General features: G+C 33.3%; 1 protein-coding gene across 2 annotated transcripts; it reads left to right on the top strand.

Moving 5' to 3' along the window:
* The first annotated feature begins 9,500 nt into the window (after window positions 1-9,500).
* On the top strand, window positions 9,501-86,363 carry LOC143231610 (adhesion G protein-coupled receptor B2-like). 2 transcript variants are annotated; one of them, XM_076466137.1, is made up of 18 exons: window positions 9,501-9,588; window positions 10,138-10,182; window positions 12,691-13,385; window positions 26,496-26,687; window positions 38,930-39,001; window positions 42,486-42,609; window positions 45,939-46,028; window positions 59,126-59,301; window positions 59,905-59,960; window positions 63,858-63,969; window positions 65,930-66,036; window positions 70,167-70,269; window positions 76,389-76,606; window positions 78,774-78,840; window positions 81,584-81,669; window positions 82,016-82,145; window positions 82,823-82,864; window positions 85,723-86,363. In XM_076466137.1, exons 2-18 carry the CDS (start codon window positions 10,155-10,157, stop codon window positions 85,894-85,896), a joined length of 2,472 nt encoding a protein of 823 aa, XP_076322252.1. In that variant the 5' UTR covers window positions 9,501-9,588; window positions 10,138-10,154; the 3' UTR covers window positions 85,897-86,363. The 2 variants fall into 2 exon arrangements, with proteins under 2 accessions (XP_076322252.1, XP_076322251.1); XM_076466136.1 differs by having other exon boundaries at window positions 9,573-9,705.
* The last annotated feature ends 43,840 nt before the right edge of the window (window positions 86,364-130,203 follow it).

Here is a 130,203-nt window from a genome sequence, read left to right as displayed (position 1 = left end):
TTAAAACCAGAAGTTTATGTCATTTGTTTTAACAAAGAGAAACCACGTAATCAATTTTTGACTTCTCACATTATACACCTTTAATTTCAACTATTTTATCACACACTTTGGTAAACCATACCCAGAGATATGATGTGCTATACTTGTTAAAATTATTCTGGAACTCGAGCATATTTAAAATTATTAAACTTTAAAATATTATTTTTTTATTTCTATTAAAGTTTTAAAACATTAAAGCTCCTTTATGGCTCAGCTGTAAGTTTGAGGTTCATAAAGTTCAAATCAAATTTCGATACCTGCCATAGGCACAGCACAGAAAACATGTTGTGTAGCTTTATGTTTAATCAACAAAAACAAAACAAAAGTTACAAGGATAAATAAACTGTGAATAAATATTGTAAGCCAGATAGTACCAGGGGTTATACGTAACTACTAATGTATTCAAATAGACCTATTTGTTATATAGTTCACACAACTTGCACTTTAGCTTTTTTATTTTTCCTCACTTTGAAATTTACAACTTAAAATGCTTATTGTTATTAATATTTTGTCCTATTATCTATAATTGTTTGTAATAAACAAACACCATAATTTAAATATTCATTTATAAGTTAAAATACAAGGTTAAAATTTTCATGATCACATATTCAATTAATCAAAATTCATTTTTCGTACTCCAAACCAGAATATTTAGTCACTATTAATTAAATATATAGGAGTAACCAGAAGTTCTTCATATAACGTTATTGATAGAACTTTTAGAAAACAAAATCATTATAAGTGATGATGAAATAAATTAAAATCAACATCTAGAAAATAATTATAACAGGAACTTTCTTTCATCACCAGAGGTTAATTAATAATTTTGGTTGGCAAAGCAAAGAACAAGAAATTCTGATAATTATTTGATCTACACTCACCATTGGAAGGTCCACAATTTACTCTATCTAAATATGCAGTCCATATTGAAATTATTTCCGTCAAAAGTTATAAGCAGGGTTTGGACTGACGACAAAACCTCACGAACACGCATATTTCCCACGTCGTTTGTGATTCTCAAGTCAATTTGTGTGACTGTTTCCTGTATGAAGTTGGAGCCACTACTTTCGTTATCAGTGCCAAAACTATACTTGAGTACAACTATAAAATCTTTTACTTTTAGATCTCAAAATGTCCGTTGTGATCGCATCGATATTGACTGTTCGGGTGTAAGGTTGAAAATCTCTGAACTTTGTGCATGCAGGTTTGGTTTGGTTTTTGAATTTTGCGCAAAGCTACACCAGGGTTATCTACGCTAGCAGTCCCTAATTTAACAAAGACAAGAGGAAAGGCAGCTAGTTATCACCATTCACCGCCAATACTTGGGCTACTCTTTTACCAATGAATAGTGAGGTTGACCGTTACATTATAACGCCTGCACGGGTGAAAGGGCAAACATGTTTGTAGTGACGGGGATTCGAACCCGTGACCCTCAAATTAAGAGTCGAGAGCCCTAGTCACTTGGCCGTGCAGGGCCTGCACATGCAGGTAATCGAGAGAATAATGGTAAATGCTGACAAGATGCCGAAGAGTAGCAAAGTTCCAGTTATCGTCAGCGTAGTTTGGAATATATGTTGTTCTGTAACCAACGGAACAAGCAGACCTATCATTAACTATGGGGAATCTTCTGATGATTGTGATCTGTTATAATTCGGTCAGTTTTGTTCGATTTGGAAACTGTAGAGGATAATCGTTAGATTCGTGCCGCAAGGCGCCTCTTGTTGGTGAAGAGATTTTGAGTTAAAAAGCAAAATCAGTGTTATTTTTCCTGATTTATTTCTTGAGTAAAATAGTCAAATAATACTATAAATGCAATAAATGCAACAAAATAGGTATTTATAGAACTGAATCTGAATATGTTTATCTATACACCGATTGTTAATTGTCTGAACACGTTAAGTCTTACCAGTAATATTATTCAGCAAGAGAAAACTGCGATTTTGGTTGAACAGAATGATATGACGGTTAAAAATATTAAGAATTTTATAAACGTACTTGAACACAGTAAAAATAATTATGAGATTTGAATAAGGAATAAAAGTTTGCAAGTTAGAAAATCTACAGATGGCGCAACCTTCTTCGCTTTTTACTGTATATAAATATTCTAATGATATGGATCACATGGGAAATGTGTAATGTATCAGTAATTTGTAAGCGTGTATTGAGTTTCACGCTAATGAAAATGACGTAATTACTACCGAAACACGTATCGCCGTCCGTTTTTGTCACCGTGAATCTTTCAGAAAAAAAATTTTAGGTTGTAAAACATTGATAATAAAACGCCATTATTTCCTGCACCCTCGGCAATGTGTAAACTTATAACTTCCTCATGAGTTATAAGATTGAAAAATCTGAGGTTTCAATTTATAAAATATTTGCTATTATGATTGTAATATGTAGCGTTTCGGATATATGAATAAAATATTTATTAAACTATTTAGCTATAAGAACGTAATTTATAATTCCATTATCAATTTGTATGTTCCTTTTATCTGGTAAACTTTTTTTTGACAATTTCCTATTACGTCACTCATATAATTAAATTACTTTCTAATCTGTATTACATCTTTAAAATTCATTCTTGTAATATTCCCTTTTCGCATTTATTAAAATATTAGAACCTTTCTTCTTTATGTGGTCAAAAATCTGACCACAAACAAATTTTCAAAACATTTTAGAATCATCTAATTAAACTCTAAATAATCCAATTTTTATTTATATAGCCTAGTTTGTTGCGATTTTTTGTTCTAATAGTTATTCAAATGTGTGGTAACCTTCGTTAAAATATATCCCCCAGTCGCTCAGCGGTATGTCTGCGGACTTATAAAGCTAAAATCCGGGTTTCGATACCTGTGGTGGGCAGAACACAGATAGCCTCTTGTGTAGCTTTGTGCTTAATTCAAAAACAACAACAACATCGTTAAAATATTTTCGTTAATATTATATAAGTCTGTGGACGTTTCCCAATACTTTTACCACAGTTTATGTTTTTTGTCTAATTTGGTGTTTCTAGACAATCTTTTAATTTAACACTCAGTTCTTTTCTTTGACGCCTTCTAGAAAGATCAAAAACCAACATCAATTCCTTTATTTTCTTGATTATCTCTAATAAACAGATGGTCCAAATATGATGTAGAATTATTTGGACTTATTTCGGTGAATTAATCTATTAATAACATCCTTTTAAATAAAAAAAATCAGATACCTATAAACATTATTTTCTTCAAGTATAATATTGGCTAAGAATGAAAACGTTATATTAACTAATAACACCAGTAGTTCCTCAAAGGCCTCGCATGGCCAGGTGGGTAAAGGTGTTCGACTCCTAATCCAGGAGTCGCAGGTTCGAATTCCTGTCACACAAACGTGCTTGCCTTTTAGCCGTGGGGCGTTATAATGTGACGCTCAATCCTACTATTCGTTAGTAAAACTATAGCCCAAGAGTTGGCAGTGGGTGGTGAGGACTAGCTGCCTTCCGTCTAGTCTTACACTGCTAAATTAGGGAAAACTAGCGCAGATAGCCCTCGTGTAGCTTTGCGCGAAATTCAAAAACAAAAACAAACAAGATCTTCAAATGTATTTAAAATTTATAAACCGTAGACACGTAGGTTAACTCCATAACATAGTAATGTATTCATGTTATTTAAATATATTTTCCTATTTACATTTATTTTCTGAACAGAATGTTTACAGAATCCCTGCATTATTGTATTTTCTCTATATCTCGAAATACGTTTTACTCACTCATGCAATAAACATTTATTTGGTCATATCTATTTTATATTTTAGATTAAATTACTGTATCTGAATTATCATATAAAATTTTAAATAAGACGCCATTTTTTTGTAAATTCGTCTCTAAGTTTGTTTGTTTTTTTATTTTCTGATGAAGTTTAATTTGATTGCTATATTTTTGCAATGAAAAAGTTTTAAAATATAAAGCATCGTTGCAAGTAATACTTTAACAACAGTGCAAATCAATCGGTTCAATCAATATATATACATGTAGTAACCGTTTGGTTGACTTTTCACACTTTACTCATCTCTTACTCTTTATTTGTCCCAGTTTGCACAGCGGTATGTCTATGGACGTACGACGCTAAAATCTGGGCTTCGATACCCATGGTGGGCGGAGCATTGTGTAGCTTTTTTGCTCAATTACAAACAAACAATGCTCTTTATAATTTACTATTTTCTAACTTTATCATAAAAACATTATAATATTTAACCAAGTACACTGAACATTTAGACCTTTAACCACCTTTTCTCAGTGGACCAGCGATAAGTTCATCCACTTATAACGCTGAAATATGGGGTTTGATTCCTCGCTAATTCTGAAATATTCCTTTTGTTTATCTGAGCACTTTCCATTTCTAATGATAGTCAGTTTAAAGATTTAGCCTTTTTGATCAACAAATGCTGTTTAATTAACTCACCTGATTAAAATGTAAACTCGTACTCAGTACACAATAGAAAACATCAGTATTAATTCTGTTGACAAAGGAGGCTCTGTTTTTTATCTAGTTTATCTAGTACGATTTGTACCATCAGACCTCTCAACTCATATCAGTTTCAAATTCAGCAAACTACTGAACAGTCCATACGTTAAAAATAGTTATCTTCTCAGCCTGGAGGTTGACTGTAACTAGTTTTGTCTGCTCTAAGTTTTGTCTCTTCTTTGAAATTACCCAAGCTTAATTGTTTCGATCATTTCTTGGTCAACAGTTAATTTTCTGGAATATTTTAGAGCATTTGCTCTCCCATTATTCATAAAGGATACCTATCACACTTCCAAGGATTTTAATTTCCATGGTGGTCAAAAGATTTACTTTCACCATGTATATTTATATTCTGTTATAAGGACGCTTCAGTTGCTCCAGAGACCGATCCCTAGACTAAATACTAATATAATACTTTGACGTTAAGAACGTCTAAAATGTCCAGAAAGAGCGCATTTTCAAACATCAACTTTATCATAGAAGTGACTGTCTATAAATATTATCCATTAATACACACACAGCGACTTTACCCACCATCCTGCCCCAAGTTGAACAGAAAACCTGACCGAGTTCTAATGAGTGATGTAAAATTCATATGGATGTTATAAATGTAGTAACCAGTATAGCTGACAATTGTGATTTAATTTATTTTAAGTTACATGCTCAATGGTTTTGTTGTTGTTTCTTTTTTTGGTGGAGAAGATACCGCATCTTTTTCAAACGTAAGGTGTTTTGAATTAAATATCATTTTTGTCAGTAAATACCAATAAACCATGGCAAGTAAGAAAGTGACATTCATTAGTAACCATCATTAAAGTTAGGATCACAACTTTATTATTGGGAACAAACCTATGCTCTATAGAACAAACCAATCTATTTAAAATACATTGTGGTAGTTTTACCTCTGAAAACCAATGTTAATAACTTCCGTTATAGCAACGCCATGGAATCTAGATTAACAGTTTCTTGTCATCACCCTATGCACTCGGTACAGCTGTATCAAACATTATTATTTATCTTAATTATATAGAGTAATATTATGCAACTCAATACTCTCTTTCATTAAGCAAGCCTGTGATAAAAGTTAGCAAAGAATAATGAATAATTACTTTCTGGCCGTACGATTATTTTGAAAACTTGGGCTGGAAACTGATAATCTAGTTTTCATGGCCTAACTAATACTTTTGTATTGACAAGTGCTTTGACTCCATAGTCTTGTTGCTCTAAATCAGTCGTCTTCAAACGGAATGACAAAAAGCTATAAAAAGTTAAAAAATTCATTAAACTCAATTGTGTTTTTCTATCACATAAAGTTTCCGTACTTTCAATGCAATTAAAACAAGGAAGAAATTCAATCAAAGCTGGAGAATTTATATCTCCTGTGTTTTTTTAATGTGCTGCTTTGAAATTTGGTGAGTGAACTAAGACCCTAGCAGAAAACAATCACGTAAAATGTATGATAGTTTGAATAACCACAGTCCAAACTATAGAAGGTGAAAAACTGCTAAACTATCACTTCTTGTTTGTGATGACGAAAAACTCACTTGAAATAAAAATGTATTCTCAAGAGGAATTCTGCAAACTTTCTTGGTTAACCTAAAAATGGCCTAAAAAGGTTGAAACTTTGTCCTATACTTTATTTACTTTAAAGTTTTAATACCTATACCAACCGTCTTGAGAATACATTGTCACTGCTTGTATTAACACACAGCGTGCCCTACAGGTTGTTTTGGCTGTATAATACACTAACGTGTGTCTTGATATCTGCAGGAGTTCTCTTCACATGTATTAAAAATTGATCGTCTCTTCTTTCTCACACTAAGAATAAAAATATAAAAAAGTAACTGAATAAAACATGATTCTAAACATTTATAGTTTCTCATTTTAACCAGGAAATGTAAGTTTTAGGAATTCCAATGTTATTCTCAACCTGTTTCAGAAATAATTTATTGCTATTTTAACGTCATAGAATAGTACTTGGTCGTTTGTGTTGGTTCTCCGACGAAAATATTTATAAAATTGTTATATTTAAAGTTTTCGCACAAACCCATAAAAGGGTTATCTGTTAACAGACTTTCACAATTTTGAACTAATAGACTATTACCAACGCTTGTGCTATTTTATGACTGAATAGTAGTATTTTAAGGTCGCCGCTATAACTCACCCATTGCTCTGAATTTTGAAGTGCATTTTTATGGTAAAGGATATGAGGCTACGACTCGAACATTTGTAAAGACCATAATTACTACAGCTGAAAACCTATTTTGTCAAGTTGTTGTTTTAGTAAAGTTCAACGTATACTGAAACAGAAACCGTCAGAATTTTCAGTTACACTTCCCTGGGTCAAGCCAAATAAAGGTATATTCACTTACATCTATAAAACCTCGTTGATCACGAATACTAAATGCACATTTGCAATATTTTCTGGTTTTTGTCTTAGAGCAAAGCAACATTGGATTATTTGATGCTTCCACCGTGAGGAATCGAACCGCGGGTTTTATCTTTGAAGGTCCATAAACTTACCGCAGTCCCATCAGAAAATAATAGTTGCTGTTATGCAATTTCAGCAGTTATTTGTATCTGATGAGGAAACTCGTAGTTCCTGCCTAAAATTTGGATGTCAAACAAAGCCCATAGCGGCATAAAAATTACTTGAAATGTTTCATTTCAAACTGTGCGTTAAACGTGTATGAAAAACACAGTGAGAAACATTGGTTAATTTCGCAAATAAGAAAAATCCCTTTATCCTATCTCTGCACTGTGCATTTCGTGTGCAAGGGACAACTGCTAAAGCGCCTGATTATCACACGTGACACAGAAGAATATTCACTTGATGTGTAGCTGATACATATTAACTTGACAACAAAATTGGTTGCTTCCGTTCTACGTATGACATTACCATATAGATTCATATAAGCATCAAATGTGGCGTTCAAAGCACATGTGAATGTTAAATTACTTTCACTAAAGAGAAAATGTTAACTTGGTGTTATTAGTTGCTGAAATTCTCTAACCCACTTTATTTCAATAACACGAGATGAAGATATGTTTCAATCATAGCTGGTTGGGCAAATAGTCAAATAAGTGCATACATAAAAATCTTTAAATGACATAAAACAAGGACATGGTTCAAGTTATTGTTTACCAAATGCTATGTGAGGCTAGATACGTTGTTAAAGGAACTTAAAACAGTTTTTGTTCACAGGGTACACAACATACTATTGCTAATTATTAATTCATCTTAAGTAATCTCAAGAGGCGTATGTTACATATATAACTGAATGTTATGAGATAGGAAACCTGAACTAAAGAATTATATTAAAACTCAGTTTCTCACTATTATCTACAGATACACCGTACGTAGCCTACTGGTGAATGTGTCGGGTTGTGGGATTAAAGGTCAAAGGTTTCAGCCGAGATATGCTGCTGATCAAATTTCGCACGCGACATTCAGTCTCACTTTCTATTAGAAGTAGCTAGCCAGTGGGCACTAATAATAATTGGCTGTCTCCATTCCTTTGCTCAGTAATTTATAAAGTGCGTATCGCTACGCCTAGACTAGAGTTTCCACACTTGGCTATTTAGCCCTTATATCGGATAAAATATTCTTCAAGTTGACATTACTATATGACAAACACTATTAATATGTGTTACACAAAAAACAACTAACAAAGTGTGTGTGTGTTTAAGTGAGAAAATATAAGATATGATACTACAGCCCATTTCACTGTAGAAAATAGTCAAAGGATAATTGAGATTTATAACCTGGGGTATTTCACTCGTATGGAAGTCAGTTGGACGAATGAAAGGTAATCAGATGAAGTAAGCTAGAAATGCCTGGAAATATCATTCACATAGCTGTTTGAAACCGGAATTACAAAGCTAGTAATGCCTGGAAGTATCGTTCACATTGCTGTTTGAAACCGGAATTACAAAGTTAGAAACGCCTGGAAGTATCGTTCACATAGATGTTTGAAACCGGAATTACAAAGTTAGAAATGCCTGGAAGTATCGTTTACATAGCTGTTTGAAACCGGAATTACAACAAAGGTCAAGGAAAGGCATGGACGATAAGAGATAGGCTTTACAAATCCAGACGTCCAGTAAGATCCATTTATCTAACGGCAGGCTAAAGTATAGTTCCCTTGCAATTGTGCCAGTAAGGTGACAATCTGACCAAAGATATCTGGATATTTTTTTACACAGGAGTATAGTTTTTACTCAAACCACATAACAGACGTACACTCATTCGTGAAGAGTCTGGAATTAGATTCAACCATACTTTCAAATAGAATTTTAGTGCAAATAATAACAGCTTTAGTGAGGAAATCACACCCCTGCACTCTGCACACATATGCGGAATGGTGTCACTACTTTGACACATACCATGGATTTCTGTATTACCACACGCTGATGTAACTGACCATGGCTTAATTATGTTCTGTAATAACTCCCCTTAATTGGCCAACATATATAAATAAGAGGTTGACCGAATAGGGTGGCTTGCACGACGTATTATCCCAGGACTTCAAACCAATTTTCATGTATCGAATGATCTTAGGATACGTGTCACATTCCACCAAGTGTTTAAAAACACCGAATATCACTTAAAAACAGCTTTTTCAAAGGAGTGGTCAGTTATACCTTAAAATCTTATCCGGATTATGACGGTAAACTTGTAGCACCAATTATTTTTGCTCTTAGTGTTAACTGTACACCATATAGAAGTAAAAAAAACACAAAAAAACATGAACTAGAAATAAGCAAATCCCTAGACAATAAACATCAACTTAACGATCAATCATTTCAACATGTGAGATCACATGACAGAACATGAGATGTCTGATTTGCGTTACAAAAGAGGGAGGGAACGTTAGCGACTTCAAATTAAACCAGTAGAATTTACGTTGTCATAGATAAAACCCTAAAAAATTCAGTCATCACTTCATTACAGTCGGTGGCGTCGTTTCTTAAATTATGTGTACGAATTTCAACATTATCTCTTGAAGTGTTCGAAATCTTATTTGGCGTCAAGAAGTTGGGACTGTTGGTCACGTATTCGCTATTGCTAGTTGCTGTATTAGTTGTACGATAAACGTAGACTTGCCATAACAGGATATTTTTAGAGAAGCTCCCTGTATTGTATGAAGAGAAAGATAGTGTTAATGTATAGATCATTATTCTAAAAGCAATTCTTTATCTAACACCTTAAATGTAAAAGTTAGGAGCAGCTGCTGGTGAAATCTCCTCATATCTTCCAAATGACGTGTCTTTATTAGTTCATCTAAATATACTGCTTGCACAGACATACCTTCTGATAATATTTTTATCAAATAATAATATGATCCACATAACAGAGGTTCATTACTTAGGCAAGACATAAAAACAATTCTTCAAATCGGCAGAAAAACCAGAAGAGATTAGCAGAATATTCTAAATTTATTGGCTGACTTAAAAGCTAATACAAGTCTTTTTATCTGTAAAGTAACTGTAACTTTCCTGTTAGTCATCAATGTAACAGCTAATTGTTGTGATTGGTTATTATTAGTATAGCCACTGTTTCTGACGTAAAAAAAACTATTTTTTCCTTTTCTTTCAGGTGTTAAAGAAGTCAAGATGCTAAAAAAGTATGGGATATTTATCTGTAAGTAAAAATTTAGTATTCAAGGGCAATAGTCCAACTACATCTTAGTTTAGATTAGTTTCATAGATACACTTTATATCAGTTCCATGAACACTTCCTATCACTTGAACAAACACACTTTACATCAGTATCACAGAAACACATTATTAACACTTTGTAGCATAGCTGCCATTAATACATCATTATTTCAGTATCAGATTTTTTCATTAGCTCTATATTTTGTATTAGCAGAAATATTTCTAAAAATTGTAAAATGTATGATGGAGCCGTAACATTGTAATTATAACATAAGAATGCTCTAGCATTTTATTTAGTAACTTTTCCAAACCATTATCACGTATTGTTTTCCTTCTTTTTAAGTAAATAATAACTGTAAAGTTACTAGCATTTTGTCTTTATTTAGCTATAACTTAATCCTGAAAGAAACACGAGGTGTTTTATGGTTCTATGTATTTACTTTAATGGTCATGTTGTAAAGAAACAAACAAGGCCAATGTTGTAAGTAAATATGATAATGTAACAAAATCTAACCTAATAGAGTTGTTCAAAATAATTTGAACTCTTTAACCCTTCAGAAATTTATTTCGTCCATCATAAAAGCTACCTACCCTACCTCTGATACAGAAGATTCGCGATTCCGTAGCTAAAATATTACTTCTTAAGGCTTAAACGCAGCTTATGTTGTCAAGCGAGGATTGACAGAATCAAGTTGAACGATCGGATTCGTCGTATTGATAATGTGAGAAGAAATTCCTGAGACTGCGGAAAACGTGCAATTCAAATAGCTATATTTTTTTAACATAAATACACATCATTCGAAAATTTTATAATTTAACCACCAGACTGAATTAGTTATCGGGATTAGATTCGCCGTAGTAGCGGGATCTGTGGTAACGTGGTAGCATGGTAGTGTTGGTTTTTACTTTTAAATTACAGAACACGCAGAAGATATTAAATAAATATTTTATATTTAGCACTTTACTTCTTTGGATGAAACCGTTTTACTATTTTTATACATTCCTTTATATTGAAATATTGCTCTCCTGACAATAAGGATTTCATAATTAGAGAATATTTTAGTTCCAACATCTAAACGTGTACATTTTTACATCTTTACGCAATAAATACCTTCGTTTTATGATTATTTTATTTCGCTAAATTAAATGCATAAATACATTCTCTGCAAAACTTTTTTTTTTTACCCGACGATATATCCATGTCGTAAGGCCTGGCATGGCCAAGCGTGTTAAGGCGTGCGACTCGTAATCTGAGGATCGTGGGTTCGCATCCCCGTCGCGCCAAACATACTCGCCCATTCAGCCGTGTGGGTGTTATAATGTGACGGTGAATCCCACTATTCATTGGTAAAAGAGTATCCCCCAGAGTTGGCGGTGGGTGGTGATGACTAGCTGCCTTCCCACTAGTGTTACACTACGAAATTAGGGACGGCTAGCACAGATAGCCCTCGAGTAGCTTTGTGCGAAATTAAAAAAACAACAAAACATATCCATGTCGTTATCTTGAAAGCCGTAATTGTGTTTTCACATATAATTACTTGAACCAGAGGCTTTAGCAAGTTATTTTGAAAAAAATATCCAAATTAGTAAGTCGGGTGACAAACACAGCAGGTCCAAAGTTGTGGACGCATGAAAGTTAAGTCTCCATGTTCTTCAGCTTTTCTAAAACAATATGATACGACCGAGAACTGATCGCTTTCGGGAAGGAAATTCAGAAACACTTCCAAGCGAGAGATATTTACACACTTTATGTATTTAATGACGTTAGAAAACAAAGAGATATGGATGAATATGGGCTACCAAGACTAACCAGAAAGAGACCAGCAACAAGTCATACCCCAGCCGTGTTAAGCAAACTGGAACATCTTATAACAGAAAAAAATATGCACACATAAAATCATTGGAAAACCCGTTCATGTTTCCTAGGCAACAGTACGCAATATAATCAAGAAAGATTTCCATGAATCTTCTCAACCGTCCTGTATCTCAAGCAGCTGGAGAATAAAATGGGTATTTATATTGTTCCACAGGAGTATAAAACCACTCTCCTATGGATTTCTGTGCGATTGAACGGTTGTACTAGATGGATTATGAAAAGTCTGTAAGGAGGAGGAGCCTGTCTTTCACATGACAACATTACGATATGCACTCTAACTGTATTTCCAAAATCGTCTTAATAACAGGTACTAAACCTTTGAACGTACAATTCTGAAACATCTTTTAAAAAGAATCGTTTTATCCTACAATAAATGTTTCTTGTATGCTTCAACGTATCATCACACCCTACGTCTCTTGCACCAGTTCAATTTAGCATATATGGGTATATTTCTTATAAACTGTGAATATGTTTATTGCACAGCGTTGATTTATTCAAGGATTTTTTTTACCATAAACCTTTTCGATATTTTACATAGTTTTCTGTAATATACGCTTTTACGTGTATATAGTTTGAAGCTTATGCAAATTTTAACACACACCTGTTTCTTTACAGCTTTTCTGGGCATACTATTTTGTCCAAAACATAAAGCAAGACAACTACTGGCAAGAGAAGAGCTGACCAGTGATAATCTTCGAAATGTCCATGCGTTTCCTGAATTTGGTGAGCGAGTTAGGGTTCAAAGGTTCTCCTTCACCGCCACGCCTCTGCCTTATAGGACAGATAAGGCGGATGCCCACTTTACACACAAACAGAATGTTGCAGATTCTCATCTTCCCAGTGGGGAAATTATAACGAGCTCACCAGAAGTCGCTGTCGTTCTTCCAGATTTAGGCAATGACAGAAATGTTAATACTCATGTTCTGAACTCTTCGGAAAATGAAGAAAGTTATTATTTAAACTCTAGCTACACGAGAGAGTACAATAACTTTAACAACAAAATCAAATCAGAATTAGAAGAAAAATCATTAATCGCCGGGACTCCAATTTTTAAACATTTCATCCAAAATTCATCACATATTAGAATCGTGGGAGATACGAACCCTCCACTCACTGGAGAGCGTTACTGCGAAGAAATTGAAGAAAACGGAGTCTTGTGGAATTCAACTGAAGGGGGCGTTGTAGTGTTAACGTCTTGTCCAGATGACTACATAGGGAGCGCTTACAGAACCTGTTATGCAAATGGCCAATGGGGACACATTCATTTCTTTGACTGCCGTTTTAGAAAACTACTGGAATTAAAAACGCTGGTAGGTAATTACGGTGAATTATTAGGTGTTATTTTCTTTAGCCTACAAGTGCCATAGAAACAAACAAACTGTAAGATATTCTATGAGCTAAGCCTTTTTCGTATTTAAATTGTCAGAACCGATATACTGTTGTTTAACTCTATATATTGATACTCATCATAACATCAAATCATGAAGAAATTTATTGACTTCTTCAAACAGATTATAAAGTGAATAGAATGAAAATCAACAAATTATGAGACTTTTTTATTTTGTTTTTTTTTTTAATTTGGAAACTTTCATCCCGAAAAGAAAAGAAACATTTGCAGTTTCTAAAATTGAATGAACTGTTTGCTTTGATATTTCCTCTAATCAGAAATAGTATAGCATGGAATTAGAAATATTAGAGAAATTTTCATATTTGATATATTTTATTGTTTCTATTTAGAACGCAAAACCTGATCCCACTAAAACTCTGCAAGTTATGTCATTTCAGGTTTCCGTTAACTTGAAAAATGATCAAACTGACATGTCATAGGTTTAATTTTAGAAACAATAACAGATTTGACAATAAGAAAAAGTAATTTAATAAATATCGTCTTGTGATAGCAATTTATTTGAACATTAGATGATTCTTACTTGATTATGTTATAGCTGTATTGTTGAATAAGTGTATCATTCTTGCTTGGTCATGTGATAGCTGTATTGTTTAATAAGTGTATCATTCTTGCTTGGTCATACTATAGCTGTATTGTTTAATAAGTGTATCATTCTTGCTTGGTCATGTTATAGCTGTATTGTTTAATAAGTGTATCATTCTTGCTTGGTCATGTTATAGCTGTATTGTTTAATAAGTGTATCATTCTTGCTTGGTCATGTTATAGCTGTATTGTTGAATAAGTGTATCATTCTTGCTTGGTCATGTTATAGCTGTATTGTTTAATAAGTGTATCATTCTTGCTTGGTCATGTTATAGCTGTATTGTTTAATAAGTGTATCATTCTTGCTTGGTCATACTATAGCTGTATTGTTTAATAAGTGTATCATTCTTGCTTGGTCATGTTATAGCTGTATTGTTTAATAAGTGTATCATTCTTGCTTGGTCATGTTATAGCTGTATTGTTTAATAAGTGTATCATTCTTGCTTGGTCATGTTATAGCTGTATTGTTTTAATAAGTGTATCATTCTTGCTTGGTCATGTTATAGCTGTATTGTTTAATAAGTGTATCATTCTTGCTTGGTCATGTTATAGCTGTATTGTTTAATAAGTGTATCATTCTTGCTTGGTCATACTATAGCTGTATTGTTTAATAAGTGTATCATTCTTGCTTGGTCATACTATAGCTGTATTGTTTAATAAGTGTATCATTCTTGCTTGGTCATGTTATAGCTGTATTGTTTAATAAGTGTATCATTCTTGCTTGGTCATGTTATAGCTGTATTGTTTAATAAGTGTATCATTCTTGCTTGGTCATGTTATAGCTGTATTGTTTAATAAGTGTATCATTCTTGCTTGGTCATACTATAGCTGTATTGTTTAATAAGTGTATCATTCTTGCTTGGTCATACTATAGCTGTATTGTTTAATAAGTGTATCATTCTTGCTTGGTCATGTTATAGCTGTATTGTTGAATAAGTGTATCATTCTTGCTTGGTCATGCTATAGCTGTATTGTTGAATAAGTGTATCATTCTTGCTTGGTCATGTTACAGCTGTATTGTTTAATAAGTGTATCATTCTTGCTTGGTCATACTATAGCTGTATTGTTTAATAAGTGTATCACTCTTGCTTGGTCATGTTATAGCTGTATTGTTGAATAAGTGTATCATTTTTGCTTGATCATGCTATAGCTGTATTGTTGAATAAGTGTATCATTCTTGCTTGGTCATGTTACAGCTGTATTGTTTAATAAGTGTATCATTCTTGCTTGGTCATGTTATAGCTGTATTGTTTAATAAGTGTATCATTCTTGCTTGGTCATGCTATAGCCGTATTGTTTAATAAGTGTATCATTCTTGCTTGGTCATGTTATAGCTGTATTGTTTAATAAGTGTATCACTCTTGCTTGGTCATGTTATAGCTGTATTGTTTAATAAGTGTATCACTCTTGCTTGGTCATACTATAGCTGTATTGTTTAATAAGTGTATCACTCTTGCTTGGTCATGCTATAGCTGTATTGTTTAATAAGTGTATCATTCTTGCTTGGTCATACTATAGCTGTATTGTTTAATAAGTGTATCATACTATAGCTGTATTGTTTAATAAGTGTATCATTCTTGCTTGGTCATACTATAGCTGTATTGTTTAATAAGTGTATCATTCTTGCTTGGTCATGTTACAGCTGTATTGTTTAATAAGTGTATCATTCTTGCTTGGTCATGTTATAGCTGTATTGTTTAATAAGTGTATCATTCTTGCTTGGTCATGTTATAGCTGTATTGTTTAATAAGTGTATCATTCTTGCTTGGTCATGTTATAGCTGTATTGTTTAATAAGTGTATCATTCTTGCTTGGTCATGTTATAGCTGTATTGTTTAATAAGTGTATCATTCTTGCTTGGTCATGTTATAGCTGTATTGTTTAATAAGTGTATCATTCTTGCTTGGTCATGTTATAGCTGTATTGTTTAATAAGTGTATCATTCTTGCTTGGTCATACTATAGCTGTATTGTTTAATAAGTGTATCATTCTTGCTTGGTCATGTTACAGCTGTATTGTTTAATAAGTTTATCATTCTTGCTTGGTCATGCTATAGCTGTATTGTTGAATAAGTGTATCATTCTTGCTTGGTCATGCTATAGCTGTATTGTTTAATAAGTGTATCATTCTTGCTTGGTCATGCTATAGCTGTATTGTTTAATAAGTGTATCATTCTTGCTTGGTCATACTATAGCTGTATTGTTTAATAAGTGTATCATTCATGCTTGGTCATGTTATAGCTGTATTGTTTAATAAGTGTATCATTGATGCTTGGTCATGTTATAGCTGTACCATTTCACCGTTTCTTAGGTGTAATGGGTATAATGAATTTGTTTTATTTGAGAAGTTGGAATTGTCACGTGCTTTTGAAGAAACTCGTAATCAAGATGTGAAATTTTATGTAGAGTTTATATGTTGGAGGAGAAGTGCAGGCTATCATAATTAAAGTATAGAAAATAGATAAAAGTGTAAACTGTGGGAAATGACAGGAAGATTTCAAAAGAAACTTAAACTTTCACATGCAAAAAACACATCAGCTAACAATGACTTTCTGGAAACTTAAAAAGAACACTAACAGAGTTAAAAGTAGTAGATTTAATTGTAATAAGCCTATTCTACTGAGTAATAAATTTTAGCTCTTGGCTTCTGCAAACGAGGAACTATTGTGAAGAAAGAGAACAAAAGGATCAAAGAAGTATTTGGATGATGAGAAGGTTATAGTTATAGGTGATTCATTGACAAAGCATGTTGATAGGATAGTCTGTGATATAAATAGGGAGAAAATAATCAAATTATGCTATCCAGGGATATAAGTGGAGGATTTAACTAACCGAGCAGAAGATATAATAAATGAAGATACCACAAATACAGTGTTTGTGGTTAAGGGCTAATTATATAGGGATAAGTGGGTCAAATTTATCGTTACATTCAAATATAGAAATGGTTGAGAAGATGGAAATTGGGGAACATCCTGGTGCAAGTGGTCATTGTTTTATTAGGTTCAATGTTTTGCTGCCTTTAGAGATAAGGAATAATAATACTTTGGTTATAAATTTCAAAAAGCAAATTTTGAAAGATTTGACTAGAATTATCTGTTGTAAATTGGGCAGCTGGATTATTTGTAGCCACTGATCAGATGTGGAAAATTTGTAAATAATTAAGGCAAACATATTTTAAAACAAAGAAAAGTATAGCTGCAAGAAAAACGAGGTTGACTTACAAAGAGTATAAGTGATATAACTGAAGAACAGCATCACAAATTTAAGAAATTTAAATTGACTGGTACGATAGGGGACTTAGAAGATAAAGCAAGCCGGTGGAACAGGAAATTGGGACATCAAAAAAAAAGATCTATGGGAAAAGGTTGGCTGAAAATGTAAAAATTAATAGTAAGGCATTTTAAGCACATTAAGAGTAAAGAAAATGTTAGAAAGAGTGTATAGTCCTTGAGGAATGATTATTTGTTTGTTGTATTTTAATTTGGCACAAAGCTACACGACAGTTATTTGTACTAGCCGTCCCTAATTTAGTAGTGTAAAACTAGAAGGAAGGCAGCTAGTCATCACCATCAACTGCCAACTCTTGGGCTGTTATTTTACTAACGAATAGTTGGATTCATTGTCACAATAAACACCCCAATGGCTGATATGGCGAGCATGTTTCGTGTGACGGGGACTCGAACCCGCGATCCTCACATTACGAGTCGAGCGCCCTAAATGCATGGCCATGTCAGGCCAGGGATAATAAAGGAAGGCTAGTATGTAATGATTATATGATGACTGGGTTATTAAATTTTTCTTTCTTCCATTTTTTAACGAAAATTTAAGCAGTATTCCATGTCTTGAACTGTTGATAGATGGAAAGGAGATTGAACAAGATGACTGCATTAATTCTGAGCTATTTAAGAACATTTTGGAAAGTTTAAAGAAAGATAAGTTCCTGGGTCAGATAATATTTTCCCAACGATTTGAAGGAGGTTAAACACTGGATATGTGATCCACTTGTTATTAGTATTTGAATAGTGGATGATGTGGAGTTAGTTTTTCTAACTTCTCTTTTCAAGGGAAGCTATAAAAACGGTCCCAGTAATTATTGACCCACCAATTAGTCTTACATTGTCTTTAAAAAGTCTTGAAAAGTTGGCCTTTCGAATGGGTTGCATTCGGATGTTGTAGTGTCAGTAAATTTAAATAAGTTTAAGAAAAAAACTTGATAAGTATATGAATAATGAGAGGTGTTCTAATATTAAAAAAATCATTTATTTATTATTTTAATTTAGTTTAGGGGCTAGACCAATGTATTCCATGTTCTTCCAAAACGTTATGTTATTTTTACTTTTGTTATATCTGTTTTGTTTAAGCATTATGTTACAATCACTTAGTCCTGCTCAAGTTGTAGTGTTTAAAAAGTAAGTCATCACATGTATTTAGTACTGCTATTAGAGTGCTGCTCAATAGGTCATTTTTTATTTACTCCTATTATTGTTCATTTAGTAGTTAATTTTCGATTAGTCCTATCATTTGTATATTGTTTTAGTAGTCTGTTATTTTCTTAGTCGTGCGATAGCAGTATTGTTTAGTTAGTAAATCAGTTTTATTTAGTCTTGTTCTGTTTAAACACTAGGTTATTTTCACTTCTTCTTGTGATAGGCTTATATGTCATTCTACTTAGTACTGCTGTTATAGTATTGTTTAATCAACAGGCTATTTTTACATACTTCTGTTATAACTGTTTTGTTTAATTGCTATATTATTTTTACTCAGTCCAACTACAACTGCATTGTTTAAGGAGTAGTTACTTTATAGCTAGTTATGATGTACGAGGGCTGTTCAAAAAATACGCGGACTGTTTGAATTGCGCAGCTCCAGTTGGTTTCAGGGGAATCCGCTTGGTGTCGCTAGGTTTGCACAGATCAGCTGATTACGACGCCATTTCCCGATTGCAGATATCTTCATTTGTGTATTAGCTACGCGGTCTTAAGTGAAGTGCGATTTTTTCGTTTGGCGGATTTCAGAATGAATGACCTGAAGAAGCAACGACTTGCTGTGAAATTTTGTGTTAAACTTGGAAAATCTGCGACTGAAACTTTTTTGCTATGCTTAACACGGCTTACGGTGATGTTGCTATGAAGCGTACGGCATGTTTCAAGTGGCATGAACGTTTTAAGGATGGTCGACAGTCCATTGCAGATGGACGTCCTTCCACGTCAACTGACGACCCACACGTCAACAAAATCAACACCCTGGTGCGGGCAAATCGACGTCTGACTGTCAGGGAGCTTGCTGAAGAGTGTGGGATATCAGTTGGATCTTGTTACGAGATTTTGACCGAAAAATTGAAGATGCACCGCGTTGCTGCGGAATTCAGCCCTCAGAACTCGTGAGTTTTTGGCCAAACACTCGATCACTGTTCTTCCCCACCCCCCCTACTCACCTGACCTTGCTCCTTGCAATTTTTTCTTGTTCCCCAAACTCAAAAGACCCTTGAAAGGAAGAAGATCTGAGACGATTCCCGAGATTAACCCAAATGCGACGAAGGAGCTGGAGGACATTACAAAAGAAGCGTACCAGGACTGTTTCAACAAGTGGAAACACCGTTGGAATAAGTGTGTGCGTTGGGGAGGAGAGTACTTTGAAGGGGTCCCAGATCTGTAACTTCTAAATAAAGTACATTTTGTTTTATGACGTCAGTCCGCGTATTTTTTGAACAGACCTCGTATATGTACATCTTAATTAGTAGATAATTTTTACATTGTTCTACTATATGTCGATTGTTTAAAGCACCTGCTAGTTTTCTTTTAGTCCTGCTGTACGTGTATTGTTTAAGCAGCAAGTCATTTTAACTTATTCTTACTATGGCTGTATTGGTTAACCTTTAAATAACTGTTGTTTAGCTCTGCTAAAATAGTATTGTTTAATTAGTTGATAGTTTTCCATCTAACTGAAAGATACATGCAAATGGAAACAAAAACTACGGTTTATTTTTTTAAGGTGATTCACGTGAGTGTTTCTCTCGCGTGATGTTTTCAGTAAAATGCTGTAAATTTTGTCTTCACTTATTCATTATAAAACTTGTATTAACTAATTTTTTGTAACTCAGTCCTACGAAACTAAAACTTGTATTCTCAGCGTGTTAAAAATCACATTTTCTTATTATGAGCAAGTGCTTCCGTTTTTTCACTGCTCTAGTCTATTTGTCAACAGAAAATTACCAACGCTTCTGAGTTATTCCAGCTATGAAAGATTAAAAACCCAAGAAATAATTGGGTGCAGAAAGTTTTTTCGTCCATTTAATTCCACAAAAATCAATTACAACGCTCTTTAAGAATGCTAATGCACATCTACTTCCTCATTTTAACATTTTTATACGCAATAAAATGTCATTTTACGTTCGAAGTAATTTGAAATAAATCAAACGAAATCGCGCCTAGTTTCATAAAGTTCATATACTGATTTCTTGCGTTTAGAAGGAAAAAAAATAAAAAAATGACAAATAATTTTTACTTTTCGATTAAAAGCTATATGAACAATTAATTAACTTATTTTTGTATTTCCTTTCGGTAACAAAGCCACATTGGGTTATCTACCGTGTCCACCTTGAGCAATCGAATCTAGAATTTTATTATTTTCAGTCAATAGATTTACCGCTGTCCCACCGGATAATTTAAATAACAGGCTAATAAACAAGGCAGAAATGTAAATAATAATTTTAATAAAATATTAATAGCTGGTAGCGTTTTTATAATTGCTGAACATTTTATACCTCCTGTTATTAAGGTATTCTGATTTTTTTTCCTATATTCTTGTTTGTTTGGGATCAGATATGACTAGTTGTTTAGTAGCACTGACGCATGGCTCGCTAATCATTTTCAGTGCAAAGCTGACAATGATCTATCTGTGCTGAGCCTACCACCGGTGTCACAATCCTGTGCATTATTAGCGTTTTTCTGCTGATCACTGAAGTTAGGGTGAGGGGGGGGGTCATATATCGTGTAACTTATTTTGTTTATTTTATTGTTTACTGCATTTTAAAACTATTCAGCAGGCTAGATTTTTCTCTTGTTTAACAAGACTGAATATTTCGAAAGACATCTAGCTTTTGGGGTTGTCTTTATTTCAACATAAAGCTACACAATGAGCTATCGGCACTGTGCCCGATGCTAGTATCTAACCTCTATTTTAGTGTTATAAGTTATCACGCTTACTATTGATCCACCGGGAGGCATCTTATTGATTTATAGTGGCTCCCGATGTTTTAGTGCTATAATTTGAAGCAAGTATTGAAAAATATTGAAACTAAGTTATACATGTTTTACTCTTTTAATATACAGAAGTTATTAGTAATATAGGCTTAAAATCAATTAAATTATTATCTTATCAGATATGAATTAAACGCTCTGAACAAATAGTTATCAACAGAAAAGTTAAAATATTCAGTGAATTATTTGTAAATATTATATATTTATGTAGGTAGTGGAATTTTGATAACAGATAATTTAAAATATATATATATTTATTATAATATTCGTTGAAAATAAAACCAACCTTAATGTTCGTGATAAAAATCACACTACACTGTAACTGTATTTACTCATTCTTCTTCGTTGACCATAAAACTAACCCTAATGTTCGTAATAAAAGCCACACTACACTGCAACTGTATTTACTCGTTCTTCTTCGTTGACCATAAAACTAACCCTAATGTTCGTGATAAAAGACACACTACACTGCAACTGTATTTACTCGTTCTTCTTCGTTGACCATAAAACTAACCCTAATGTTCGTGATAAAAGACACACGACACTGCAACTGTATTTACTCGTTCTTCTTCGTTGACCATAAAACTAACCCTAATGTTCGATGATGCAACTGTATTTACTCGTTCTTCTTCGTTGCCTAACCCTAATGTTCGTGATAAAAGCCACACGACACTGCAACTGTATTTACTCGTTCTTCTTCGTTGACCATAAAACTAACCCTAATGTTCGTGATAAAAGCCACACTACACTGCAACTGTATTTACTCGTTCTTCTTAAGTTGACAAAGATAAAAGATGAAGACAGTGCAGTCGAGCATGATGTTTATCGTAAAAATCTGAACATTTGGATTTCGGTGATTTGCCACTGGTGATCTGGATTTAGAAGCAGGAGTTGAATTCGTGGGTAGCACAAAATAGTTTCCTAACTTAATCTATAAGTGCGTTATAACAGTCAATCCTTTAGGATATATGATGGGTGGTAGGGCGCTGTTGTTTGCCTGTCTTTTCTCTATTTCGCTAGTCATTAGCTCAAAATTAAGAAGGCGGCTGATAGCCTCATTAGCTTTGCTAAAAATACAAAAATACGTGCTTCATCACTTATCGTCGTTAATAATGTAGCATGTTATAAAATTAATTAACATATATCACGGCACCAATAAATATTTCAAAGGTAAAACGTGCTTTAACATGAATACTTGGGAAACTAAGCATGATAATCGCGGTCTTGTGATTTTTCTTTTCATCCATTTAAGATTCCATTTGCTTGCTATCTCTAACTAAGGCACTTTGTTTAATAAGATAGCTAATACCAACTGATTCCATACAGTTACCTATTATCTCTAGCTAAGGCATTTTATTTCATAAGATAATTTTAAAACCAACGGGTTCGTTTAATTTTCAAATGTTGTATACCCTCGAAATGTCAATAAGTTTTGGTCTTTTTTAGGTTTTTCAACCGATTCTGTTCTGCTATATGAGAAAAAAATAGTTATAAGATTGTTGTTTTTTGTGCATTGCTGAAATTGTTTGCCTTACCTTAGTTATTCACGTATATTTCGACTTATTTTGATGTGTTGATAGTATAGGCCTCACAAAAAACATGTTGTATTTTGTGTGTTGAAAATGTTTATCTTATTTTAGCTTATCCAGAAGTAATTATCTTATTCTGGAGCGTTTAAAAATTTTGTTCCAGTGTGTTTGGTTATTTCAATGTATAGACAATCATTTTTCTTATTCACATATTTTTAAAAAAAGTAAAACCCTTGAATTTCTTTGTGTTCACCCGTCTCTGATTTGTCTGAAATGTGCAGAGTGTTTGAATTTTTTTCTGATACGTCAATCCGTCTTGATCGTGATATGGAAGGGTCAGGTGCTATGTAAACCGCTTCAGCACTGATGTTGTTGTGATCCGTTTATTAAATCAGCACAGTTAAGTTAAGACACCGTTGCGTACTAACCATCACATAAATGATGGTTCTGTATGTATGTAAAGTTATTACTATAACTACATTATCCCTATCAGGGCCATATACACTTATGTTCAACGTTTCACATATGCATTGACGCTCACACTGCTTCATTTGGAATGTTGACACTCTTACATTACACACGCATCCCATATATTTGAATATTTGTTCATTCTGTAATATATTTAATAGTGTTACCCTAATAATACCGAGATGATACACTACACAAATTTGGTTGAATAAATCTAGCAGTAGGTGGCTTATTGAACACTAATAGTACATTCATGATGACGAAAAACTCACTTAAAGTAAAAATGTATTCTGTCGTTCTGTACTTGGTTTTAATCAAGATTTTAATACCCATACCAGCCGTCTTTACAATACTAATACTACATATGTATAGGAGAGTGAAATTTAGGTTCATTTTCATTATGTATCATATGGCGATCAACTGAATACATTAGTTCGTTTCTGTTTATCTGGAAATAGGTGACCGATCTATTTAGGAGTCTGTCATAGAGTTGTTGTATGTTAACATAGTTGTGTAGTATAAGTAAACTTTGTTGTAAAACTTTATACGCTGTAGTGTGAATTACTTTCAGTTTTAACAGGTCGTCCCTGAAGTAATGTCGGATTTTAGATTCAGTGAAAGAGAAAGGATTTCAAACGCTTTTAATGTTATTTAATGAATAAAGTGTATTTCATTATTATTAATTACTTCCTGCCAATGATTCACAAGCTTCAGAATACCACTTCTATAAACTTCTTTGAGGTTTAGAGGAAAAAACCATATAGAGAGGGTCGTTTTGTCATCTTCATGTGTTCCAAGTTCTTTTTCATCAAGATAGTTCCGCAACATTCGGAGTAGATGACAATCAGATGAGACAAAATCTGTAAGATAAGGAGGATGTGGAAGTGTTTTTTTTTCTCAGTTTAGCTCTTCAATCTTTGCAGATGTGATCCTTGCTGTTTAGGGCCGTGCATTATCCTGGTGTAACACAACACCTTTACGACTGATTAAAGCAGGCCTCTTTTCTTTCAGTGCAACATTCAAGCACTCTAACTGTTGACAATAGAAGTCTGATGTAATCGTTACATTGAATGGTAGCAACTCAAAGTGGATCACACCAGCAATATTCCAATAAACGCTTAGCAAGACTTTCCTAGGGTGGAGATCCATTTTGGGCTGTACTTCAGCCAGTTTACCTGCACTGAGCCATTGTCTGCGGAGCTTAACATTTTTATTAAATATTCATTTTTCATCTCCAGGCACCAATCAGTCCAAAAAAAGTGAGTTACGTTCATCAGAGTGGAGAGAAGTGCAAATGTCCACTCTTGTTCAAAGGTTGGCTTCTGTCAAATCATGAAAGACCCATTTTCTAAGTTTTGACACCTTTCCATGCTGTTGCAGATGATGGTGAACTGTTGAATGTGTTGAATTAAGCTTCTGTGCTATTCTTCAACTTTTACAGCACAATCTTCATGAAGTGCAGCAGCAGCAAGTCATCATTAAACTCAACAGGACGACCTGAATGTGGCGCATCACTTAAGTTGTGGTCACCTGATCTGAACTTCTGAAACCACATTCGACATTTTATTTCATTGAGAGAATCCGCACCATAAGCATCTTGAATGTTTCTTATAGTTTCTGCTGCACTATTGCCTTTTTTAAACTCATAAAGCATTAACTGGCTAATGTGCTTTTCAGACACATCCATTTTCATAAAAGTTTGACTAATGATATGAAAAAGTGGAGTTGGGTTAGTTTCTTTTATTTGTCTGAACATTTTTATACACGTTCTACTACATAATTTAGTCATTAAAACCTTCTACAAAGACAAATGATGATGCACTTTCTGTATTAAATCTACGGGCATTACTTACGGGATGAACTGATATATAGTTTGTAAAAAATTCCGTGTAGTTGTTACCTTAATTCATGCCGACCTGGTATATAGATAAATATTTGTTTATTTTATTTCTGTGAAACTGCACAAATGCTATCAGTAGAGGTCGCTAATTTTGAAGCGACAGACTAAACGGAAGTAACCTAAGTAGCAAGAATACCCATGGCTAACACTTTCTTTGTCACATGTGAATAGTGTAATCTAACTGAACCTGGATCAATAATTCGGTATGCTAACCAATTCACCACATCTGGTCCATCAACAGATGTATGCTTTATCATGCATTTTTATATATTTTGTAATATTTATGTATTGTTAAATTATTTTTAGTAGTTATGTTTCCTTAAACCTTTTCATTAGTTTGTTTGTTTGTTTTTTAATTTCGCACAAAGCGACTCGAGGGCTATCTGTGCTAGCCGTCCCTAATTTAGCAGTGTAAGACTAGAGGGAAGGCAGCTAGTTATCATCACCCACCGCCAACTCTTGGGCTACTCTTTTACCAACGAATAGTGGGATTGAGCGTCACATTATAACGCCCCCACGACTGAAAGGGCGAGCATGTTTGTCGCGACGGGGATGCGAACCCGCGACCCTCAGATTATGAGTCGCACGCCTTAACACGCTTGGCCATGCCGGGCCTCATTAGTTTATAAGATTTCTGTTTCTCTATGTGTTTATATTATTTTTTTATGAACCATAACATTAATGTTTGTTTTGTTTAAGTTTTGTTAAAATTTATAAAACAAAATCATTACATTTTCGTATATCATTAATTTTCTTTTGCTTTTTTGTCTGTAACTGTATATTTTTACCTTTTTTAATTACGCTTACATTCACAGAGAACCATCTAACAAAGACACCTGACACACTAATACTGTTGTGTTTCATGTAATGTTAGGCTTTAAGTCCAGTGATCAAACACATACAGTTTTATCATCAATATATTTTGTTTTCTTGCACGAATGGTTTGCCATAGCCCAACTTGAATTTATTTTTGACTTTCGGTTTATCGTAAAATGTTAATATTTTATTTATACAAGATAACTTTACTAATGAATATTGAGCCTAATTTAGGTCACAATAGGACGTTCGAAACGTCCTTCTGATATGGTTTATCTGTCTTCTATTTCATTAAAACAAAATGTTGCACAATAAGCTATCGCAAGAATCGTATCCCGAATTGTAACTTAATAAGCTCCTACTTACCAGTGTACCATCGGGGACCACTCATCTTAATAAAACAAACATTTGTTTGTATAAAATAAAAAGTGTTAACATACAAATATTCCATATTTACAGCTTGACTATCACCTGGTGAGAAAACTTTGGGACGGATTACATTATGTCATGGAAGAACTGATTAGTATGCTAGGATCCCATAAAATATATAGTGTAATGGATCGCCTGGATGCTATGTGCATGGTGTCTGACGTCATGAGAGCCAAAACTGATCTGATCTTAAACAGCTGTCTAGATGTGGCCTACATTAAGGTACGTGGTTCTTTAATAACGAAGTATTTGTGTTGTGTTAAACAGAAATATTACGTTCAGAGAAACTTTTCGTTTATGATAAAATCAAGTTTTTATGAGAGTCAAGTCTCTCGCAAGCCGAATATCATCATTATGCTAATTATAATTAATTTCTATTTATAATGTGTGACATAGACATTTTCGAACACTAAGTAAGAGGTGACATTAATATTTTGTTTGCGTGCTTTAAAGTCTTTACTTAGAATGTCTACAGGAATAAATATGCACTAATCTTCGAAGAAGTTAAAAAATTATTTTCTATTAATATTGTTTCTAAAAATGTTTGAAACCGTTTTTATACCACTTTTTCTTTGTTTTTGTTTCTGTTTTGGTGGATTTATTTCAAACCATAAGTCTTTAATCGAGTAGTAATTTAAGTTGCAAAATATCATTTCAGAATATTTAAAAAAACAACAACAACAGGGTATCGAACTCCCTCCGATAAATGCTGTAGTTCTAACTTATTTTGTCTGCTTTTTTTCCTAATTAGACAAAATGCAGTAACAGATTACAAGTAGTGTCTCCTAAGTCTCACGTCAAGTCCTCGAGCGTTTCAAACACACAAACCTTTCTGCAAATAACCTATTAAAATTTGCATATTTTACAATAAGTAAGATTAATTATTGTGGTTAAACGTTAATATTTTATTGATACACAATTGGTTTACAAACGAATACTAAACCTAATTTGGACCACAATTTCTCTCTAGTATAGTTTGTCAAGTAAATCAAGTGGCCTGTCTAACTCATATAATGTGTGTGTTTGTTCGACATTATTAGGAGAAGGAAATGTTTGTGCTTAATTTGGTAAAACATTTGATGACTTTGTATGAAGTGAGGCAGCAAAGCTGAATTTTCTGTGATAATGCTAGACTATACAAAAACATCTAAAGTCTTTTTTATGTTAAATTAGGTGGGTAAAGTTAATTTTTCTTCTCAACTTAAGCGGGAAATGAGAAATCAAATGTTTAATATGTAAAACTCGACATTTTTCTTTGAATTTCGGTAAACTTATGTGTTTAGTTACAAATATGTGAAAGACAAACTTAGTGTTTAATGCGTCAAACTGGGCAAAAGACTAATATGTGTTTAACATTACGTAAGAACTTTAATATTTATGTGTCAACAGCATAAATTTGTTTGTTTGTTTTGGAATTTCGCACAAAGCTACTCGAGGGCTATCTATGCTAGCCGTCCCTAATTTAGCAGTGTAAGACTAGAAGGAAGGCAGCTAGTCATCACCACCCACCGCCAACTCTTGGGCTACTCTTTTACCAACGAAAAGTTGGATTGACCGTCACATTATAACGCCCCCACGGCTGGGAGGGCGAGCATGTTTTGGCGCGACTCGCGCGCGAACCTGCGACCCACAGATTACGAAGCGCACGCCTTAACGCGCTAGGCCATGCCAGGCCCGTCAACAGCATAAAATCAAGTAGGTAACGTGATAGCTTTGTATCAAATTATGTGGAAATTTTTTTTTTTTTAGTAAAACTAAATAATTATGAATAAAAGTACGTGTTCAAAGTTTCTGCTAAACGACCTCACGTTTATTTGCTCCATTTTATTTTTATATTTTTTCATTTAATCAGTCAGGTTATTTGTAGCGTTAACGAGAGGCGTAACGTTAGTTTGGTTTATTTGGAATTTTGCGCAAAGCTACACGAGGGCCAGCAGCGCTAGCCGTCACTGATTTAGCAGTGAAAGACTAGAAAGAAGGCTGCTAGTCGTCACCATCCACTGCCAACTCGTATTTTATTTATTCACGAACAAACAGTGGGATTTACCGTCACATTATACTGCCTCTACGGGTGAAAATAGCGAGCTCTAAAGTGCTTCCTACAACTTTCAAATATTATTAGTTGTGATTCTTTTCATGGCAGCGCAGATAGCCCTCGTTTAGCTTTGTGCGAAATTCATAAAACAAACAAATATTTTTGTGGGAGCATAAGAAGAGTTGTCAGACTTCCTTAGTAACAACTAGGATCTTTTTTGGCTTACAAGGAGTGATACAGTAATAGTATAAACTACGATTAAAATATCATATTTGCTTAATAAACATGTTTATTGCATCGTATGTTACAACCATAGACAAACAGAATTTGCTGAAAGCTTATCTAATTAACAAAGATAATTAATAAAATAAAAAATGCGCCTAAATTTTCTTGAAACTATTCGAAGAAAAACGTTACTATTTTGAGATTTTTTTTTCACGTCACTACTTGAATTTTATTGTCTATAGTTTCCCAGTGATAGTTTAAGAAAACATCTTAGCAGTGAGGAAAGGAACGTTCTTCTGTGTTTGTCTGATGACTGAATATAGTTTAAGATGGGTTTGAATCATAACAAACTGTACACATCAAAATGGAGAAATGGGGATGGTTTAATATGTTTACAATTTCTCGCTTGAAAAACAAAATAAGGCAAAAAACTGGTTCGTCTAATAACTGCGTATAAAGCAGACCAACTTAGCTTCACTAATCAAACATAACCCAGGTAATATATTTCCACCAGTCTTCGAAAATTATTCTGGACCTATGGTAACGTTTTGTTGTCTTTAGGATTAGGCTTAGCTTCTCATCTGTACAAAGGGCTGCCATTCACGTTCCTAGACTTAATTATTTGATTTACCTATTTTTATTTATACCTGATCTTACATATAAAAACATTGACTGGAGTCTAACATTGGGACAAAACAAATTCTTATAAACTATGTTATTTTATTTTTATGGCATATTCAGCAGCAGTGATATTGACCTTAAGTTTATTTAAAATAATATTGGTAGAACTGCTGTCTACTGCTAACGTTAAGCCTATAATGTAAGTTACGTGATGTACTATAGGTTGAGTGTACAAACTGCATTTTTTTTCGAAACTAAAAATATGACTTAGACAACGTATAGAATATTTTCTTAAAATATCGTTACTGTTCAATTAACTGAAAGAAGCCCACATATTCCTACGTGTGGCCTACGTTTGTTCAACTGATGCTAGTAGTTTGGAGAAAATAAAACGTTACTGCACTCGCCTATCGCGCTAAGCGATATTGTAAACGCAGAAAAACGTTATTACAGTAACGTTTAAGGGCTGAAGAAAAATTTACTTAAATAGCTGGTGATATGTCTTTAGACATACGATGCAGTGGATGAATACTATATAAAAGTACAGTTCGTTTAAATGGCCACTGTCATCAGTTGAGTTACCCGGAAACAATAATGATCGAAGCAGACTTTAAGGCCAGTGAATCTTTCGTTAGCTCAGTGCTCAATAATGACAAACAAACCTTAAGTTCCGAGACATTTCTTTCGGCTCTGTGCTTTAATATTAATCACATACTGGCTAATTAAAAACAGAGTGACTATGAATAATTTTAGATAGGATGAATAGAAGTAACAGACATTGTGACGTTAGGCGGACATTTTGAACAAAATTTGTGTGTATGTTCTGTAACTAAATAAAAAAACAATAAACTAGAGGAGCGTTTAGTACAGTGAGCATACGTCCTCGTACCCTGGTTGGACAGTGGTAAACCAAAGGATTTACAACTCAAGTCAGGTTTCAATTCTCCTCGCTGTTTACAGCAGATAGCCCGATGTGGCTCTGCTACAGAAAAATAATTCATGCGTAACATTTATCATAATCGGCTTTAAAAAATAAAATGTTTGTATATCCTTAGTTATCGATGGAAACAGACTATTTTTCGGAGAACAATGAAGAATAATATTCTACATATGTCCGCCTAGTTTCATCAAACTCCGATAATTTTTAACTGAATTATAGAGCAAAAATAATCGGAAAAAAAAACATCGGTTTCCGTATTAACAGATAGCAGTTTGGGAGATTTCGTAAACTTACTGTGATCTTGATCCTCTAGAAACAAATCATTTCTAAACTGGATCACAGTCTAAACGTATACAAACTGTGATCGAACTCCATCCAGGTATTTGCGAACAATATTGCTAATAAACATACCCACAGGGTTGAAAGTGTGACCTCTCCAGCTGGGGTGACGGGGGGGTAATAAATAATGAAGTTTGAGTACGGTTACAGAATACTTTTCTATTAGACTCATGAGGATAAAAATAACTGTGATAACACGTTATTAGAAAAATTCCATTTACGTTCTTCTAGTATTTCGTTGAAACAGAAATTCCTGGATGATTCTGTTTGTTCATTCAACTGTTCACGAGAATTTTGATATTGCTGATTCTGAACCATATAAAATGTTGAAAAAAAGCTTTTAGTTAGTACATTAGTGATATTTGGACTTTTTAAAAGTGAAGCTATGTGGAGAAAATACCATGTTTTGAGTTCTTTACTTATCGTATGTCAATGCTTTTCGCTCACGAATTCAGTAAAAGAAGTATTGTGTTATTTTCAATATATTTTTTGAGAAATATTATATTGTATAAGTTTATTTAATGTTCGCTGTATTCAATGTTCACTGTTTAATGGAACATTCCTATATATATATATCACTGTTCTCATGTCTTCTATTACTTATTAATATCCGGATGAACCTCGGTTCTTGATAGAGTATTTGAATACGGATCTCTCTTCTCTTTTGTTGATTATAAACTAGTTTCAGATACTGAAATGTTATTCCTCACGCTCTGCCTTTCATTATGTATTCACCGTTAGTTAATAGAAATCTGAGGTTTTGATGAAAGCTCTTCTCATATTGTGAAACGATTATGCAAGAGTTGGAGCCAGAATATTTTATCCCAGATATTTGGAGCTCAATAGTAATGTTAATATTTTTGTAAAGATAAGCATAGAATATCTGTTCCTATTAGTTCTGTCGATCTATTTTAACTAGTTATCACAGATACAGCTTAACGCAGCCCTGAACTAGAAAGCATATGCATGTGTATGTAATTTAAAGGGTTATTATTGATACAGCTTAAAATTGCCCTCAAATGAACAACGTATATACCTTAACTCGTTGTCACTGATACTGCTTGAAACAATTCTCAACTTGACGGCGCGTGCATAGGCATGTACTTTGAATGGGCTTAAGTAGCATTCACTGATACGGCTTTTAAGTGCAGTCCTCGGTTGGACAAGACGTTTTTGGTTATAATTTGTTCAACAATGGAATATATATACAACAAAACCGGTAAAAGGCGGAATCGCACGGGACCGAGTAAAATTTCCGGCTTGAGCAGGTTTTCAAGATTGGACATAGTGAACGTGCATTTCCTTAATTATATATACATTTTGGGTTGAACGTTATACTTGCTTGACTCAAGGAAAGTAAGACGTTTGTGAATAAAGTTATTATACTGTTCATGCTGTATTTATTTGAATAAGAACAAAACTAGACATTCAAAATATACATAAGTACATAAAATCTTAAAGAAATTTATTTGAAGAAAGTGTCAAATTTCAACTGTTTCACTTTTTAATGGGTTTTCTCATGCGGTTAAAAGAAAACGCCAATTCTACGGCCTTTTCATGAAGTTCTTTATTGCATACAATTTGATAGCGTTAATATAATTTAACACTTGCGACGAAGTAGGAATTTGTTTCATCACTATTTTTTCCACCATGTTCATCTTCTGAATATCTCACACTGTTACCATCTTGCGATTCTATTGTAGATTTTAAGTCAATTTCATCAGTTTCTGTTAAAATATTCTTGTCAACGTTCACAAAACACAGAATCATCTGCATCAATCTTCTCAGAGTTCGGATTTCACTCGAATCATCATAACAAACAACTTCTCCACAATCTCCGCCATTATCAAGAATAAATCCACAGTTTCGAAAGCACATTGTTACGCACTTGACTCAATGACTTACAAGTGCAATTGGTTTGGTTTGTTTTGAATTTCGCGCAAAGCCACTCAGGGTTATCTGCGCTAGCCGTCCCTAATTTAGCAGTGTAAGTCTAGAGGGAACGAAGCTAGTCATCACCATTCACCGCCAACTCTTAGGCTACACTTTCACCAACGAATAATGGGATTGACTATAACATTATAACGCCCCCACAGTTGAAAGGGTGAGCATGGTTGGTGTGATGGGGATTCGAACCCGCGACCCTTAGCTTACGAGTCGAATACCTTAACCACATAGCCATGCCGGGCCTAAATGCAATTACATCTAACACGTCAATTTTCATGATCATTTGAGATGCTCTCTTTACAGTCATCCATGTTTGCAATGGTATGCTGAAGCATCAATTTATGTATTTCAATTTTATACACTGTATAATTCTATTTCCTTGTGGCTGTAGAACTGATGTTGTACATGGAAATAGAAAAAAAAATTTGAAAATTGAACATTTTGGGCGACAAGTCACATTATCTAGGGAAAGTGGAATAATCCTGTTTGCTTGTTCCATTCTCTTGTTTAATTTGTTCAACAATTCCTCTAATATAGCACTTGTCATCCATGCTTTATTATTCACTTTCCATTTCACAGGAAGTTGATTATTCCTTACATTTCTGAAACAGCGCTGATTTTCACTTTTATCCATGGTAAATTTTCCCTAAATTTTAAAATTACCTAAAATAGGAATTTATTTTTTTCGTGACAAATATTTAAAGAGTAGAATTTTGCACTTAAAAAACAAATATATTTCTACAAATCATGAATCTAATTTAATTTCAAAACTAATGACGACACAAAAACGATTTGGTTGTTTGTTTTTGAATTTCGCATAAAGCTACTCGAGGGCTATCTGTGCTAGCCGTCCCTAATTTAGTAGTGTAAGACTAGAGGGTAGGCAGCTAGTCATCACCACCCACCGTCAACTTTTGGGCTACTCTTTTACCAACGAATAGTGGGATTGACTGGACATTATAACGCCCCCACGGCTGAAAGGGAGAGCATGTTTGGCGCGACCCTCGAAGTACGAATCGGCTGCCTTAACACGCTTGGCCATGCCGGGCCCCCACAAAAACGAACAGAATTTATTTAACCAATACTTACTGTAACAAAATGTCGGAGAATTTATTAATATTTAAATAAATTATTAATTAAATAAGAAATTAATATTTAATCAAAAACATTTTCTCTCGCCTTACTCAGGTTCTAATTCTACTTGTTAATAGGTGTGGTAGGTGAAAGATAGTTTATCCGTCCGCATTGACCGTAATCTGAGGGTCGCGGGTTCGCATCCCCGTCGCACCAAACATGCTCGCCCTTTCAGCCGTGGAGGCGTTTTGACATCTCCGACTTGTACAGGTTTCCGCCCTGTGCAATTTCCGGTTTAAACAGGTTTTACTGTATTTAATCTTACCATCTTTAAACCATAGAATAGCTGGATAGTCTCACACGTAATTTAGACCCGGCATGGCCAAGTGGTTAAGGCAGCCGATTTGTACTTCGAGGGTCGCGAGTTCGAATCCCCATCACACCAATCATGCTCAACCTTTCATCTGTGGGAGCGTTATAATATGACGGTCAAATCCTGTTATTCATTGGTAAAAGAGTAGTTCAAGAGTTTGTGGTAGGTGGTGATAACTAGCTGTCTTACCTCTCGTCTTACACTGCTAAATTGCAGAAGGCTAGCGCGGATAGCCCTGTTGTAGCGAAATTCAAAGACATGCGAACACTATTTACTGATAAAAAAAAAACACCTTTTATATTGTTCTTTATTGTATAAAAACGGTAAGATTTCTGTTTGGAAGGGTACTTTTAAAATACGTAAACAAACAAACAATTATTTATAGATAACTTTGAATGCGAGATGTTTTCAATTTATGTTAATTACTTATAACTTATTAACATAATTTTAGAATGTTGTGTAAATTATTGTTTGTAATCAATTTTCTGAAGTAAGTTTTCTGAAGGCGTGAAACTGAAATTACGCTATGTTCGTAGTCAAAAATAGATTAAGTATTGCACTCAGCCAGTAGTTATCCCTGCACTTTACTGTCCAAAGGATGTCGTTTCATGCTGATTAGCTACTTCAATGAAGGGGAAGAGGGGAGTGGTATAAAACAAAATGATGAGGTCATAGTTCCAAAATTTGTACTTGAATTTAATTCAGTTAGCAATATCTAAAAGTGAAAGTAAACATTATAAAGGTGTTATAGTAACTGATGTTACGTAGGTATATGACAAACACTGTTGCCAAAAACTTTAATCACTTGGTTCTTGGACTAACTAGCCAGTTACTATGAAACAGACATGGTAATCCTAATCCTATGGTTTTTCTAATTTTGTATATTTTTATACATTTCTTCTATATTTGCTCTCCTTCTACTTTGTAAAACAACATTTACATAGTTTTGGTGGAGCTACGTTTAAATGTACACAAAGTTCTGAAAGATATAGAAAAAGACATGTGATGTTATTTTCAGTGTAACTAATGAGCAAAAGTCATATTGTATGAGTCATGATTGTTTGTGATGGCTGCGTAAGAATACACTCTCTACTTTGTGGCGTAATCTTCCATCATGGCCGCCAGTCTTTTATCGTACTATAATTTAAACCCTCCAAAACTTGGATTTCGCTATCTGGTTACACTTTTTTGAACTATTACATAATCGTCACCTTTCATGACGGCCAAGCAATTCGTCCTTGGCTTTTGGAATTGTGATCTCCCTCTCTCTCCTGATTCACCCACTTAGCAGGAGGCGGCATCCTTTGTGCAGTAAAGTGCGGGAATAATTACTTCCACCTTATGAAGTTGATTTCCTCAGGAAGTGAAACTAATATCGATTTTTTTGTTAAATAACTGAACGTATTTTGGTGTTTTATCAAACATGTGAACTTATTTCGCCTGTTCTACATTTTATGATCATATTATGTATGTTTGGAAAGATACATAAAATACAGTCTTAAAGGTTTCATAATATAGACTTACTTTATGTTTATTTACACAATAATCAAGGAGATACATAGCAATCTACAGAAAATATTTATAACTAATGCCCCGAAGTTCTGGAATATGTACTTTCATCTTTCTGTGATTTTATATATGCATGTTATGATTGTTAACATAAACGTAAGTGATATCTAATATAAATTATTGTACTATGGAATATTGTTGGAAACTAAACAAGTACGATTAACATTTATCATTTATTATTGTTCCAAGCATACGAATAAACAGACGCACTATAATATAAACAACCAGACATTACGTCACATCATCGTCCCAGTTTTTCTTCCATCATCCCATGAGCTTCATAATACTTCAGTAAGTGTAAAATGTATAATCCTAATACGTACAGCTGCTTTAAGGTAATTAACTATTTGGTGGTATCGTCAACACAAATCTTTCTTAATAGGATTATAAACAAACAAAATATGATGGAAGTTGCAGGGTATTAGTTCAACATTATAAGAGAGAGTTGATGCGACAGAATTATCATCTGAATTTCCAACGCTAGTTGTTGTTGGACCTTCCACTATCTGATCACAATGAACATTTTTCCTTTTGATGCAAGACCTTTAGTGCAAAGAACGCGAATAAATTTTGTCGATGTCATAGTTTTGCGTTCAACATTTATAGTATAATTGAATGGTGAACCATGTCACTCGCAGCTGCCATGTTTTAATTACTTTTCACGCCGACTATTGTGAAAAAAAAAACATAATATTTGGTGTCACTAACAGAGGGCGCGAAAGGAAATATTAACACGGTTATTCAACGTGAGTAAATTACTGATATGAAGCGCATGAACAAAAAGTTGTATTTCTCTCTTAACACCTCTTGGAGCTATTGCCAAAATTTTATATATTTTTTTAGAAAATCAAACATAAATTCAATTTATTTTTACCATTACACACTGTTGTTGGTAACAAAAATTTAAGATACACATATTACACATACTAACATTAGTATAATATATAGAAATATTTCCGAGGGTAAGTAATAAATAGATGTTACGTTTAAAATTTGTTTAAACTACCCATTACCAGATGAAAGACATGTTGTGGCTTTCAGTGTCGACAAATAAATAAAACAACGAAACTTTTACAGTTAAAATTATAAACTTGTATGTCAGTCTGAAAGGTACTGTTGTGTGGGTGAAGTAAACGGTCAAGTTAGAGAATCATTTAGTTCTTAGTTTTCTACTTCTTGCCAGCTAATGAGGAAAGTGACCAAGTCAAAGAACTCTAGAATTCAGATAAGTTATGCTCTTTTTTTTTTACCATTGGTCAGCTAGTGATGTAAAAGGCGAAGTCAGAAAACCTTAGTGTTACTGGTCAGCATGTGAGATAAAATGTCAAATTAGAGAACCAAACAAGTTAGATGTGGTCTTTTCTGATTTTGTGTTTCTAGTCAGCTAGTGAGTTAAACAGTCAAGTCAGAGAACCTTTGGGTTTAGCTGTAGTTTTCCTAATATTCCATTAATAATCAGATATACTACAAAGTTAGAGAACCCAAGGGCGAAGCCAAAAAACCTAGTATTTAGGTGTGATCGTTTATAATTTTTTACTATTGGTCAGGTAGTGAGGTAAACAGGCAAGCCAGAAAACTTAGGGTTCGCATGTGGTACTTGTTAATTTTGTGTTGCTGATCAGCTAGTGATATAAAATGCCAAGTGAGAAAACCGCGGGGATTAAATGTGGTCTTTTCTAATTTTGTACCACTGGTCAGGTAGTGATGTAAACCGTCAAGTCAGAGAACACTAGAATTTAAATGTGCTCTTTCTTGATTTTGTATTTCTGGTCAGTTAATGATTTAAATTGTCAAGTAAGAGAACTCTAGGTTTTGTATGTGGTTATCCCTAATTTTTCTACCACTGAGTAAGTGAGATGATCAGCCAATTCAGAAAATTTTAAAATTAACTTATATTCCTTCCTACTTTACTACTACTGGTGAACTAGTGAGGAAAGTAGTCAAGTCATATAACCCTAGAGCTTAGATGTAGCCGTTGATAATTTTGTACTACAGAGGTAAACGGCCAAGGCAGAGAACCATAAGGTTTAGATGTGGTCGCTCCTAATTTTGAAACACTGTTCAAATAGTCAGGTGAACGGTCAAATCAAAAAACCCTTGGGTTTAAATATATTTGTTCTTAATTTTGTACGACTGGTTAACTAATGAGGTAAACGCCAAATCAGAGAACAATGTGGTTTAGATGTAGTTTTTTCTAATTGTCTACTATTGATCAGCTAATGTGGTATACGTTAAAGTCAAAGAACCCTTGGACTTATATGTAGTCGTTGCTAATTTTGTACTACTGGTCAACTACTGAGGTAATCATCCAAGTCAGAGAACCATAAAAATTAGTTGTTTTATGTTTTCTAATTTTGTATTAGTTGTCAGCGAGTGAGGTAATTGCAGAGAGCCCAGACATTTAAATGTATTTTTTCCTAATTTTGTACCACCGGTTACCTAACAGAGCTGCAGTCACTACATCTCTGTTCGTTTTCTTGAACCTAATAATTCGATTGACAGTCACCTGCAGAATGTTCTCGCATCTAAAAGTGCGAAGTGTGTTGATTTACGTCAGGCCATAATATATTAGAATCTTTACGGATTAATATTCATAGCCTGCATTTTAAACTATTCGTTAAATACTAAATAATGAAAGGAACTTTATAATTTAACCATTGTAATCCTTTGTGTTTTAAACCATTGGTTAAATCGAAATATTTTTTATAGTTTAATTATCTTATCCATATGTGCTTTTAAACTACTAAATAAATACAAAGTCATAAGTTTAATACTTCAGCCTTCATTACCTTATGCATTGTTTAACCATAAAACGAATGGTAAGTGTTACACTTGTTTCTTCATGATGTATATGCTTATAAATTACTAAATGACATTAAAGAACAAGTTTCATAAACTTTTGTTATTTTGTGTAAAGAGAAAATTGGAAGTTTTGATTCTCTTACGTTATTTCTTCAAAATCTTATTTATAATCATAATATGGGAGAAGCTTATTGTAAGAAGTCAATTTATTTCTCTCGCATTTTTTCAAACAAAGCTGTATGCTGCAAAACTATTTTAGAGTCGGAACAACTTTGTTTCTGTTTCGATCGTGTTCGTTTATACAGCTTACTATGTTACTTCTATTTCTCATTTGAAAGGAGCTTGAGTTCCTTAATACGAAATTAAGATATTGACACAAAAGTAGTTATTCCCCTGTCGCGTGCCTGTCTGTCATGCTGGTACTAAAATGTGTGGCTCATTCAAGAAACTGATTTGCGAGTTAAGAAAAACAAAGGTTCTCGTTTATTGTAAAACAACTTGTTCTCCGTTAAAATAGTTATTATATCTACTTTTTTTAGGTGGTTTTAAGCAATGTAGAAAAGCTTCTTACCTACGAGGAACCATCGCTCTCCGCAAACTCCAATACCCACGTAAGTATGTCTCTCATGATCATAAGTTACGAATAGAGACAAGTTAAAAATAAAAAAAATTCGCCTGAAGCATGCTAGCCTATAAACAACAAAGAACTATTTTGGGAAATTCTAATTGGGTGGTTGATTTTAACTTTCTTGAGCTGAGTAAAAATGAATTATTTTAAAGTCATTCAACAAGGTTTTAGTCATTTGAGAAATATTATAATTACTTCGTTATCAATCCACAACAAATATAAAATTTACCAAAAATAGCGAAAAGTAAAACTTCTTCAAATAAGTTGTCTCTTGAAAAGTAATGAGCCTGAAATTATAAATTATATTTAATTTTACAATATTTCAAAACGTTTGTGAAAGAGATATTTCAATATTTTAATTACAAGCTACACGACTGTTTCTTATATTACATAAAAATTCACTTTTACTTTTGAACAAGTAGTTGTGGATAAATAGATGTTCTAGCTTACTGAACTCATTGAGTTAGAATAGAGAGACTCATCTGTATTTTATAAAAAACAGATCCGTAGCTACGAAGCGTGGCGCCACGGATGACATATTTACTGCTTATTTATTTGATTTTCGTCAAATTACTTGCCTAGTGACAGTGAAATTCTGCCAGGAATAGCTTATTGTTGAAGTAGAAAAAATAAAAAAGTAGCTTTAATTACTTTATATTTATTTTAAAAGTTTCTTGTTGTTAGTTTATTATATTTACTATAAAATCTGTTTTAATCACCTTATATCCATTACAGATGTTAAAACCAGTATTTCTTAATATTAGTAATCGTCTAACCATCGTTTTAAATGTAGGTTGCTTCGTAAAACCACAATATGATTCCCAGTTTTTTGTTCTGATTGAATGTAGTAGTGATGCTTTCCATTGAAAGTGATGTGTTGAGAAGGAATGATTTCAGATCGACAGTTAGAGATTTTGCTTAGATATATATTGTGCGTGTGTATTGCTTGAACTTTATTTAATAAATAGTGCTAAACTGTACTTGTGTTGATTTTGTATGGGGTTCAGCTCTGAGGACTCCCTACGAATTTTTACCTTGGGTCCACCACGTTTTTTATCAGACCCTGATCATGTTAACGTATTGACGACAATTTTGTGAGATTATATATTTGCGTTTATGATTAGATCGCCATTTTTTTAAAATAATAACGTCATAACAAAGCGCCAAGTCATGCGTCAGGTTTCATAATCACGTTTTACAAAATATAGCAAATAAGAGCATTGTTTGTGCTAATCTCTTCTCCGACATACTTATGTAACCACTTTCGTACATCGAATACTAACTTCCACGTGAAGTGGAGAACCTGTGAATATTTTTTAAGGAAGTATGGCCTGAAAATAATTTCGCCGTAGGTTGTAAAAGCTTGTTACTATGGGATAACGGACGTCGTGGTCAACAAGGTGATGAACGGGATAGACGATTAAAGACATAGGACCTAGTATATCATTTTTATCGAAGTAATGAGGTTTCTCTATCAGTTTCGTTCCTCCTAATACATCTTCCTCCAGACTTTATCAGTAGCAATATGAGATACCCATATGTCCTGTTGCTAGGGTACATATCTTAATGTAATATTCACTTTCTACATCAGTTTCGTTCCTTCTTATATTTGCTTAAAATTATAAACATTTCAAGTTAAATCATGAAAAAAAAACTAAATCATAAAGTATCTGACTAGCTTTTATTCTCTCTGAATAAGTTATAACTTGTGAATCCAGTATTATTAGCATATATTATAATTTTCTAATCCTTATGCATATAGAAAGGATAGTAGTGTTTTTCAAAGTGAATATCCCTAGCATCTTCATGCAAGAAATTAATTTACAAATATTGTGGTTGATACAAATGTTAAACCTTAAAATGCAGTTGTTACTTAATTTGTACTTTTTTCTTGTTTACTCTAAATGTTAATTACGTTTTCATGACACGATCGTATTGATAGGCAACATCTGAAGATAATAGATGGCGCTACTATTTTAGAGAACAATTCCCTTACGGGTTACTCCTTTTAACAACTCACTTGTCATCATACTTAACCGACTATAAACTTTAGAATTACACTATTTAACTCGTGACTTATTATTCATCATCTACAAGTCGTATTGTTGACGTACTGCATGCATAAGTCAACTATCATAGGAAAACTTGTACCGCCAGGAAATATACTTTGCGCCTATACAATATGTACTACAGCAGCAAGCATTAAAGTATTAAACATTTAATCAATCTGAAATTCTCGGATGATTTTAATGAAAACGTAAATCATAAATAATCAGTTCTGTGTTCATATTACGCTTCCTTGTGGGAACATTCGCTAATATTTTTGACGCGTATGATAACATTATTTTATTTTAGGGTTGATAATTTTGTTCCTCGCTTCATTACTATCGCTTCATTTTTTTTAAATTGTGTAACAGTTTTACTCGTTAGAGGGTAAAGGTTTGCATTCAGAAGAAGTTGGAAAGTAGAACAAATAAAAGTGTCTTATTCAACCTTTTGCTGTACGTCTCAATGGGACTCTGTCAGTATCATCAGAACCGGCTGTAACAGTAGTGAATGCCTGTATCAGAAACAGGCATAAATCAGTCAGATATATATGTTGGAACCGATAATTAACACAAATTAATTAATGCTTTATACCTGTACTAGTGATCGAAAAAGTTAATGAATCCATCCCAATATTAGTGATAAATACATAAAATAGTCAAAGTTTTATTTATGTACTAATTATCAATGCAAATTAATCAAAGTTTCATGCTTGTGCCATTGATGCATATGTATATATTCCTCAAAATACTCAGATTACGAGTCGCACGCCTTAACACGCTTGGCCAGGCCGGGCCCACTTCTCTTAAAACATATAAGAATCAAAACAATAAGCTATTTTTATTAATATTGACAATGGAACCCAATTATATTACAAGAAGTTTCAAATTCGTTTCCTCAGGAGGCCCAGCATGACCAAGCGTGTTAAGGCGTGCGAATCGTAATCTGAGGGTCGCGGGTTCGCGCCAAACATGCTCACCCTTTCAGCCGTGGGGGTGTTATAAAGTGGCGGTCAATCCCACTATTCGTTGGTAAAAGAGTAGCCCAAGAGTTGGCGGTGGGTGGTGATGACTAGCTGCCTTCCCTCTAAATTAGGGACGCCTAGCACAGATAGCCTTCGATTAGCTTTGTGCGAAATTCCAAACAAACAAACAAACAAAACAAACGTTTCCTTAAGACTAACAAGCTCGTGTTAAACAACTGCATGTTTTAAATGAAGTGCATTGTTAATGTGAGAAAAACTGTTAAATTATGGTAAGTTTTATTTTGGTTATTATCTGTTTTGTTTCAAATAACAACCTGGAATTCTTACAACTCTTGTAGTCCTCAGTATTTGTTTTAGATATATATTGTGGACGACGCGAAATGTCACGATGCTTTAGGCCAACTCAGCACTGAAATGATAGTGTTTGTTTTCCTAGGATCTACTGAAGGTAAAAGCTATTAACCTGGTTCAAAGTTTAGCCAAATTCGCAAGAGAGATTTTGAAGGCTTACGTGTCTTCTTTTGGTCATCACGTCATAACATCTCCTACTTCTGTTTTAGGTAAGTCGTACAAACAAGAATTAGGTAGAAGGAATTAATGTTTTATTTTAATATTCAGCAGCGTAGGAAGAGGGGAACTGGTTCCCATACTTTTAATTTGCCTCCTACGTCTCTTATACACCAGTATTCTTAAACTTTCGTCTGACATACTCAATACTGCATTACTGATTATTTGTGTTACACCTCTGTTGTGAACTCAAACTATATACATAGATCAGGAACAAAACATACTAACCCACTGTTGAATATATATAATGTAATATAGAGAGTGTCCTAAAAGTCTGAAACCATGGGATCTTCAACGAACATTTACAGAATGTGTTCCAACTGCTGTCTTTGTAATTCGAAAGAAGTTTGGAGACGGCATTTTCATTTAATTTGAACACTGCAAAAATAATTCGTGTCATTGCTAATAGTATAACACTCATCAAAAATTTGTTTTTACAGGTATTCGATGTCCCTGATCTTCACTTTATACACACATACCGTGAACATTCTCCGGAAATATAAATCAGTGTGAGTAACATCAGGGTACCTTAGGACCATTCTTGGGAACCAACCACATCAGCTCATTCAATATCTTGGGAGGGTGTCATTCAACTAAACTTGTAAATTAAGAAAAACTCCAAATTTCCCATAGTTCCAGACTTTTGAGACATCCTGTGTTTTTTTATTCACAATTATTATAATCCATTGTTTCATTAATTAGGTATATTTTCAATGTTAGCGATACTTTTATCCCAGTAATATCTCACGAAGTTCGGACAACTTTGAAGATCTACACTAGCCCTAAATCCTGCACTAAGAAATTATTCATAAAATAAAAAGGAAAAATAATAAAAATAAATATATCAAACATTTTATCTAGTACTGTTGATGAAAGTGACATTAAATACATGATGCCGTATACTTACTTAGGGTAAGACAATCAGAAGAGGTTCATTGTAAGAGATTTCACGATCCTTTAAGACGTTGTGATAAGTAAAAAATTAGTCTTTTAACGGTTTTTTCTCTATATGTACCCGTTCAAATATTAAAAGTAGCTTGTTTAATTTCTACCATCAGCTAGATATACGCAAGTGAGATAAAATATTTATATAAGTTAAAAAGTGTTTGTTTGTCATTTGTTCTTTTATTATCGTCTTGTAGTCACACATAAATTACAATGAATGTCACCAATTTTTCATGAAGTTACACAGCTTGCTGTGTTGTTGGTTATCATTGTTTGGCTATGACATCATCCACCTTGATTTCAGAATATGTTTTTACTACATTAAATCACTTCATAAAAATAATGTATTCACCTAAATGTAGAACATTGCTTAGAGGTTTTAGCTTATTCATCAGTTGTTTTGTATTATATTTGGTAGGAAATGTGACAAAATTCACACCAAAATAATTTTTATTTATATTTTATCATAAGGAAACTAAGGAGTTGTAATGAGAATGACTGTCCAGAAAGGGGAACTTCTCTAAACTTAGCTATCGGTTTCGTGATTTGACGACGTACAAAAAGTTCAGTTCTAAAACGCCTTTATGAACGATGTTTAGAGTGAAACTTCTAGCGAGTTATCTTAATGAGTTAACAACAAGTCACATTTCTAACCCTATTTGATATTTTGATATAACAACGTAAAGCTCACACACAGAGTTGTATTATTTAACTTTTGTTTTATATTGGCTTCTGTGGATATTTGTTGCCATTCTTTGTGTCTGTTATCTACCCAGACTTGGTATAAATCTGTTTATATGTAACTCTGCTGGATTCTAGTGCTTATAATTCCACACATAATCCGGGCATATTTATTAGAGTAATAAATAAGATACAATACTAATTACGTAAGTTATCTTACCTGAAAGAGTTGTTTTTAATGTGTGTTTAATACGTGAACCAATAATTATTTCGTTGACTTCTATGTTGTGCAGAGTTTGGGCAGCGTTAACATGACAGATAATAATCTTTATTATGTATATTTTTTATTAAAATTAATTTTATCACAGATATATCACCCTCCTCCATCTTATGTATCTTCCATGTTGATAGGGTGTATAAAATGCTATGAAAACTCGTGCATGAATTAATAAACAATGTTCCTATTTGAACTCTTGAGAAAATATTTTCAAAAAGTTAGCAATAATAGGTGGAAGTTATAAACACAGAGTTTGTGTTTCGGTTTTTTCGTGAAAAAAGTAGAAAAATCAAACCATACTTAGTATTATAGTGTTGTCTCAGCTGAAACTGCTATTTTTATATTAAGAAACACACTTACAATGTCAGTTTTCTTTCAACGAACCTAATCTGAAATAGCAAAACATACTCTCACCCTCATTATTACCTAAACGTGCACTTTACCTAGTTTTGCGAAAATACAAGTTTCAAAATGACTAATGAAATCATATACTTATATTATCTGAGATATTCTCACAGTTTAAACAGCGTTATTCGTTATTTTTAGCTCAAAAGAAGGAACCTTACTTATTACTGTATTAACTATGCATCGCTCTTGTAGTAACCATGTATTATTGCTCATTATTGTAGTAACTCTGTGTCATATGACTCGCTATTGTAGTTATCATGTATCAGTTGAATCAATATAGTAGTAACTATGTGTCAATTGATTCGCTATTGTAGCAACCATGTATAAGTTTTTCATTACTTAGTAACTATGTGCCACTTGAATCTCTATTGCACCTAAGAGACCATTGTATGACTTGTACTACATTTTAAGCTTTATTTTATAAAGTATATGCAATAAAGTAAAAAAACCTACTTGTTTAGGACCATGCAAATGGCCTGTACCAGAGTACATATCAGTTGAAAATATCAAACTATTTTTCATTCAACTTACGTGATCGTCAGCTTTAAACAGAAAAACTTGCTCTAACAAAATTCTTTCCTGTTATTTTTTAAACACTATATCTTAAAACTCTTATATGCCTATTTTGATATCACTCTTTGGGATAGCGATACGTTTACGGACTTGCAGCGTTAATATCCAGGGTTTAATTTTTAGCGGTATATACAGCCGACAGACAGCCCAGTGTGTGCTGCTGCAAATTAAACCCTGGATATTAGCGTTGTAAGATAAAAACGTGTTTATTATCTTTCTGTCAGAGTTGAAGGTAAAAATATCATGTCTACTATGTCACATTTACAGTCATTTGTTAACATTATATGTCTTATATAGTTAATGATGGTCATACAAAAATGTACATCGTGAAATTAAACTTGTTTCAAAAGAAACACGTAAGGTAGAAAACAACTTCATTAGCAGCGAGAACTCGGTCTTAATTGGAAACTTTTACGAAATGTAGCTCTAATATTTCAGAATTAATCGTAGCATCGAGGGACGATAATCCATCAGGTCTGGAGAATTCATCCGTCTTCGAAGAAAAAATTTTCATTCCACGTCTTCAGGGTAAAGTGTCTTTATCTCTTCTTACATGTTACATTTTTTATGACATGTATTACGTGAAATAACTTTTTCCTGAACCTCAAAAAAATTGTGAACCATTAATGTTTTTGTTCTTAAGCAAAATGTAAATTTTCTAAGTTGAGTCGATGTTTCAAATTACATTAATTACAAGTGAAATGTTCATTTACATTTCAGATTAGTTTGAATCTAATCAAAGTAGGTTCAACATCTTCGGAACCTCTTCACTATATCACTTTTTTCATCTTAGATTATTTTCTTACGATTATCTTGCTTATTATAAGTTGTTGATGGATAGAAAGATGAGAACCGTGTTGTAGTAAACCATTTGTTAGTTGAGTAAAATCCTGTCAAACATTTTCTGCTTGTGATGATTACTATACTAGGTGTATTTTATCGGAGATCACTGTGTATCTGTACTAGGTGTCATTAAATATCACTATACATATATTTTAGGTGTCATTGGAGGTCACTGGATATCTCTATTAGGTATATTCCATTGGAGGTCATTGTGTATCTTTACAAGGTGTTAAAGATCACTCTCCATCTCTTAGGTGTCATATTGTAGATCACTGTGTATCCCTACTAGGTGTCATTGAAAATCCTTGTGTATCTATACTAGCCAGATTACAATGAAGATCAGTGTGTATTTCTACAAGGTATCACTGTATATTTTTACTCGGATTCATTCGTTAAAGGTCACTGGTCTATCGATAATATGTGTATTTCATTGGAGGTCACTGTGTACCTATACTAAATGTAATTGGAAATCACTGTGTATATGTATCAGGGGTCATTGGAGGTCACTTTGCATTTGTATCAGGTGTTGCTGGAGGTGTCATTAGAGGTCATTGTGTGTCTCTAGTAGATATCATTAGAGCCCATTGTATCTCTATCAGAAGTAATTCACTAAAAGTATTTGTGAATCTCCTCCAGGTGTCATTCGAAATAATTAATTATTTGCATTAGGTTTTGATCTGCATTTCTAGGTTCACTATACATCTTTGTTAGATATCATCCGAGGTCACTATGCATGTTCACTATATGTCATGTAATTTCTTTAAAATTCAACGCATAACAAGTCAATAGAATCTTACTATGCAGTTATCTTTCGCTTGGCTAGAAAGAATTTTAGCCTTTTTTTTTTACTGAATCTTATTATTATCCGATCGACTACCAATAGTCTTCGTTAGTAATTCTACGTTAAAACTTCTCACAACACCAGAGTTAAAAATGAGTTGATTATCGATCACTGTACTAAATCGCTTATTTTATACGTTAACGCACAGAAATCCTCGTAATAATTAGTTGGATACTTAGAATATTAATGGTAATCTAAAATTCAATGATAATTCATGTTTTGTAACCAACAAACACATGGACCTACATACAACTAATATGATGGATGAATAATTTAAAGAGATGTTTGCCTGTTATTCTCTATGCTTACCCTCCTACTGGGTAACTAATTGATGCTGTGTCATACATAATCTATGACATTTTGTGATTGAAGCTAGATCAACAGCAGGTTTTTGTCGTGCTTGTGTTGCAACAGGACATAACTACATGTGTGTTAAAGGAATTCACGAGTAAACCTGCTTGAGCTGGTAAACGCCAATAATTAAAGCACAAGTGTAGGGAGTCGAGCAATGTAAATTACGTCATATGGAACCATGACATATTTTGCAGCTGGCTTATTCTCTCGAATCTCACCAGAAGCTCATTTTATTTGAATAAAAGTGAAAAGAAGACTTTTCTCTTTTTCCTGAGTGATCAGTGTTAGGTAAAATTCACTGCTGAATGTGAAAGAGATGCGAGTTAAGTAAGAATTTAACCAAAGTTTTCTATTTCGCTAATTCTCGTGTATACAGATTCAGTAATTAAAGTGATCCTGTCCACATTTTTAGAATTATCTGTCTCTTCTGTTGAAAACTGCTTTGCCTGTTTGTTTTACGTAATGTGATATTACAGTTCTGAAACCCGTATCCTGTAAGAGTTCCATAATGCTAAGAAAGTCTTGGTCAATAAATAAGTATTCTTCCGAAGCTATTACATGTTTGCATCATACCTTGATCAATAAATAAATATACATTCTGAAGCTATTCATTGGTGACAACATACTGTAGTCAGAAAATGGATATCCTTTAAAAAAGCTTCCCCTTTATGACACCATATTGCTCTCAGTGAATGAGTTTTTTTGTTTGTATGGTATAGGTAGTTACTCCATATTCAATGTTTTTCTTGAATTACTTAGGTCAGAACAACGTCCCTTTTACATTTTAGAGGATATTTCTATGACAATTTGAGGGTATTATACCTCACAGGGCTAACCAATTATACAAATGGGTTTTCTCTGGTACCATACACTTTAATGCAATGCCACACTTTCATCACAGCATTTTGTCACAAAGATATGTATAGCTGTTGGACCTAATATTTACAGACTGCTCAATAGTCAAACAGCACCTCTATGACAAAGAAGGTCAGAAAGACCTTTACAAACGTAGATAGAATAAATAAACATTGATGTGACTCTTTACGGATAACGTAGTGCAATTGTTTTCATATATTTACACTTAGTGTTGACTATTATTTGACATTACTCGCCCATTTCTCAGACGTTTCTAACCTTTGATGTTTCATAATACTAAGCTTCTGTAGAACAAATTTAAATTAACATATGCATAACATGTCTTGCAAGTTTCAATTCCATACTCCACAAGGACCATTTCACATCAGATCTTGTCGTTTGCTCCTTTTCCTAGTGTATTAAAACATAAACTTGGAAGATGTTACCATTGACTAGACAAGCACAAGATGATATTTGTATATCTTTTTATAACAGAGGATACCTTCAGGATTATTTACAGATATGAAGCTACCTTACGATATCCAATTGCTTGGTTTTTATTTGTTACATCGTGTGAACCTAATCCACTAACTGCAGCAGTCGTTACAAGGGAAACCTGACAAGACCATGTCTCAAGTTGATTTAGTGTCAACCATATTTCATGTTTACCTTGTGAGAACAACATATTATGTTAAACTGACGGGAACAAACTTTCATACTCATTTCTTGAAAACCTTGATTCAGTTTAATTTGATGCAGAACATGTTTTATGATAAGTGTAATATTCCTGTTAAATATATAATCACTATACTTCATGCTGGATTTATCATGAACATGTTTGTTTTCAACTAGAATGAAGCTTCTTTAAAACATTTTATCATTCAAGTTCTGTTGCTGGAGCTACCATAAAAAAGTGGACAAAACTCTTGCTTAAGAATTTTTATTCTCGTTTAATAATACCCACATAACAACAGGATGACTCTTCACGATGAAGATGTATCTTCTGTTCAACTTGATTGTTCTATTACTCTTCCTGAATGTCATTAGATACCTTCATCAAATTACAGTTGTTCGAATATTACTCTTTCGGTGGTAATATTTTGCTGATTGGTTAAAAAATAATTATGAAATAAATGTAAATCTGAAATGAGAAATTTAAGAAAATTAGAATTAAAGTGAAATAATTAGAAAGAAATCTAAGCATTAAAACATTTAATAAAAATACGTTTTGTTGTTATTATAATATTTCGGTTGTTTTAGCTATTGGTATTTTCGTAAAGGCTCAGCAACCATCTGTACAAATCATATTCTGAATATGTTCCAAAACTGTGAATAAAACACGTGATCCGACTCTTTACATAAAGTTACTTGCAGCTTAAGTCAACGCTTCAATAAAACTCAAGCAGGTCAACAAAATGTGAAGGCTCGTTTTATGTGTTGTGTTCGTCAACTTGATGTTATCAGTATATACATCCAGCAAGCACTGCTTCTGACGAGTTTAACTGAACATTTAGATGTCAGTGTTGAACTGGGTTAGGTATAGGTTTTGTTATTAGTGGACTTGGTCGGTTTATTTTTAGAGGAAGTGACACTATTGATCTCGTCCTGCAATATTGGGAACGTTTTTTACACTAGAAGCGTTACTTTACAATTTTAAGAGTGAATACCGCAGCTATTCGATTTTTACTGGTGATAACTTCCGTGAGTTTCATGGTAGCAAATTTCGAAACTTTCATTGTGTAATGTTTGAGTATCTGAGTAGTTTATCCTCTATCAGTAAAGTATAGACACATTTATCTGGTTCTCGTTTTAGATAATTTTGATTGAATTAAATAATTGCTATTAAGCGCTTCAAGTATATTTCATGAGACATGTTAGACACTTTGAATATATTTAGGTTTTTAAAGTTTAACCAACAGATTGTATTGAATTATATGAATATTTTAGATACACGGTATCGGATATTCAGAATATTTTGATTAGATAGAAATGTATATTTTGAATGTTTTCATGTGCTCACGACAGACAGTACCAAAACATTATAGACAGTTTGTACTGGGAACTTTAAATATTTGTGTTATCGGTCCTTTTAACTCATCAATAAAGTAAACTGAAACAATTCAAGTGTAAGAATAAAACAGGGTAACAAAACATTTTCTGATGGAAGGAAAATTATAATTGTTTTTTATTTTTCTTGCGAGTAATTGGCGACGCAAATTCCAGAAATCATGTTGAAAATTATTGATCACCTCTAGGTTTCGAGTTATATTTATTCAAAATATTCTTGTATACAGTGACAATAAAAAATGTTCTTCAATAACCTTTTTTATTAATTGAAAATTGCATTTAAGAATCTCTGAGAACAATATATAATAACAACAATACCAGTTTAATTATAAAAGCAATGAGTATGATAAGATTATATATTGAAAATACATATAGGCTATGTTTCGAACATGTTATCTTTAATTTTTTGTTACATAATTTCTTCTTGACTTGTTGCACCTTTTATGTATGTTCTCAGTTTCACGCTGAAAGAACCAACAGTAATCTTCCGTCATCATTGATATCACTGTTCCATTGTAAAAAGATCTTGGTTTAACTGCTCATCACTGAATGTACCTGGAGTATTTATAAAGACATTTTAATGAGGGTGCAGAAAGTGCACCTCATGTTATGACATCCTAGACCCCATTTTCCATAGTTCTCGAACATATCATCAGTCATCCCAGCATGATTTTTTCTCTGTGATTTCCTAAAAGCATGTTGAGAACCATTTTCAATTACGTACATGAAGTAAGCTCTTTCTGATTGAGTACTGTTTCTACAATTACGTACATGAAGTAAGCTCTTTCTGATTGAGTACTGTTTCTACAATTACGTACATGAAGTAAGCTCTTTCTGATTGAGTACTGTTTCTACAATTACGTACATGAAGTAAGCTCTTTCTGATTGAGTACTGTTTCTACAATTACGTACATGAAGTAAGCTCTTTCTGATTGAGTACTGTTTCTAAATCATCATCTATCAATACTTCCCGAACATATGGGCTAGTAAAGATACCTCCATCCATTTTTGATTCAATGAATTTTCGATTCGTTTCAGGCAGGTACCTGAAATCATTACCACTTTTTTTCATTCCTTTAATAAAATTCTTTACGAGTCCCAGTTTAATAGTTATCATATTTGATGGCCTCCAGTATAATCTGTTTGCTTTACTAAGTTTCTTTCATGCTCACAGTATGAGCAATGGGAAACGATGATTGTGTTCCCATTGTGCAAAAGTAAAGCTTTTAGACTAATTTTAGATAACTTGCTAAAAAGTTTCCATCATTGAGGATGATGTTCCGTACCTAATCATCCATTAGCACATCAACATTGGTACAGAAATACAAACTATCTTACATATGGTAGTGAGAGGCAAAACTTTGATGACAACTTTGGTAAATTTAAATTTTTGTTCTGACACTAATAATTCCATTGATGTAAACGACAGCCTAGAAGTTCCCATTTTGCTTTCATAGAGGCAAGTCATAGATTAGATCATTCAGATTATCTTATGGAATCAGGTTGAGGTGTCATAGGAGTAGAATTACAAGACAGAGATGACTCATTGTGTACTTCACAGAATAACTCTTCTGTTTCCAAATTCCCTGGTGGATATGGCTTGAGAAAACAATCCCCCATGAGCTACTAGTTTCATTGCATGTGCAATATCTGGATATTTAATGTTTCTGGATATTTAGGCAAAACTAAATAATACATTAGTTTTGCAAAAATAACAATCATTTAGATCAACACTTGATTCATGCTATGTCATGGGAACTATAAATGACATACTTGCTCTCTTTTCATTCAGTCACTGTGTGAAGACAAATGTTCAAACTATGCAACACACATCTGGAGCCCAAGTTTCTCTTCTTCATGATTTTATATTCAAAATACTGGTATTAAGTTACCTTTACCTTGTGTGTGATGCTTTTCTTTGTGAAAATGTAATATATTCTCTACAAGGGTATCATTGGGGGATTTCTTCATCTTTTAACTGTAGTTGAACTCAAGGCAGCCTAATAGCAAATTATTTCTTAAATATTATAAAAGAAATTTCTGTTTACAAACCCAAAAAAAGAGATTGAACTTTATTTTAAATGTATTCATAACGAAGTGAAGTGACCAGTTGAGTGAATGAGAGACGTCTGACTCCGCCCATTTTATGCGAAGTCGAGGGACTTCTCAAACTTTTAGCAAACTGTGCTCGTGAAGGTTTTCCGTGAGGAGTAGGTGAGTGTTGGAATGAAGCAAAAGTGGTGCAATTCATTAGTTATATCGAGAAGAAATAGGATATGTGAACAATATCTCTGGAATGTTATATCAATACAATAAATGTGTGAAGTTTTCAAAAATCTATGCATTTTACTCATTAATTAAACTGTCCAAATAAACACATTTTTCAGCATAAATCTATCGTACTGATTTTAGTGTAAGGTATTTCACACGGTGTTAATGAAATATTGAGATACTACAATAACTCGCAATCTAGAAGCAATGAACAATTTATGACTACATTTTCGAAATCAGCACCATCAAATCACCCCACATCATTTCAGTTTTATCCAATAGCAGTTGTTTTCGTTATTGAGCGTAATGTTACGACTTGTGTGTAAAACATTGTTTCGTAATATATATCGAACCAACTATTTGATAATTATATATGAAGAGGAAACAATAAATAAACTTAACGAAAAGTAGGAATCGCTGCTTATTCGTAAAATTGCTATAAGAAGTATCTAATAGTTTTTTGATCGGCTGTACCCTTTGCTGTGGACTGCAGTTTTGCCTATTCAAAATTCATCAGCACAGCTTGATCTAGGAAACCAGTTGATTTGAAAAGACTTAAGAATCTCGTAATGTTTTATCCAAATCACCGTTAAGAGATGTCCTAACTCTTTTTCTTTGGTCAGAAGGAAAAATATCTTGTATATGTAAAAATGGCTGGTATGAGTAGAGGAAACAGTATGTAGAGGAGCGAACAACGTTTCGACCTTCTTCGGTCATCAGCAGAAAAATAACCAATATTTGGCGAAAACTAGTAACAAAATATGACTTTCCAGTTAATACCAAGTTTATTCAAAAACCAGGCACAAAACTAAGGTCTATACTGTGTAAAAACTACATTGACAAACACCACACCAACATTATTTATAAAATACAATGTGATAGCTGCCACGACTTCTATATTGGAGAAACAAGTAGAAAAATGGAAACCAGATTCAAAGAACATAAAAAGTCACCTTCACACGTTTTCGAACACTGCAAGTCAAATAAACACAACATAACCATAGAAAACACTCAAATAATAAATAAAGAAACAAACATAAACAAACGCAAAATTAAAGAAGCCTTACTTATACAACAACTCAAGCCCAAAATAAGCCAATACCTTTATACCTCTATTAGGCCTGGCATGGCCAATCGCGTAAGGCGTGCGACTCGTAATCCGAGGGTCGCGGGTTCGCGCCCGCGTCGCGCTGAACATGCTCGCCCTCCCAGCCGTGGGGGTGTATAATGTGACGGTCAATCTCACTATTCGTTGGTAAAAGAGTAGCCCAAGAGTTGGCGGTGGGTGGTGATGACTAGCTGCCTTCCCTCTAGTCTTACACTGCTAAATTAGGGACGGCTAGCACAGATAGCCCTCGAGCAGCTTTGTGCGAAATTCTAAAACAAACAAGCAAACAAATATACCTCTATTAATAAATATATCCAACATCTAAGCACGCCCTTTAAATTCCTACACTCGGTTACACAACCCCTTTCAAACATGTGGTCAGCTACCGGTCAGTAACCCATTCTTTCTTTGTGAACCTGACGGTGACCGTTTTAAAATATATAATTTTCTTTGCAAGTTGGTTTTCTCGTCATCACGGATTTTAGTATTTTTCTTGTACTAGACACTTTGAAAACGTTTAAGTAACAGGTACTAGGCATTTTAAATATATTAAGATTATTATACCAGATACCTTCAATAGTTATAACTTATATTAATAGTTATATCTCATACAAATTGTTTCAATAATGTTAATCTAATAATACGCAGGACACTTTAAATACAGTTACACAGTTCCTAGTTGACACCGAATATTTTAATCAACTGGTATTTGGCACTTTCAATATTTCAACATATGTGATACTGTTCAGTTTAAGTTATTTTATTCAACACGTATTTTAATCTTTAATACTTTAAACAGAACAGAACAACTTAAGTACTTGTAAAGACGTTCTATTGACCACGTGGAAAGTGCTTTTATAACATGATACTAAACACACTGAACATATTTAGATTGCTGGCAAAAAACTAACTGAATATTTTAAAGTAAATGTTAGCTAGTACCAGGCTCTCTGAATATTTTAAAGTAAATGTTAGCTAGTACCAGGCACTCTGAATATTTTAAAGTAAATGTTAGCTAGTACCAGGCTCTCTGAATATTTTAAAGTAAATGTTAGCTAGTACCAGGCACTCTGAATATTTTAAAGTAAATGTTAGCTAGTACCAGGCACTCTGAATATTTTAAAGTAAATGTTAGCTAGTACCAGGCTCTCTGAATATTTTAAAGTAAATGTTAGCTAGTACCAGGCACCTGAATATTTTAAAGTAAATGTTAGCTAGTACCAGGCTCTCTGAATATTTTAAAGTAAATGTTAGCTAGTACCAGGCACTCTGAATATTTTAAAGTAAATGTTAGCTAGTACCAGGCACTCTGAATATTTTAAAGTAAATGTTAGCTAGTACCAGGCTCTCTGAATATTTTAAAGTAAATGTTAGCTAGTACCAGGCACCTGAATATTTTAAAGTAAATGTTAGCTAGTACCAGGCTCTCTGAATATTTTAAAGTAAATGTTAGCTAGTACCAGGCACTCTGAATATTTTAAAGTAAATGTTAGCTAGTACCAGGCTCTCTGAATATTTTAAAGTAAATGTTAGCTAGTACCAGGCACTCTGAATATTTTAAAGTAAATGTTAGCTAGTACCAGGCACTCTGAATATTTTAAAGTAAATGTTAGCTAGTACCAGGCACTCTGAATATTTTAAAGTAAATGTTAGCTAGTACCAGGCACTCTGAATATTTTAAAGTAAATGTTAGCTAGTACCAGGCACTCTGAATATTTTAAAGTAAATGTTAGCTAGTACCAGGCACTCTGAATATTTTAAAGTAAATGTTAGCTAGTACCAGGCACTCTGAATATTTTAAAGTAAATGTTAGCTAGTACTAGGCACTCTGAATATTTTTGAATATTTGTAATTAGCCTTTTACCACACATTTTGCATGGCCAAGCGTGTTAAGGCGTGCGACTCGTAATCTGAGGGTTGCGTATTCGCATCCCCATCGCGCCAAACGTGCTCGCCCTCCCAGCCGTGGGGACGTTATATTGTGACGGTCAATCTCACTATTCGTTGGTAAAAGAGTATCCCAAGAGTTGGCGGTGGGTGGTGATGACTAGCTGCCTTCCCTCTAGTCTTACACTACTAAATTAGGGACGGCTAGCACAGATAGCCCTCGAGTAGCTCTCTGCGAGTTTCAAAAACAAACAAACAAACCACAAATTTTGAATATAATTTAAAAGCTAGTACTACCTTTTTTTTACGTATTTATTTTGTATATTTCGAGTCGCTAGTTCTAAACACTTTTAATATCATTATATAGGTGTTAACTGACACCTTGACTATTTGAAACAGTTATGTGCTAGAGATTTTTAATATATTTAATCTACTAGCTGGTAGAGAGGACGTTAAATAGTACCTGCCATTTAAGGGCAAATGGGATTTGTTGGTCTATCCAGGCTCTTTTATTCACTAACTAAACTACATATATGTATAAATCACTCCCAGCTTTTTACACAGAAAAAGAAAACAAGCCTTCCCTTAAAATCCTTTACGTTTACTGCTTCCGCTACATCTGATGGCGATCCATTTCAAAGACTAACTATCTTGTTGGAAAATAAAACTTAAGTAAAGATGACTCCTACCCTGCCAAATATTATATTTGTATCCCCTAGTCTTTCATTTCTCACCATCAAAAAGGAAAATAAAGATAGTCCATCGATACTACCAGTCCCTAACCAATCATAAAACCCTGAAATATGTTTATCTTTGACTTTTTCAAGAGAAAACAATTTCAGATATCTTAACTTGTTCTCGTATGAGAACCATCTCATCCTCCGCATCATCTTAGTAGTCCCCTTCTGCTCTTCTTTAGAATAAATCAATATCCTTCCTCGGCTAAGGAGCTCAAGACTGAACACACTGTTCTAAATGTATTGTATAAATGACATTACAACGTCTTTACACTTGTCTCTAGAGAAACAAACTAAACTCCTGTTTATCAGTATCAACAGCACATTACTTGGATGACTTAACAGACTGATCAACTAAAACACAAAGATCATTTTCTTCTGTAACAATGTTAAGAATAACCCATCAAAATTGCCTTTCATTTGTTGCAACTAAAAGCCAGCTGCCATTTAATTACACATTAATTAAATAACTTAAATCATCTTGTTAAGCAGTAGCAAAACCGAACTTCTTAATTTCATCAGCAAATTTAAGTAATTCGTTGACCATTATATCGTTTACATCTTTGATGAAAATCAAATAGATGAAAGCTCATACACTAACCTTAGGGTACCCCTCTTGTAACATTATCCAGTTTGACTGACTTCCATTTATAATAACTCTCTACGTTTTTTCTATTTAGCCAGTTTTCTCTCCGATGAGCCAACTAACTTATCTCTCAAAACTACAGATATATTTTTTAAACTTACTAAATGGTTTCTGAAAAATTAGATACCCCAAATCTAAACCATTACCCTCACCATCATAAGCAGTAACCTCTTCAACGTGCAAAATTAAGAAGGGAAGCAATTTTCTTAGTAATCATTGTTGACTATACAATAAGATTTTAAAATTTGTTTAATAACTTTACAAAGCGTATTTTACCAGATTTTCAAAACATCTTCCCAACATCCGACGTAAATATCTGGCCCAGGAATCTTATAATTCTAAATGTTCAGAAAGAGAACTTGGCCAATAATTTGTTTCAGGTAACTTAAATGTTTTTGAATAAAATATATTTTGTAACAAAAACTCTTATCATTTTTAAGGTGGAATTGAGGTACAGTTAATGTTGTCAAACTGAGAAATTCATGTTTTATTTTTATAAACATCTAAATATGTAATTTATATAATGACACAGGTTCTCTGAGTATGATGTACAACTTAGTAGAACCGCAATTTTATCAGACACTTGTAAAAAGAAGTATCATTTAGTATTTTACATATCACAACAAAAAGTTACTAAAATATATATAATGGCAAAATATAACATCAAATTATTATAAATAGCGACTGTAACCTTATGTCAGTTCGTATTAAACATTCACTATTTGGTTGGTCGTCCTCGTACTCTAATAACCTCTGCAAGGTGACGTGGCATGCTGTTGATAACATTATTGACGTAATCCACTATGAATTCATTCCAATTTGTCATTAGAAGGCGCTGCAACTCAGCTACAGTAGCTAGTTTAAGGTTGGAGCTAGCAATTTCCAAGCTCATTTCAGGGATTACAATGAGATTGCAGTCTGAAGACGTTGGTGGTCATGGCAATCTTGTAAAGTTCTTCTGATCGAGGTAATCCTTCATATACGTGCACTGTAGGCAGAGGCATTGTCATCCTGTGACACAGAGTTACTACAAATTCTTGCCTTAGCATATATCAAAGATATCGTCACCATGTGATGTCTGTAGAAGGGGTCATTTATGATTTCTCTTGAAGATATGAAGGAGGATTTTCCATCATGATGAATAGCTGCCATAACATGTACTGCACCGCTTCTTATTTATTATCTGTTGGAAAGACAGTATTCTCTCGTCTATTCTCCAGGCATAGGACGAACACGAATCCTACCATCAGTTTTAATAAGCCGGAAACGGGACTCAAAATATGGCCTGTTGCTAGTTCCCTAACTGTAAGTTGTCACGCTGTCTTGCCCAAGTAACACGATGACGACAATGAATTCTAGTTAATATCGGAACCAAATAGTTTTTCTTCCAAAATAATATTATTTCTTCAACCTCCTTTTGTTGTATTTTTGTTGTAAGGTGTTGCAAGATTTCTTTCGACCTTGAAATACAACAGTAGACTTTCTTGGAACAACGTTTCCGATGACGTTTCAGAATTTTGGATACAGTAAACTGGAGCCACCCTACTGTTCTGGCAATGCTCATATCATTTCAGGACAGTCCCCTACTGGTACAGCGGTAAGTCTACGGACTTACAACGCTAAAATCAGGAGCTCAGTTCCCCTTGGTGGACTCAGCATATAGCCCGATGTAACTTTGATAGAAGAAAAACACACAAACAAACATCAACTATGTTTGTCCGATCATACGCTATTTTTTACTTTACTACTCAGGCATTTACTCAATAACTACTTCATGCATGTAGACAATAACATCAATAAGTACAGTATGGAAACATTTTAGCCAAGACTGTAGGATTTACGTGACAAGTTGAATACTTAGAAGCAATCGACTACAAAAATTTTACAGTTGAAGACAGCTGGTACCAGACATGGGAAATGGAATAAATTATTATTAATGCACAGTACAATAGTACTACATATGACAGGGAGGTCGAATAAACAATTATTAACGTTTATTTCCATGCTTTGTTGTAGGTAAATTTCAGCCGTTTAAAGTGTGTGTTATAACGGTTAAAAAAGCAGGAACGTTTCTTCTTCAAGAAAAAGTACTGATGAAAAGCGACCTCATCATAACAGAATTAGCATTGTCAGAAAATAATAAGGGAGAACATTTGAAACTAGAATACGACGTCCATTTTCAAATCCAAAAGGTTTGTATAATAATCCTAAAGCGTTATTTTTTTATGAATGTGTGTTTTCTTTTTAGAAAATTTAGTTATGCTCACTATGTTGGAATTGTCGATAATAGTCGCTACTTTCACAACTACGTGTAGATATATCTATATGCGTGACACGTTTCTGACATTATATTAGTATGCCGGGTGGAGTTTTAATGAAATTAACTGAACATCTGTGAAAATTTAAACTAGGGAAAAGTAATATATTTTATGTCATTTTAAACGCATGTATCTTGTGGTTAACTGATCACTATGTAAACAGAATGAACAGACGAGAATAACAACATTTAAATTCAGAGAGATTTCAAACTTTATAAATATCTATTTTAGGCCAATCTTTGACTTCCTCGCTTTTACGCATGCGCGAACAATTTAATAATGATTTAAAAAATATTTATATAGGCAGCATTTCTTGTTAGAATGAACGGTTTAACAGTACATCAAACTGATAATGATAAATTATATTTATAAGTAGCTTCTCTATAAAGGTTCATTGCTAATTTAACAGTTGTATCTTCCACTGGTGTTTTATTTTTCATGAACCCTGGGTAAGAATAGTATCGTTTCTTTCTTCAGCCCACAGTTCCAAAAGGATACGCCTTAACTTGTTCTTCAGTTTCAAACTTAACTGAGTAAGTTCTCTTTAACCTTCAGATTTGGTGTTTCATACTGTAGACATATCATTTAATGGCAAACAAACAATATTCGTTAGTTTTAGGTTTTATTAACTTGTCTACTAGTACGCATATAATAAGTTAAAAGTTTTTTATTCATGAAATTTAACTTGTCTGTTAAAGGCTTAAAACTGCATTGCTTCATGTAGAGTGCATTTAAACATGTACATGTATCTTTCAACAATGAATGTTAATTTTTTTTTAATTTTCGAGAAAGCTTGATGTTAACTTTTCAATGTGAAAGAGAAAGTCGGATGTTCAGATCTTTCAGTATGTCTCAGAAGTTTGGATGTTCAATGCTGTTTTTTTTAATAAGTTTATAATTTAGAAGCCACGTTACTCCTAATAAAGATACATGTTACACTATTTAGTCTATATCACAACTTCATATTTTAATGATCTATAAATTAATATCGGCATGCCCAGATTCGTTAAGGAGTTCGACTCCTTATCTGAGAGTCGAAGGTTCGAATCCCGGTCGCACCAAATACACTCGCCTATCAGTTGTGGGGGCGTTATAATGTGACGGTCAATCCCACTATTCGTTGGCAAAAGAGTAGCCCAAGAGTTGGCGGTGGGTGGTGATGACTAGCTGCCTTCCATCTAGTCTTACACTGCTAAATTAGGGACGACGAGCGCAGATAGTCCTCGTGTAGCTTTGCACGAAATTAAAAAAGAACAAAAAACAGTTAATATCTGTATTTTGTCTCATTAACTAAAAAGGATGTAAGATATTGGAAACTATTGGAGATTATTAATTTTAGCAAATTTTGATAAAACTGTGACATTACGAAAAGTTGAAATAAAGCAAGAAAAATACGTTTTTATCAATTAAAGGTCCATAATTCGTTTTAAGTTATGACAAGTGATATTTAGTTTATGCTGCGCAAATGAAAAATTAAAATTAAATGTTAAACCTATTTAAATATTATCGTCGTTACAAGTCCCATGCTGCCTTTGAAATGACAGAAATGCTCAGACTCATAATCGTGATTAGGTACACTAGTAATTAATATTAGGTATAATGGTGAAACAAAAAGGCGGCCATGAAAATCGCCTCTTTAAAATGTGTGAATATTAACACTGACTATTTCACAATATTGGTTAAGCAAAACTAAAGCGTTCTGCTTTTATAAATCTCCCTAAATCACAACACATGTGTTTATGGTGTGTTTCAAAATTTCACTATTCCAATGAATTTTAATCTTAGTAAGTAAGTAAGTGATTTTTGCAGACAATAATGCAGGAACGTGACGAACCTTATTACTATAATTATTTTACAGAATACTTTCGTCTGGGAACCCAGTGATTCCTTTCTTGTATCGAAAATAATACTAATACGTACAATAAAGAATGATGCGTTACTTTAAGCATATGATTATATTTTAGGATAGATTGGTAGAGATCCTGGTGAGTGATGCAATCGATTGTTGTTTTTGTTGTTGTTTTGAATTAAGCACAAAGCTACACAATGGGCTATCTGTGCTCTGCCCACCACAGGTATCGAAACCCTGTTTTTAGCGTTGTAAGTCCACAGACATACCGCTGAGCCACTGGGGGGCGATACAATCGAATTGAGTATACAATTGTTATTGCTGGTGCACAAAAATATAACAAATAAAAAGGAAACAATGAGGTATGATAAAAATAAATATAGATCGATACAAATGTAAGCTGACAAGCTATAATAATACAGAAAACTTGAATATTACAAGAACTATTCAAAGAAGAAAGTCAAAGCTACGGAAACTGAATTACTTAAAATTAAAAACAAATTATACCTACTTTGGTTCAGACTAATATATTAAGTTGCCGTGAAATAAATGTCAGAAATGTTTCGATGTCATTTAAAAGCTCAATATTGAGTAACTTATCGTTGGTCGGTTGGTTTAATACAATGTTTGTCACTTACAACACGTCTTAATTATCTATTGTTTAAACTCTACTCGAAGTAAGTTTTGCAACTCCCAAGGCAACGTGGGCAAGAAGGATTTCCTCTTATTTTCTTCTACGACTTCAAACTTGGATGAAAAGCTACCGAAACTACACAAAAAGCTACCGAAATTGCACGGAACATCAGTCAGGCATTCGGCCATGGATCTGTTACTGAACATACAGTTCAACGCTGGTTCCAATTTCGACATGGAAATGAAAGTGTTGAAGACCACGAAGGTCGTGGAAGGAATCCATTCTTAGATGAAAACACATTAAGGGAAGCAGTTAAGACAGACCCTCCCATAACAGTACGTGAGCTTGTAGAAAAACTAGGTACAAGCAAATCAAGCATTTCCAAGCATCTGAGTTTGATTGGAAAGACGAAAAAGTTGGAGAAGTGAGTTCTACATGAGCTCACTAAAGGTCAACAAAATCGGCCTTACGAGACCTGTCAAGGATGACGCTCCAAAAATTGAATAAATTTAGAATCGAGGTTCTGCCTCATCCACCTTTTTTCCAGGCATTTTCCCTAGAGATTTTCATTTTTTTCAAGCACTTTCACAATTTTTTGAACAATAAACACTTTACAAATCAGGCAGCTGCCGAAGCTTTCAGAGAATTCATTGACCATAGAAACTCTGATTTCTACAGCAGGGGCATAAACAGCATTGTTATACGTTGGCAGAAGTGTGTTGAAGCAAATAGTGTTTACTTTGATTAAAGCATGTTTTACAGCACTGGTTTATACTTTTCCAAACTTCGCAGTTCAAACTTGACATTTATTTCTGGACAACCTAATCATTACAGAGATTTGTCAAAATAGTAATAAATTGTTTTAAAAAAAACTTTAGATAATTCAGTTTTTGTTGTTTTCACTTTCTTATTTAAATAGTTTATGTAACCTTAAATTTTCTGTTACTATAGCTAGTTAACTTACGTATGTATCGATCGCTACTTGTCTTCATAAAATTGTAATGTTTATTATATTAGTGTTATATTAACCAACGCTGCAATTCCCACCACAATCAGCTTCTGCAAAACACAGAGAAGACACAAATTTTGACAAACATTCCACACACACCTCCCACGTGGATATCACTGTAAAAGTTCATGTTTAAGCAAGTCAAAGCAATGAGCGATCTAATAGTTATGTGAAAGAAAGAAGCTGCTGTGATTAGAGGTATTTTTGTTTGTTTTTTTGCCATCTTTCTTTTGAAAACTCGTGAAGTTTTATAAACCATTGATTAAAGATTATTATGTTTTAACGTACCTGGAGATATGCCTGATTTCATTGCGAGGACTATTTGTGTAAGCTAGTAATAACAAAACAAAGAGTGACGCTTCTGAAATTGATAACACACGTAGGCTATGTAAGCTATGAATAAGTAGCGGTTTGATACAATGTTTCTGAAGGCTAAGACTCGTGTCAGAATAAAGTAATACATTAGGAAAGGAAAGAAGTTTGGTAGTTTTTATCGTAGCCATCAAAGCGCAGTTGAAATGCACTAGTTTTGCAGAAAAAATCGTGTCGGTGTGGGTTGGATGAAGCTGTACTTTCGTATTCCCTTGACGTCCTCATACCTCTGCTAAACAAACATGTTGGTTCATAGAATTTAATGTGACACTATGGATATCTACGTTAGTATATAGTCTGTACGTTTATGTTACATTAAATTATCACTGATACTCTTTATTATGTAATTTTAAGTCAGTTTATGACTATTTCAGCTAGTGTTGAGACTGCAATTCTAGGTCACATTATGACTATTTATGCTAGTTTGAACCTGTAGTTTTATAACCACCTTAGCTAGTATTGATTCTGTAATTTCAAGTCGCATTATTACAATATCTACTGGTTTTAACTTATGTTTAAATGTAAAATTTCCATGTGAATAAAACTCCAACAAACCAATGTTTTAGCGAGTGGTTGACGGGAACATGTTGGATGAGAGAACAAGAAGGTCCAAACATAACATGCACATGTTATCAAGGTTCGATACTTGCTGTTATTGCCAGAAAACTTCTTTTTGTGGTATGTTTCCTTTAAATTGATTTCTTTTTCTTTTATTAGAAGCTCAAAATATGGAGAGAGAAACAGAGAAATAAGAAAAAAAAAGCGTTTACTTTTACTTTTCAGGTTTTATGTGCTGAAGCTAATGTAATTTTTTTAAGGACTGATTAGGTACAAGTTTCCTATTTTCTCTCTTTATAAAAATAACTTGCATAAAATAAGCAAGGCTGTTTTGACTTGCAGACCTCGTTTGTTACGACGTAGCAAAAAATCACTTTTGGTAATGACTGTCTATAATATTATAAATCTTGTTTGAAAACAAATGAAAGAGTTGGTTTCGTACACGATACTTACGTAAGCATTGAGCGACTTTTGTTGTACATAATTATAAGTATTTCTCTACACTTTACTGTAAGTATTGAGAAAAAAGCAATGCACTACAATCAATAGTGACACTTTGTTTATTGATCTATTAATATTTGCAAATTAGGCTTAACTAAGACTTGTAAGCCAACTAATAAAAACAAAGTTTTCACATATTAAAAATACCAAAGGCATTCTTATTTTCAAACCGTTTCTGGCTTAAGTGAAAATATACCAAACAAAAACAACTTTAAAAAGAATACGAGTCATTAAGATTTCCAAGTCATTAGCTGTAGATTTGAAGACGAGATTTCCACATTATGAAGAAAACCTAGCGTAATAATATTACGAAATCAGAAACTCTTGCAAAAGGGGCAAAATCCCGGTTACAACGGTAGAAAATTAAAAATGATTTTTTTTATTTGATTCCTTTTTATATTGATTTTACCTCGAAATTGATTTCGATTACTTTATGTTTTGGTATAAAGTCTCATTTGTTATTCCTAGGTGGCGCAAGCTTATAATTCTAAACATTGCTTTACAGTATTCACAGTGGGCACAACATAAATAGCCCACGGTGTAACTTTGCTCTTAAATCAAACAAAAATAATCTTTTGTCGTACGATCTGGTTTTAAAAGATGTTATTTATCTCTCTGTCTAGTTTTTTTATATATGTGTACAATATTTATCTCTCTGTCTAATTTATTTATATATGTGTACAATATTTATCTCTGTCTAGTTTCTTTATATATGTGTACAATATTTATCTCTCTGTCTAGTTTATTTATATGTGTACAATATTTATCTCTCTGTCTAGTTTATTTATATATGTGTACAATATTTATCTCTCTGTCAAGTTTCTTTATATATGTGTACAATATTTATCTATCTGTCTAGTTTCTTTATATATGTGTACAATATTTATCTCTCTGTCTAGTTTATTTATATATGTGTACAATATTTATCTCTCTGTCTAGTTTATTTATATATGTGTACAATATATATCTCTCTGTCTAGTTTATTTATATATGTGTACAATATTTATCTCTCTGTCTAGTTTCTTTATATATGTGTACAATATTTATCTCTCTGTCTAGTTTCTTTATATATGTGTACAATATTTATCTCTCTGTCTAGTTTATTTATATATGTGTACAATATTTATCTCTCTGTCTAGTTTATTTATATATGTGTACAATATTTATCTCTCTGTCTAGTTTCTTTATATATGTGTACAATATTTATCTCTCTGTCTAGTTTATTTATATATGTGTACAATAGTAATTTGTAACAAGTTCCTATTTTTGGACTAGTTTTCCAATATAAACTTTCATTTCAATACTCCTACTTATCATAACTCTTACGTATGATAACCCTATCTTATCATAATTCCTACTTATAACCTTTTCTTATGATAACTCCTAATTATCATAACTTCTACTTATCTTTATAAAAGTATCAAGAAAAACCGTCAATTTTAATGTACAAACGAAAGTAATTTTAAATCATGAAGGAAGATAGGATTAAGATAGCATACGCTTTACATGTTAATCTGTCGTAAAAACAGACAAGGTTTTAGTTTGATTAGTGGTTCATATGTTGTTTAATATACTTCAGGGATCGTGGACTAAGGTGCAGAAGGTTGGACCTGCTGTAATGACAGGTTGTGTTGTGTGTTTGGTGGCCGTAATCCTTACTTTTGGAACAACTCCGTTTTATTTCAGGTGAGATAATAACTCTGTTTAACTATAATTATTTCTGATAACGAGAGTTCTTCAGGTAAAAGGAACACATTCACTGGAACTCAGTTCAGTTGCAGTTGTTTCTAGTGACGAGATTACTTCAAATGAACAATTCGAATCCACAAGAACTCAGTTTAGACGTAGTTATCCCTGATAAGAAGAAAAACATAGAAATTGATTCAGAATAACATATATGTTGCTATAATTATGTACACTTGATCAAATTTCAGCGTTACGATTAAATACACGTGATCAAATATCACTGCTGTGATTAAATACTTGTGTTGAAGTTTCAGCGTTGCGGTGTAATGCACATGATCGAATCTAAGCGCTATAATTAAATATACGTGATCGCAATTCAACACCATGATTACGTACAAGTGATCAAATATAGCAAGATCAGAATGTACATCATGCGAATACCAAAAGTGGACAAAATAGAAATTTAATAACTTATACACTTTCGGAATCTGTCTTCTTCAAGATTCATTAGGAAACAAGAAAGAAGCGTGAACTTTGCTTTCGAGTAATAACCAAAACCAACTCTTACGGAAAATTACTATAAAATCTAAAACGTTATATTAATGACCTTCTATTTTTTATTATTATTTGAACAACTGGTACAAAATCAGTTCATTTTTCGTCAGTTGCTAACACCTTCCACAAACTAAAACGTTTATTCTTGAATATTACTCTATATAATTATATAGAGTAATTATATATTATATAATTAATAATATTACTCTACCTATATAAGCTCTGTTGATCCCAGCTGTCTTTAAGACAGCATTATACACACTGCTTGCATAAAAAATAGATAAACGAAGTCATGATGTGTTCAATACGAAAGATGTCACTATACACTTTTCAGCGTCACCTACAGTGAAGCACATGGGCGAAATTTGGGACCAAAATTAAATGAGGAGGTGGCAAAGAGTGGCTTAATTATTGTGGATTTAATGTGTATACTCTGACCCATACAAAATAAAGAGGAATGCTATCCCTTGGTCCTCACACAGACACCAGAATCTCACCTATGGTGAACTCTTTCGTGTTCAGATTAAATTTATTAATGGAAAGAATTTCAGCAAACACACAGATATTATAAAGTAAACTACGAAGTAAAGATATTGTACAAAAACTTTGGAAAACAGAGCAGATTTGAAAAGCATTCGAGGGGAAACTTTCTTGAGACACCCGGGTAGAAAGAATTAAAAACAAATTTATCTGGTCGTCACTTTCAGATCTCACGTATTCTGACAGACGTTCAGTTGATTCTCCACCTTGAAATGATTTATAATATTTTTTTTCCTGAAAGTACCATTTTTTTCTTCTAAAAATACAAAACTGTGAAAGATATTCTGGTTGATGCTAAAGTTAATTACATTTCACCACAGTTTGGTTATCATCCTTCTATAAAAAGTCTATAAAATGTGTCAGTTCATGAAAACAGGAAACTCCACTTCCATGGAACACAATCAAACTCACTTTAACATTACTAAAAGAGATTCCTTGTATAAAATAGATCATCTATCAAAAAACAACAACCATCAATAAACTGAAAAATAAGTATTTTAAAAAGAGTTATAATAAACCATGAGTACAGTTTTAACGCAACAATGAGATCTTCGTGTTCTCTGAACATTTTGACCAGACTAACCGTTCTCTCAGCAACACAGTGAAAAACAGTTGAGCAGTAAATCAAGTAGAAAAGTGAAAGGAACAGGTTGGATTGTCACTTTGAATGATGACGAGCTTTTCTAAGACTAACCTTGTTTTAGAACTACTAGATTTTGATGTATGACCAGTTCGTTTCCAGATAAAACCTTAATTATTTTGTTTACATTCATTTTACTTATTTCTACATAACTGAAGTGTGTTTCATGTTATTTCTACATAACTGAAGTCTGTTTCATGTTATTTCTACATAACTGAAGTCTGTTTCATGTTATTTCTACATAACTGAAGTGTGTTTCATGTTATTTCTACATAACTGAAGTCTGTTTCATGTTATTTCTACATAACTGAAGTGTGTTTCATGTTATTTCTACATAACTGAAGTCTGTTTCATGTTATTTCTACATAACTGAAGTGTGTTTCATGTTATTTCTACGTAACTGAAGTCTGTTTCATGTTATTTCTGATCTAACTGAACTAACACAGATCTTTTTCAGGTACAGATAATTTGAACTCACATTTGTAATTCTCTGCTAAAGAAAGTCACTGATTATCACATTTCTTAGTTTGTAATGTCGGCCCGGCATGGCCAGGTGGGTTAAGGCGCTCGATTCCTAATTTGAGGGTCGCGTGTTCAAATCTCCGTCATAACAAATATGCCAGCTCTTTCAGCCGTGGGGGCGTTATAACGTGACGGTAAATCCAACTATTCGTTGGTAAAAGAGTAGCCCAAGAGTTGGCGGTGGGAGGTGATGACTAGCTGCCTTCCCTCTAGTCTTACACTACTAAATTAGGGACGGCTAGCACAGATAGCCCTCGAGTAGCTTTGTGCGAAAATTCAAAAACAAAACAAACAAAACTTTGTAATGTAAACATCTTACGGAAGTACCAGAATAATTTGAAATGCTAGTAATGTTCTGTTTACTTAAACAATTATTTTTATAATTTAAGCTGGAGTGTCGACGATTGTAACATTTCATTTTTCGTTAGTTTCAAAATTACTGGATATTATTTTGGTATTTCCTGAAATGGCTATTTTTACGGTGTGCCAAAAGACAGGGAACAACTGATAATACAACAAGTACAACTAGTTTTTATGTATCTTATTAGTAATTTATAACGTTAGTTTTGTAAAATGGTAATTGTTTATCTTTGTTATGTTTATTTCATAGACACTTTAGTATGATAATCATTCTGTATTGTCAGTCTAATTTCTGGATTGAAGATCAACCTAAATATCCTAAAATAATCGAACTTTGTGATATATTATTGAGATTATGGCCGAAAACATCAGAATCCAGACAGAATCAAACTGATAAGTTAGTGCATTCTAATTATTATAAAATTGTATAATCCTGGTTAGACTTGCACAATAAATTATTTTTTTTACTAGATTACGTTTTATGTCTGAGCTATGTAGGCAGCTTGTTTTAATAAGATTTTATTAATATTAATTACGTAATAGACGTTGTATAAAACTTCCATGAGTTATACAATTGGTACTAAAGGATATCTTTGCCTGAACTGTCATAGGCGTAAAACATTTTATTAACCAGTCTCCTATACGAAACGGTTTGTGTCTCTCCCCGACTATAACGTAAATCGTTCAAATTTCCTAGTTTGATAAAGTTAGAACATTCAAGAGTTCTTGGACATAACATTCCTTAAAACTTCACTAATTTTCCAATTTTGGCGACTTTTACAATAATTTTCCTACTTTGCTTCTGGAATGAAACAAACGCACACCGGCCCGAAACGCCGCGCCCGGTGGAGATAGCTTCGTTAGTAATATTAAAACACGTTTCACACGAGCAAAACATGATAGGATAAATGTTTGGAAAGTAGAAAGTAATGTTGTCAAATAGTTTCAAAAATGAAGAAGAAATTCTCTTAAAAGTCAACTATGAAGAACAATCCGTTATTTCTTCCTATTTTATTTTAAGAAAGCAAAAATATAAAAAACGTGTTTATTTATAGTCACTTAGGAAAACAAATAACAGTCACCTACATTATTATTAATTTAAAACATATCTAGTTGGAGCAAAATAACATATGGTTTATTATACCACGTTTCATTGGTTCTGTTTCTCATGAATTGACGGTACTTTAAATTATGAGTTTAACCCTGGTGTTATACGTGAACTAGCGTTTCACTCTAGTGTCATATGTGAAGTTTGTTATCTCAACTATACAGATGCTATATTTTAGTAAAATACAGAATTTAACTTTGTGGTCTCAATTATACACATACCTAGTTGGTGATTAATAAATAGTCGCTTCGTATCTTAATAACAATAAAATATTATATACATATTTTCCATATGTTAAAGATCGATTTTAATTAAGCTGACTAGAAGATCTGAAATATGGACGCAGATTGATTCAGACGATGTAGACGATCCCTGTTCAATTTTAGTCTCTCGGCTTTCCTTTAGGAACGAACGGCCAGGACTTCCTACAATAATAGTTAATATCCTGATAGCAGTCGCTGCCAACCAGATAATTATGTTGTTTGGAATCACCGCCACAGATGATGAGGTAAGACAGACTATATAACTCCGGAACTGTTCTAATTTTCTCGGGTTAATTCAACTGCTGAAACACCAGTATGTTCGAAAGTCTTTGTAATCACATGACTAATCCCACTTTTTCTCAAGTAAATTGAGAGTTATAAAAACCTTAATAAAAATTAATAAAATTACTAGCAATTCTAATTTCAGTTTCTTTCTTGAGTATTACTGTTAGTTTTAGTGTTTGGTTTGAAGTAATTCTTATGACGTCGTATGTTTCTCTGGAACACACGATTGTAATTTTCACCTTGAGAACATTGAAATCCAAACAAATGTTGTTGTTGTTGTTTAATTACACTACAGGCTAACAAAAAAAACATACCATATTTGAAAGTATTCTTGTCTAAATTAGTTTCAAACGTACAGCTAACAAATGCAAGATCTAGAAGTCTCCTCAGGTCCTCTCGACTTTTTAATTTTTTATTTCTAATTAGCGGCAAAACGTTTCTTAAATGAATCATTCTAACAGAGACTTCTCACGAATAACAGTACCAAGAGTTGGCGGTTGTGGTGATGACTAGCTGCCTTCCCTCTAGTCTTACACTGCTGATATCTGTTATGTAGCTTTGCGCTAATATCTGAAACAAACAATTGTTAACTTTAGTGCCCTCTGTAGAGACGTGAGTACAAAGCAGTAAACGAAATATTTTAAAGATATTTCAATATATAATGCAAATATTTTAAGATAGAAATATATTTACCAAAAAACTATAAACCTCTTTCAAAACGACTTGGATATAACATAATTTTAACCAAGATATTTTAAATAATGGAGTTAAAGGTTGCTCTGAATAAATACCTGACAATCATATTGTATGTGTGTGTTTTAAATTACCCAAAGAATTCTATAAAATGTTAGATTATATTATTCAGTATAACACTCACATATCTTTTAATTTACTAATACTTCCATGTGGCCCTTAATTTGCCGATAGTATGCCAAGTTGTGGATCCGATGTCCACAGGTTACGAGTAACCACCTGGTCATATCGGGCCCCTAAAAGTATAACAAAAACCTTGGCCCAAGAGTTCCATTCTAAAATTTAACGATATTTTCATTTTACTTTAATGATTTGAAAAAGGTGCAATTTTGTACGTAAAACTACAGTTGCATTTTTGTCTTTTGAAAGTAGCTTCTTTAATATCCCAAGTGAAACGGCCGGCACAGCCAAGTAATATCCCAAGTGAAACGGCCGGTACAGCCAAGTAGTTACGGCGTTCGACTCGTACTTCTGAGGGTCATGGGTTCAAATCCACGTCACACCAAATATGCTCGTCCTTTGAGCAGTGGAGGCGTTATAATGTTACTGTCAATCCCACTATTCGTTGGCAAAATAGTAGCCCAAGAGTTGGCGGTGGGTGATGATGACTAGCTACCTTCCCTCTAGTCTTACACTGCTAAATTAGGGACGGCTTGCTGAGATAGCCTTCGTGTAGCTTTGCGCGAAATTCGAAACAAACCTCTAGATTTCTGGGAACCCGTATTTAAATATTATGTGAGATTTCTATGACATGTTAAATGAAGGAGACTTGTGGAACGTGTGAATGACAGGATGAAACTAAAGGAAGAGTGATGAATATTATAATCTCACTCAAGAAATACCGTTCCGTTCGAATAGCATTAATATAGTAATTTCATGTTACAATATAATTTCGTGTGTGTGAAAGTTTATCTGGATTACTTTGCCAAAATTTCGCATATTCCAAGATAGATACTATTAAAAACTATTGTTTTAAACAACGAAAAGTCACATCTACAACTGATAAATGGAATAAATATGCGTGTTTACATGTTCTTGAAATAGGTCAGATAAATCCGATAAACATCGTTTGGAATTCCTGGAGAACCAGTTAGAACGTTTATAAATGATTGGTTAGAAGAAGACTTTCGAAATGTCGTTTTATACACTTGTGTCTCCACAACAGTCATTTGCTGTTCATTCTACAAAGTTTCATCATGAATACTCTGCCAAAACAATCTGTCAAAGAATACTGATGTTGCTAGAACATGAGAATCAGTACATCCATCATATTAGAACAAATATTATTAGAATGTGAGAATCAGCACATCCATCGTACCAGAACATACTCATGTTGTTAGAACATGAGAATCAGTACATCCATCGTACCAGAACATACTCATGTTGTTAGAACGTGAGAATCAGCACATCCATCATATTAGAACAAATATTATTAGAATGTGAGAATCAGCACATCCATCGTACCAGAACATACTCATGTTGTTAGAACGTGAGAATCAGCACATCCATCGTATTAGAACATACTCATGTTGTTAGAATGTGAGAATCAACAGTTCCATTATGTAACAAAATACTTATATTGTTAAACTTTCTGGTAATATATTATATTTTTCTCAGCCAAAGTTTAATGAAATAATAACTTTCCATCAGTAAACTGTGCTTTATTTTCTAAATCTTGAAGATCTATCAATTTGGGTAACGTCGTCTCTAACTAAATTCGTATAAGTTTCATTTAGATCCAGCTGGAGTACTAGTCCCCTGAACGGAAGTTTGTAAAATAATGAATAGTAAAATATAATCTTAAGACATGAAAAGTTGCTTCCCTCATGTGTAACCGTAGAAAGCATAAAATCACCCATAAAAATTGTAAAACACAAAATGTGAAACCATAACTCTGCATGTGTCTTTCCATTGGTATAATAAAGGTCCATATCAACATTGGAGAGGATCTACAGGGGGAAAGGGAGTGTAAAAAAAAAATCCCATGAAATACGCAAAACGCAAAAATGATAATTTATATATTGGGTTGAGGAATAATTCGTGAGCGTTTTTTCAAGTTAACAAAATATATTCATAAATGAAACGCTTTCGCAAAATATTTCATGTCATTTGGTAGATAATTTTTTGCTCTAATAGATGGTGTGTTTGATTTTCATATGTTTTTAATTTTTGCTTTCATTTTCAGCTCATTAAATGGAATGTCAAGTGGACAAAATCGAGCATTTTCGACAGCATCTGCTTTTCGCATTTAATTTCTTGCAATTTCGTTTAAAACAATGCATACTATATACCTAGGTATTACATGCAATAAAGTATCATAATAAATGTTTTGGGTGTAATGTGTTCATGCATTGAAGTATTGTATAGTCTTGCATGTAATGCTTGAATGAAATTATTTAAAAGCGCTCACGAATTATTCCTCAACCTAATATAAACCCCTACCTCTGAGTGGCGCAGCCGTATGTCTGCAGACTTACACCGCTAGAACCCGGGTTTCGACACCAGTGTAATCAGAGCACAAATGGCCTATTGTGTAGCTTTATGAATAATTTTAAATAAACAAATGTAACCATCATAGAATTAATGAGCATCCACACCTTACATACACATACAACAGACAGTATTATTATATTTATATAGAAAATCAAGAGTAAAAATGCGGTAAAAATCATTTGCTATACTTTATTAAATAGTGCTTCAAACGCATTGTTAATAATATATGAGTGTGTGTGTTTCTCTTATAGCAAAACCACATCGGGCTATCTGCTGAGTCCACCGAGATGAATCAATAATATATGAATTACTTGTATTTTTATAACAAGATAACGTCAAAACCAGGCGGAACAATGGAACCAATATTCTCAATGTTAGTGATAAAAACCACAATAGATTGCAATTTTGTCTTTTCTTTCGTAGTCTCTTTGAAACGAGAGGTGTATGAAAATAGTTTTTATTTTTCTGTCGCCTATCATCGCTATCCAACACTATTTATGTTCAACAGCAAAGTTATTATAAGATCGTGTAAACATGCCATAGAAATTGAATATTTTGAACAGCGTATAAAATAGCGACTTAAATAAACTTCTGTATTCTATAAGCTTTGATACTGAAGCAAAGGAATTCGGAGCGGTAGGGATATCACAGACTGAAATATATTTTAAATGTAAGTTTTATAGATACCTGATTTCAAATGGAGAAAGACAAGAGGAAAATCAACTGCAGTGTAGTGTGATCTCTAACACTAGTGTTTTCGAATATCATTTTCATTGCTCAGCCGGCATTTGACGTTCGAAATCAATGTCGCTCCCCAAGAGACTTTCCATTGAATGCAAGATCTCATCCAATACAAAAGCCCATCGAAAACACAATTTTATATGTATTACAGAATATTCGATGTCCACGATTATGTCCACCCCAGCTGATAATAAGTTCGGTATTGATCGAAAACCTCGTGAGTAGTGATATGTAGGAAACAAAACATAAAGTGCTATTTGTATGTGCATATTGTTTAAATACTTAATGAATGAATTAATTAGAAAAAGCATCATTTTTACACCAGTGTGGTTTTATCACTAATATTAGCCAACTTGTATTTTTCTTTCTAATAATACGCCGATAACAGTGAGAAATACATATGCCAAGTAGTGGTATTAAAAAGAATCAAACTCAAACGCAGTTATAGAAACGCGATTTTTAGACTTCCAAACTAACAGCCTTACTTCTGAGCCACCGAAGAGCCTCATCACGAGCTAACGTTAGTTCAGTTTTATTTATTGTCAACCTGTTATCATTTGGGCTGTATTTTCGAAAACATTGAGTAAAGCATAAGTCGATACCACTTTCCTCCCCAAAACGTATTTCATTTGTACGTTTCCTATCCTGTGAACTCTTTAATTGGCCATCGATAAGATATTACTTGCGCTTAAAAGAAATTATCTACAAATAAACAAATCACTAGTATTGGTAAAAGAAACATCACTGACAGAATGAAATCGTCATCGTATATCTATTTTAGAAATGTTTATTCTCCTAAAGTGTATAAACTTAACCGTGTCTTGGCTCAAAATAACTTTATACAGTACTAAAGAATCGCATTTATAAACATTTCTCAAAACAAAAACATGTCTCTAAACTCACATAGCACATTTATCTTGTTTTTGGATTAGCCTTACCTCAGTTATCTTGTTTTAGGATGGACTTTGCATCACATTTATCTTTTCGGATGAATTTTACATCACATTTATCCTTTTAGATGGATTTTATATCACATTTATCTAGTTTTTTGATGGACTTTACATCACAATTATCTTGTTTTTGGAATTACTTTACATCACAATTATCTTGTTTTTTTGATGGACTTTACATCACAGTTATCTTCTTTTTGGAATTACTTTACATCACAATTATCTTGTTTTTTGATGGACTTTACATCACAATTATCTTGTTTTTGGAATTACTTTACATCACAATTATCTTGTTTTTGGAATTACTTTACATCACAATTATCTTGTTTTTTGATGGACTTTACATCACAATTATCTTGTTTTTTGATGGACTTTACGTCACAGTTATCTTGTTTTTTGATGGACTTTACGTCACAGTTATCTTGTTTTTGATGGACTTTACGTCACAGTTATCTTGTTTTTTGATGGACTTTACGTCACAGTTATCTTGTTTTTGGATGAACTTAACATCACAGTTTTCTTGTTTTTTGATGGACTTTACGTCACAGTTATCTTGTTTTTTGATGGACTTTACGTCACAGTTATCTTGTTTTTGGATGAACTTAACATCACAGTTTTCTTGTTTTTGATGGACTTTACGTCACAATTATCTTGTTTTTTGATGGACTTTACGTCACAGTTATCTTGTTTTTGGATGAACTTAACATCACAGTTTTCTTGTTTTTTGATGGACTTTACGTGACAATTATCTTGTTTTTTGATGGACTTTACGTCACAGTTATCTTGTTTTTGGATGAACTTAACATCACAGTTTTCTTGTTTTTTGATGGACTTTACGTCACAATTATCTTGTTTTTGATGGACTTTACGTCACAGTTATCTTGTTTTTGGATGAACTTAACATCACAGTTTTCTTGTTTTTTGATGGACTTTACGTGACAATTATCTTGTTTTTTGATGGACTTTACGTCACAGTTATCTTGTTTTTGGATGAACTTAACATCACAGTTTTCTTGTTTTTGGATGAACTTAACATCATAGTTTTCTTGTTTTTGGATGAACTTAACATCACAGTTTTCTTGTTTTTGGATGGACTTTACATCACAGTTATCTCAAAGCTAAAATTTTTACTCCCCTTACAGGTTCTATGTTCTTCTGTAGCCATTCTGCTGCACTACGTTCACCTAGTAGGTAGTTTATGGCTCATCTGCTACGTCGTCCATATCTATAGACAATTATGGCAATTATCAGAGAGACCATGGACAATTCTAGGCTACTGTCTCGTCTCCTGGCTTCTCCCAGCAGGTTTTGTTGTTTCTTCCTACCTCGTTAATCCGAAAGGATACGAAACAAACCAATAGTAAGTGATTTTATTTTAATGTGTTTCAGTTTGTTGTTTTTAGGGTTGAAACTCCAAACGTTTTGATGCACCAATACTACGGTGCTGATTCTACGTGTCATAAGATAAACAAAACATAACAACTGAATACTTTCTCAATCCGTATTACAGTAGATGTACCCGAAATGTAATAAAAACTTCTGTACTTAGTGTTGTTTACTTGCAAAATACAGATTCATCCGTTCAAGAAAAGTAGATATTTATGTTAGCTGAAACAATTTCAAGACCACTGTCTCTACATCTTTAAATAATCTTCTGTTTCTTTAACAAAAACGTTTCTCAGTTTCTCACCTCTTCTTGTACATTTAATATTCAAGATGGATTCATCTTTGGGTTATTTTTATTTGTAGGACCATTTCAATACAAATAAATCGTTTTCTTACTTAACATTCATTATATTACTAGTTCTAGAAAGAAAAAATGAATATTTTTCTCACTCCATTTATTTGTTTGGTAAATAGTTTTAGATCCTACTGTCATTTTTTTTTATTTTTGTTTTCAATTAGAACCATTTCAAGAAGGAGCTGTATTCCTTTTTATGATGTTTTTAAGTAATAATTTAAAAAATGGATTCTTGCCTTTCTTCATTCTTCCTGTATAATTGTTTCTATAGAAAACTTTCTTCTTTTCATTTTTTATTTATTAGCAAAAACCATTTGAAGAAAAGATATACTGTCTTCTTTTCACCTTTTGTTTGCTAGCAAACAAACTTCTTAGAGAGAATGAACTGTCTTAATTCCTAATTTTGTTTGTTAGTATAATAATTTCAAGAAGACGACACTGTCTTCTTTTGTCTCGTTGTAGGATCTTTGACAAGATAAAAGAACTGTCTTGTTTTTCACCTTTGTTTTTTTCAAATGATATGAGAGGCTATCTTTATGGTGACGTCAGAAGCTAGCCTGGTTAAAAAATGACAGCCCTATCTGACAAAACTATTTCTGAAACGACTAATAATAGTGTACATCTCGACAACCAACAAGCTGTACGTCCAGACACTCATAAACCACTTCATTCATTTAATCGAATCAATGAAACAAAGAACAAATGTAACCTCATAGCTCAACTGAACAAACTAAATAAAACATACACTGACGCTAAAAACAAACTAGAATATAAAGAAACAAGATAAGTCAGTCTAAAAGTTTCGCCGCAGGAGTTTTACAGATGTGTAGTTTCCTTTTTCTTTATCTGGATCTTTGCCAGGATTCTGCTGAAAATTACTTGATCAATACCTCCAGCAGAGTTTCTTCCTTTGTGTGTCAAACATTTGACAAAACTAGTAAATCATCGTGTAAGTAAAAACTGAACGTAATACGTGATGATTGGAGAGACTGTGTGAAGGAATGTTAACAAGAATAATTAAGTTATGCTTAACGTATATCATTAAAACTATTGATATTCTAGTAGCTTCGTGGAGAGGAAACATTTTTACCAATGAAACAACAAATAAAAATGTTGTTCTACATACTGTGTGTTTTATTTTCTATCCATTCAATTTATTTTGCCTATATTTCCCAGTTTATCATGATTTATTGGTAATTATTAATGGATACGTCGTACGTTAAGCGTTGGTTCTTCTGTACTTCAGTATTTGTTACTGAACTTATAATAAAGTCAAGGTAAATGTTCCTATGTGCCTTAAAGAAACATATATACAGTTGTTATTTCTAGATAACAATGTTTCTACAATAAACCTGAAGGGTCTTCCATTCTGTTAAGTCTTGACTTTTTTTAGATGCTGTCCATTTTAAATCAGACAAGACTGAACTAATTATTGGTGAAATGTCTTGGTAAAAGGACACAACGAGTCCTCTTCGGACTGGTGGTCTTTGAAGTTCTAATTCGCTGGGCCATTAAGAAAATTATAAATATCAAATTTGAAACATTTTTTTAAACATAAACATAAATATTTGTCCTTACATGTAACTTTTATCTGTAACTTGTGTGTATTGAGAACTTAAGAACCAAGTAATGTATTCTGATAAGTCCCATATTTTACCTGTAATCAAGCTGTAAACATGTGATAGTAAGTACCATCATCACAATGAAATATCAATTATCTCTAATCCTAGAACATTATTTAAGGTTCTGTATTAAGATTAGTTACTATAATTGATCTCCACACAAGCTGCTGGTTAACCATCCAAGGCGGAATGGGAATTTCTTTCGTTCTTCCAATGGTATTTCTGCTGCTGGTAAGTCCAGAACTTATTATGTGTTTTTGTCGCATATGTTTCCTTATAACCTCATTTTTTTAATGTTTCCTTATAACCTCATTTTTTTAATGTTTCCTTTAAGTATATGAAATACGAATAATACTTTAATACTAACGACTTTCAAGGATAGTGTGTTATTAGTTTTAGTATCTGTGGTAATAAACATTATAAAAATTACATTTCGTAAAAGATTTTTAAATGATCAACTACAAATATCTATTCGCGCAGTAAAGAGCTCTGTATAATTATTACCATGTTTTGGTGAAACGAAGTTTCAATACTTGAAATAGCAGTGATTTTTTGTAAGTGATACAAAGTTTCAGTATTTGACATAATAACGATAGTTCGTTATAGAACGAAGAAGTAGTTGTGTACGTTTGTGTGTTTCTTTGTTTGTTTTAAATTTCGATCAAAACTACACGAGGGCTATCTCCGTTAGCCGTTCCTAATTAAGCAGTGTGAGACTAGAGGGAAGACAGCTAATCATCATCACCCACCGCCAACTCTTGGGCTACTCTTTTACCAACGAATAGTGAGATTGACCGTCACATTATAACGCCCCCACGGCTGAATGGGCGATCATGTTAGCATATTTGGTGCGACGGGGATTCGAACCCGCGACTCTGAGATTACGATTGGAGCTCCTTAACCAGCTGGCCAACGCTGGTCCTGGCCGGAATGTGTGTGTGTTAGCAATATTTGTAATGATTAAACCCAACAGACCACACTCAAAAATCTAATATTTTTAAGAACCAATTATCATTGGAATGAAGACATCTACCTACAAACTTTAAAAATCATTATAATAATAATCAGATTGTGCCTGTCCTGAAAATCGCGTTCACTTGATTTCTAAAGGATATAAACAAATGGAGGGTGTAAATATACATTAGTAGACATTTTATAGACCATAACATATTAATATGTCATCAAATTTTATAAAATGATCTAGCGTCATGTGGTAAAACAATATCATGTTTAATTTTAATCGTATTAAATACGGTAAAATTTAGTGCTAACTAAAGTAAAGCAATAAACATGAACAAATTGCAATGTTAATGTATATCTATAGAATATAGGCCATTCTAAATAAAGGCTTAACTGATACTAATTAAATCATAAGTGTTTGTCAAGTGTTTGATAAGACCGTCGTCGCAAATTACAGTGATTCTGCGTGGCAAGGAAGTCATCTGCGTTCTGACTGTTTTGTGGAATTATTAAGATATTATTTATTGAAGAAACTGATTTATAAATGTATACGTCAGTCACTTTAAATCCATAGTTAAATGTATAGTGTAACTATTCTGTTTGTCACGTAGAAAAATATCTTGACGTCAAAATAAATCGTAATTGTTTTGCTGCTGATAAAAAAACGTATGTTTTTGTGATTTTGAATATGTGCCGTCCTTCCTTTTGGATAATGGTATGTCTACAGACATACAATTCTAAAATCCGGGATTTGATTCCACGTGGTAGACACAACAGGTAGCTCAATTTGGCTTTGTTAAAAAACAACACAGTAAGTTCCATTATTACTTTGTGGTCCTGACTCAATAGAAAGTACTATTATCACTTTGTGAATCTCATTCAATAGAAAGTACCATTATCATTTTGTTGCTCTGATTGAATAGACAGTACCATTATTACTCTGTACTACTGATTCAATAGAAACACCGTTAACATTTTGTGTTAATTCAATATAACATTTTGTGACACTGATTCAATATAACCTACCATTACTATTTTGTGATACTGATTCAATAGAAAGTACCATTAATGTTTTGTTCCACTGATTCAATAGAAAGTACCATTATCACTTTATCCCACTGATTCAATAGAAAGTACCATTATCACTTTGTCCAACTGATTCAATAGAAAGTACCATTATCACTTTATCCCACTGATTCAATAGAAAGTACCATTATCACTTTGTCCAACTGATTCAATAGAAAGTACTATTATCACTTTGTCCAACTGATTCAATAGAAAGTACCATTATCACTTTGTCCAACTGATTCAATAGAAAGTACCATTATCACTTTGTCCAACTGATTCAATAGAAAGTACCATTATCACTTTGTCCAACTGATTCAGTTGAAAGTTTACACGTCTATTAAAAGTCGTACATTACTTCCGACATTTTCTCAGTTATCAAAGAACTGCTATTCATTTATTTTATTCACTACACCGCATATAGAGACCTATATAGAAATCATTGACAATATATCGGCAAAATCATGTTTAGTAAATTCATTCGACAACTCGTATAAGATTCCGACCTACAAACAGTTATGATTGTGAATTAATACTTAAATGTTTCGCGCAACTTGCAACTTTAGGTTCCCTTTAAATATTTCGTTATTAATGTGATTTCATCCACGATTTCATTCGAGAATGAAACTGTAATACCATTATCAAAACAGAATAAAAAATTATTAACTTTTTAACATATATTTCTACCTTTATTTTAAATTAATATTTACGTTGTAACAGAAGAATGTTGGAATATTAAATTTTGGTCTCGTTTTGTCTTCTATGGTCTCGTTTCGTCATGTAATTTTATTATACACAAAATTTCAAGTTGTCTAGATGCTACATTTTGTTCGTGTATTTCCTTAATTACCGTCGTACTCAAGGTCTCTGCCCTGATGAAAAAAAGTTGCATTTTTAACCGTTACATGAACAAAATATAACGTAATATTCTTTGTCTCGTCTCTTTCAGCTAAACACGGTCTTCGTCCTGGCTTCCATGAAAAGATTCTTTGCCTTACGTTCAGTGACGCCGAAAAATGAGATCGATAGAACCCGGTAAGATCAAGTTGTTGTGCTAAGAAAAACAGGAAATTGGAGATTCACGTTTAGACCTGTATGTTTTATAACATTAGTTATTCAAAAACCGCCTTTTGCTACTCTTCCTACACTATTTATTAAACACGTTGTCAAATAAATTGAGTAATTTGTAATATATATATATAAAATCACAGGAGTATAATCCTTTTTAAATTACCAAGCTAACGTTGTAACATAACAACAACATCAGGACCTTTTTACGTCACATCTTTTCGTTATCTTTAATTATATAGTGAGTTGGTGACAAGATAGGAAGTCGAAATATAACAAGAAAAGATTAATTTATATGTCATTTTCTTTTTAGTTTTTCTCTACGAACAGGAATGGTCATCCTTCCATATTTCTTCGTCAATTGGTTCTTCAGTGTTTTGGCTTTCGAAGATGTCTTTACTACCATGTTCCATTACATTTTTGCCTTAACCAACAGTCTTCAAGTACGTCTATTTTCTACGTGTACCGCAAGGTTATATACATAACAGCACATTAAAATTGTTTTACGTTTGCTGTTTTTATTAATTCTCCAGTTTATTTTGAATTGAAACCAACTATTGTTTTTTCATAAATCCTATCTTTAAACCAACAGTCACTTGTACTTCCACTAGTGATCTTCCTTTATTTTGAATGTTAACAGACAATTGCAATTTTTTCTTCAAACTATCTTTCATTCTTCTATATTTACATCTACATTTGTTATACATGATTGTGTGTTTTTTTCTCTGTAGTAGTTCATCAAACTGTTAATTTTTAAGTACTATAGCATTCTTCTTGGATTTTATATTTGAACTGGCAACCACTTTTAATTGTGTAATCCAGTCGACATATGTGATGAAAGCTTTATACAGTCAACAACACAAGAATATCGTATCAAATATGTTTGTTTCTGACTTCAAGAGTGAGTGAATAACAGTTCAGTTTGTTTTACCATGAAATATAAATGTCTCCGTTTTAACACACAATATGATTTGACTTCTCTGTTGTCTACAAGCGTAAATGTATGTTCCTTATCTAGGTTCATATTCCTTATTTACATTCAATCACTTTAAATGTTACTTTTAAATATTGTTCTATCCGATATCTAACCTTCTGTAATTTCATATTTTTGTTACTTTAGGGGATCTTAATTTTCCTGTTCTTCTGTGCTCTTAATCCAAAGGTAAGAACGTTTTATAATTACTGTGTATGTATGTGTACAATTAATATTTGACATATTAATATTAGTTTGATAATGCATATTTAATACATAGTTTGGTAATGCATATTTAATACATAGTTTGGTAATGCATATTTAATACATAGCTTAAAGATTTTTAGTTGACCCTCGTCAGTAGTGGCACAACGGTATAAAGATAGCCCCTTACGTAGCTTTATGTTTAACTTCAAATAAACAAACATTTTGATTGAGAAATGCTTTTAGAAAGAACTGAACATTATCCATTTTTTTACCATAAATGTATTGATTGATGAAAACACTAATATTTCATACAGAGATGTTGTTTCTGAAAATGTGTGGTAAAAGTTGAAACAGAAGAAAATATGAAAGACAAAACATTAATTTTTCATATCTCACTCAAGTATTTAATACTTCTATACTGCACTTTGTAAGAATGCATTGTTATAGATTGAACTCTTTTTAATAAGCTGGTGAAGTGTGATCAAAATTAGTTATACTTGTTCAATAGATTGTACTGTTGTCTGTCTCCAGTTTAACCTCTATTACTGATACTATACAAGATTTTCCTAGCTGCTCTTAACCCTACATTTAAAGGTCATTATCGATGTTGTTATCTAACAGGAGATTATTATAGATGTCATTTTTCTTAATACAAAATCATATTGTGTGTTTCATTATTGTTACTAACAGGAGATTATTATAGACGTTGTCATCGCTCTTAATACAAAATCATATTGTGTGTTTCATTATTGTTACTAACAGGAAATTATTATAGACGTTGTCATCGTTCTTAATACAAAATCATATTGTGTGTTTCATTATTGTTACTAACAGGAGATTATTATAGATGTCATTTTTCTTAATACAAAATCATATTGTGTGTTTCATTATTGTTACTAACAGGAGATTATTATGGATGTCATTTTTCTTAATACAAAATCATATTGTGTGTTTCATTATTGTTACTAACAGGAGATTATTATAGATGTCATTTTTCTTAATACAAAATCATATTGTGTGTTTCATTATTGTTACTAACAGGAGATTATTATAGATGTCATTTTTCTTAATACAAAATCATATTGTGTGTTTCATTATTGTTACTAACAGGAGATTATTATAGACGTTGTCATCGTTCTTAATACAAAATCATATTGTGTGTTTCATTATTGTTACTAACAGGAGATTATTATAGATGTCATTTTTCTTAATACAAAATCATATTGTGTGTTTCATTATTGTTACTAACAGGAGATTATTATAAATGTCATTCTTCTTAATACAAAATCATATTGTGTGTTTCATTATTGTTACTAACAGGAGATTATTATAGATGTCATTTTTCTTAATACAAAATCATATTGTGTGTTTCATTATTGTTACTAACAGGAGATTATTATAAATGTCATTTTTCTTAATACAAAATCATATTGTGTGTTTCATTATTGTTACTAACAGGAGATTATTATAGACGTTGTCATCGTTCTTAATACAAAATCATATTGTGTGTTTCATTATTGTTACTAACAGGAGATTATTATAGACGTTGTCATCGTTCTTAATACAAAATCATATTGTGTGTTTCATTATTGTTACTAACAGGAGATTATTATAGATGTCATTGTTTCTTAATACAAAATCATATTGTGTGTTTCATTATTGTTACTAACAGGAGATTATTATAGATGTCATTTTTCTTAATACAAAATCATATTGTGTGTTTCATTATTATTACTAACAGGAGATTATTATAAATGTCATTTTTCTTAATACAAAATCATATTGTGTGTTTCATTATTGTTACTAACAGGAGATTATTATAGACGTTGTCATCGTTCTTAATACAAAATCATATTGTGTGTTTCATTATTGTTACTAACAGGAGATTATTATAGATGTCATTTTTCTTAATACAAAATCATATTGTGTGTTTCATTATTGTTACTAACAGGAGATTATTATAAATGTCATTCTTCTTAATACAAAATCATATTGTGTGTTTCATTATTGTTACTAACAGGAGATTATTATAGATGTCATTTTTCTTAATACAAAATCATATTGTGTGTTTCATTATTATTACTAACAGGAGATTATTATAGATGTCATTTTTCTTAATACAAAATCATATTGTGTGTTTCATTATTGTTACTAACAGGAGATTATTATAGACGTTGTCATTTTTCTTAATACAAAATCATATTGTGTGTTTCATTATTGTTACTAACAGGAGATTATTATAGACGTTGTCATCGTTCTTAATACAAAATCATATTGTGTGTTTCATTATTGTTACTAACAGGAGATTATTATAGACGTTGTCATCGTTCTTAATACAAAATCATATTGTGTGTTTCATTATTGTTACTAACAAGAGATTATTATAGATGTCATTTTTCTTAATACAAAATCATATTGTGTGTTTCATTATTGTTACTAACAGGAAATTATTATAGACGTTGTCATTTTTCTTAATACAAAATCATATTGTGTGTTTCATTATTGTTACTAACAGGAGATTATTATAGACGTTGTCATCGTTCTTAATACAAAATCATATTGTGTGTTTCATTATTGTTACTAACAGGAAATTATTTAGATGTCATTTTTCTTAAATGGATGTTATCACTGTTATAAGTGGAAAATTTTTTCATTATTTTTATTAACTGGTGATTTCTTTGGATGTTGTCATTGGTTTTAGTACAAAATCATACTTGTATGTATCCAGTATTTTGCTATACTTACACGCATCCAGTTTTGTACTCTTTTATACTCAAATTAATCTGCAAAACTTTATGTATTTGAACATAGGACATGTTTCTGTTAACGTTTTCATACAGATACAGAGAGCGTGTAGGGAGACGAGCAGGAGAAGAGGAAGAACTCGCCGAGTGTCTTCCGTCAGGATGAAGCGGAGGCCCTTCGGCACAAGACATGAACGAGAGAGCTGTCGGTATAACGACTCCTATCCGCTTTTGCCCGACTCGTCCAATGAAATCCACAGTATCTTATAAACGAAAGAATACTTCAGATATCTATATTCTTAAAGGAAACTCAAACATTGATATGTATGTTTGTGTGTGTTGTTTGTCGTAAATAGTGTATCATCTGAAAGTTAGCTTAGCAGATCCATTTTAACGCCTTAAATTTCCAAGTTACAGATACTACTGATAGTTTACACCTGTATTTCAGACTTATGTTGGTAAATCTGGTTCACATTATATGAAATCCTTTTCTCCAGTCCAAAGAATGTGATATTTCTGTTATTCTTATCTGTGTTTAGATGTTTGTATCATATATTCATTAATATAATACATAACTTGCTATGTACTCAGTAGAAACTTGATGAAAAGTTTCCGTAATTTTAAAGAATGTCCTGATTCCAGTATTTATATGATGTAAATAATATGTAAAACTAATTCCTTAATAGAAGCCGAATGTTATGATGTCATTTACTGAATTGGATTAAAAGATTAATAGATAATGTTTGTAATCTTATTTTACTACTTTCCTTGATAGAAATAACTACTTTTTATTCATCTAACTACTTACACACCTCTTACTGACCACAGTATAATATCATGACATGGTCACTACACAAATACTAATTAAAATGTTTTAGTCATTCTAGGTTTGACATAATCATTTTATAATAAACAACCTCACCAACACATCCCCAGTGTCTGAGCGATAAATCTGAAGATTTATAACGCTCAAAACCAGGGTTTGATACCCGTGGTGAGCACAACGCAAATTAACGCTCATGATATGACCATGTAATGGGTAGTTTGTGTAGTTCAGTATTATTCTCATGGATAATCCATTATGACCTTCAGGTGATGGATAGATAGCTTGTGTAATCTTAATTTTTTCTCTTGATATGATCATGTGATTAATGATTTGTGTGGGCCAAGATGATCCATCGTGCGGCGTTTATCTGATAGACTGTCTGCAAACACAAAACTGCTCTCGAAAACACATGGTAAATGTACCAGATGATGATTGTTGAAACCTATATTATTAAACCTTAGTGAATAAAAGATCAGAAATAGTCAGAAAAACTGTTGTTTAGTTTGGTATCATTACTACAGTTTTATTAACCCTGAAAAAGTAAATAAACCAAGTTAGTCAAAACACTGAAGCAAAGAGTGATATTTTTCCTAATTTCAGATTACACTTCTCTTTAATAACATGTTGTCATATAGGAAGAATAACAAACATCAGTTTAAGTGTTAAATGTAATATTAAACTTGTTAATTATATTATTTCCTCAACAAGAGTTAAAATTCAACTAATCAATACCACTTTACAAGTTTACATAAAGACGGATTTGTTTTCGTGATTCTTGCATAATGCTGTTACATCAAAGTAAAGACATTTTTTTATATTTGAAAGTAACTACAATTAACAGTTAATTCTAAACTTATTAGTTACTGTATCTTTAAATATTTCAAATTATCTGTGCTCCCCAGTGGCACAGCAGTAAATCTGCAAACTCACCTGCTAAAAACCGGTTTTTCGACACCCCTGGTGGGCAGAGCACAGATAACCATTTGTGTAGCTTTGTGCTTAACTCTAAACAAACAAAATATCTAGAAAAATATTCCACTTTTATTGAGTAATACAACAAAACGTAGAAAATATTAAGGTTGTTTTTTTTTAATTTCTCACAAAGCTGCACCAGGGGCTATCTGTGCTAGTCGTCCCTAACTTAGCAGTGTAAGACAAGAGGGAAGGTAGCTAGTCATCGCCACCCACCCTCAACTCTTAGGATACTCTTTTACCAACGAATAGTGAGACTGACCGTTACATTATAACGCCCCTACGGCTGAAAGGGCGAGCATGTTTGGTGTGAAGGGGATTCGAACCAGCAACCCTCGTATTCCAAGTCGAGTGTCTTATCGACCTGGCCATGCCTGACCTAATATTAAGGTATACACCAGTTATTTCGGCCAGAGATGTTTTAGGTTCTATCATAAAGGAAACTTTCAATAAACAGATAGTTATATGGTATTGACTCACAAACATCTATGAAAACTCTAACAGACAGCGACAAGTGTGTTGTACGTTTTATTCCAAACACTATTCTATTATCCCTCGCGTTACATCATGCAGAAACTAGTTGAATTTATCGACTTTAACTTTAGTCAACTTTAACTATGATTTTATCAAAAGTTATATCATATTTTTACCGACTATTACATTGATGATAAACAAAGCATGACAGAGAGATTTATGGTCATAAAGATTTGACACTATATGTTAACTTTCCTGACATGCGTATTGGTGCAAAATGTGAGATTTGATAAAAAAAAATTCGAAGGTTAATTTGTACAAAACCTTTTACGAACAACTTGTACATCTTGAAAACTGATACAGAGAGTTCACAGTAATGTTGCTTAAGAGCCATGATATATAGTTAACTAGAGAAGTGAACCAAAACTCTCGTGTGTTTCTTATTGATTGTTTCGTATTTTTCTTTGTGGGAACACTTCGTGTATGTGAAAATGCATCATAAAGACAATACAAGTATCCTAAACATATATTTTTCCTTTACTAGTTAACTACCATGTACTTGTTCTATGCGTATGTGTACACAGTAAGTTCTTTCTTGAATAAACTGGATGTATCAGTAAACAGTGTCTAATTGTTCTGATAAAACTTCCCTACGTTCTAAATATTTCTGTACTAAAGCGTAGTGTTCGCCAGGATGTTTTTATTTCGTACAAAAGTTTTTGTCTTTAGAGGTTTTGAGTGTACTAAAAACTAGATGGAAGAGATAACCTTCCTCGAATGTGTTAATATACATATTTATCACGTCAGAATCCTGAATGGTTTGTGTTGAGTGTTGCATGCATCATCGTAAATTTATGTATACGTGTGTATTTGTCCAGAAAATATGTAGAGGTATGCTATACATACGTCATTTCCTGCAACTCTCAGTTGAAGAGTTTTCAACTTTATTGAGCATGATTATAATTGGGTTGGGTGTTTGTGATGCATCACAATGGTGTTGTAAACATGAAGTGTATGTTTTACACTCAGTTTTAACGTTTTCCCTGTAATATATGCCATGAACTGAATATCCTATATAACAAACTGGAAGAATCACGTTTTATGTCTCAGTGTTCTCCAGTTAAAATTAAACTACACCATTTTTGTGTTTTGAGATCCTTTGGTGCTTCATAAAAACAAATGGTCATTTATTGGGTATATACAAAAGAGAATTGTAAAATACTATTTTTACCTGGCTCTGATTTCGAATATAAAGTTCTGAAATTAAGAAGGATGGATGTTAAAAAACGAATTCACACTTTATGTGATTTCAGTCATATATCTCGGGCCTATTGTTTTGTAAAGTTTCGCCGTCATCTTTAACCGTTTAAACTGCATCTTTCAAACTCAGAACTGTTAATATTAAGTAATTGATATATCTATTTTTTTTTGCAAATTTTGTATATTTCTGAAAAAAGTTCATTGTAGGCTTTTCGATAACTCACGTACAATTCTTTCATCTTTCTCAACCCCTGATATATAATAGTCTTCACTGTTTCTAACCTGGTTTGTATAACAATATTTCTCCTTTACTAAACCCTGAAGAATACTAGTCTAGGACCGTAGCTAAATTCTGATGAAAATGTTAGTTCTTCAGTACTTCTAATCATCACTAATTCTGCAGTTTAGATTATTCATCTTCTGGGTTTAAAATACTGTTATATTACGTACGTGATTTCATATTGTAAAAAGTGTAATAAGGAAGACATTGAGTTTATATCCTATACAATTTAATCTCTTTTTTAAAAATGTTCAGTATATACTTTAGCAAAGAAGACGGTAGATGGCGTATTATTACAATGGTGTAAAAGTTCCGCTAAACTACGTGCGACTTGTAACCTGAGAGTCGCGTGTTCTAATCCCCATCGCACCAAACATGCTCGCCCTTTCAGCCGTGGGGGCGTTATAAAGTTACGATCAATCCCACTATTCGTTGGTTAAAGAGTAGCCCAAAAGTTGGCGGTTGGGTTTTGATAATTAGCTGCCTTCCCTCTAGTCTTACACTGCTAAATTAGGGACGGCTAGTGCAGATAGCCCTCGAGTAGCTTTGCGCGAAATTAAAAAACAAACAAACATTGCTCAGTTGAGTTGTAATTGACAATTCCAGGAGCTCCACCTACAAGTAATTAACCCTTACGAGACAGAAGAAAGCTTCTTTACTGATGTTACGTAACAGCCTTATAGCTGTATAATGTTCTGACGATTCCACATCTTTTATTTTTCTTAGAAATGCCATATTTTACTTATTTTTCAAATAAATTCGTTCCCTCCAAATTTCCACGAATACCTTTCAGAACTGCCATTTCTCTATGATTAATACATAACTTAATATACATCTCATTGACTGATATAAATAAATTATTTTTGTCTTTTGACATGAAATAAAACGTGCGTGAAGTACTGGTTTGCTTGTGGACAGTGAACCCGAGAGTTCGATGTTCGTATTGCAACCACAAAAATAGTGTTCAGGTGCGTTACAACAGGAATAGTCAAATCCCTTCCTGGATTAGTTTAATTCAAGATTCTAACGAATACAACTCAGGGTTCATTTGAAATATATATACTTATCAGAAATTATCTACAATCTAGAAATAAAATTTTATGCTATTTTTATGGGTTTTTTTTTCTTACAGCACTGCAGTATGTTTATTTGGTGATAATTTTAATAAGCTACTCGGGCTGTAACGTCACGATTTTTGAATCGATGATCAGTTTAATTCGAAGAAACTCTCTTTGAAAAATGGACTTTATTTAGATGTAGTTGACAGAATATGAATATCATTTCCAAAAGTCAATAAAATCTAATTACATATTTATTTAAACGTCATTTGTAACTTAAAGGAATGAAGATTGGCCTGAACTGAAGTCCTCCAACTTGCCGAATATTTTATAAACAAAACAGTAAGTGTCAATAATGGTCGTTTGTTCAGTTCTATAGTGATGCTGCTCTAAAGGTTATTAAACAAATATTGCATTTTATTCCTTGAACGTCTTGTTTACTATGTGATAAAATATACAGATTCTATAACAAGACTATATTAAGATACAAAGTTTCAAAACATTTAAATACAAATACACATAATACAAAGTGGCTGATATGTGCTAATTATAAATCTATAAATGAGCAAAGAAGTGAGGAAAATATCTCCATACTATCAGTTAAAGATATTATGAACAATACCATGACTTCAAGTGTGAGGGTAAGAAGCATAAAATGATAGTTATGGCAATAATTATGGTTTCAGCATGCAATAACATGATGTATGGCAATAATTATGGTTTCAGCATGCAATAACATGATGTAGCTACTGTTAAAAACATGCAACATGGTTTCAGCATGCAATAACATGATGTAGCTACTATTAAAAACATGCAACATGGTTTCAGCATGCAATAACATGATGTAGCTACTATTAAAAACATGCAACATGGTTTCAGCATGCAATAACATGATGTAGCTACTATTAAAAACATGCAACATGGTTTCAGCATGCAATAACATGATGTAGCTACTATTAAAAACATGCAACATGGTTTCAGCATGCAATAACATGATGTAGCTACTATTAAAACATGCAACATGGTTTCAGCATGCAATAACATGATGTAGCTACTATTAAAAACATGCAACATGGTTTCAGCATGCAATAACATGATGTAGCTACTGTTAAAACATGCAACATGGTTTCAGCATGCAATAACATGATGTAGCTACTATTAAAAACATGCAACATGTTTTCAGCATGCAATAACATGATGTAGCTACTGTTAAAAACATGCAACATGGTTTCAGCATGCAATAACATGATGTAGCTACTGTTAAAAACATGCAACATGGTTTCAGCATGCAATAACATGATGTAGCTACTGTTAAAAACATGCAACATGGTTTCAGCATGCAATAACATGATGTAGCTACTGTTAAAACATGCAACATGGTTTCAGCATGCAATAACATGATGTAGCTACTATTAAAAACATGCAACATGGTTTCAGCATGCAATAACATGATGTAGCTACTATTAAAAACATGCAACATGGTTTCAGCATGCAATAACATGATGTAGCTACTATTAAAAACATGCAACATGGTTTCAGCATGCAATAACATGATGTAGCTACTGTTAAAACATGCAACATGGTTTCAGCATGCAATAACATGATGTAGCTACTATTAAAAACATGCAACATGGTTTCAGCATGCAATAACATGATGTAGCTACTGTTAAAAACATGCAACATGGTTTCAGCATGCAATAACATGATGTGGCTACTGTTAAAAACATGCAACATGGTTTCAGCATGCAATAACATGATGTAGCTACTGTTAAAAACATGCAACATGGTTTCAGCATGCAATAACATGATGTAGCTACTGTTAAAAACATGCAACATGGTTTCAGCATGCAATAACATGATGTAGCTACTATTAAAAACATGCAACATGGTTTCAGCATGCAATAACATGATGTAGCTACTTTTAAAAACATGCAACATAACAATCACACTTAGCAGCTATTGTATCGGTATGTTAGTTCTAGGCTGTCGGGCTCGATATGCGTTCTATTACTTAATAAAACATATTATAAGAGTGACAGTCATTCTCTATCTTATTTTAAAAAACAATCTCTTTACAAGGCACGTGCTACCAATTAATTTCCTTTTCTATAGTCCGCAGTTCGAAATTAGAACCGACTATACTTTAGTCATCTCTACCTTGGCCACGTTTAGCTACTGATGTCATCCAAATGATCCGTTAATTTAATGAACGTCTCGAAATATACAATAATGAAAATCTAATAGTTTTAGAAAAGTTCGTCTATTATGGTTATTATTAACAAAATTGTAATTTATTTAATCATATAGTTTAACTTCTTTTTTATGTATGAGATTATTTTATCAGGGCTTTCTTTTGAGGCGATCAAAATCCTTAAGAAACATACGAAAATGTTACGCTTACACAATACCCATTATTAACTTGAAAAAAAAAGAACGTAACTCGTTTCCCTGTTATGTTAATAGGCAATAACTAAAAGATAACAGGAAAATGAGTGAAAGTAGAAACAGTAAAACTTTAATGTAAGAAAGGTTCAAAAACCAGGAAAAAGAGGCAAAGCGTTCGTAAAAACTGACTAATCATACGTCTATTAACTGCTCACTGTTACTGGTTCCACGAACACATTATTCTCAGAGGGCGTTCTTTCTCTACACTGTGTTCTTTTCAGGTGGATAAGTGAGCATTTAGAAACTATTAGTATTGAAAAGTACTATAAGGAATATAAAACAAGTAACAACACTAAACACAGCCATAGTACATATATTATATAGTACAGGTATTATTTAATTGTTAGATGGTTTTTGTCTTTTAATTTTTAAGATGTCTTTATTAAGATTTAACATCCAAAAATCAGTTGATATAATCTATCAAATATAGGTTGAATTATCTAAAGCTTTGAACATGTAAATACTTCTGTTGAAGAAACCATACAAAGTATGATCAAAAACCTTATGTTTCTAAATATCTAAATAGCACGTGCTTATTAAGAAGAGACGACAGAGCAAATATGATACTACTGATTTTGTAAAGTTGCTTAACTATAAATAACACATAACTTCATACATATTCAATGATGTTGCATTCCTTTATTATCTTACAAATGACCACGAATAGTTACAAACCAAACTGCTGTATCTAAACCTTTCATATACAATTAAAGTATTAATATTAAGTTTATTATAGCCAGTCCACATGAGCCGACACGTTTTAGTATGATGAAAATCCACTGACGGTGAACATTGGCACACAAAAAAAGAGCTGAACCGTTATAGCCGGCATGACCAGGTGGTTAAGGCACTCGACTTTCAGCTATGGCGGCGTTATAATGTTGCGGTCAATCCCACTATTTGTTGGTAAAAGAGTAGCCCAAGAGTTGGTGGTGAGTGGTGCCTTTCCTCTTGTCTTACACTGCTAAATTAGGGATGGCTAGCGCAGATAGCCCTCGTGTAGCCTTGCACGAAATTCAAAAACAAACAAACAGACGAAAATGTTACTTGAAAAGCCTTCTAGAAGCAAATTCTCTAGAGGAAAAAATAAACCAACGTTAAATCTGTTATGAACTGATAAATAGAAATTGTGACGCACCTATAAACACTTTAACTGTTTATATTATACGAAAGTAATTATAATTATTAATAAAAAAATATTGCAGCCAGCTCAAACCAACATTTGTTACTCGGTTTTAATTTTTTTTCTTTCTAAAATAAAAACTGTATAAAATAAAATACTTTTTTCACGAAATAAAGTCATTCGTTTTCATTTCGAGAGTTGTAAACAGTCTTGAATTTCTAATTGTTACAGTTTTTTTTGCTAGATCGAGAATTGTAAACAGTCTTGAGCTTCTAATTCTGTAAAAATCATTCTCCAAACATCATAATTCATTATAACTGGCTTTTAAAGTGAAGCGAAAACTAAAACTAGACAGGATTCGAACAAGAAATAGCTTGCTGGGCAGATATACTTTAATCAAAAAACTATCACTCTTCGAAGAACTCAACTCTTAACTTCTATTCACTGGATAATAAAAACAGGATCGAACGTGATTCTTAACTAAACTAAAAGGTGAACTTGAAAACATCAGAGACAGATTTGAGGAAACAACTACCAATTTTAGCTCTTTTAACTAAAGAAATTTCGATGGTGGTAACACCATCATATGATAAGAAGCTAGATTTTTTTTCAATTTTGATTTGGTGATCAGGAGCTGAAAGATCTTCCAGTGGTACAGCGGATAGCTCTGGCCCACAGAACAAAGATTCATTATGTTTAGGTGGTTGGTTCAATATTTCACATCACTACGTCCACTGACCTTCCACAATTTCTTTATCAAATTACACCTCAGTAAATAGGAGCACCACCAAGTGGGCTGAACTCTCACACATTGTCAGTATATCAGTTATTATCAATAATCATTCATTTTTGAAGGTCGAGATTTTTTATTCTTTTGAGAATTATATGTATAAACTCGATAATTCTTCCCTTCAGATGTTTTTTCAGCAACTTTTATTGATGTATGTTCATTTTAAACATATTATTTCCTACTAAAACTGCATCCATATAAAATCATATTCAATATATATACTGTATATAGACTATCAAGTTATTTTCTTCTCGACAGGTAAAAAGTTGTCCATTTTTAACTTTCCATTATTGTTTTTCGCTTTTCTTTATCACTTTTTAACCTATCGAGATCCATTCATTCACTATATTGTTCACTAAGCCTCTGATTTTCTCATCACCATGATAGCAAAGATTATAATTTGTGTTATGTTGATTTAAAAGCCCCCAGTCTCTCAGCGGTATGTCTGCGGACTTACAACGCTAAAAACAGGGTTTCGATACCAGTGATGGGCAGTGCACAGATAGCCCATTGTGTAGCTTTGTGCTTAATTCCAAACAACATCCTGAATTTAAAAGAACTACATTTTAAATTATCATTCTGTATTAAATTAAGATTAAAAAACCATTAGATGTAAATAAATTAGAGAAATGATGTTCAACAATATTACTAACGATACAACCTGTTCATATTTTCACCTCGATCAATGCCTAGCATGGCCAGATGGTTAATGTGCTCGACTCCTAATCTGAGGATCCCAGGATCGAATCTCGATCGCACCAAACATACGCGCTCCTTCAGCCGCAGGAACGTTATAACGTGACGATCAATCCCACTATTCGTGTGCAAAAGCATAGCCAAAGAGTTAGCGGTAGGTGATGATAACTCGTTGCCTTCTCTCTCGTATTACACTGCTAAACTATGAATGGCTAGCCCAGATAACGCTGGTGCATATTTGCGAGAAATTCACAATAAAATAAAAAACTTCGATATATATATATACACAAAAAAACGCAATTTTAAATAGGAATGTATCCTCACTGAATAAAAAAACTTCATTATAAACAACAAAACCTATACTAGCCAGTCCTATCATAATTTAACATCCCATAGTACCAAGATACCTATAGTAACCAGCCCTATCCTAACCTGTCAACCCGGGGTACCAAGATACCTATACTAACCAGCCCTATCCTAAACTAACACCCCAGAGTACCAAATTACATCTATTACTGTCCAGCCATTTTTTTAAATTAACAGCTGAGGGCACCAAAATACCTAAAATAACTAGCTCTATCCTAAAATAACACCGCGGAGTACCACGATGCATATAGTAAAAAGCATTATTCTAAAACAGCACCCCAGGATACCAAGATACCTATACTAAAGAGACTTATGGTAAACCAACATTTCACGATAGCAAATTACTTATATTATACAGCCCTATCTAAACTAACAACCCGGGATATCAAGATACGTATATTAACCAGCCTTATCCTAAAATAACACCCGAGAATACCAAGATATTTATACTAGCCAGCCCTATCCCAAACTGACACCCACAAATACCAAATTACCTATACCAACCAGCTCCATCCCAAACTAACACCTCGGGGTACCAACATACCTGTACCAGCCAGCCCTATACTAAACTAACAACCTTATGTCCCAATATATCTAAACAAAGCAGTTCTGTCCTAAACAAACACCCAAGGGTACCAAGCTACCTATACTTAAGAACTTTCTCCAAGACCAACATCTCAGGATAGTGAGATTCTTATACTTACCAGCTCTATACTAAACCAACACCCCATGATACCAAATTACTTATATCATCCAGCCCTATCCTAAATTAGCAGCTCTAGTTAACAAGATATCTATATTAACTAGCTCTATCCTAATCTAATACCCCAGGGTACAAAGATACCTATGTCTACCAGCCTTATCCTAAAGTAACAACTCTGCGTACCAACATACCTATACTAACCAGTCCTATCCTAAACTAACACCCTATAGTACCAATGCACCTGTACGTACTACCTCTCTCCTAAACAAACACCCTAGGATACTAAGATACCTATAATAACCAACACTATCCTAAACTAACTCCTCGGGGTACCAAGATACCTATACCAAAAATCCTTATGCTAAACAAACACTCCAAAGTAGCAAGATACCTACAGTATCCAGCTCTATCCTAAACCAACACTCCAGAGTACCGAATTACTTATATTAACTAGCCCTATCCTAAACTAGCACTCCAGGGTACCAAGATACCCACATTAACGAGTTCTATCCTAAGTAACACATTAGGGTACGAATATACCTATACTAACCAAACCTATCCTAAGCTAACACCCAAAAGTACCAAGTTATCTATATCAACCAGCCCTATGCTAAACTAACAGCCCAAATTACAAGATATCTATACTATCCAGCCCTATTCTAAACCAACACCCATGGTACAAAAATTACGTATATTAACCTGCCCTATCCTAAATTAGCAGCCCAAATTAATAAGATATTTGTACTAACGAGCGCTATTCTAATCCAATACGCCAAGATACCTGCTCTAAGCTGTTAATAAACCTTTTATTATGTTACCTCTTTGTTCCGTATATTTTTATGTCTTTCTATTTACTACTTTTACCTGACGAGACATAATCCTGTCGAAGTATTGAACATTCTGTAAATTACTTGTATTTAACAAGACATCATCTTGTCAAAATGTTTTACATTTACAAAAAAACAAAACGGTTTCTTTGTTATCCATTCAAGCTGTCTCTAAACTTTCAGATTTATATATACCACCACTTATACACAAAAATACGTATCTGCGAAATCAAGTGGAGAAAAGACCCCATACAGTGCTTTGGTATGCATGATATCAAGTGCAGCATTGATTCCTACAGAACACTGTCATAAATGTGATATAACCTGGGGAAAATTGACTCCAACGTAAAAAGTAGTTACGTTAGAAGCAAAAACACAGATCTGTATGAATTATAATACAGATGTTGTATTTTGAAGTGACATTTGTGTTGCGTGTGTGTAGATCATATAAACTTCAATACATATATTGAACTACGTTAGAAGCAAAAACACAGATCTGTATGAATTATAATACAGATGTTGTATTTTGAAGTGACATTTGTGTTGCGTGTATGTAGATCATATAAAGTTCAATACATATATTAAGCACCATCGTATATGAATTCCATTCATTTAGGCCACAATGATTATATTATTCTTCTCATGAACACACTTTCTGTTAATTCCATTACAGTTGTTTTTCTCTTTTAATGCATCTCATGTAAGACGTAAAGTAATTGCTTCTTTCGTAACAAGGCTTAGCTTATTAGTTAGCGTATCAGACTATGAACTTGAGTGTATTTGGCTCTTGTTCTTTTACCAATAAAATTGCACTCCCCATATTGGTGCTCTATAAAAGTGGCAAGCAAGTCCAACTATTCAGTTTGAAGGAATGTTTCTACACTTATCTCAAAGATTTGTTTTTTTCTATTTATACACATATTGACTTGAGATATACAGTACGTAAAACCTAATCGATTGGTTATTGAATGATACCTATTTTGCATAAACATAGTTTGTATCTTTTAAAGAAAGGTACTATAATAATGGTACACAAAGTTAGTTTTAGAAACTTATAACGTTTGAGATTTAGAACTCGCAGTATTTTAACTACACTTATTGATTTTATTTTTCTCATTAAATTCTGAGTTATCATTTCAATTAATATTTTATTACAATACCAAAAGCTAATTGATTTTTGACCAAATTTGTTAAATTAATCCAGCTGTATTTTTTTCAATTACTGGTATAAGCAGAGAACCAATCATAGAGACCAATGAAACACAAAGTTCTCAAGTATATGGCGAATCGAACCTTTTCACCGAAAATGCTTACTCTTCAGCTATGGAGCTGTTATAACGTGAAGGTCAATCACACTATTCGTTGATAAAAAATTAGTCCAAGAGTTGGCGGTGAGTTGTGTTGATTAGCTTCCTTTTGGGTAGTCTATCTCAACTAAATTAGGTAGTGGCTAGTGCAGATAGCCTTCCTGTAGTTTTGTTCGAAATTGAACACGAAACCAAAACCAAACTCAAATATATAAAAGAATACTTATTACGAACTTCATTACATTAGCCAAAGAACCTTTAAAAAAGATTAAAATAGTGCACATACATAGAATTTTCTTCGGTGGTCAACTATTGGCTTAGAGGCTTATTACACTAAAATTCAGGGTTAGATTTCCCAGGCAGACACAGCTCAGATAGTCTGTGTATATATTAGTGAAAATAAGCCACACTGATACACTCTAATAGATTTTAGTCAGTGTCATGTTTTGTAATGCCGCAACAATTTACGTTTGATGTTAAAATAACAGAATCACAAGTTGTTACGTTTTTTTTGTGTAACAGTCAAAATTATGTATCAAATTTTGTATTCAAACCAAAGTGAAACAGATTGACCAGGAAAGTTTTACTCTATTAGTTATATATTAAACAAAAATACCTAAAATAATCACAGAACTAAGATAAATTTCGTTTCTATACTTATACCATAAAAGCTTTTACACTGAAATGGATAGAGAATATTGAATATATAAATATGTGAGTGTGTATATATAATTCGTAAGGTTTCTTCAACTTTCAAAGTGATAAAAACCTATTTACAGTTGCTCCTGCTATAGCTAGATAAGGATAGACAGAACGGGAAAAAGAAACTATTTTTATTGCAGCATACAAATGTATATATACATATATAAACCTCGAAAATCCGAGAGCAAAAATCGTAAATCAGATATTGTTGGAGGTTATGTCGTTGTTAAAAGCCATTTCCTTTTTAAGGAGCCAAACCTAAGGATGAAACGAAATCAATGAAGCCACGACACGTCATCCGGCACCGAGGAGACGAATGGAAGCTGCTGATAGAAGGTATCGCAAACAGCTGGACTGTCACGTCAGCGACAAATGTGAGAAATATATGTTTGAAGCTCCTTCCTTTTAGAATCAGTTTCACTGAGTATCGCGTGATTCAAGTGAGCTAGCTAAGAAAGGATTCCGATGTCTATGGATTTACTCATAGCTTTTCATTGTATACAAACTAAATAAATTGAGGGGAAAAATACTATTTTTGAACATCTAAATTTCAAACTGAATATAGTCTCCTTCTTTCTAATTCAATGCTTATAAAAAACAACAGATAAAAGTGTGACTCCAAAAACCTGATATATGTCTTTCTTTAATATTTAATCTTTCACAGACACAACCAAGAGTAACACACGTATGAATTACAGCTCTAACATTTAAATATGTAAAAGCTCTATAGGAACATTTTTATCAACCTAAAATCACACGTTTCTCAATTACGTCTAAGAACTTTTGATGCTGTTATTTGAGGAAAAATCACTCATTGGTTAAACGTGTATACACAAAAAATAAGAATATTTAACGTGTAAAATTGCACAATATTTTTTTCGTATAAGTAAAATATACAGTTAAAAACACATTTCGGAGGGAAAAGTTCCACCACCTTTATGGGACCCTAAAAATAGTTTTACTTAGTTTATAAAGTCTATGTACGTGAAAGGTTCTAGAATATTACATTTTGTACTAATAATACTTGAGGTTTAATCTATTTATTCATCTTAACAACATAAATTTGACGGAAGATTTGTTATGTAACTAAATCATAGGTAAGAGCTTATTTTATAATATGTACTTCCAAACTTTTTAATATTTCTCGCCGTTTTAACTTATTTTCACTAGAAGACTCATTATTCAAAAATGTTGTAACTGTGTCATCAGTGCTGTAACTTTTGCTCACGAAAAGATTTCATATTTAATAATGTTTCAACATTGTTATGAATGGCAGAAGACTTTGTCTTTACTAATGTTGTAAAGCTGTTATGTATGCTGTAACTTCCTCTCAAGAGAAGATTTATTAATTAATAGTGTTGTAACAGAGCTATAAACAATATAACCATCTATCACTCACGAAAAAACACGTCATTAATAGTGGTGTAACAATGTTATTAATGTTGTAACTATTTCCCACGAGAAGACATTATTTAATAGTACAACAAAGTTATAAATGGTGTAACATTTTTTGACGAGCAACTTGTTATATGGTAGTGCTGTAACAATTCATAACGTGAAGACTCGTTACTTAAGAGTGTTCTAATATCCTCTCACGACAATCCATATGTTTAAAAATAATATTTAATTTATTTCTCTAGGAAATGGATTGGTTATCAGTATTCTTACACTTATTAACATCTCATTTTACTCATCTCAACTGGACAACTAAATGTTTATTGGGAAGATATTCATCTTCTTCTATGCATAACTCATTGTTTATTAATATTGTAATAATTCATAATAAACAATGTTTTATTCACCAAAATATTAGCTTCACTCCACATACATTATTATTTTAGGTTATTTTCGCTAAAGTTTATAAATTTGTTATTTTTGTATTGTTTCTGACGTTATAATAATGTTGCATAAACTCTTGGTGATCCTATGTCAATTTTTGCATCACAAGACATATCAAATTCTACAAACTATCTAAGTTTCAATTCAATCTCTAACCAGGTTAAAAAATTCTTCATTAAACATTTTATTCTTCAACGGTGTTAACACATACTTTCACTAAACAGTTCATTCTTCAATAGTGTCAAAACATTCTTTACTTGAACAATGTTATGACATAATTTTCAAATTCATCTCATTCTTCGACAGTTTTAACTGGTTATTTAATTAAAAATGTTGTTTTGCAAATTAATGGTGAAAAGAACAGGGCGTTTCTGACGAAGGATCATCGAATTAATGATAAACCAAAGTTCTGACTCCAGTTTGGAATACTTTATGGCACCATAAATTTCTTCACCAGCCTGTTAATAAAAATACTCCGATTAACCTTCATTTGCTTTAAGTGGAATAACTTCCATCTTGCTGTAAAGAAGTGATCAAAATAACATTGTTTTTGCCACCTCAGAAATCAGCCCACCTCTCAAACAGAGTTCTGAGTCTGGATATTGTTCTCATCAATAGAAACATGGATGTAAACTGGTGTGGATAACGTAAATCCAAAACTTTTGCATTAGTACTCCATACACATATTTGATAAATAAGACATTAATTGTCTATTGATAAACCTCATATTTGACGACTGGAGGAAAGCGTAGAAGTCAAAGACACTGTGGAAGTTTGCTAGAAGAAGAATAGTTTGTTTTATAATAGTTTTATATTTAATGGTAAGTGATGTGGTCGTCAAAACAAAATCCTGAAGTCAATACGTTTGTGTGAACGATCGTGAAGGAAGTAAGTTAACACTCATTCTGGAAAACGTATTGTGTAATGTATTTCTGGTGAAAATGGATAAATCACTTCAAAGCCTTTAAAAATTAAAGTTTTTAATACACAGTATTTCCACATATCACGCTATTTCTTTGATATGAGAGCCATTTCCAGTTCTGTTGGTTTATTTGTGTGGTTTTTTATTTTCACACAAAGCTACACGAGGGCTATCTTCACCAGTCATCCCTAATTCAGCAATGTAACACTAGAGAGAAGCCAGCTGGTCATTGTCACTTGCCACCAACTGTTGGGCTACTTTTTTACCAACGAATATTGGGATTCATTGATACAATATAATGTCCCCACATCATTGGTATGACGGTTATTCCACTTGAAGGGTGTTATAAATTTTATTAAAGGACTTTTGTTATATTATTCTCTTTAATGTTGTTTCAGAACCTACCAAGTTGATTGTTAGTTTACGGTACACTATTCTCTATGATTCATGTTTTATCATGTGGTTCATGTATATAATTCTCTTTCAAGATTTTTCAAGTCATAGCTTGGGGTACACGATATTTTCTTCTCTTTGGAAAAGTTTCAAATCTTATCCGCTAGTCCATGGTACATCATTTTTTGTGATTTTTTAGGTTTTATCCTGTGTTCCATAAACGTAGTTTTATGTGAAGATACTTCAAGTCTTATCAGGTGGTCTATAGTACATCGTTGTCTTTGAAGAATTTTTAGGTTTAATCATGTGACTCACGGCACATCGTCATTTGAAAAGACGTTTCAAGTCTTATAAGGTGGTCCATTATACATCGTTCTCTGTGAAGGTGTCTTAAATTTTATAATATGGTTCATAGTTCATCCTTCTCTATAAAGATGTTTCAAGTTTTATCCGGTGGTTTATGATACAAAGTCCTCTATGATGGACACATTAGATATTAAAAGAAATTTATATTTGATTCGGAGAACCACAAAAAAGAGCGTTAACAATTCCTTCCAAAGATTCTCAAACAAATCTAATCCAGGTAATGGATATATTAATGGAAAGGCTCTTGGCACCTTTACGCCCATTTGTGAAAATAATCACCTTATCCCAAATGAGATATAGTCTCCTCCTTCAAGTTCCAGAATAAAAATGTTTTTCAGTCAGACGGATGTACTGTCAAGTTGAGGTAGCTTCACTTATTCTTCTCACCTATGACACCTAAAATAGAAAATAATGCTCTCAGTTCATGGCCAGGAATGTTGGAAAGTAGTCGAAAAAACTAGAATGTTGAGATAAACATTCGCTAAGGATTTTAGCACCTCAGACCTCCTAGATCTTCAAATTACGAAAGTTCACCATCTCACTTATTGAAACTATAGATTACACTATGAAACACAAATTTTGTTCCTGAATAGTATGTGTTATTTCTTAATTGCTTATGTTGTAAAAGTACAGAAAATGGCCATTATTCCCTTCAAACCTTGCTTTTGTGACCTGGATAATGAAATTTAGAAATTAACCTATTTTCTCTGTAAAAACGGGCAAATTTGCACATTTTCATTTACATAAGGTCTGAATAAAACAACATATGAATCAATATTTACAAGTATTCATATTAAAGGTATACAAAAATGTTTAGAAGTGAGTAGTTTATCGAGATTTGCGACTGTAATGTAAATCACTTTCACGTATCAGCCCCCCATATATAGTCTCCCATCATGTTTTCGTTATACACTCCTTGGTAGCGACGTTCAAAGTACAGTATATCTTTGTGGAAGCGCTCACCTTGCTCCTCTGAGTATGCTCCCATGTTCTCCTTGAACTTATCAAAATGAGTGTCAAGGACATGGACTTTCAGGAACATCCTGCAGCCCATTTTTCCGTAGTTCTTCAACCAGAACCTCAACAAATTCCGCATAATTTTTGGCTTTGTGATTGCCCAAGAAGTCTGAACCACTGTGACAAAGCTGCACCAAGCTATACTTTCCTTCCTACTGAGCTTTTTAGGCAATTCTGTGCACTCCAGGATCTTCTTTATTTGTGGTCCAACAAAGACACCAGCTTTGACCTTTGCCTCAGACAGCTTAGAGAAGAAGTCTCGAAGGTACTTGAAGATTACAGGCTACTTGTCAAGAGCTGTGACAAATTGTTTCATAAAATCTAATTTTACGTGCAATGGTGGGAACAACACCTTCTGTAGGTCCCCTAGTGGCTCACATTTGACATTGTGCCTCCCTACAAAGACCTCGGTCCGTTGTGGCTAGCGCTTCCTATTATAGTGCGCTGCGGTGTCTCTGCTGTCCCAAAGGCAAAGATAACAGGGAAACTTGATAACGCCTCCTTGGAGACCCATCAGGAATGCCATCATTTTGAAGTCTCCAATAACCACCCAGCCATACTCATCATACTTCGAGGCTTCTAGCAAGTCTTGATGCAGTTGTATTTCTTTTTGAGGTGCACCGAATGAGCCAGAGGAACAAATATATACTTATTCCCGTTATGGAGCAGCTCAGATTTGAGGCTTTTGGATGGGCTATCAATGAAGAGGCGTTACTTGTTCGGGTTACAGACAATTTCAATTGCCTCGCACAGACCAGATACATTGCGGCAAAAGCAGAGCCCATCTTGACGAGTGAAGAAACTCGAAAAATGTCGGTGGCGCGTCCTCTGACTTGTGACTTGCACACTTTCATCTAAGAAATCCCACTTCTTGAGCCTAGATGTCAAAAGCTCGGCATTCGACCTTGTTATACCAAGATGTCTGATCAAGTCATTGAGGTTTCTTTGGTTAGGGTAGTATAGGTTTCTCTCACCAGCTGCACCTCTGAAATTGTAATCTGGATCTCCAACGTCTACTTCCTATTCTGATTTGTTGCTCTCTTCTGAGGATGGCTATGTTGTCTTTGCCATAGTGAGTACAGAAAGCTTAGGGCAGTATGGCACTGGGGCGATGGATGATGGAAGGTTCCGGATACATGATAGTAAACGCATTCTTGCCAGCCCGACGTTTGGAAGGGTCCACCATGCAGAAGTAGCAATTGCCTGAGTAGTCAGTGGGTTACCGCCAAATTCTTGGAGTAACAAACTTCATGGCTCTCTTTTCCCCTCTGTGCCATCCTGCAAAAGAGCAAAATTGTTATTATGAAGAATAAATTTATTTCATTTACAACTAATGTGTAAGACGTTGAGGCAAAATATTTTATGTGTGATATTTTTCTATACTATTGGAAATTTAAAAAACTAAATTAAAATATATTTAAATTTTAAAAGGTCTAAAATTTGTATAATATAAATTCATAGTATTCAAGCAAGAGAAAATTGTCCGTCTTATCTTCTAGAGTTTTTTTTTGCCATGCTCGCAGGTAAAATGAGGTGCCCAGAGTTTGTCTTGATCTCCGACAGGTATGCCGAAATATGCCTTGTAGACTTCACACATTTTAGCAGATGCTGTTACAAAGAACGTTTTCACTCTTGTTTTGATAAATTGAAATGCTTGCAGCTTGGCCCGGCATAGCGAAGCCCGTTAAGGCGTGCCACTCGTAATGTGAGGGTCGCGGGTTCGCATCCCTGTCGCACCAAACATACTCGCCCTTTCAGCCGTGGGGGCGTTATAATGTGACCGTCAATCCCACTATTCGTTGGTAAAAGAGTAGCCCAAGAGTTGGCGGTGGGTGGTGATGACTAGCTGCCTTCCCTCTAGTCTTACACTGCTAAATTAGGGACGGATAGCACAGATAGCCCTCGAGTAGCTTTGTGCGAAATTCAAAAACAAAAAAACAATTAAGTAATATTTTCCTATGTGCTTATTAGTACAATAAAAAATGTTTTATTGTCTAGTTGTTATTACAATAAAGAATGTTTTATTGTCTAGTTGTTATTACAATAAAGAATGTATTTTTGTATACTTATTGATACTGTTCACTTAAATTTAATCTTGCGTTAACCAAACATACTTCCGGATAAAAACAGCGTTTGCATACTTACCTAAAGATATAACTTTAAGTATGAAGATATAAGAAGCTAGAGAATAAATCGGTCTTCAGTTTCGTTAGTTTGTATAGGTTTATATAAACATACGTGGAAAACCTTTACAAAAAAAAAGGCTGTTGGTGTTCTTTAAACACGAGTATGTTTCTTTGTTCTTAATTTTGTACAAAGCTGTTAGAGGACTACCTATGCTAGCTGTCTCTAACTTATTAGTGAAAAGACTAGAGTGAAAGCAGCTAGTCATCACCACCCTCCGCCAACAGTGGAATTAATAGTTACGTAACAATGTCCCTGCGGCTGAAAGGACGAACAAGCTTAGACGAGACGAACGTAAGCGCCACCTGGCTATGACAGGCACTGACTATGTTTTCTTTTTATTGCATTTGAAAAATAAATACCATAGTATGTCACCAATGATCATTATTTTCGTATTTTTACACATCTGTACTAATTGTTAAAGGTATAGCGTATACGACTGCCCCGCCACTTATTTCCTGTCACGTCTGTAGATACCAAAGAATATTCGTATTTATGTTTATCTTTTCAAACTGTTATAAAATGGTAACAACGGGTCTCCAGAAATCTCCTTTAAAACATCTTTTCAAACTTCGAATATTAATAAAACCACTTTTCATGTTCACTCATGGATTCGTTACACGATTAGTTCTTTTCTGAATAGCCCAGCGGTACGTCTATAGATTCATAACACAAAATCTGGTTTCTGTATCCACATTTGACAGATCACAAATAGCCCTTTATGTAGCTTTGTTCCTTACAACAAACAAATATATATTTCTGCAGAACTCGTCAACTGCTTCCAGTCTCGCCATTTTGTTTTTCGCATTGTGCAGTGAAGCTTGACATGAAACAGACGAAAGTCTTAACAGAACTGGTATGAACATTTAACAGGTAAATTGTGAGTGCAATCCCAGATACTCCTATATCTTTGTTTTACAGACCCATTTCACCCCTCTTGTTGTGGGTCTACGTGACTTGTATGGATTTTTTTAAATAAAATGTATCTTAAATTATTAAAGGACGATTTTTTAGTTATTCGTCATCGATAACCTTGAAATGCCAGATGAGTTACTATTTTTGAACATCACTCAACTAATCGTTTGGGGACCTTTCTTTAATTTAGCTAAAGTAAATAACACGTTATATTTACAAGATTAATATTAATGCCCAGGGGATTCTACCTTTTTTAAATTCTGAGTAAGGGTGTCTCTACAAGTTAGTTCCTCGATGCGCTTGTATAGGAACAGACAAACAACAACATGCTTCAAAGAGTTCATATGACGAGAATTGCCCCCGCACAGAAAAATAGTAATGTCATCGTTTTGTGAGTCGGGCTGAATTAGAAGCAGATCCAACTTACATAAAAACTTAATCTTGTCAGTTAAGCCATTGGTGTAGAAACTTAGAAATACCTTGCTGGAAAACTAACGTTTCGAGCAGTAAAAGCTATGCTTGTCGCCCAAATGACATGCTTATCATATCGCCATATCTTGTATAGCTTCAAAACGGTTCTAGAAAAGTTCATTTGAGAATAAACACCAAAAACAAACCACTGAATTGTGCGACACATCTGAAAACAATATATATCAATGGGCAGGAGGTTCTAACATCATCTATAATGCTGTCAATAGTACAGCTCAGTAGTTACAATAATTAAATAGAGGACTAGAACATTTTCTGAACAATAAAGAGTAGCTTATGTTATTGTGTTTTTTTTTCTCCAAAGTGGATCTACCTTAAAGATCAAATGGTTTATAGCTTCTTGTTCTGTGTACTCTGTCATGATGACATTTCCCAGAAGTTGGCTCTTTGACATTTGTTATTGTCCTGAGTTCCAACAACATGAGCAGTTTACATTGTTAAATTTGGACTCCAAGATCTAGCAGAAACTGTTTTTTTCCGGTATTACTAGACATACATTCTCAAGGTAGTCACTGTGGTCACCGACAGTATAAGTTATCTGACATTAATTCCCGGTATTCTTAAGTTCATGGTAAAACAGCTTGTATTCTATAGATTTTTACCGAGCTATACCTGTATTAAGGCGGTATTATTTTTAAATACCTTTGTAAAAAGAACTTATTTACATTTACTTATTGATGAGATGTTTACATACTCACTGACAAGATCTTTGTAAAGAATAACTCATTATTGTAGTCATAGTCTTGTAGCTATAGTATAACGCAGTACTTTAGGTATTATTTAACACACTTACTCACACTGACACTAAAGCTTTGTTCCTCAGAACGGCTGGTATAGGTATTAACACTTTTACTAATAAAACAGTGAACAAAATTTCTACCTTCTTAGATCATCTTCAGGTTAGCTCTTTGTTAACCATAAGATGACCTGTTTTATTAGTAAACGTGTTAATACCCATACCGCTATCCTGAGTTACATTTTCAATTCAAGTGGGTTTCTCATCAACACGAAAAGCTTTGTTCCGATAAGTTAGTCTTCTCCACCAATTTAAACGTTGGTGTCAATATTACTTCGCTTTATTCATCCTTTATAGCCAATTATATTACCCATAGCAAGTAAGAATTTATTGTTCACGCCATCTAAGTCATTACGATTCTATCCCAGTTCCGTGTATAAACTGCCCCTTATTACCTTTTATTCCATTTTTCTCGGCGGCAGAATATTTTTTGTGCTTGTTGAGAATTTCTATTCAGTTTTCAGTAACTCTGGTTATATCTACTCTTCAGACAATTTATTTTTCTACCTAAAAATAAACTTACAGATTGATGTGTCAGACACGGAATCACCTATCGCTCCTACTCTGCTACCTCTTGAATCTATATTTCCTTTAGTGGATGTTACAAGTAAAGAACATTTAAATAAATGTGTGCGATTGTTGATGACTCTAACGACTTCCAGACAATAGTCGTTCTTCTTCCACCCCACATCCAGAGATACATCTTTTTATGGACCTTTCTCTCTAGAGATGGGGCACTTATACGAGGGATATGGTATTCAAGGGCCTCTGACCAGAAGAGGAATCTTCCTTACGTAACAACATCTAAAGCCTTTTAGCAGTTCAACAAACTATATCTTGGGATCTCATATTGTTGTGAGGGAAAGTGGTAGAACTTCTCTCAGACAACTCCAAGCAGTAGAGCACTCACTGCAGGTCTCTTTGTTTTTAAACAATAAATATTCTCTATCGAATCCGCAATCACCAGATTGTTATCCTTGATTTTATGTAATGAATTTAGTAGCTGGTCTATTATCCCGTCTTAACAAAGTTCTTCCTATTAAATCGGTGCTTCATCTACAAGTCTTTTACTAGATCTGCTCTTGTTTCGAGTCGCCTCGGATCAATGCTTTTGTCACATACTGGAATGTCCAGCTCCCGCCTTTCTAATTTTCTGTAATTCACTTTTGAGGTTTGAACATAAATTCTCTCAACCAAACTTGGATGGTTCTTCATCTTTAGGTGTTAACTCCCGTTTTTCTGTTATCCAAAGTTCTTGCACTGATTCGTTGCTCGTCCTGTCAGATTTCTATGGTGGCTGGCTCAGCCAAGGTTTTCACTTCTTCATTCTTTTATGAGTGAAAACCTCTTTTTCTTTCTCTCTAACCCCCTCTCTTATATCAGTATCGTGTGATCGTTATTCATCTAGTGTTCACTTTTCTCCAGTTTCACGTCTGTCTTTTTTGTGCTTCATTGCACGACGTCAGAGAAAAACCACTTGAGTGGCATCTTTACTAACCCGGCTCATTCACCATTTGTCTTTGGAAGTTGATCAAAAGAAAATATTTACTTATTGTTAGTGATGTTTCAGACATGGTTTGAATCCTTCTTGTCTCACTGTATTGTACGTTTCTCAACTTCTGACACGATTATTCGAGAGACGCTTGATGTCTTCATTCGTTTCTCTATGTCAGACAGCTTTCTCGGCTACTTTTCGTTTCTCTTCAAGACATAAAGTTTTGAGTTTCCGGTTTGTCCTTTCTTCTTAAATATTTTTAAGCTACTGTCCTTGACGTCCTTTTAAGATTCCTAATTAGGATATCACAGTGATTCTCCATGCCTTATCTCTTCCATTCTTTCAACATTTGGCGTCAAACTCCCTATATCATCTTTCTCTTAAGACCTATTTTCTTCTATTGCTGGCGAGCTGACGTCGATGTTCAGATGTTCATGCAAGCAATTCATATTAAAAAGAATCTTTACTATTTCACTTCTGTTTGATTTGTTTCTGTATCCCAATAGGTCCTTTTCACCCAAAGCTTTAGCAAGTAGAGAAAAGGATAAAGTATCTGCTCTTTTCATCTTTCCTCCATTTATCATTTTTAAGATCATTCTGATATGAATCGTATTTTATGCATGGTTCGGGTTCTCTGTTATGTTCAACACACTGAACAGTTTCGGATTAGTATCATCACTTATTTCTCCATTGGGACCCTAAAGTGTAGCATTACTTAACTCTGTTACTCTGATATGTTGAGTTCATCATTTGGTTCATATTGCTTACCCTTGGCTCTCATTGGAGGAACTGATACTTCTTCGGTATCATCTCATGAAGTTAGCCATATCTAGATGTCTTTAGCAGTTCAGTTACGTTATTACATTGATCGTTGTAGGAGACTGTGAAAACTAGTATGTGTACCATGTCTAATACATTTATATTTCATTATATACAAGACTTTGTGATTGACCACCCCTCCTATGATTATTCTTCTCACCCCAGCTCGATTTTGAGAGAGGTGAGTGACTTCATTTATTTTGTGTTTATTTCTAATCTTTTTCAAGGACTCTATTGTCATTTTCGTTTGGATTCCACTGATTGGTGAGTGTTGCCTGGCCAATTATTCTTTTTTACACATCTGTACTAGCTATTAGTAATGACGAGAAAACTCACTTTTAGAGAAATATATATATGTAAAAACGGTTGGTTGGGGTTGAGAAAATTTTTATTTAGAGGAGCGAACAACATTTCGACCTTCTTCGGTCATCGTCAGGTTCACAATGAAAGACAGAGGTAGCTGACCGATAGCTGACCACATGTTTGAATTTGTTGAGTTACACATTGTTGTGTAACTGAGTGTAGGAATTTAAAGGGCGTGTTTAGACGTTGGATATATTTATTAATATAGGTATAAAGGTATTCCTTTGTATTGGTTTATTTTGGGTTTAAGTTGTTGTATAAGTAAGGCTTCTTTAATTTTGCGTTTCTTTATATTTGTTTCTTTATTTAGTATTTGAGTATTTTCTATGGTTATGTTGTGTTTATTTGACTTGCAGTGTTCGAAAACGTGTGAAGGTGACTTTTATGTTCTTTGAATCTGGTTTCTATTTTTCTACTTGTTCTCCAATATAGAAGTCGTGGCAGTTATCACATTGTATTTTATAAATAATGTTGGTGTCGTGTTTGTCAGTGTAGGTTTTACATAGTATAGACCTCCGTTTTGTGCCTGGTTTTTGAATAAATTTGGTATTAACTGAAATGTCATATCTTGTTACTAGTTTTTTCAAAATGTTGGTTATTTTTCTGCTTATGTAGGGAATATATGATATACAACAGTATATGGTTTCGTGATTTTTGATTCGTGAGATATATTTACTTTAGTTGGTTGATTTTGCTTTCTGTCTAGGTGTGTGCGTATAATGTTTTCTACGGTTTGTGGAGGAAACTTATTGATATTGATGAAGTATTGTTTTATTTTGTCTAATTCATTGTTAATTTTATCTGGTGAGCATAGTTTTATGGCTGTGTTTATTTGGTTTCTTAGTATGTTGAGTTTTTGTTTTGTTTCATGTGCTGAGTCCCAAGGAATGTATAGTCCAGTATGGGTGATTTTTCGAAGGATCTCTGTTTTAAATTGTGCATCGGTTCTTGTAATTTTGAGGCTAAGAAATGATATTTGATCACTTTATGCTTGTTTACATGTGAAGTTACTGTTGAGATATATATAAAGTTGATTGAAAAAATTATGTGTATGTTCTGTAGATATGAATCCCGCAATCGTGTCGCCGACATATCTGTACCAGTATGGTGGTGGATGTAATGCTGTGTTAATTGCTTGTGTTTCAACTTGTGTCATAAAAATATTGGCTACAACTGGTGATACTGGGTTGCACATGCTTAGGCCATTTGTTTGTATATAGTTGTGGTTGTTGAACATCTAAGCGTGCCCTCTACATTCCTACACTCAGTTACACAACCCTTTTCAAACATGTGGTCAGCTATCGGTCAGTTACCTCTTTCGTTGTTCGCTCCTCTACATAAAAATGTTCTCAACCCAAACCAGCTGTTTTTACATATAAATTTTTGTACTTGCTATTAAGTTTAATTTATTCTATTTTTGTCTGTTAATATTTTTCTACACTGTGCTATCATGTAAGAATGGCGTAAATGCCATCCGTATTATATTTTTCTGAATGATTAACATTAGCCATCCCTACATTTATTCCATTTTTCTATAGTTCTTTTTGTTTGATTAACACGATCCTGTAGTTATAATTTCACACAATTTTGTAGCTGTTGTTTAACAAAACATTCTATTTGTTATGTAACGCTATCTTGTGGTTAATAAAGATTGTATCTATCGTTGTATGTATTCTGCTCCTACACCTCTTATATATAAGACACGTTAATTTTTTATTTTTTATTTCTTTCTAAGTACTACTATTAAAATCTCATGAAAGATAAAAATACTGTTTTTTTATTTATTCTCGTTAAATGTTAAAAGTAGTATGGATGTTGTGGAACCTTTATGCACACACACACGTATATATACACTATATATATATATATATTGTAGTTATTACTTAAAATAAGGAGAGAAACGATTTGTCTGCAAGTTGTGATATTGAAACAGCTCTTCATAGAAACTGATCAGTTTGGGGTGCTGGGTCTGGTTATTTATACTGAAATCAATTTGAAGTGGGATAAATATGTAATATAACATGTAGAACTTTAAATACAGATTATGCGCCTTACAAGCAAAGATTTATAATACCCTCTTTAATGCCACTGTTTATAATACCCTTTTGAATAAGAGTTAAAGATAAACACACTTCAGAGTCTATATAGAATAAAAACTTGTGGAGAATAAACATTCTGTGAAATAAAACGTACCAAACTTTTAATACATTCGCTCAAAAACTAATCTCTAATAACTCACCACAAAATTAATATTAAATCATTTCAATAAATTCAGTTTTTTTTTACTCATCATAGTTGTAAGTGTGTGGTAATTACGCGCTAGACAAATTTGCTTTATTCAAGAATTAATCTACAAAAAACATAGCCATAACATGTTATCGCTTAGCTGCAGCCCGAACGTGATAAAATAGACATTGAGAAGCATAAAGCAGTCCACCAATGATAATTTGCCTTGGCTAGTCAGCACAAAGATTTGGCTGTGGTTCAGTAGAATCCAGATTTGGTAATAAACTTTTATAGAGACAAAAAGAGCAAAATGACAAAACTTGGCATCAACTTCTTGATGGGAACAAAATAAATAATTTTGTTATTAGTGTACAAGTCTCCAAACTCTTAATAATTCAAGTGGAAAACGTATATTGAATGTTGGAACCAGTTTTTTGTTTTTATATTTGGCCCAAAAAATAAGCGTTCTGCTTGGTAACTTATTCCGTGGTGCAGAAATTTTTTATACCAACATTGTTTAACAATTTATGTCTCATTGCACTAATATGTATTTATATATGATAAAGTGACCTGAAAACACGAAAGATACTTACTTGTCTCTAACAGATTAAAAAAACAAGAGTACACAAAGTTAGTAGTTTTGTTTACATTTTATTGACCATATTAAATAATGTAAGGTTGATTTTGGTATTTACATTCTGAAGTGCACCTTATCTGGATCATGGCCAGGCCAGAAACCCATAGAGATTCATATACAGCCGTTCCTAAATTTGAACCACTAAGCAAATGAAAGGCAGGCTATCGGCAACAACTGCCATTAAAACTAACCAGGAAAAAAGGCAATTGGTTTTCACTTTTATAACACACTTATTGCTAAAAACAAAGAAAAGAGTGTTCAGCGTTAACGTGGGGTGAACCGTTTCATCCAGAGCCCTCCAGCTGACCATCAAACCTCGCTTGACCATCAATAAAGGAAGAAAATGGAGAAACTTTACTATAACTACACATCAAGTTATATTACTAAGAAAAACTCAATTATGGCTTCAGCCACAGATGGATTTGTCGATCTCGCTTTACTCGTGGTAACTAGAAAGAGAAAATTCATTACTTAACCATAATTTTGAGCGAATTCCTCCAGAGTTTTCTTATAAGTTTGAACAATTCTATTTCTCCATGACGATCTCTATAATAAATTCCAATAAAAATCAAATTTAATTAAAAATATCAATAAATTTTGTCATTATCTTTAACGTAGCGGCTTCTAGTAGGAAAGATTAATCCTTAAAGCAAAACCACATTAAATGACGGTCGCCTTTAAAAATGGTGTGGTAAGTTAGGGACTAATTCTTACATAAATAAACTAGTTTTTTTTTGTGAGAAAATAAAAATGAGTATTAATAGAAAATTAATTTACAACAAATAGTAATATGAGAAAATAAAAATTATGATATTGTGTTGTTATCGTGTGTCTACGTGTTTATGTCACCAAATAATGGCGATAGCCAATCACATTCGCCCTAAAACTTGCGGGTCGCAAGTACAAGTCCCTGTCTCGCCAGATATGCTCACACTTCAGGCATAAGGACGTTATTATATGACGGTCAGTCCCATTATTTGTTGGTACAGAGTATCTCAAGAGTTGGCTGTGGGTGGTGATAAATAGCTGCCTTCCCTTTAGTCTTTCACTGCTAAATTAGGGACTAGTGCAGATAGCCCTTGCGTAGCTTTGCGTGAAATTTATAACAAACTGGATCTTATCTCGTGACAATAATGCGTGTGACATCGTTGTGTTCAGGAAAAGAACAAGTTGTCCCTTGGAGTAATTGGTGTACGTCATTATGTATTTATGTCTCTGACACTTGTCATGTCGTCATGGTTAAAAAGAGAGTCGATTGACCCTGAAATTGATCAAGGAGGTCTATCCGAACCTTGACTCATAACCTTGCCACTTATCATTTCGTCATGTTCAAAAAAAAGGCTACGCGAGATTAATAATTGTTGGTCATGGGATCTATTTTGGTGATATGTTTGCGAACGTACAATACGAGCATTTCTAAAATATATATATGCATACTTATCTTAAAACGATAAGGTTAATTATCATGTAAGTTTGTTATCCACCTCTGAAAGTTTATAACGCCTCTTCGAGCCTCCAGCCTTAATATGAAAACTTTGGAGTATCTCAAAACCTAAACTTACATCATTGCTTATACTAATTCTTCAAGTAAACCTGCTCAGTAAATTTTGAAATCCCCCTAAAACATCCTGCACTTCCATTTCTAGGCTCAGCCATCATTCGTTCTCAAAATTGATTACGTTTATATCGAGACATACGATGGTGTGTCGCGGAGCCTAAACAACCTGCAAGACACTGTGTGTTTTTATCAGGAGTGATTTCCACTTTATATAGCTCAGATTGTGGTAATGAAAACTGCGACATATTTTTAATGGATGCGCTCTACTGAACCCTTAATGTACATAACAAATTTCAAAGAAATCCATTAAGAAATGCGCGAGATATAAAATCTACAGTTTTGATTAATTTTTTTTCATACTTCTTTACGTCGTACCAAAAGTGTGGAATATTTAATGGATAGAAAAACATAAGTAACGTCCATAGATTTTCAAATTTGTTACACTGAGAGCTGTACATCGCTTACAATCAAGTATCAAATTTTGTCTAACTATAAACCACGTGTGCAAAAATGTGCTCAAATTTGACCAAAATTTTAGAAAATGCTTACTCAAAAGATCACGTGAGGCATCGGTATGCAGTTTTTACTACAGCTTTACCTAAGAAAAAAGGTAAAATGTTTTTAGTTGTTGTCATTCGGATTAAAGACTGCTGATTTAGAGCAACAAAAGTACAGGATGGAAAGACGTTTAGATACATAAGTAACGGCTAAGCCAAGAGAGCTAGATTATCAGTGTTTAGCCGATTTTTTTAAAGAATCGTATGAGTGGACGGTTTCATTTATTATCTAATGCCTTCTTTTAAGCCTAAATTTGCTAAGTTTTATTAAATTTTCCAAATTAAGGAGCGTGTAGCATCACGTTATATTAACTTAATAAATTAGAGTAAATAATGATGCTTGTTACAGCTGAGCCAAGTGCATGCAGTTGATGACAAGAAACTGTAAACCTAGATTTCACGGCGTTACTATAAAGCAGATAATTAACACTGTTTCAGAGAGAAAAACTAATACCATATACATACTAAAGAACATGGTTGGTTCCTATAGAACGAGTCTGTTTCAAACAATAAGGTTGTGATCCTAAAAGACTAAATTTAATAGTGGTTGCTGTCGAGTCTCACTTTCTTATTTCCGATTATTTGTACTGACATAAAGCTATAATATCTAAAGAAAGACATTTTAAGTGTGAAAAGACATTTTAAGTGTGAAAAAGATTAGTGCCAAAAAAAAAAAACGAAAGAGTGCATGACTTAAAGAAATGAAATTAAAATATACAACCAAACCACTAACTACACTGATAGGATTGATAAGAACTGCAGAGTAAACATTCATTTATTAATTAGCTGAGCCGCGTATTTTTGTTTTACTCACTATCGAGCTCTAAGTCGAACAAAATACGCGGCTTAACTAACTGATGAATAAATGTTTGCTGTAAAACTCCTATCAATGCAATCAGTGTAGCTACCAGTTTGGCCATTAATTTTGATTTAATTCATTTTAGTCACACGCCCAATACTTCTATGGGCTGCATATATTTCTTTTTACTCCTAAGGTGTTTTGATTAGTTGATCTATACGGGTAAATAACTCTGTACGAAATAACAAGGGTTGTTGTAAAAGAAAACTCTGTGAATAATTGTTGAAAATTCAAGTAAATGTAGGGACACAGAACTGCGAATTTCTTCATACATTTTAATAGAATACGCCAGCCTTCACCAGTTTCTCCGAAAAGAGAAAGTGATAATTTTCTGAAAGCAGCTGGTTTCAAATAACACACTGTTCTATCTACTCGTTAATGTGCCCTTAAGTGATGTTAAAGAAGTCGGTGAGCTACATTCTTGTTCGATTATGGGTTTCTACCTTGGCTGAGAAGGAAACTCTATTAGTACGATCAATACTAAAGGTAAACCATGTTTAAAATCTTGTGAGTTGTTCAGCTTTTTGTTTTCATTTTTATAGCTCATTAGAGAAAGTTCAGCTGGTATGCGTATGCTTATACAGTTTTCTGTGTGTTTTAAAATTCAATGGCTGATTTTTAACACAGTTGTAATTCGTATAAAATACATTAAATTAGTTCTACTTTTGAACAACTTTAAAGCATAGGTCTTGACACATCCGATATTATTTATTAATACATCAGTCATTAATACTCTTTATATTATATTTAGCGATTACTTCTATTATGACGTTTACTAACTTTTGTCCATTGTGTTACAAGTGATGGCGATGGTACGACATACGTAAGTACAAGTATTATACTAATACATAACTTACATATTCTTATCAGTAATAAAGGTACCTGAGTGAGTTATGTGTTACAATGAAAGGTCTGATGTTTCTCTTGAAGATACATGTATATATGATGTACATATATACGTGTGTGTGTGTCTTATGTTATTAAAAACATAATTCAATGATATCTAAAGAAATGCAAAGACATTTCAATACCAAACACCGCATTTCAGGTGCATATAAGTTAAACATAGATGTTACCATAACGAATCAGACTTTAGAAGTCTAAAGTAACTGTAGTTAGATTAATATTTTCGGACATTTTTCAAGTGCCTTATAAGACAACCGCGTTTCTGTTGGTTTTCAGCCTTAGATATGATTATATATCAAATTGTGAAATTCTTTCACCACTTCATAAAGAGAATTTATACAATGGACATTTACATAATCCAAGCATTATGTCAGAAAAACAGTGGTGATTGACTCTCCATGATAAAAACAGCACTTATTTACTACCCATGGTAAAAAACACAATAATTACACACTCTCCATGGTAAAAAACAGCACTTATTTACTACCCACGGTAAAAAACACAGTGATTACTCACTCTCCATGGTAAAAAACAGCACTTATTTACTACTCATGGTAAAAAAACACAATAATTACACACTCTCCATGGTAAAAAACAGCACTTATTTACTACTCATGGTAAAAAAACACAATAATTACACACTCTCCATGGTAAAAAACAGCACTTATTTACTACTCATGGTAAAAAACACAATAATTACACACTCTCCATGGTAAAAAACAGCACTTATTTACTACCCACGGTAAAAAACACAGTAGTTATTTACCTCCCATGGTACAAAACACAGTAGTTATTTACTCTCCATGGTAAAAAACACAGTAGTTATTCACTCTTTATGGTAATAAACACAGTAGGCATTTACTCTCCATGCTAAAAAACACAGTGGTTATTCACTCTCTATGGTAAAAAACACAGTGGTTATTCACTCTCCATGGCAAAAAACACAGTAGTTATTCACTCTTTATGGTAATAAACACAGTAGGCATTTACTCTCCATGCTAAAAAACACAGTGGTTATTCACTCTCTATGGTAAAAAACACAGTGGTTATTCACTCTCCATGGCAAAAAACACAGTAGTTATTCACTCTTTATGGTAATAAACACAGTAGGCATTTACTCTCCATGCTAAAAAACACAGTGGTTATTCACTCTCTATGGTAAAAAAAACACAGTGATTATTCACTCTCCATGGTAAAAAACACAGTAGTTATTTATTACCCATGGTAAAAAACATAGTAGGTATTCACTCTCCATGGCAAAAAACACAGTAGTTATTTAATACCCATGGTAAAAAACACAGTAGTTATTCACTCTTTATGGTAATAAACACAGTAGTTATTTACTATATCCTGTGATACACCTGTACACACCGACATCAACTACAATTAACACAGTTATCTTCACTTAGGAGTAACAATATTTGTTTTACTTTTTCAGAGTCATCAGTATTAATCTCAACTAATATACGAATTTGGGACTCAGTACAGTTAAAAACATTCATTGACGTAAAAGAAGCGGTATTTCCTTTGTTATCACATTCATAACACTGTTTGTTCCAAATGTGGTTTTATGTGTTTTAAAATAGTCTGTTTGTAATTTCTCTCTCTCTACACAAGAAAGAGATTCATAGACAGTGTAAACGTTAGACACCTCCTTATGAAAGTCTTATAGTCCTAGAATTACCATCATTTTAAAGATAAATATGTATTTTGCTTATGATTGTTTGTTTGTTTTGGAATTGCGCACAAAGCTACTCGAGGGCTATCTGTGCTAGCCGTCCCTAATTTAGCAGTGTAAGACTAGAGGGAAGGCAGCTACTCATCACCACCCACCGCCAACTCTTGGGCTACTCTTTTACCAACGAAAAGTGGGATTGACGGTAACTTTATAACGCCCCCACGGCTGGGAGGGCGAGCATGTTTGGCGCGACTCGGGCGCGAACCCGCGACCCTCAGATGACGAAGCACACGCCTTAACGCGCTAGGCCATGCCAGGCCCCTTTGCTTATGAAACCAAAGTTAAAAAGTTTGTAAATTCCTCCAAAATGTGACTGGTGGCCAAGTGTAAATGACTAATCTTTCCAGAAAGATGTAGGCCTAGCGAAAGATTACTGAACAAAGTACTCCCTCAAAACACGAAATTTTCAAAAGGAATTTTCAGAGTTTTCCATGGAAGCGAAAAACTCGCTTAAGACCGTTTAGAACATCAGTTACTCTGAAACCAAACTCTAAGTGACCCGGGATGAATACTTTCTTAACCTAATTAAAAGAAAACAGTCACGAATGAGAAATGTTCGGCTTCAATACCCATTCGATGGAACTGTGAATATTTCCTGGTATGAATAAGTTCAAAAGCTCTTAAGCCAGAAGTTCACTCACTTCTATCCCACTTCAAAGTCAACAGATTTTTCTGAGAGAAAAATAGGTGTAGAAACTTCATTGCACAGCTATCCCAGTCAAGTACATACCTGCCTCGTTCACTGTTTGTCGCTGTTCTAATAGGCGTGCGTATGTGTTTTGTTTAAGCATGTATACGGACGTTGTAGACTTAAGACATTAACTGGAGATATACAGAAAATGATTTGTGTTTAAAGTACTGACAAACCTATTTTAGGAAATAGCCCTATCTCTTGGAAATGACACTGCAGCGCTATTGTTAAAACATTAGAAACTAGATAAAGCATAATCTTTGTGATAAGCGTGTTTTGTTTCACCAATCTTACTTTGTCGACTACGAAAATGTTTTGATTTCTAATTGCTAACGGATAAGACACCTCCGAGAAGTCAAAGAAATTAGTTTTTATATTGTTTTTAATACATTAATAATCTGAGTCGCTTATATACTTGTTTATGAATCTGTGTATTAAAATAGATCCTCCACTAAACCGATTCACACACATACATATAAAGTGATATACATATATCACTTTAAGTAATCTTTATTAAAAACTCATAGTTTAATTAATATGTACTACTCTTGAATGGTACTTTATTTATAGAAATACCGCTAGGTGGCAGAACTTTACAGTCTTTGTTTTTTTTTACTCATCTTGAAAAGATTACTGCATTAGTATTTGTTTTGGGATTTGAACTGAGAGCAACTTGATGGTTAGTGTTTCTGGCTGTTGATCCGGGGTTTGCAACCACTTACCGCTAAAAAATCCCTTATTTTACTTTGTAATCATGTGGATTTGTTAAAAGAGTGAGAGTCAATCCCATTGTTTAATTAAAGTAGCCCACGACTTTATGGCGTGGATTTTGGCTATCCGTTTTCCTTTTAGTTTAGCAGTTGAAAATTGTTAACAACTAACAAGCAGCTCTCGAATAGTCAAAATTTGTTAAACAACACCTGTTATAGATTTTAAAAGTCGCCCGAGTTCTTATGTCTTTACATCAGAATTCCGTGTTAAGTTCTTATATTTGTCTGTACGTTAAACACTAGGCCCGGCATGGCCAGGTGGTTAAGGCACTCGACTTGTGATCTTAGGGTCACTGGTTCGACTCCCGGTCGCACCAAACATGCTCGCCCTCTCAGCCTTGGGGGTGTTATAATGTTAGCGTCACTCCCACTATTCGTTGATAAAAGAGTAGCCCAAGAGTTGGTGGTGGATGGTGATGACTAGCTGCCTTCCCTCTATTCTTACATTGCTAAAATAAGGAGGATGGCTTGCGCACATAGCCCTTGTGTATCTTTGCGCGAAATTAAAAAACAAACAAACGTAAAGCACTTATTACAAAACAAACGTAAAGCACTTATTACAAAACAGACGTAAAACAATATTGGAATTTAAATTTACTTATCCATAGCAATATCATATCTTGATTTGTATCATCTCATGCAAATATACTCGTAAGTTACCTGGGATAGCTGACTCTAATATTGCAAGTCGAGTGCCCTTTCCACTAGACCATGCCAAGCAGTCACAGAAACATTTAAATACAACAAAACAAAACAAAGACCGACATTCTCAGCTTCTTTTTATTAGCATCAGTGGTGGATTTAAGGTTGTGTTGGCCTAGGGGATAATAATTTAGTGGGACCTACATCCTATGTAATTCGACATAGAATAAAATTATCAGTGGGCCCCCATTAAGTCCATAAGCTTTGGGGCTAAGCCCCATCTAGCCACTACCTAAATACGCGTCTGATTAATATCAGGACGTTCTTTTGACTTGGTGATTAAATAATAATTATTTATAAACTTCAGTGTTATTTTATGGTTAAAAAGCGAAATAACACTAAAGAAATTGCTCCTATATAAGGGAATAAATATAATTCTATTTTTTTTTGAGTGCTTTCCTTTGAAGCTTATGTCAGAACGAGGTTCACTTTTTTCACGAAGCTTTTTCTTGTACCTCTGAAGCCACGCGTGAGGTGAAGGGGAATTTTATATTCCTGGACTAAATTTCTGCCACGGGCAGAAGAAGAAAGGATTTTTTTTTTGTTTTTCAGTTCATATTTTGATAGCCGATATATTGGAAGAAATTATCAACACTCTATTCTTCATAATTACATGATACATCATTATTATAAACTGTTTTTTTCTAGTCCGTCGGAGGTTCAGATATTAGTCGGAAGGCATTGTGGATGGAACATATAAACTAATAAGTTTAACCATTGACTTTATGATAAGAGAATCTATTAAAATTATGGTTTAACTGTTTTATTTTCTGGATTTTTTTTCCTCATAATTACTTTGGCTTCATTTGTTTTTAGTTTAAGTTACAGGAGGGACTACATTTGAACATAATTTTCACACGTCTTGTCAGTTCAATACACAGCAACCAGAAACAATTGACTTCTAATTTTGTTAAGTATTGTGTTGTGTTTTCGTTTTAATTATTTTTAAATGTTATTTATGCATTTGGTTTCCGTCTCTGATGGGAAAGAGGTAAGTTTAAAAACTTACAAAACTGAAATATGGGGTTAGATCCCCGCAATGGACAGAGAAGATAATGCATGGGACGTTTTCTCTCAAACAAGTGTTTGTGTCGTCTCTTTGTTCATGCCAAATGAGTTCGGAGTAACCTGAAAGCAGTACCCATATCTGGTGAGTAGTCTGAAAGTAGTGGTCATATCTGGTGAGTAGTCTGAAAGTAGTGGTCATATCTGGTGAGTAGTCTGAAAGTAGTGGTCATATCTGGTGAGTAGTCTAAAGGTAGTGGTCATATTTGGTGGGTAGTCTGAAAGTAGTGGTCATATCTGGTGAGTAGTCTAAAGGTAGTGGTCATATCTGGTGAGTAGTCTAAAGGTAGTGGTCATATCTGGTGAGTAGTCTAAAGGTAGTGGTCATATCTGGTGAGTAGTCTAAAGGTAGTGGTCATATCTGGTGGGTAGTCTAAAGATAGTGGTCATATCTGGTGGATAGTCTGAAAGTAGTGATCATATCTGGAGGGTAGTCTGAAAGTAGTGGTCATATCTGATGAATAGTCTGAAAGCAGTGGCCATATTTGGTGAGTAGTCTGAATTTAGTGGCCAGATCTGAGAGAAACAAACTCTTAAACCTTGGACTTTTGTCATTGCTATTAAAGTCTCTGTCAGGCGTCACATTGTAACAGTTATCGCAGAAGATTTGTAAAGCTTCTGTAGTGGAACTTGGATAACTAAGGATTATTAATGTGGCAGGCAAAATATGGTGTCAGAGACTTGGTGGAACAGTTTCTACAGGACTCCAAGAGATAAATAAGCAAACCATAAAAACAGCACCACACCTCTGGTCGATGAACCTCATAAGACAGAAGGTAGAAGTACTACGGTGAACGAGCTCAGCAGCATATAACAGACAAAGAGAATAATCTCTCAATGGAGGGCCTTTCACTGTAGTGGGACAACTAGCAGAGCGAATAACAATTAATATAGTACCTTTAGCTGATAAGTTTCACCAATAAACTATATAGAAAGCTCTTATGCAAAATATTCACATGTGGTAGAATAGTGAGGAAGTACCTGGCCCTACCAAGCTTCAGAAATGATGTACGTATTTGCAGCCAATAGCAGAAGACGTATCATCATCACACGAGAGACTGAGCTTCCGCTGAAAATAACAGTGTATGTTGGACTAGCAGTGAACTTCTCTGCCCAGAAAAGTTTTCAGCTGCTTCGAGATTAAGGAACGAGATTTTGTAAATTGATAAAACTCTTCATGTATCGCCAATTAACAAATGAATAACAACATCGATGGTTGATAAATAAGAAGGTTAGTTCTTGAGAGCCTCGTGAAGAAAGTGAGTTGCAACAACTAACTACAAACTGGTTTGTAGTCCAGCATAACCCATAGAACTCATCTCGTTTTCGCAACGTTATAATGAATGTATGTCAATAAATCTGTAATTCAAACGTGGCATATAATTTATAATTAGATACTGTATTTGTCATATATTTTAATTCTAATAGCAAGTATTTAATATCTCAATCTTCACGAAACGCCAAATTACTCTTCCTCCTACTCCTTCACCGAGTGTTACAGAAATTACTTACATATAGATACATTTACTGCTAAGTCATAATGTAAATATCCTTCCAAGCTTATTCATTTAATGAAGTATAAGTAAGACCTTCGTGTTTTTGTGTGATTTTCAGATATTGTGTTACTGCCTGTCTTAAACAGCATGATAGCTTACGCAATGATGTATTGTTTCATTTTCTGGAGAGGTTATTAATCCAAAGGAGAAGATAGGACAAAATAAAAACAAAATGAGAAATATGTTTAATCTAATAATAAGATTCAGTGTCTGTCTGTGTATGTGTCACGTAATTCCTCTTAAAGTTCTAGTCGCCTCGACTTCTAAATAGTTACCAGTTGAATCGTCTCCGTCAACAGTTTGTATAAAGTAAAATAAATTTCCCAAAACCCACTCCTCATAACTGCTGGGCCCACCAACTTCTAAATGGTGCCAAACAAATCATTTCGAACCCGAGATTTGCACAAAGGTAAATCTTTTAATTTAAACCTATAAAAATCCTTGGAAATTTTGCGAAAACACTTTTATTAGGATTCTCCGAAAACAAATTCCAAATTTGGCATTGATTTACATCGAGTAGGTGGAAAAGTGCGCTTACTGATTACGGTTCGTAAGGTGGTTAAATAAATTAAATATGTGTCATATTGACAATGATTATTAAAATGAAAATATATTAAATAGTAGTTTATACATTAAATTTGTATTATAACGGTCGTGTAAATGTGGGTCAAAGGTCATGGGTTCGTTCATAAAAGAATAAAGGACAAATTGTAATTTGTAACTCCACAGTCAATACTGAAAAAGGAAGAATTGTGTAACTCTATTTATTTCATGTTTCCAACCATTCCTTTCATTATAGGTAGATAATGTTTCTTAATACACTTTAATCAAGTAGACTGTTTGTGTAGAAAACTCTACATATGAAATATACAATATTACCAAAATGCTTGATATCGATTAGGAAATTCCAGAAGTTATGCGAGTGTGAATGTGTTTTCTTATAGACTTTCCACTGTCATACTCCAGGAGTTATGCAAATGAAATATGAAAATTTTGAAACCAAATATTTTATTCCTATAATGTGTGTTCACTCAATATATTCTCGGGTGAATCTTCAGTAAAAATAATTTATTACAAAATATAATTTTAATGTAAAACATACATTTCCGTTTATTAAATACAACCAAATTTCGGGAAGTAAATTGGAAATTACAGGAATCATTAACTTTCAGAATATAGGATTAACTGTAGTTTTGTCAGGGGCAGTGATGTTTGAGATGAACACTTTCAACAAATTGCTAACACCTTATCTTACGAAAAGATTGATTGATCCCTCCAGCTTGGCTAACCAACAGTGATCTATCACTGATGTTGTTTAAACTCTATGAACCTAACATAACTTTATTCATCCAATGACTCACAAAGGCTGGATGGGGCTTGATATGTTCATGAATAAAAATACATTATAGCAATAGAGTTTCCAGGAAACATAGAAAATACAAAAACATTGAAGGATTATTATTATTGGACATCACTTTACTTAACGGATATTCACTCTATTATAACAAATGGTAGAAGAATGGAGAGGAACATCTCTGACTACATCTTGGCTATCTGAATCATGTAACGAAAATTATAGTTGCAAACCTCTAGTTTAGTGCTGCAGTAGCAGGTGTGGGCATAATGCAAAAACGCAGATAACTGTACCAAAATTAAATTGAGTTTTCATGAAGAATCTATCCAGTTGGCAATGGAGTCCTTCATATGGAGATAAAACAATAGTAACTCCATGTAACTAAATGGTGTTTTGTGGTTTAATGTGAACCAGATTCAATGCATCGATGTGAAGAAACATGGTTGTTTGAACAGTGGATAAAATTGCCATCGTTTCAACAGTAACCAGCCACCTGTAGAATAGATTGTAATATGTCTGTTTGGAAAAAAGTCCCAATGTTTCTCTGCAACTATAAACAGGCTTAATATGTTATTACTGTAACCACAAGTGTTCAGAAAGAGCATTAATGTGTTCTGATTGTAAGCATGAGTGCTTATTAAAAGTGTTAGTGTATTCTGACTGCTTTCATATGTCTATAAACAGTATTAATATCTTCTGATTGTAACAGTGAATGTCTATAAACAGTATTTCTGTGTTATGTTTGTAACCACGAGTTTTTATAAAGAGCACTAATGTTTTCTGATTACAATCTCGAGTGTATATAAACAGTATTCATGTGTTCTGATTATAAACACGAATGTTTATATAGAATATTAATGTGTTCTGATTGTAACAACGAGTGCTTATTAAGAGCACCAGTTGAGGAAACCTTACCCAAAAGGAAAGTTACGTAAATTCATGATTAATGAAAGGGTATCCTATGACATGAAAAGTTGTTTCCATTGTATATAATTTTGAAAACACATCTATATAAACATTAATACATAAAATGTGAAAGCGTAAGTTTCCATGTATCTCCTCAAAGACCCAGTACATCTTCATGCCAAATTTGGTGAAGATTCATCAACAGGAGTGAAGTAATTGTGAAAAAAATGCAAAAACACTCATAAAAACCGCAAAATACAAAGTTAAAAATTTGTGTGTATTTCTTTATGACTCTAATGGACTTCCATATCAATTTTTGGTGAAGATCCATCCACAACTTGCAAAGTAGTTACATGGATATACAGCAAACAGTACTATTATACTTATGTAGATGACGCCAGAGCTTTAGATCCGCATGTGATTTTAATCATGACATATTTGCACCCTAAGAATAGAAAAGTATAAAGTTCCCTATTTAGGAAAACGGAGGCAAAATGGAAAAATTGTGATCCTTATTACAACTATACATGCAGAGAGGATAAATATTTCCTAAAGTTGAGAGTTGCACATCGCATAATGAAAATGTCTTTTCAGTATCATATAAGCAAGAGTTTCATTATAATATTATTAGTGTATCTTCACTACTTTTATATGACTATAAACAGTATTAATTTGTTATGACTTTAATCAAGAGTGTTTATAATTAATATTAAAATATTCTGACTGTTATAGTGTGTCTATTAACAGTATTTATTTATTCTGACTGTAACAATGAGAATCTATAAAGAGAGTTAACGTGTTTTGGCTGTAGCTATATGTGTATATAAACATTATTAGTGTATTCTAACTGTGATCACACTCGCTACTAACAGCGATCCTATTCTAGTATGTGTTGTAATCAATATTCGCATCACTACAGAATTATAAACTAAATTAATTTGAAATTTATTTAGAACAGTAAATAAACGATCACATCTACAAATCTACTAGCTTGAACTTTTTAATAATCAGTACACTGGCCTCATGCACACCAGAATAATTAGTTTGTTAGTGTTGCGAAACGTTCTACTTATGGTGAATCCAAAATATTAAGGTTACCTGAACCCTGATCAAATACACTTAATCCAGTGTTTCATGCGCCGTTTCATACTTATGTTTCATAAACACAAATTTATAAATTTATGCTTCAGAACTTCCCAACCATATGATTATTTATTAATATTTATTAGTTACCTATATTATATATACATTGCAAGAATTGTCTTTTCAACCCAAAAAAAACTGTAATTTGAACTTGACATTTTTTAAGTTATGAGTTACTGCATTAACTTTTAAAATATTAATTTTAGGATTAACTTAGCCGAAATAGAATCAACGAAAACTAATTTTGTTTAATTTCTCAAAAAGAGGGCCGTAGACCGTCTGGAAGTGTCACCCATTTAACCAGTCGCACCACAATACATTAGTGTGTTGTCTGTCAGTCACTCAGTAAGCGCTAAAATGACGTCACATAAGGAATGCATGATATTGCAAGTTGAACTGTCAATAAGATGTGCGCATGCCATGAATCACGAGAAAAATGCTCCCCTGCTAGTACAGCGGTAAGTCTACGGATTTACAACGCTAAAATCAGGGGTTCGATTCCCCTCGATGGGCTCAGCAGATAGCCAGATGTGGCTTTGCTATAAAAAACACACACGAAAAAAATTACGCACTGTGTAATCTACAACATATTATAGCATATGAACTTCAAAAGCAAGAAGTAATATATTTGTTACTCTTAAATTCCGTTGTATTTATTTATTCTTGGAAAAGAACACTTTTGAAACTCATACTAACACACTTAAATATCGCATTATCCTTATAGTTAATACCACTTTTAAGTATGTTTTTTTATAACTCTATAAACATTATGTAACTAAATGTACCCAAATAATAAAATATATACAAACTAAAAATAAAATATTAACGTAATTTTGGTTTTATAAATTTTTTAAAATATGCCAGTTAGTGCGGGTGTGATCAGAAGCTTGGAAATTGTAATTATGTTTCAATTCAATAGTTAGAAAAGAGATAATATAGTTTTTAAAGTTAGTACTATGATTTGTGTGTTTCCTAACAGCAAAACCACATCAGGATATCTGCTCTATCCACCAAAGGAAATCGAAACACTTATTTTAGTCTTGTAAATCCATATTACTTTTATAATGTGTTTTACTATACCTTGTGCAATCACTTTCAAAAGTACTATATAAAGTGTAATAAGGCAACAGAATGGAACGTTAATAATATTAAGGAATTCCAAGCACATGTGGTTGAGGTTAATTAAAAGTATATAAAACTGTTTGACTAAAGTAACATACTGTTGAGTAAGATTGCTGACAGACGTTCAACTAAATGTAAGTAACATACTGTTGAGTAAAATTACTGACAGACGTTCAACTAAATATAAGTAACATACTTTTGAGTAAAATTACTGACAGACGTTCAACTAAATGTAAGTAACATACTGTTGAGTAAGATTGCTGACAGACGTTCAACTAAATGTAAGTAACATACTGTTGAGTAAAATTACTGACAGACGTTCAACTAAATGTAAGTAACATACTGTTGAGTAAGATTGCTGACAGACGTTCAACTAAATGTAAGTAACATACTGTTGAGTAAAATTACTGACAGACGTTCAACTAAATATAAGTAACATACTTTTGAGTAAAATTACTGACAGACGTTCAACTAAATGTAAGTAACATACTGTTGAGTAAAATTACTGACAGGCGTTCAACTAAATGTAAGTAACATACTGTTGAGTAAGATTGCTGACAGACGTTCAACTAAATGTAAGTAACATACTGTTGAGTAAAATTACTGACAGACGTTCAACTAAATGTAAGTAACATACTTTTGAGTAAAATTACTGACAGACGTTCAACTAAATGTAAGTAACATACTGTTGAGTAAGATTGCTGACAGACATTCAACTAAATGTAAGTAACATACTGTTGAGTAAGATTGCTGACAGACGTTCAACTAAATGTATCCGAATGTTATTGCTCTAGTTTTCTAGTTACAAACATATATCATGTAAAACATGCTTGTGGATTCTTTTATTGGCAAAGTGAATTCGTTATAGAGAAGTAAACCCATTACTGACAAATACGACGTATGTGTGTGTGCTACTTTCTGATGAGTTCTGTCTACAGGGGGTCCTTACTTTGAACTAGAGGGTAGCTGTGTGATACTTACATATCTCGTACAATGAGACGCTTTTCCTGGAAGTACCAAGTCGGTACTAAACTCTGAATACATTAAACCTACTCTTACACCAGTTCAGTTTGTCCCCTATACCTTTATATTACTTTTACCTTACCATCGCACGCAGCACAATCGTGCGGCATACATGAATTATAACTATTTTTGTTACCTTATAGTATGTTTTTGTAATTTTACTGATACATTTTGTGTAATCTTATATGAGTTTATTTTATGTAATCTTCAAAATATTATTTTTTTCTATATTTATTGTAGTCCTACAGATTTGTACTTTTGTAATCTTTTCTAAGTACATACAAGCAAATTTTTTTGTTATTTTGAAAGTAAGCACCACGCTATATAACAAGTTATT

Source organism: Tachypleus tridentatus, chromosome 11, assembly GCF_004210375.1.
Source record: "Tachypleus tridentatus isolate NWPU-2018 chromosome 11, ASM421037v1, whole genome shotgun sequence".
Taxonomy (NCBI): domain Eukaryota; kingdom Metazoa; phylum Arthropoda; class Merostomata; order Xiphosura; family Limulidae; genus Tachypleus; species Tachypleus tridentatus.
Note: the sequence above shows the minus strand (reverse complement) of the source record. Positions and strands in the feature narration are given on the sequence as shown.

Coding starts and splice junctions, on each gene's coding strand:
- LOC143231610 (XM_076466137.1), top strand. CDS start 10,155: ATGCTAAAAAAGTATGGGATATTTATCT. Junction 26,688..38,929: donor TAGATGTGGCCTACATTAAG/GTACGTGGTTCT, acceptor TACTTTTTTTAG/GTGGTTTTAAGCAATGTAGA. Junction 39,002..42,485: donor CCGCAAACTCCAATACCCAC/GTAAGTATGTCT, acceptor TTGTTTTCCTAG/GATCTACTGAAGGTAAAAGC.